The sequence below is a fragment of the Doryrhamphus excisus genome, chromosome 14, assembly GCF_030265055.1.
Source record: "Doryrhamphus excisus isolate RoL2022-K1 chromosome 14, RoL_Dexc_1.0, whole genome shotgun sequence".
NCBI lineage: Eukaryota > Metazoa > Chordata > Actinopteri > Syngnathiformes > Syngnathidae > Doryrhamphus > Doryrhamphus excisus.
In genome coordinates this window covers 2,463,061-2,599,792 of record NC_080479.1, presented here as the reverse complement: position 1 = coordinate 2,599,792, position 136,732 = coordinate 2,463,061, and the positions used below count along the sequence as shown (strand labels likewise).

Here is a 136,732-nt window from a genome sequence, read left to right as displayed (position 1 = left end):
TTCCTCCATAGCCCCTTTACCTCAAGGTGTTCCCCAAGGTTTGGTGCTTGGCCCTCTTCTGTTCATCCTCTACATCCTCCCACTTGGCAATATCATCTGTTGTCATGGCCTCAGTTTCCACAGCTACGCCGATGATATTCAGTTGTACATCTCCAATATCTAGTCCACCCTTGCCAACCGTTTAACCAACAACAAAACTTGGATGGAACACACTTCCTTAAACTCAACAGTGACAAAAGATGACTACACCATTATCATCATGGGCCCCAAAAACATCACAACATCCACCCATAACTTCTGTCTCCAACTGGATAGCGCCACCCTCATTCCATCTTCTGTCATCCCTAACCTTGGCCTCCTCCTCGACCCTACTCTATAGTAGTATAATAGACCCTATTGAACCCCACGTCAAACAATTAACCCGGACTGCATTTTTTCCCACCTGTTTAAATCCTTTTTAATGTCTAACTTTTTATACCCGACTTTTTATACCTTGTTTTTAGCTCTGAATGAATGACCTTCCAGAATCGGATCGCCTTGGATGGACTGCTTGCGCATCAGCAGGGAGTATGCTCCATGTTTGGCGACCAATGTTGCACATTCATCCCCAACAATACAGATTGTATTGTTATTATTATATTATATATATATAGATTATTATAGCGTTAGTTATCACCCGTATATCCGTTTGCTTAGACAATAGAAAGAGTGTTTGAGTGTTTTGAAGCAGGAATGTTCCGTAACCCTGATCAGCAACTCCCAGCGCCACAGGTCTTGGAGGTGCCTGGGAACGCCAGCAGTGACCTTGCAGATGTTCCTGCTCATCATGCAAAAATGTGCCAAGATAAGAACACATGCACAAAAAAGTAATTACTCTCACATACACACACACAGACACACACACATAGACGAACAAGTACAGCTCGTGTAACTGCTTGCTCCATCCTCGCCCCCCCCCCCCCCCCCCCCCCCCTTTTGGAGTTGCACGACCATGTAGTAGACAGGTGCTTAGGCGACCTGGTCTTTGGCAGCCAAATCTGGTTCTTCGGACATAATAATAATACATTTTATTTGTATAGCACTTTTCAGAGTACTTAAAGACGCTATCCAGTTTAATTGTTTGACTTGGGGTTCAAATGAAAGGGTGGGGTCCAGGAGGATGCAGAGGTTGCGGATGAGTGGGGATGGAATGAGGGTGGCACTGTCCAGTTGGAGACAGAAGTTATGGGTGGATGTTGTGATGTTTTTGGGGCCAATGATGATAATATCTGTATATCTATTGTGTTTTGATGTCAGTTAAGCAGTTGGTGAGGGTGGAGTAGATGTTGGAGTTGATGGAGGTGGTGGAGATGTAAAGCTGAATGTGCTGTGTTTGGGACGGAAGCCGGACTGGAAGGATTCAAACAGGCTGTTGGAGTTGAGGTGAGTTTGTAGTTGAGCAGCTATGACACGTTCAAGGATTTTGGACAGAAAGGGGAGGTTGGATATGGGACAGAAATTGGAGAAGTTATCGGAATCAAGACCAGACTTTTTGAGTGTGGGGGTGATTGCTGCCAGCTTGAGAGACTGTGGAACGCAACCAGTGGTAAGGGAGGAGTTTATTATTCTTGTTACCAGCAGAGAGATGATGTGGAGGCAGGGTTTGATAAATAAAGAAGGGATAGGATCCAGGGAGCAGGTTGGAGTCTTAATACCAGTTAGTATTTCAGTGAGTTGCACAAGTGAGATGGGTGTGAAATGGGAGAGTCGCTGAGTGGAGCCAGATAGCAGAGGGTGGGGGGGCAGCGAGTGAGCCAAGGGGGGATTGAGGGAACTGTATATTTTGGTAATTTTGGACTGGAAGTAGGTTAGGAAATGGTTGCATTTGTTGGTGGTGAAGGATGAGGAGGAGTTGTTATTTGGCTTTAGCAGTGTGTTGATTGTTGAAAAGAGCTGGCGTTTACGGGACTTCATATTATGGAGCACAGGGGTGTACTGGGAGCAGTATGGGAAAAAGAGACCATTTATTTATTTTTATTGTTGTAGTGGGAGACAAGTTCAAGGAATTCTGTCGCGGGTTTGGAGTTAGTGTTGTCAATGTGTAAGTTGAAATCACCGAGTGGAAGGATAGATGATGAGATGGCATTTAATTGGGTAAAGAGGTTTGTGAAATCAGAGAGGAAAGAGGAATTTGGTTTGGGGGGGGGGGCAATATATGTATATATATATATATAATAACAGTAACAAGGAACAAGGAGGGACCGGACAGTTTGAAAGCAGTGTATTCAAAGGAGTGAATATTATGAAGAGAAATCTGAGTGACTTTTATGTCCTTTTTATATACTATGACTGCCGTGCCACCGTTTTCAATATACGTCAAACCGGGAGGTGTCGCTCGGTTCAGGGAGAAATAGTCCAGGGGTTTGAGCCAGGTTTCAGTCAGACAGAGGAAGTCAAGTTTATTTTCTGTGATGTATTCATTTAGGATGAGAGCCTTGTTATTGAGGGAGCGGACGTTTAGGAGGGACAGTTGGAGATTATATGAGTTGGTCATGTGATCCAGGCAGCGAGAGAGCGGGCGGAGATTTGTCAGATCCGTGTGTTTGTTGTTTTGATGACGTAATCCGGAAGAGGTCCGGCAGTATGACCAGTGGAATGGGATCGTGTTTGGAGGTGAAAAAGCAGGCTGAGAAGTAAAAGAGGCAGTAGCAGGGTGCTGGTGATTTCAGACTGACGGCGGAAAGCATCGACACAACCTACATGACGCAACCTACATGTACGATTATTCTACAAATTGAAGGGGGGAGAGATCGCTCAACAATGTCAACAAGCTTTGTGTGGATGAGGGGGACAGTGGCTCCGGGAAAACAGAATGTTATGGCGTTGAAGAACTGAATGTTCCTCGTTATGGAGTCCCCAATGATGAGGGTGGTCAGGGAAAAAGTGGGCGGGGTGGTGCCTGGACAGATGATAGTGGCAGGATCACATGGGTTGGCGGCGTCACATGGGTTGGCAGCATCACATGGGTTGGCAGCGTCACATGGGTTGGCGGCGACAGGGCAGCTGAAGTGGTAGAAGTTAAAGAAGCAAGATGGCGCCGTGGTGCAGGGGTGAAATTCACAACGGAGAGGCGAAGAGAGCCTTGGGGCCAGTATGGCAGTTTAGCTGGAGTGGAGGTCGCCAAGGACTTGGGTTTATCCCGCTGCACCAGCAGGACGGCAGTGGTGACAGGAGCTGCCGGAGGGAGAGCTGGGGGAACATCCGCCCGAGCATGGATGACATCATGGAATGGCAGAGATGGACTATCCGTTGAGGCAGCGGGGGAGGCTGGATGAGTGGTTGATTCGGACCGTGGAGATGGGAGACGGAAGGTGATGGTGTCCATTAAGAGCTCAGCCTCGCGGACCCTGCACATGGTAGAAATGCGCTCCTCCAACTCATGGATTTTTCCCAGGAGGATCGAGCAGTCGGGGCAGCCGGAAGTAGAGGTGAGTGGGGCCATGGTGGGTAAGGTTGCTGAAAAACAGGCAGACGGCCAGTACAAGGCTGAAAGTGCACAAATCTGCTTATGGCAGGCAGCAGTGGAGTAGTAGCGTGGTGGTTAGCCAAGACAGGGACTTACACGCAAGGGCTCCAATGGAGCCCACTGTGTAGATACGGCATTGTGTTAGCAACTAGAAATAGCTACAGTGCAGGATAGGAAGGAGCGAGACTTATAGACAAGGGCCCAGAAAGGGGCCCAACTGAGAGTACACTTCTGAGATCCACGGAAATTCAGGGCATGGAATGTCACTTCTCTGGTGGTGAAAGAGCCTGAACTTTTGAGGTTGAGACATTCCGACTAGATATAGTCAGATTCACCTCGACCCACAGTTTGGGTTCCGGAACCCAACTCCTCGAGAGGGGCTGGACCTTGTTCTACTCTGGAGTTGCTCCAGGGGAGAGGCGGCGAGCTGGTGTGGGCTTATTAATAGCCCTCCGGCTTGGTGCCTCTGTGTTGGAGTCATCCCCGGTGAATGAGAGGGTCATTTCCCTACGCCTTAAGCTGGGGAAAGGGTCCTGACTGTTGTTTGTGCGTACACGCCAAACGGCAGCTCAGAGTACTCTGCCTTCTTCGAGTTCTTGGAGGGATCCATAAGTGCACTTGGCACCAGGACACCCTAGGCTGCAGGTCTATGATCGACTTTGTAGTCGTATCATCACACCTGCGTCCGCATGTTCTGGACACACGGGTGAAGAGAGGGGCTGAGCTGTCAACTGATCACCAGTTGAAAGTGGTGAAGAGCTGGATTACATGGTGGGGGGGGGGGGGGGGGGTGCTGGACAGACCTGGGAGACCCAAACAGGCTGTATGGGTGTGCTGGGAATGTCTGGCAGAGTCTCCCTTTCATCGAGTCTTCAACTCTCACCTCCGGCAGAGCTTCTCCTGGAAGGACCAGGATATTGAGTCTGAATGGGCCATGTTCCGTGCCTCCATTGCTGTGGCAGCTGATCGGAGCTGCGGCCGCATGGTGGTTGGTGCCAGTCCTGGCGGCAGGCCCTGAACCCAATGGTGGACACCAGAGGTCTGGGCTGAAGAAGGAGTCCTATCGAGAATAGATGGCTTGTGGGACTCCTGAAGCAGCTGACAGGTACCATCAGGCCAAGGAGCACGTGGCTTTGGCGGTTGTCGAGGCAAAAACTCGGGTGTGGGAGGACTTTCGGTCAGCCTCGAAGATGTTCTGGCAAACCATCCGGCGCCTCAGAAAAGGGAAGTAATCCGTCCACACTGTTTACAGTGGAAGGAATACTTTGAGGCCCTTCTCAATCCCACTGACATACCTTCCATAGAGGAAGCAGAGTCTGAGGACACATACGTGGACAGTGCCATCACCGTGGCTGAGGTATCTGGGATGGTCAAAATGCTCCTCAGTGGCAAAGCTCCGGGGGTGGACGAGTGCCGCCCAGAATTCCTCAAGGCTCTGGATGTTGAGAGACTGTCTTTGCTGGCACGTCTCTTCAACATATCGTAACAATAGTAACAATGAAGACATGAACCGTGATAGTAAACACAATTACAGCCATACAGTTACAGTAATTAAAATCTCACTGCTTGACATCATTATTACTGTAATAATAGCATACATACCAATAGCATATAGACATCAGGGATAAGATGGTAGATTGTGTAGAGAAGCACCCATGTACTGTGAGGGAGCATATGGAGGTGTGTACTTCCGTTGGTGTGCATATTCATATATGTGTGCGTAAGTGTGCTCATATGTGCGAATGCGTGTGTGTGAATGTGTAATTGTCACTGAGAATGACAAAAGGAGAGGGACTGCCTTCTACCACCCAGTAAACCCCGCCCCCGCGCAGCCAGGTCAAGCTCTCACCGCCAGAGATCCACCGGCCCCGTGGGTGCGGGCAAAGCCAGGGCCGACTCCCCAAGAAGCATCCCTCCGACGAGACCAGCAAGAGGCCATGGAGGAGCAATCCCGACCAGCAACAGGGCGGCAGGCCGGAGGAGAGCCACACCCCCGAGACCGGTGGGAGACCATACCCCACTAGGGCAGAAGGGCATCAAGGGCCACACACCAGCGGGCACAAGGGCGCCCCCGCCAACTGGAAGGGAGCCTGCCCACGGCCGGAGGCGCCGCTTCCAAGCCCAAGGAGACACGGACCACCAAGGGATAGCACCCCGACCCCGTCGTCGGGGCTATAGCAATGAGGCAGACAAAGGTGCGGCCGAGGCTGGGAGGCCTGCATATGAGCAACCGGAGGGGGCATGCAGGCGAACAGCAAGGCAACCCACCATGCCAGCCAACACCCACCGGGCAGCGCACCCCCAGAGAGGAAGTGCCACAACTCCAAGCCATGGGGAGGCCAAGCACCAGAGCCAAGGAGTCAAGACCAGTGCTAGGCCACCAACGGACCCCAATATCCACCGGGAGGCCCGACCCAACCCCAGAAGCAGCAGCGCACCACCCACGTACCGAAGAACCATCCCCGAAGACAGACCGGGGATGGGCAAAGACAAGGAAAGCGATGCAGCAGAGTATATAGACCAGTGGTAGCAGACACCCAAACGCCCGGGAGAGCATCGCCCCCCGCCCCAATAGGCCCGACCCTGAGGCACATGCCCCCCACTCGCCACACGCCACCCTGGCCCCCGTCCCCACGAGCGAGATCAGGCCCATCCCAACACACAGCCCGGTCCCCGCAGCCACCACAGCGCAGCAACCCCAAGCCACCACCGCAGACTTCAGGCCACCAGCGGCATGGACCCCACTGCCCGGAGCCCGCTGAATGCCCCCCCAAGGGCACGGAGGTGCCCATGACCCAGGACAGACCAAGGAAGGTACCGCCAACCGTGCCCCTAAGGCAAGCCCCAGCATCAGCTGGTTCCAGCAGGAGTGCATGGGAGTTTGCCCAACTGATCTACATGTGCTTTGTAGACTTGGAAAAGGCATTCGACCGTGTCCCTCGCTGCGTCCTTTGGGGTGTGCTCCAGGAGTACAGGATTGGTGGACGCGCTACTACGTGCCATCCGGTCCTTGTACAAACAGGCAGGAGTTTGGTTCGCATTGCCAGTTGTAAATCGAGCCTGTTCCGGTGAATTTTGGCCTCAGCCAAGGTGTTGAGGGAGTCAGGGCCTTCGGATCTCATCTCTGCTGTTTGCAGATGATGTGGTGCTGATGGCCTCTTTGGGCTGCGACCTTCAGCGTTTACTGGGACCGTTTGCATCTGAGTGTGAAGCTTCTGGGATGAGACTCAGAACATCCAAATCAGAGGCCATGGTTCTCAGTCGGAAAAGGGTGGAGCGCTCCCTCTGGATTGGGAATTAGGTCTTGCCCCAGGTGGAGGAGTTTATGTATCTCGGGGTCTTGTTCACAAGTGAGGGAAGGTGGGAGTGTAACTATTGTTGTCCATTGTATTTCACACCTCGATCCGAGGTACCTGAGCTGGCAGGTATGCTAGTTTGTGGGTGAAACCTTCCCCTTGGACCTAGGCATTGTTGTGGTTGCTAGGCAACGCCATCGCCCGTAAGCTCGCCTTTACGGCTGTCTTTGGTGTTTAATGTTTGTTGTTATAGCGAATATTGTCTCTCACCACTCGTTGTTACAGCCCGGGAAGTCTCCACAAAGATTCCATGATGTTATGGAGGTCATGGCAGGAGCAGCCACAAGCCATGCTAGCTGGCTAGCCTTGTAACGGCTCTCGGCTCCTTACAGTTCGTTGATGTGGTGAGTTCAGACCTCGCTTGTCCTGAATTAAGACAAAGTTGTCACAGTCCCCCAGAGGTGCTGACAAGTAATGGTTGGGAATTTTCCCAACAAAAGCTTCAAAACTCCGGTAGCAAAGTCCGAGCTCCTGCCATGTATTTCTAACTACATTTATAGGTCAGAGAGTGGAAAAAGCATCATTGAATAAAGAAACCAGAAACGAATGAAATCAAGCCAAAAAATCATTTGGAACTTGTAATTTAAATTATTATAATAATAGAGTGAAATGTGTTTTTTCACCTGATCAAAAATTTAAGACCACAGGCTATAAAAGTCAAAATCTGCTCCAAATGGTCAGCCCCCTGATGGCTAAAGCTAAGAAGCTTTCTCTTCCTGAACATGGTGGGATGGTGGAGCTCCATCAGCCAGGCCTCTGGCAGCATGCCTTTGCTGCTGAGCTTGGACGCAGGAAGACAGTCATTCCACTTTTTGGAAAGATCCTCAGTATTACCGGAGAATAAAGTCAAGCGCTAGTCCTCCAAAAAATGACACCTGCACCGAGCCAAAGGATCCGATGGGCTGTCCGTCAACACATGGGGCGGTCCTGGACCCAAATGAAAGTGTCACGGTACGGCATGTCGGTGTTGCGATGCGACCCCAGGATGCAGAGAGGACAGGTAAAAGAGAGGTGCAGGTAAAAGCTTAGCTTTATTTTCAAAAAACTATTGCAGCACTGGCATACAACACGTCAACAAGTCAATGCACCAACATGGGGAACACGCACCCGGCTGAACTAAATACAAATCAACAAATTACCAACAGGTGCGTGTAGGAGAGAAAGTGACGGAACACAGGAAATAGTACAAAATAAGAGCATGAGAGTAGGAACTAAGACTGTCACACAAGCAACGGTGTAGATTGTGACAGTAACCCCCCACATCCTCAAGGACGGATCCCAGACGTCCAAAAAGAGTCCACTAACAAAAAGGGAAGGGAGGTGGAGGACTGGAGTTGGGTTGCTGGCAAGACCTCTCTGGAGGTCGGCCGGGACGACAAGCCTTGCGGAGCCAGCAGGGCCCCCACGAGATGCAGGGGAAAGGGCTAGGCCGGTGGGGGTGGCCGGGCCACCCTGGAGGGCGGCCTGAATGGTGAGCGGGCCGACGGAGGCGGGACTCCTCTGGAGGTCTCCCAAAACGGCACCTGAATTTCATTCTTCTTTTCAATACACAACTTTTCTAAGTGTTTTTTGTCACACTCACCCTTCATAGTAGAATTCATTCATTCATATGCTGCCACTTTTCCGAAGGTTTCGGGGGTGCTGGAGCCTATCGAGGCGGGGTCCACCCTGGACTGGTGGCCAGCCAATCACAGGGCACATATAGACAAACAACCATTCACTCGACAATTTGGAGTGGCCAATGAACCAAACATGTTTTTGGAATGTGGGAGGAAACCGGAGTACCCGGAGAAAACCCACGCGTGCACGGGGAGAACATGCAAACTCCACACAAAGATGGCTGAGGGTGGAATTGAACCCTGGTCTCCTAGCTGTGAGGTCTGTGCACCAACCACTCATCCGCCGTGCAGCCCCATAGTAGAATTAATAAGAAAAATCATAGGTGAAATGACAATATATACGAAAAATGCTTTGATAAAACCCAAGTCAAAGTAAAAGAATGCTATTTGGTGACACTTGGGTGCAATACCAATAGACAGCATAGACACTGACAGAGTGAACCAGAATACATTTTTAGGTGTTATAATAGAAAACTGCTTGGGCTGGACTTGTGTATCGCGATCCCGGAGATACTGGATCCGCATTTCGGATCACTTCCCAGTGCTGTTCATTATTTCACTGCACTGTTCTGTGGAGAAGCCCCCTGTTCCAGGGCGCCACAGAAGAACCTTCAACATCCTAACAGTGTCACAATTTTCTGTTACTTTCAATGACACTGCAATGTTTAACACCTGTTCTGAGAGTGTTCTGGACTTGGCTGATGATTTTAACTCAACTTGAAGGGATGAGCTATACCATGATCTGTATCTGTTCTTCTCCGTCTTTCTCTTTGGGCTTTTCCCTTCAGGGGTCGCCACAGCAAGCCAATCTCCTCCATCCAACCCTGTCTTCTGCATCTGTCTCTCTCTCACCAACTACCCTCATGTCCTCCTTCACTACATCCATAAACCTCCTCTTTGCTCTTCCTATACGCCTCCTACCTGGCAGCATCCTTCTACCAATATATTCACTATCTCCTCCTCCAACCATCTCAGTCTGGCCGATAACTGACTTTATCTCCAAGGCCTCTAACATGTAATGTCCCTCTGAAGTACGTACACCTTCCTGATCCTATCCATCCCGGTCACTCCCAATGAGAACCTCAGCATCCTCATCTCTGTTACCTCCAGTTCTGCTTCCTGTCTTTTCCTCAGTGGCACTGTCTCTAGACCAGGGATGCTCATTAAGTCAATTGCCATCTACCGGTCGATCGCGGAGGTGGTACTGGTCGATCGCTGGTCGATCGCGGCGTAACATTAAAAAAATATCATCCTCGCATCAATGCCGTCACTTGATTGATATACAGGGCAGCCATTCAGATGACAACTGAATGTTGCCCTTCAGGCGACCAATTAAATCAAACAACGTCTCTAAGTGCAGCAGAACTTACGATGTCAACCTATCATCCATCCCCGTTACTTGATTGACATACAGGACAACCAGTCAGGTGACAACTGAATTTTGACCTTTAGGTCACCGCTCATGCGTAAACAGCGATGCAAAGTGCTAAGCTAGTCGGCGAATTGCGTCAGATTTCAAGCCCTCGCTAAAGTTTATGGTCACTAAAATGAGTGAAGGAGCTGGACCAAGTAAAAAGGCAAAAACATATCACTTCCATACGGAATGGGAGGTGGACTTTTTTTTCACAATGTCTTTTTCGAAGTGCGTTTGCCTCATATGCCATTCTACCATCGCAGTGCCAAAGAAGGGAAATGTGGAGTAATGCGGAGGTAATTACAAAAAATGTTAATAGTTAATTATGTGTGTTTTGCAATATTGGCTCATTTGGTTATGTAAGGTACATCAACATACATTGACGTACAAATAATCCTCAATACATTTGAAAATAAATAGATGTTTTGCATTTTTGTAGTGGGTAGATCATTTTGACTCGGTAATTTTAAAAGTAGCTCGCATGCTGAAAAAGTGTGAGCACCCCTGCTCTAGACCAAACAACATGGCTGGTCTCACCACAGTTTTGTATACCATTTTAGATGAAACTCTATCACACATCACGCCTGATCCTTTCCTCCACCCGTTCCATCCTGCCTGCACACACTTCTTCACCTCCTTTTCACAATCTCCATTGTTCTGGACTGTTGACCCTAAGTACTTAAAATGATCCACCTTCTGTATCTCTTCTCCCTGTAACCTCACTCTTCCACTTGGGCCCCTCTCATTCACACACATTCACACACACTCAGACCGCCATGCATACTGTTGTTGTCTGACCCCTTTGTCTTGCAAAGGTTATCAAAACTGCCAAAGTTCTGTATTTATTTCAGCCCTTCTCTTTCCTAGTTAGGATGATACAATCTTTGTACACACATCACTCATTGACATGGTTTGGCATCAAAGTTGCCACGGAATAGAGTAAGTCATGTCTTACTTACATATAAACACGTAAACACGATGCCACCATAGTGACAAGCATCCAAAACATACGTTAGAAAACAGCCATATTTTGACGGGGGGGGGGGGGTCAGGAGAACTTCCGGCGGTGTTGTGCCGCTAGCTGCAAACCCAACTTTATTGAGTTGATCATTCTATTCAAAAGCCGCAACACCGCCTTCAAATCAGGGGACAGGGCCAGCGTGGCCAGGTCTGACCTGAAAAGAGGCGTCATAGAGGCCAAAGCAGCCTACAAGAGGAAAATAGAGGACCACTTCACTGCAAATGACCCCAGGAGGATGTGGCAGGGAATAAATCACATCACCAACTAAAGAAGCAGCATCCTGGTGAGTGCGGAGGCTGATGCCTCGCTGGCAGACAGACCCCCAGCAGTCACTCTACTCACCATCTACTACACCTACTCAACATCTTCCAGCACTATCACACTGACACTTCAAGAGCACAAAGTGAGACGTGTGCTGAAGTCTGTGAACCCCAGGAAGGCGGCTGGCCCTGATGGTATACCTGGCAAGGTACTCAAAGCGTGTGCTGACCAACTGGCAGGAGTTTTCACCTGCATTTTCAACCTGTCTCTGTCACAGGCCATCATTCCATCCTGCCTCAAAGCCTCCACCATCATCCCTGTCCCCAAAATGTCAGCAGTGGAGAGCCTTAACGACTACGAGCCTGTTGCACTTACACCTGTGGTCATGGAGTGCTTTGAGCGTTTGGTCTGACAACACATCAGGACCTGTCTGCATGCCTCCCACTCTGGACCCCCACCAGTTGCTATATGCGGATGCTATAACCATAGCACTCCTGGAGGACCTAGGAAGCTACATGAGGATGCTCTTCCTGGACTTCAGCTCAGCCTTCAACCACATCATACCAGAGATCCTTGTCCAGAAACTGTCCCATCTGGCATCTCCATCCCTATCTGCCAGTGGATTGAAGACTTCCTGATGGAGCGCCCTCAGTCCGTCAAACTTGGCCCCTACCTCTCCTCCACCATCACACTCAGCACTGGTTCCCCTGGTTGTGTCTTGAGCCCCCTCCTGTTCACTCTTTACATGCACGACTGCTCTCCGACTCATCTCCATCATAAAGTTTGCGGATGACACCACCGTGGTCGGGCTCATCTCAGGGGGGGACGAGTCGAACTACAGAGGTGAAGTCAACAGACTGACAGCGTGGAGTTCAGCAAACAACCTGCCACTGAACACCACAAAAACAAAAGAGTTAATACTGGACTTTAGGAAGAGCAGAGCCGACCCAGCCCCTCATTACATCCAGAGGGACTGTGTGGAAAGGGTCAACTCCCATCAGATTCCTGGGCGTGCAGCTCTCTGCCCAGCAGCGACTCCACTTCCTGAGGGTGCTTAGGAGGAACAACCTGAACAACCTGAGTGATCAACACGGCACAGAAGATCACTGGCTGCTCTCTGCCCAGCCTGGAGGACGTTGCCAGCTCTCGCTACCTCAGCAGAGCTGCCGGCATCCCCAATCCGATCCAAAGTAGAAACTGGACAGCCCCAAGTTTCTCAGGAAAATAGTTGGAGTCTCAATGGTAAATAGCTTTAGCATATTAGCATGAGTGAATGTGAGTGTGAATGGTTGTTTGTCTATATGTGCCCTGTGATTGGCTGGCCACCAGTCCAGGGTGTACCCCGCCTCTCACCCAATGACTGCTTGGATAGGCTCCAGCACCCCCACGACCCTCGTGAGGATAAGCGGTAGAAAATGAATGAATGAATGAATGAATATTAGTATTAGGTTTTCTTCAATATCTGTAATGTATAATAAGTGTAATGTGGTAATTACAAGTTTATTGCAGGATTATCAGTGTTTAAAAAACTCGGGTAGAGCCACTGATTGTGGTGGGAAAAGGCTATTAGCAACACCTTCCTGTATGCACACTCTATAATGCTACACAGACAAGCCCTTCTGCTCCATGACTTCCCCAAAATAAAGACAGTTAGGACCCTGATAAACTGCTACTGACTGCTGACCCTTCTGACCTTTCCACCCTACCAAGTAACGTTGGGAAGGCGTAGGCCTTTAGCAAGTTTGTGGGCTAGTCCAGCTGCATAGTGGCCCATGTTCACTAAACAGTCCAGTGTGAAATGCCCTTGACAGATGAAAATGCATTTCTTTTGCTGGTAGGGAATCAGGAACTCCAACCACTTGTGTCTGACCGTGGCGTCTTTCCCTTTAACCCAAAGAAACATTTCCTGGGTGATATTGCTAACACAGGTGGCACAGCGGTCTAGTGGTTAGCGCGCAGACCCCACAGCTAGGAGACCAGGGTTCAATTCCACCCTCGGCCATCTCTGTGTGGAGTTTGCATGTTCTCCCCGTGCATGCGTGGCTTTTCTCCGGGTACTCCGGTTTCCTCCCACATTCCAAAAACATGCTAGGTTAATTGGCGACTCCAAATTGTCCATAGGTATGAATGTGAGTGTGAATGGTTGTTTGTCTATATGTGCCCTGTGATTGGCTGGCCACCACTCCAGGGTGTACCCCGCCTCTCGCCCGAAGACAGCTGGGATAGGCTCCAGCACCCCCCGCGACCCTCGTGAGGATAAGCGGTAGAAAATGAATGAATGAATGAATATTGCTAACACCATAAACATAGACGCAGTTCTTTTTTGGGGGTGGCGGGCGGAGCTTGGGGGAGGGAAGGGAGCGTATCTGTCCTACAGCCACGCCCATATACGTAAGCCCGCCCATCTGTGCCATCACACACACCTCCTCTGAAACTGAGCATTTAGAACCATCCCAAACGTCTTTCAGGGCTCACTTCCAAATGTACAAACCTCATTATCGGAAACTTCTGCTTTAACACCAGAATACAACATTCTAACTACACGTATAGGTCAGAAAGGGGGAAGAGCATCACAGGTCCCCTTTAAAACATGAATTGAAGGATAAGCAACTCCGGGGTCATTTCTACTTACCATTTTGTGTTTGAAGCCGACCAAGCTTCATCTGCATGTCTTTGTTATCTCAGCATCAGACATTTAGTCCCATCATCGGTGGTTGGCTTAATTCTATGTTCTCCAAGAAACTTTCCACAAGTGTCAGTCAATAAAATGTTGACAAATCAAATCAGAAAGTAGACTGAGAGCAGTCACACCCACTGGGCTGTTTAATGAGATTGTGCAACAATAACACGGTGAGACATGTAATCATTCATGAAGCAATACTTTAGGAAATGCTGCATGGCAAGATTCCCCTTTTAGTAGTAAGGAACGCACCATGGCATTAACACCAATTAGACAACAAAAAGTACTAATTAAATAATTATGTCCTCTGAGATGACGCCTTTATTGAAGCAGCATATAAAAGTTGGACCAGGACGGAGACCGAAACACTGAGAGTCAAGTCAACCTCCAGTGTGGGTTCTATCAACAGACTTTGCTCAGTGTGGTAAGTCCTTTCTTTGTCAGCGTAAAGATGAGTGTTTGGAAGTGTATTGTGTGTCATCATGGACACACTGGACCATGGCACTTTTGGACATTGTTGGACTTGTAGAATAAAGAGCAATGAAACCAGATGTCTGTCATGGCCTATTTCAAATGGGACTGTGCTTGTACTTGCGCTTGGTGCATTTTCACGTGGAAGCACTAACGAGGGTTGGTGAGAAAATGTCCTTTCATGGATCTCAGAACAGTTGAGTCCAGTCCAAGTTTGGACATCCAACCATGTCCTGCTCACCAAAGCAGGAACATTTTTCTTGACCGGAAGTTCCAGTGGAGACAGCCAGCTCAGTCCTGGAGGACCAAAGGGTTTCAGTGACACACAATGATGTAACATCACACTGGTAGAGCAAAACATGAACAGGAGGAGAGAGATGTCAGTCGAACCAACAGGACATCATCACTTTCTATATGCCATTCAATGTTCCTTCTCCCTGTCTTACAGGAAGCCATCTGACTTTATCTTGGACATCAGAGGACACAAAGACAACGCAATGATGATCAAGACTTTCATTCTTGTATTTCTGCTCGTAGGTAAGTCATCAAACACTCGACAACGCGTGAAACATCAAACTATATACTCAGACTCCAGAACTACACAAGCACTGCCAGGAATTACGGGCGCCATTTTCAAAAAAATCACCCTGGGACCAACCCCTGGGGGGCAGCTGTTGTTACCCACATCTCCAAACTACGGCCCGGGGGCCACATTTGGCCCGCCAGTTGCTTCCAAAGCATTTCATTTAAGCTTTGAACATAAAAGCTGGCAACAGGCTTGCAAGTAGTCAGTCAGTCAGTCTGAGATAGCTTTCACATGCGCGACCTCAGCCACGGTGGCCAACACACACAAGTCAACAAATACTTCACCTACCCACTGGACTGTCGAGAAGTCAAAAAGGAGGGACGTTTACCCTTTTCTGTTAAAGTTTCTCTTTAATCATCAATGTTTTATTCTTCATAGTTCATATTGTATGTCACACATCCTTTATTCATGTAATTCCAGATCAAATAAACCTGTCATATTCAAGTTTATTTGATGCGCTGTAGTATTCGAGCTAACTTTTCCAGTTAAAATAAGACGAATAAATTCAAGTGGATTCTAAGAGTGCCATGTATGAAATAGTCAATAGAAACTTTGAGGCCATATTTTTCAACATCATTTTTATTTTGAAACCCGAATCTGCATTTTCCTCATATGAATCATTTGTTTGGGATATTGGCATACAGAAACAAATATAAAATGTTTCAATGATAATTTCAAAACGAAAAAGGTAACAAAAGAAAATGGCACCTGCCAAACACAAAGTGCCAACATTCAAAACGGCGTGGAGGCACCTGCCTGGTGTTTCCGGGCGGGAGTTGTCACTGTCTCTCACCCCGGGCACAGTCTATGGTCAACAGAGCCTGTGGCGTCGTGGCGTTCATGCGGGTTTCTGATGGCAGCGTGGGAACAGCCCATACGCCCGGCTATATCACTGTGGCTCAAACCCGCCTCCACCGTGTCGGTGACCGGAGACGTTGTTCACTTGGCACGACGCCGTTCACTGGACTAACAATGCTGGCCTTTTTTGGGCTGCTGTATATACTTCCAAAACCAACACTCAAATGATGCACACACCCGTTGACTATTGCGCAATTTGTCCACTTTTGCTCCACATGGGCCAAGCCATGTGCAATGAACTCCTCACTACCTCAACTACCCCGGCACTAAGTCAGCAATAAATCCACACGGCAGAATGACAACCCGCCTACCAGTACACATGAATACACTTCTAGCGAAAAGTTGCTATTGGCAATTCACCAGTTCATGCAACAGAACATAACAGATGTGCTTTTACAGTCTCACTGTTATTTGAATTGGACAATTCCAAATTGTTATTAACATTGATGAAAGATATATTGTGATATTTTACTCCATTTCTTTCAAACAGGAACCAAGACTCTGCCTACTCAAGCAATTGTTGTTACAACTCCAGATGATAATCCCACGACACCACCCACGCCGCCTCCCACGCCGCCTCCCACGACACCTCCCACGACACCTCCCACGACACCTCCCACGACACCACCCACGACACCTCCCACGACACCTCCCACGACACCTCCCACGACACCTCCCACGACACCACCCACGACGCCTCCCACGACACCACCCACGCCGCCTCCCAAGACATTACCCACTGATATTGAAGTAACATGTTTAGAGCTAGGCGATATACTCAAGTTTAAGCTTCCCAATCCGATTCCTGCCTATTACTTTGCGGTTGAAGACAACTATATCATCTTTAAGGTGCTCACTCCGCCAACTAAACCCCCAACTAAACCCCCAACAACCCCACCAACAACACCCCCAACAACCCCACCAACTCCTCCTCCAACATCCTCACCAACTCCTCCTCCAACATCCTCACCAACTCCTCCTCCAACAACTGCTGAATCAACAACCCCAGACGATGTCTAGCCTCTGGCCTGAATTTGAACTGCAGCGTTATTACTTTGACATTTATTTATCTGCTTATGTTCCTGTTCTACCTTTTAACTGTCATTTTATCACTGACCACTAGGGGAGGTGTGGTGGGGAAGAAGCCACTATAGCACGAGGCGTTGTGTTGTTCCTGAAGAAAATGCCAAATGGCGGATAAAGACTAGTGCGTGCAGCGCTAATGTGCTTGGAGTTGTTATATTTTCTCATATATTTTTAACATCAAGAGAAAGAGGAGGAAGGTGGCCCCACTTTGGTTGAGGAGCTCACTGGTGAAAGGTATAAAGAATATCATGAATATTTTCTGTTCTCTGCTTTTTCTGTCAGCAACCAATCATTAAAAATCTCTGATCAAACTTACAGTTATTACTTATAGTTATTACTTGTAGTTATTACTACATTTATGGCCTGATCCAACCACATGAATCGTGTGTATTGTAATGTGGGGAAGGGTTGGGGCTGGTTTAGGTAAGTCCTCGTGTAAAAGTAACACTTTTGAATTCAAGAAATACCCATCCATCACTTATCCATCAATGGAGGGGTTGTCAGGGCAGCAAACCCAGACGTCCCTCTCCTCAGCTACTTTGTCCAAATCCTCCTGGAGAATCCTGAGGCGTCCCCAGGCCAGCTGAGAGACATAGTCTCTCAGTGTGTCCTGGGTCTTCCCCGCGGCCTCCTCCCGATCGGACGTGCCCTGAACACCTCCCCAGGCAGGCATCCTGACCAGATGGCCGAGCAACCTCATCCGGTTCCTCTCAATGCAGAGTTTCTCCTGAATGCCAGTGCTTCTCACCTGATCTATATGGGAGAAAACCGCTTGTCCTTTGCTCATGACCGTAGATGAGGGTAGGAACATACATAGATCGATGAATTGAGCACTTTGTCATTGGGCTCTGCTCTCTCTTCACCACAAGGACTGAGTGTCCAGTGTCGCATCCCTGCAGACACCGCACCAATCCCCCTGTCCATCACACGTTCCATCCTGCCCTCACTGGTGAACAAGACCTCGAGGTACTTGAACTCCTCCATGTTAACGACGGGTTAACGGAAGTTTCCATTAACGGCGGTATTCTTTTGACAGCTGTTTAACGTACGTTCCTCCTGTTTTAACTCTGTGGCCCCAAGCTAGAACAAATATTGATGGCAAATGGAGAAAAAAAAAGAGTAGTTTGATTGGTAAAGTTAGCTTCAAAGCCTTAGCAGATGGCTCTTGTAGCAAGACCAAAGTTATTTGGATCTACTGTGGCTGTGTTTGACTTATCACGGATTCCATGGCCTGCCAGAGACAGGAGCAGTGCAGGTATTGTTTTTATTGTCATATCCAGCGCCACCTTGGCATAAGAGTGGCCCAACTAACCAGTGCTTTTCACATTTTGACATCTCTCTGATGATTTTGACATTGAACTGACGGCTAAATTGGAGTTCCAACTTCTATTGATGGGCTGTCAATGTGATGACCGTGGCTGAAGTCTGGTGTTTTGCTTGTGTTAGCCATTTAGCATGGAACTACCACAATGATGCACATTAGCACTCAAAGTCATCAAAACTTACCTTTATGGGTTCCCACATAGTATCAGCATTCGGGAACAAGTATGAGGTGAAAGAAAAAGGGGGGAAATCCATCCAAATACATCCATACAGTCCTCTTTGCATCGGACAAATCACAGCTTACGTTACACATTCAAATACTGGGGAAAATAGTGAGAGTATTGTAATAAAATAATATTTACTGTAATATAACGATGAATTTCTATGGATTTTAATTTGGGCAGCAAGGATGATTCAGATAATTCCAATACCACAATTTTTCCACGTTTTTAAAAATCACCTACGTCACCAACATGCGTATCTCACCCAAGCGGAGCGGGTGTTTGAAGACACGGGAAGATTAAAGCGCCGAGAAAAAATGGCAAGACGACAAAGGGGAAGTAAAAGTAAATGTAAGAAAACGGAGAAAATGTGGCAAAACAGCAAGTGGACAATGTGACGTCTATCAGTTTTAACGCCGCACTTCGCCGCCGCCGCCGCGGCAACAATGAAATCCCGCGGTTGCTGGTGTGGTTGATGGATAAAACAACTCAGCAGTAAGATGCACACTCCTTTCACCATTGCCACTCGTCGTATTTGAAGCCGCTATGTTGTGTGGAAAATGACTTGTTTGGTTGCACCGTTCGTGCCATGAACGCCATTGTGATCATGGATTTTTCTCATGGACTTGTTAGTTAATAATAATAATAATTATAAATTGTCTGTGATTGGCTGGCGACCAGTCCAGGGTGTACCCCGCCTCTCGCCCAAAGACAGCTGGGATAGGCTCCAGCACCCCCCGCGACCCTCGTGAGGAAAAAGCGGTAGAAAATGAATGAATGAATTATAAATTGTATTTATATTGCACTTTACATTACAGCAATGTGCAGTGATTCCAGGATGGGGGTGATATGATGGTATTTCCGCACCCTCATCAGGATCCTAGCCGCGCTGTTCTGGATGTATTGGAGCTTGTGAATGCTCTTGCTCGGGATCCCGATGAGGAGAGCATTACAATAATCCAGCCTGGAGGAGACAAAGGCGTGTACCAGTTTTTCAGCATCGGGCAGAGAAAGTGTGGGGCGGAGCTTGGCAATGTTCCCAAGGTGGTAGAAGGAGTTCTTACACAGATGCTTGATGTGGGTGTCAAATGTCATGTGGGGAGTCGGCCCTGGCTTTGCCCGCACCCGCGGGGCTGGTGGTTCTCTGGCGGTGGGGGCTTGACCTGGCTGCGCGGGGCGGGGTTTACTGGGTGGTAGAAGGCAGTCTCTCTCCTTTTGTCATTCTCAGTGACAAATACACATTCACACACACACATTCACACACACAAGCACACTTACGCACACATATATGAATATATACACAGAAGTACACACCTCCATATGGACACTCACAGCACATGGGTGCTATCTTATCAATTACTGTAACTGTATGGCTGTAATTGTGTTTACTATCACGGTTCATGTCTTCATTGTTACTAATGCTACTGGTAAGTTGGACTGTTTCATTTCACTGATATCATCTCCATTGTGACCCTTAGCCATCATTGACATTTTACTGATGCAGTCCTGTTTGTCACTGTTGTTGTTATGGGAATTGTTGTTGCTGCAGTTTTTGTCTGTCTCTCTACTGCACCCCGCCCCAGTTTCTTTTCTTCTTTTCTGTTCTTCTTCTTGCTCCGGTCCGGTCGCTCCAAATTCGCATAATAGAAACATCAAATAACGGCAAATACAATTTTATAGTACAGGGACGTTGTAGCATACATCTTTCCTGACACAGAGCAAATCTGTCTAGCATGTAAGGGCATTTAGATCAACAATACTATCTGCCCCAATGGCTGGACGGGACAAAAAAAAAAAAAACAAGAAGTCACTGGATGTCATAATAAATTGGACTTTTGGTAAATAAATACTCTAATGCCATCCTGCAGTATGCTCGAGTTTAAGTAGCATTAGCTAATTAGATTAGATTCAACTTTATTGTTATTGCTCATGTCACTGGTACAGGGCAACAAAATGCAGTAAGTAAATGTTATTTGCGGGTGATACCACTGCTTTTTGTTCTGGAGGGAGTACAGACGAAATCATTAGAAAGGTCAGAGAAGAAATGGTCCCACTAAAAAGATGGTTTGATGATAATAGATTGTCCTTGAACCTAAGTAAAACTAAAATCATGCTGTTTGGTAACAGCAGAAAGGACACGTACCAACAAATACAAATAGACGATGTAGACATTGAAAGGGTGAAGGAAAATACATTTGGGGATCACAATAGATGAAAATATGAGCAAATAAGAAAATATGAACAAATATACAACATAAGGTGGCAAGAAACATTTCAATCTTGAACAAAGCAAAATTTGTTCTCAATCAGAAATCACTCCACACTCTTTATTGCTCTCTGGTTCTACCATATCTTACTTATTGTGTGGAAATATGGGCTAATAACTATAAAAGCAATCTTCACTGGCTAAACGTACTGCAAAAAAGGTCAGTAAGGATAATTCATAATGCCGCCTACAGAGAACATACTAACATACTATTTGTAAAATGACAAATACTTCAACTTGCTGATATAGTTCATCTTCAAACAGCTAAAATAATGCATAAGGCTAAAAATAAGCAATTAGCTAAAAATGTCATCCAATACTTCTCTACAAGAGAGGAGAAATATGATCTCAGGGAAGAAGCACATTTGAAACACTTCTATGCTAGGACTAGGTTATGCTAGCCATAGCATTTCAGTATGTGGAATCAAACTATGGAATGGATTGAGTAAGGAAATCAAACAATGCACAACGATGAGCCAATTCAAGAAACAATACAAGTCCACAGCATGTGTGTGTATTGAGTGGATGGGGTGTGCATGTGTCTGAGTTTATTTTATGTATTTATTGTTTTAAATACTTAGATAATTAATGATTAGTTTTATTATAATTATATATATATGTATATATATATGTATATGTGTGGATGTGTATGTGGGTATATGGCCATGTAGATATACGGGGGGGGGGGGGGGCTCTGCGGGGGTCTGGCGTAGGGTGTTCCATCTCAACCGCCCGGTCCTCCATGGGGCAGTGTGCCCAGGCCTCTTCTGTCCTGGCCGGGGCGGTCCTATGTCGGTGGTCGGGCCTGGGGTTACCTGGGGCGGGCCGGGTTCTGCTTCCTGGGGGTGTGTGGGGGGTGGGAGGCGGTGCCTCCGGCCGTGGACGGGCTCCCTTCCGGCCGGCAGGGGCGCCCCTGTGCCCACGGGTGTGTGGCCTTCGATGCCCTTCTGCCCTAGTAGGGTATGGTCTCCCGCTGGTCTCGGGGGTGCGGCTCTCCTCCGGCCTGCTGGCGCCCTGTTGCCGGTTGGGATTGCTCCTCCATGGCCTCTTGCTGGTCTCTTCGGGGAGTTGCTTCGGGGGCGGGTCTTGGGGAGTCGGCCCTGGCTTTGCCCACACCCACGGGGCCGGAGGATCTCTGGCGGTGGGGGCTTGACTTGGCTGCGCGGGGCGGGGTTTGCTGGGTGGTAGAAGGCAGTCTCTCTCCTTTTGTCATTCTCAGTGACAATTACACATTCACACACTCGCATTCACATACACAACACACCTCCATATGGGCACTCACAGCACATGGGTGCTTCTCTATACAATCTACTCTCTTATCCCTGATGTTTATATAGTATTGGTATGCTATTATTACAGTAATAATGATGTCAAGCAATGAGATTTTAATTACTGTAACTGTATGGTTGCAATTGTGTTTACTATCATGGGTCATGTCCTCATTGTTACTATTGCTATTGGTAAGTTGGACTGTTTCATTCCACTGATATCATCTCCAGTGTGACCCTTAGCCATCATTGACATTTAACTGTTCTGTTTGTCACTGTTGTTGTTTTGGGAATTCTTGTTGCTGCTGTTTTTGTCTCTCCCTCTACTGCCCCCCCCCCCCGACCCCACCTTTCTCTTCTCTCTTCTTCTTTTCTGTTCTTCTTCTTGCTCCGGTCCGGTCGTCCCAAATGGCATAACAAAGACATCAAATAACGGCAAATAAAATTTCATGGTACAGGGAAGTTGTAGCCAACACCTTTCCTGACACAGAGCAAATCTGTCTAGCATGTAAGGGCATTTAGATCAACAATACTATCTGCCCCAATGGCTGGACGGGACAAAAAAAAAAAAAAAAAAAAAAAAGAAACAATACAAGCAGTTGATGTTTGCTAAATACAAGGATGAAGAGTCTTGAACCAGTCATGATGTGCTATATATATCACTATATTGACACGCACTATGGTACCCATTATGGCATTGGATGCTCATATCACCCAGTACTTTGGTACGGGACAAAAAAACTCATTTCATTCATTTTCTACCGCTTTTTCCTCACGAGGGTTGCGGGGGTGCTGGAGCCTATCCCAGCTGTCTTCGGGCGAGAGGCGGGGTACACCCTGGACTGGTGGCCAGCCAATCACAGGGCACATATAGACAAACAACCATTCACACTCACATTCATACCTATGGACAATTTGGAGTCGCCAATTAACCTAGCATGTTTTTGGAATGTGGGAGGAAACCGGAGTACCCGGAGAAAACCCACGCATGCACGGGGAGAACATGCAAATGCCACACAGAGATGGCCGAGGGTGGAATTGAACCCTGGTCTCCGAGCTGTGAGGTCTGCGCGCTAACCACTAGACCGCCGTGCCGCCAGGACAAATAAATTACAAAATTTAAAAATAAAAAATAAAAAAACTTAAACCCTTAAACTGTATTATGGAAAGCAGGAAGTGAACAAATGTAACAGTTAGTGATTGTAAAAGTACCAGATGGAGGGGTAGGATTTAATAAGCTTTGCTTCTTCCTACTCCTTTTGGACATGTGGAACTGGGAACTGATTATGGGATGCACTCAATTGGAATCTGATGAAATGAATGAGGGGAGGGGAATAGCATCCTGCTGGTCGTACACCAGCAGGTTGCTGGAGTGTGTAGGTACATCCACATGCTGTGTTAGATGTCCAGCAGTTGTAGCAACTCAGATGCAGAGTGGCAGGAGGGAGTGTCCACGTGAATATTCATGTCTCCCAGAATAACCATGTTGGTGGATGTTGAGCAGAGTGTGGTAAGGAGGTCATGTAACTCTGGGACAAAGGCTGAGTTTGGTTTGGGACGTCGGTAAATGACCAGTATTGGCACGGAACGGGGGGGTTGCACTTCGCGGCAAGGCACTCAAATGAGGAGAATTTTGGCAGAGGGAGGGGGGTCAGTTCCATTTCATCACGGCGTAAATTGGCCAGACTACCACCACGGCCAGTGCTGCTGGCTTTCTCATGATAGATGTAGCCGGGGTGTCACAATTGGGCTTCACCCCCTCATGACAGCTCTTAGTTTTCCTTTTTTCCTGAGTTCCTAGTTGCCCTTATTTTGTATTTACTCCCTGTGTGGCTCTGTTCCGTTTTCAGTTGCGTTCAATTATCTCCCGCACCTGTTTCCTATTGTGTTGCCTATTTACTTCAGGTGCGCGCTTCCCTTCTTTGTCGGGTCATTTGTGAGTTGGTCATGCTAGTGCATTGTTCTGCTCCATAGCCATCCATCCATCCATCCATTTTCCTCCGCTTATCTGGGTCTGGGTCGCGGGGGCAGCAGTCTAGGTCTGCTCCCGGCTGGGCATGCCCGGAACACGTCACCAGGGATGCATCCGGACTAGATGCCCGAGCCACCTCAACTGACTCCTCTCGATGTGAAGGAGAAGCGGCTCTACTCTGAGCCCCTCCCGGATGGCTGAGCTCCTCACCCTATCTCTTAGGGTGAGTCCAGCTACCCTACGGAGGAAACTCATTTCAGCCGCCAGTATCCGCAATCTCATTCTTTCGGTCATGACCCAAAGCTCATGACCATAGGTGAGGGTGGGAACAAAGATCGACCGGTAAATTGAGAGCTTTGCCCTCCGGCTCAACTCTCTTTTCACCATGACGGTCCGGTACAGCGACCGCATTACTGCCGAGGCTGCACCAATCCGTCTGTCAACCTCACACTCTCACCTCTCACCCCGAGATACTTAAACTCCTCCACCTGGGGCAGGACCTCATTCCCAACCCGGAGGGAGCACTCCACCATTTTCCGACTGAGAATCATGGCCTCGGATTTGGAGGTACTGAGTCTCATCCCAGACGCTTCACACTCAGATGCAAACCGTCCCAGTAAACACTGAAGGTCTCAGCCCGAAGAAGCCATAAGAACCACATCATCTGCAAATAGCAGAGATGAGATTCTAAGGCCCCCGAACTGGACTCCCTCAACACCTTGGCTGCGCCTAGAAATTCTGTCCATGAAAATTGTGAACAGAATCGGTGACAAAGGGCAGCCTTGGCGGAGACCAACGTTTACCAGAAACAGGCTTGACTTACTACTGGCAATGCGAACCAGACTCCTGCCCCGTTTGTACAAGGACCGGATAGCACGTAGTAGCGCGCCACCAATCCCATACTCCCGGAGCACCCCCCCAAAGGACGCTACGAGGGACACAAAGCACATGTAGACTGGTTGGGCAAACTCCCATGCACCCTCAAGCACCCTCGTGAGGGTGTAGAGCTGGTCCAGTCTGGGAAAAACGTCTTCCACGACCAAGACGAAAACCGCATTGGACCGTGATCTCTCCAGCACCCTGGAATAGACTTTCCCAGGGAGGCTGAGGAGTGTGATCTCCCTGTAGTTGGAACACACCCTCCGGCCACCCTTCTTGAAAAGGGTGACCACCACCCCGGTCTGCCAATCCAAAGGTACTGTTCCCGACTTCCATGCAATGTTGAAGAGACGTGTCAGCCAAGACAGTCCCTCAACATCTAGAGCCTTGAGGAATTCTGGGCGGTTCTCGTCCACCCCCGGAGCTTTGCCACTGAGGAGCGTTTTAACCACCCCAGATACCTCAGCCACGGTGATGGCACTGTCCACGTATGTGTCCTCAGACTCTGCTTCCTCTATGGAAGGTATGTCAGTGGGATTGAGAAGGGCCTCAAAGTATTCCTTCCACCATCCGACTACATCCCCAGTCGAGGTCAGCAGGCCCCTGTCTCCACTGTAAACAGTGTGGACTGGGCACTGCTTCCGTTTTCTGAGGCGCCGGATGGTTTGCCAGAACCTCTTCGAGGCCGACCGAAAGTCGTGCTCCATGGCCTCACCGAATTCCTCCCAGACCCGAGTTTTTGCCTCGACAACCGCCGAAGCCGCAAACCGTTTGGCCTGACGGTACCTGTCAGCTGCTTCCGGAGTCCCACAAGCCATCAATGCTCGATAGGACTCCTTCTTCTTCTTAATCTTAATATCTTAATCTTAATCTTATGTCCATTTAAGACATATAGTATATATGTTATATAAACATAACCACCACTTACACTATGTACTATGTCCATTTAAGACTATAGTATATATAGTATATAAACATAACCACCACTTACACTATGTACTATGTCCATTTAAGACATAAAACATTCCATTAGCTCCATCATTCAACCAATTGCTCCTTCATTACTCAAATGTTTGATTTTTTATTCTCAATTTATTATTTCTCTTTAAACAAAAATATATATTTTTTTTCTGATGACTCCATTTTTGTAATATTAGTAGGTACACCACTATCTGTATCTGTCTGTATCTGTTCAGCCATCTAAATCATCTCTATCCGTATCTGTACTCGGAGTGGGTGGGGTATAAAACTGAGGTGGGCATGGTTTAACCGGAAATGGGATGTGGGGCTTAAATGTACATGATGAAGTTTGAAATGGACATTGACCTATCAGTAGTTGCTGCATGTATTGTTTATTATTCAGCTATATGTGTACTGTGTATGTGTGTCAGTGACCCTTGATGCTTTCGTTATTTTTAATGAAGTTGGTGACTCGTGCAAACAGGGAAATAATCTGTTAGCCTTGTTGACTGTATTTTTCTCAAGAGCAAAAGCAATTTTCCAACTGATTTCATATCAGCAGCCAAACCAGCCCAAGCGAGCTGACAAAAAAAACAGGTTATCGTTACCACTGTCTGTGTACTGAAAGTCAAAATGCACAACATTGTTATATTATAGGTAGCAAGCCTGCTTTATAATGACTTCATGGAATAAGGAAAAAGACATTTGAAAGGGAAAAAGCGCTCATGCTACCCCAGTTGAGTTGTTGAGTGTCTGCATAGCGCTGTGCACCATGTACGTTACGGAGCAATTTTACTAAGTAACTTTAGTAACTTTGGACACAAACCCAAAGAGAGGCCAGCTGAAGAAAACCTAATAAAGTGGAGGCATTGTGACACCGTCCCAATTGTTCCGTATAGGTCAGGGGTCGGGAACCTTTTTGGCTAAGAGAGCCATGAAGACCAGATATTTTAAAATGTGTATCTGTGAGAGCCATATACATTTTTTTAAACATTGAATGCAATAAAATGTGTGCATTTTTATGTAAGACCAACAGTTTTAGATATAACGGGCTCTAATTGTGTAGACCAGACACACTACCCCACGCTAATGGGGTGTGGCCAGCACACTTTCGTGAGCAGCGCAGTGTCCAATAATAAATCAAATACTTGTTGCCATTAATACAACTTCTGCTGCTGCATGGTTTTGCACCATACTCCGTACATGTATTTCTTTCTTTTGGCCATCTTCGTCAGAAGGCTTGGTTCTGCAGCTTTAGCTAGGTGACTATTTGACTAAAGGAGGAAAGTTTATATTTACATGTTGACATCTCAATGACCGAGGTAGACCACAGCATTACCCAGTAATAATCACGTTTTGGTGTTTGACCTGGAAAATATCATCAGGAAAGATAGATATGGTTGGCCGTATTGCAGTAGAAAATAGATGGACAAATTAAAATGCATAAGAAAGTTGTTGATTTTGAATATTATTTTCAACAGTCATTTCTGTGATGGTTTACTTTAAAATGTTAGCAAAAATACATTTTTATTGTGGTAAATGCTTGAGAACCAGATACAGTCATCAAAAGAGCCCTACCTGGCTCCCGAGCCATAGGTTCCCTACCTCTGGTATAGGTGAATGAGACACCACCCAGCTGGTCTAAGGGAGAGGAGCTCGCTCTGTGTGACTGACCAATCACAGACACGTTTCCTTTAAACACCAATAATGAACCATAATGACCAAATGCTGGTTTCGTACTCGCATCATCCATATCATGAAGCAGAAATCAGGTCTGCCAAGAAAAACATTCTGGCTCATCCCTCGTTAATACCATGAAAATAAAGGAAATACAAACGTGTCCAAAAACTACCTACCTACGCTTTACAAGAAACAAAACAAACAACAGGCTCGGGATTTTCCTGAAATGAACACATAAACCAAAACATTCTATTATTCTATTCTAAATGTTATAATAAATGTTTTTTCACAAGCACTGCCTACCACCACCTACCTGGCTCAGCAGTAGCGTGGATGGCCACCAAAGAGCAAGAGAAGATGAGGCTGACGCTACCTTGGCAGGATGGCATCGGTGTCTCCCCGCCCTGTAAGGGTTCTGGTTCATCCCTCAGTCCACCGTGACCATGTTGAAGAATCCTGAACCCCCATTACCCCCAATGCTTTGTGATCAGGAGCTGAATGGGATTTGAAGGACCAAATAGGTAAGTATTCAAGTGGCAGCCCATTTACTGCGTGAGGGCTCGAGCGCTTATGCACCACGTAACATGTTCGCTGCCAGCTAATGATAGCCATTTGGCAAAGTTTTGCTGCTAACGTTATCTGTATAGCAGGGGTGCTCATTAAGTCGATCGCGATCTACCGGTCGATCGCGGAGGTGGTACTAGTCGATCGTTGGTCGATCGCGGCGTGACATTAAAAGAATATCATCCTCGCATCAATGCCGTCACTTGATTGATATACAGGGCAGCCATTCAGATGACAACTGAATGTTGCCCTTCGGGCGACCAATCAAATCAAACAACGTCTCTAAGTGCAGCAGAACTTACGATGTCAGCCTATCATCCATCCCCGTTACTTGATTGACATACAGGACAACCAGTCAGATGACACCGCTCATGCGTAAACAGCGATGCAAAGTGCTAAGCTAGTCGGCGAATTGCGTCAGATTTCAAGCCCTCGCTAAAGTTTATGGTCACTAAAATGAGTGAAGGAGCTGGACCAAGTAAAAAGGCAAAAACATATCACTTCCATACGGAATGGGAGGTGGACTTTTTTTTCACAATGTCTTTTTCGAAGTGCGTTTGCCTCATATGCCATTCTACCATCGCAGTACCAAAGAAGGGAAATGTGGAGTAATGTGGAGGTAATTACAAAAAATGTTAATAGTTAATTATGTGTGTTTTGCAATATTGGCTCATTTGGTTATGTAAGGTACATCAACATACATTGTACGTACAAATAATCCTCAATACATTTGAAAATAAATAGATGTTTTGCATTTTTGTAGTGGGTAGATCATTTTGACTCGGCCATTTTAAAAGTAGCTCGCATGCTGAAAAAGTGTGAGCACCCCTGCTGTATAGCCTCATAAGCGCACAATGACTCCAAGTTGTGCGTGGCATCTCTGCTTTCCTGTACGCCATCAGACCGCCATCAGGCCGCCATCAGACCGCCATCAGTCAACTCATGGGATTGCTGTGATGTCATTTTCAGCGAGACAAGAACTTTCCCACAGGAACGGTCTCATGGAATGCACCTATGAAGGTCCAGTCATGTGAGAACAACAGAGGGTGTGGATTACATGTCCGTGCCCTGACTAAGTCACACTGGTCTTATCCAAAACAAAGACGATACCACTCTATCAAATCTGACATTGAATGACATTTGTAATTCCATTCATTTTATTTGGTAAAAGACCTCAAGCCCATGTCTTCATGGCATGACTTGTCTGACCTTGACCTGAGGATGTTGTCTTCTCAGCACACTGATTGGATAGCCGCTGTCTTAGAAGACGTTTGGCTTCATTGATTCATGTTCAACGACTGGGAGGGTCAGCTCTCGTCTGACTAGATAGGACAGCTCCGGTCTGTTGTCTCTTGTTGCTGGGACAACTTCAGAGAAGCGAGGTATTTGTGCAAACGCCCGTTCACATGTCCTATAATGTCCCCTTGTCTGTGAAATGACTAACCGGTGAACGCTGAATCATCCTAATTAAAAGACACTTTACATCTGTTGTGCCACCACTGCGAGGCGTGTTCTTTTAATTATTGGCATTGTTTTGGACAAATGGCTAGCAATGTTACGTGACAAGGTTTGCATTTTTATTCATCAGTCCAGCTGACACTCCAGAGATTCAAAAGAAGACTGTCGAAGCCACCAAGTGAAGGAGGGACCTTTCCGTGTTCATATAAAGTTGGAGCAGGACCCGAAGAGCCAAGTCAACCTCCAGTTTTGGGATTTAACAAGGGATCTCATTCAGAGCGGTGAGTCCTTTATTCTTCTCTCAATTGCTAGCCGAAAGATGCTTTTTTTTTCCTGCACCGAGCCCGGTCGTACGGGTGTTCCTGTCCTACCCTGGACCTGCATGTCCATCACTCTTCTCCCTGCATATGACTTGTCTCTTTGCATCCGTGACTGGACCTTCTTCAGTGTCTCCACTACTTTTGTGTTCCTCTTACCCTGGCATACACACTTGTTGGTCTTTTCCAATACTAATACTGCCTCGTGATAACCATTTCAGAAGCTGGAATCCGTGGACTATTTTTTATTCCCACAATAATACGGGGCAAAGCGTCACTTTTCAGCCCATTACCGGATGCAAATACGGGAGAATAATGTTGGCAACGATGTTGTCATTGTGTCATCACATTATGTCTTTTGGTGCAGGAAGGCACCGGCTTTAAACAGGCAACATGACATTGGTTGCCGGCGAAGATGGATGATAGTGGTGTCACTTGGCCAACCGACAGAGATGCCACAGCCCGATTCTTAACTAGACTATATGGTGCATCCTGGGACGTGGTAAAAACCTCCTCCACCACATACACACGCCCGGTGGCGGTTCTAGCGATGGGCCGTATGGGAAACCGCCTTGGGGGGCATTCTCTTGGGGGGTGCAGAGGGTTCAGCGCTGATCAAGTTAGGATGTGTGGCAGATGGGCGCCCTCCACATGTGGGATATTTGTGCCCCCATGCTGTTCAGACGTGACCAAACCAAATGGAGTATGGGAGGGGCTCACATCGCTGTGCCTCAGGTTAATGATATAGTTTAAAAATTCTACTACAAGCATAATTGCTCAAACATGGGTCAAACATGACTGATGCATCGCAGTAGCGATGTTTTCATTTGAGAATCATTTTTACAGCCTAAAGATCTGGTATCGGAGGTGTCGATACTTCAGTGTGGATCCACACATCACTACTACAGAGAGGTACTAGCACTTTTACCCTCATTTAGAACACATAGAAAAGCTAATTCATTTCCCACATAAGGATTGTGGATGATGGGCAAAATGCCCCCCAAAAAGTCATTCATTCATTTTCTACCGCTTATCCTCACGAGGGTCGCGGGGGTGCTGGAGCCTATCCCAGCTGTCTTCAGGCAAGAGGTACACCCTGGTACACCCTGGACTGGTGGCCAGCCAATCCCAGGGCACATATAGACAAACAACCATTCCCACTCACATTCATACCTATGGACAATTTGGAGTGGCCAATTAACCTAGCATGTTTTTGGAATGTGGGAGGAAACCGGAGTACCCGGAGAAAACCCACGCATGCACGGGGAGAACATGCAAACTCCACAAAAAGATGCCAGAGGGGGGAATCGAAATCGGGACTACTGTGTGGTCTGTGCGCTAACCACTCGTCTGCCCTGCAGCTCTAACATCATTCATTTCTCAAATTATTCATTCATTCATTTTCTACCGCTTATCCTCACAAGGGTTGCGGGCGTGCTGGAGCCTATCCCAGCTGTCTTCAGGCGAGAGGCGGGGTACACCCTGGACTGGTGGCCAGCCAATCCCAGGGCACATATAGACAAACAACCATTCCCACCCACATTCATACCTATGGACAATTTGGAGTGGCCAATTAACCTAGCATGTTTTTGGAATGTGGGAGGAAACCAGAGTACCCGGAGAAAACCCACACATGCACGGGGAGAACATGCAAACTCCGCACAGAGATGGCCGAGGGTGGTAAATTAATTATTGATTTACTTCATTAATTAAGTGTCGTAATGTCGTTTACCGCAATGATATCGGATACACAACCTTTTAAAATTCGTCAGACACATTAGTTGAAATTGCAGAAATATTTTTTTTTACTTGTGATAGGATCAGAATCAGACATCGTGGCACATGACTACAATAATGTTTAAATAGAGCATCACACTCTGCGTGCCTTGCACAATATCTCCTTCACGCACGCTCCTTCAGGCAGGAACATTTTTATTGACCAGACGTTCCAGTGGAGACAGCCAGCTCAGTCCTGGAGGACCAAAGGGTTTCAGTGACACACAATGATGTAACATCACACTGGTAGAGCAAAACATGAACAGGAGGAGAGAGATGTCAGTCATCCTCCTGAGCTCTGACCAACAGGACACCGTCCCCTGATGGACGCCACTTTCTATATGCCATTCAATGTTCCTTCTCCCTGTCTTACAGGAAGCCATCTGACTTTATCTTGGACATCAGAGGACACAAAGACAACACAATGATGATCAAGACTTTCATTCTTGTATTTGTGCTCGTAGGTAAGTCATCAAATACTCGACAAGACGTGAAATATAAACCACAGTATGTACTTCTGTACAACTACATACTGCGAGATATGAATGCTTACTGATATATGACTATGTTACTTCAAACAGGAACCAAGAGTCTGCCTACTCAAGCACAACATTACACTGCTTCAATGACTGGAACCACTCGAACCAATAAAACCCTTGATCCCGCTGATGAATTCTGTTTGCGGCCCGGACACTTCAAATTCAAGTTTCCTGAAGAAACTCACTTGAGTTTGAAGATAATAGAAAACTACCTATTTATTGACGTACTACCTGGTACAAATCCTAAACCTACAGATATGACTCCTCCAGAAAACGACACGACAGTTAGCAACCCAACAGATGGCACTCCTGCAGAAAACGGCACTACAGTTAGCGACCCAACAGACGGCACTCCTGAGATAGATGACACTACAGATAGCGACCCAACAGACAACACTCCTGAGGAAAACGCCACTACAGATAGCAACCCAACAGACGACACTCCTGCCGGAGACGCCACTACAGATAGTAACCCAACTGACGACACTCCTGCCGGAGACGCCACTACAGATAGCAACCCAACTGACGACACTCCTGAGGAAAACACCACTACAGATAGCAACCCAACTGACGACACTCCTGCCGGAGACGCCACTACAGATAGCGACCCAGCAGACAACACTCCTGACGAAAACGCCACTACAGATAGCAACCCAACTGACAACACTCCTGACGGAGACGCCACTACAGATAGCAACCCAACAGACGACACTCCTGCCGGAGACGCCACTACAGATAGCAACCCAACTGACAACACTCCTGACGGAGACGCCACTACAGATAGCAACCCAACAGACGACACTCCTGCCGGAGACGCCACTACAGATAGCAACCCAACAGACGACACTCCTGACGAAAACGCCACTACAGATAGCAACCCAACTGACGACACTCCTGAGGAAAACACCACTACAGATAACAACCCAACTGACGACACTCCTGACGGAGACGCCACTACAGATAGCAACCCAACAGACGACACTCCTGCCGGAGACGCCACTACAGATAGCGACCCAACAGACAACACTCCTGACGAAAACGCCACTACAGATAGCAACCCAACTGACAACACTCCTGACGGAGACGCCACTACAGATAGCAACCCAACAGACGACACTCCTGCCGGAGACGCCACTACAGATAGCAACCCAACTGACGACACTCCTGCCGGAGACGCCACTACAGATAGCAACCCAACAGACGACACTCCTGCCGGAGACGCCACTACAGATAGCGACCCAACAGACAACACTCCTGCCGGAGACGCCACTACAGATAGCGACCCAACAGACAACACTCCTGACGAAAACGCCACTACAGATAGCAACCCAACTGACGACACTCCTGAGGAAAACACCACTACAGATAGCAACCCAACTGACGACACTCCTGACGGAGACGCCACTACAGATAGCAACCCAACTGACGACACTCCTGCCGGAGACGCCACTACAGATAGCGACCCAACAGACAACACTCCTGACGAAAACGCCACTACAGATAGCAACCCAACTGACAACACTCCTGACGAAAACGCCACTACAGATAGCAACCCAACTGACGACACTCCTGCCGGAGACGCCACTACAGATAGCGACCCAACAGACAACACTCCTGACGAAAACACCACTACAGATAGCAACCCAACTGACAACACTCCTGACGAAAACGCCACTACAGATAGCAACCCAACTGACAACACTCCTGACGGAGACGCCACTACAGATAGCGACCCAACAGACAACACTCCTGACGAAAACGCCACTACAGATAACAACCCAACTGACGACACTCCTGACGGAGACGCCACTACAGATAGCAACCCAACTGACGACACTCCTGCCGGAGACGCCACTACAGATAGCAACCCAACAGACGACACTCCTGCCGGAGACGCCACTACAGATAGCAACCCAACTGACGACACTCCTGACGAAAACGCCACTACAGATAGCAACCCAACTGACGACACTCCTGCCGGAGACGCCACTACAGATAGCAACCCAACAGACGACACTCCTGCCGGAGACGCCACTACAGATAGCGACCCAACAGACGACACTCCTGCCGGAGACGCCACTACAGATAGCGACCCAACAGACAACACTCCTGACGAAAACGCCACTACAGATAGCAACCCAACTGACGACACTCCTGAGGAAAACACCACTACAGATAGCGACCCAACTGACGACACTCCTGCCGGAGACGCCACTACAGATAGCAACCCAACAGACGACACTCCTGCCGGAGACGCCACTACAGATAGCGACCCAACAGACGACACTCCTGCCGGAGACGCCACTACAGATAGCAACCCAACAGACGACACTCCTGCCGGAGACGCCACTACAGATAGCGACCCAACAGACAACACTCCTGACGAAAACGCCACTACAGATAACAACCCAACTGACGACACTCCTGACGGAGACGCCACTACAGATAGCAACTCAACTGACGACACTCCTGCCGGAGACGCCACTACAGATAGCAACCCAACAGACGACACTCCTGCCGGAGACGCCACTACAGATAGCAACCCAACAGACGACACTCCTGCCGGAGACGCCACTACAGATAGCAACCCAACTGACAACACTCCTGACGAAAACGCCACTACAGATAGCAACCCAACTGACGACACTCCTGAGGAAAACACCACTACAGATAGCAACCTAACTGACGACACTCCTGCCGGAGACGCCACTACAGATAGCGACCCAACAGACAACACTCCTGACGGAGACGCCACTACAGATAGCAACCCAACTGACGACACTCCTGAGGAAAACACCACTACAGATAGCAACCCAACAGACGACACTCCTGCCGGAGACGCCACTACAGATAGCAACCCAACTGACAACACTCCTGACGAAAACGCCACTACAGATAGCAACCCAACTGACGACACTCCTGAGGAAAACACCACTACAGATAGCAACCTAACTGACGACACTCCTGCCGGAGACGCCACTACAGATAGCGACCCAACAGACAACACTCCTGACGAAAACGCCACTACAGATAGCAACCCAACAGACGACACTCCTGCCGGAGACGCCACTACAGATAGCAACCCAACTGACGACACTCCTGCCGGAGACGCCACTACAGATAGCGACCCAACAGACAACACTCCTGACGAAAACGCCACTACAGATAACAACCCAACTGACGACACTCCTGACGGAGACGCCACTACAGATAGCAACTCAACTGACGACACTCCTGCCGGAGACGCCACTACAGATAGCAACCCAACAGACGACACTCCTGCCGGAGACGCCACTACAGATAGCAACCCAACAGACGACACTCCTGCCGGAGACGCCACTACAGATAGCAACCCAACTGACAACACTCCTGACGAAAACGCCACTACAGATAGCAACCCAACTGACGACACTCCTGAGGAAAACACCACTACAGATAGCAACCTAACTGACGACACTCCTGCCGGAGACGCCACTACAGATAGCGACCCAACAGACAACACTCCTGACGGAGACGCCACTACAGATAGCAACCCAACTGACGACACTCCTGAGGAAAACACCACTACAGATAGCAACCCAACAGACGACACTCCTGCCGGAGACGCCACTACAGATAGCAACCCAACTGACAACACTCCTGACGAAAACGCCACTACAGATAGCAACCCAACTGACGACACTCCTGAGGAAAACACCACTACAGATAGCAACCTAACTGACGACACTCCTGCCGGAGACGCCACTACAGATAGCGACCCAACAGACAACACTCCTGACGGAGACGCCACTACAGATAGCAACCCAACTGACGACACTCCTGAGGAAAACACCACTACAGATAGCAACCCAACAGACACCACTCCTGAGGAAAACACCACTACAGATAGCAACCCAACAGACGGCACTCCTGTCACCACTACAGTTGGTACTCCTACAGAAAACAGCACTACAGTTACTCCCTCTACTACTAAATACTACTATTACTACAAAAAAAAGCACCCCTATAAATACTTCTACTACAAAAAGTACTCCATGGATACTACTACCCACTGATAATACTACTGTTTACTACTCGCACTGATGGTACCCCCCCCCCCCCCCCCCAGAGTAAATGCCACAAGCAGTAGTAGTAGTAGTAGATAGTAGTCCTGCATGTACTATGCATAGTTGGGACTTTTCAACCTTGATGGTTATGGTATGGGTATGTAGTTACAGTTTGCAGTACATGTATTCTGTGTATTGTGGACCTTGTTCGGACTATTCTTGCTAGGGTTGCCAAAATAAAAATGTGCATTCAAGTCTGTTGATTTTTTTTTTTTTTTTGCTGAAGGTAGAAATGTAAGGCGCTGTTTGCATGGTTGCCTTTTGCAAACACAAATCCTGGGAATGTGCCAATCAGTACTAGTCATACATTAGAAATACTACAATCCTTCATTGGCAATTATTATCTATATAAGACCTGATCAAAGGGTTAGGCTTATGGGACCTATGATGCTCATTTTTGGGATCTTTGTATTGAGTTGTGGACTCCTATAGACCAGCTACACACCATAACCAGCACACAAAACTTAGTAGATCTTCCAGAATCTGCACCTATTCCAGTTGTATTTCTTTGGATTCCGTGCTTGCTGCAAAAACGTTTCAAGTCTGCTTCATGTACTGTGCCAATGATCACCTCCAGGCACGTTTAAACTAACAAAGTCATCCTTGATTCCACCTTGAAATGAAAATGATTTAGCTGAGCTTATATGATCTAAAACTGTACCAACTCTTCGGACTGCGACCTTCAGCGTTTGCATCTGAGTATGAAGCTTCTGGGATGAGACTCAAATCAGAGGCCATGGTTCTCAGTCGGAAAAGGGTGGAGTGCTCCCTATTGGTTGAGAATGAGGTCCTGCTCTAGTATCTCGGGGTCTTGTTCACGAGTGAGGGAAGGTGGGAGCGTGAGGTCGACAGACGGATCGGCGCAGCCTCGGCAGTAATGTGGTCGCTGTACCGGACCGTCGTGGGGAAAAGAGAGCTGGGCCGGAAGGCAAAGCTTTCAATTTACCGGTCGATCTATGTGCCCACCCCCACCTATGGTCATGAGCTTTGGGTCATGACCGAAAGAATGAGATGGCGGATACAGGCGGCTGAAATGAGTTTCCTCCGTAGGGTAGCTCAGCCATCCGGGAGGGGCTCAGAGTCAAGCCGCTACTCCTTCACATTGAGAGGAGTCAGCTGAGGTGGCTCGGGCATCTAGTCCGGATGGCTCCCTGATGCCTCCCTGGTGAAGTGTTCCGGGCATGCCCAGCCGGGAAAAGGCCCCGGGGCAGACCTAGGACACGCTGGAGGGATTATGTCTCACAGCTGGCCTGGGAACGCCTTGGTGTCCTCCCGGTGGAGCTGGAGGAGGTGGCCGGGGATCGGGAAGTCTGGGCTTCCCAACTGAGACTTCTGCCCCCGTGACCTGGACCCGGATAAGCGTAGGAAAATGGATGGACGGATGCATTCTGCGCTCTATCTTCCATCGCTCAAGCCTTCCAGGTCCGGCTGCTGAGAAACATCCCCACAGCTTGATGCTGCCACCACTATGCTACCGTGGGGATGGTGTGTTTTTGGTGACGTGCAGTGTTTGGTTTCTACCAGACATAACGTCCTGTCGGATGGCCAAAAAGCTCCATTTTGCTCCATCAGACCAAAGAATCTTTTTCCACTTGACCGTGGAGTCTTCCACATGCTTCTCTTCAACAGTGGCTTCCCTTTGCCACCTTCCCATGAAGCTTTGACCAGCGAAGAACCCGGGCAGCAGTTGCTATATGCCATCTCTCCCACCTCAGCAGCTGAAGCTTGTCACTGCTTCAGAGTCTTCGTATGGGTCTTGGTGGCGTCTCTCACTAGTCTCCTACTTGCACGGTCCCTCAGTTTACGAGGGTGGTCTGATCTAGGCAGATTCACACAAGCCATATTCCTTCCATTCTTGATGATTGATTTCACGGAACTCCGGGGGAACATTCAATGAACTGGAAACGTTTTTGTGTCCATCCTCTGAATTGTACTTCCAATAACTCTTGAGTCTAACTCCCTGAGTCTCTGGACCCTTCAGATGCTGGTGTTTGATACCCCAATCACTTGAAACACCCTCACACCACTCAGGTCATCTTCATTTCAGAATTGTGAGACTATTGGCAACAATTTATGGACCTCTATTGAATTAGACCAGGGGTGCTCACACTTTTTCAGCATGCGAGCTACTTTTAAAATGGCCGAGTCAAAATGATGTACCCACTACAAAAATGCAAAACATCTATTTATTTTCAAATGTATTGAGGATTATTTGTACGTACAATGTATGTTGATGTACCTTACATAACCAAATGAGCCAATATTGCAAAACACACATAATTAACAATTAACATTTTTTGTAATTACCTCCACATTACTCCACATTTCCCTTCTTTGGTACTGCGATGGTAGAATGGCATATGAGGCAAACGCACTTCGAAAAAGACATTGTGAAAAAAAAGTCCACCTCCCGCTCCGTATGGAAGTGATATGTTTTTGCCTTTTTACTTGGTCCAGCTCCTTCACTCATTTTAGTGACCATAAACTTTAGCGAGGGCTTAAAATCTGACGCAATTCGCCGACTAGCTTAGCACTTTGCATCGCTGTTTACGCATGAGCGGTGACCTAAAGGTCAAAATTCAGTTGTCATCTGACTGGTTGTCCTGTATGTCAATCAAGTAACGGGGATGGATGATAGGCTGACATCGTAAGTTCTGCTGCACTTAGAGACGTTGTTTGATTTGATTGGTCGCCCGAAGGGCAACATTCAGTTGTCATCTGAATGGCTGCCCTGTATATCAATCAAGTGACGGCATTGATGCTGGGATGATATTTTTTTAATGTCACGCCGCGATCGACCAGCGATCGACCAGTACCACCTCCGCGATCGACCGGTAGATCGCGATCGACTTAATGAGCACCCCTGAATTAGACCATTCAATTCAAAAGGGGGTGAATAATTATGCAAACAATGATATTTCTTTGTATATTTTTATTTCTTTGACATTACTTTGTAGAAGTCTGTTTTCACTTTGACACTAAAGAGTTTTTTTCCAATACATTTTTGTGTAAAAAAAGCCAAATAGTTTTGACCATGGTTGATTTATGAAAGCAATAAGTGTTCAACATCCAAGGGGGTGAGGCAGGGGGAGATAGTCAGGCCTAATGCAAACAGGCTCTTGTTGCCGCAAAAAACTTTCATTCATTCATTTTCTACCGCTTATCCTCACGAGGGTCGCGGGGGTGCTGGAGCCTATCCCAGCTGTCTTCAGGCGAGAGGCGGGGTACACCCCGGACTGGTGGCCAGCCAATCCCACGGCACATATAGACAAACAACCATTCACACTCACATTCATACCTAAGGACAATTTGGAGTCAATGAAGCTAACATGTTTTTGGAATGTGGAGGAAACCGGAGTACCCGGAGAAAAGCCACACATAGACGGGGAGAACATGCAAACTCCACACAGAGATGGCCAAGGGTGGAATTGAACTCGGGTCTCCTAGCTGTGAGGCCTGTGCGTTAACCACTCGTCATGCAGCCCTAGCATTGACCATTCATGGTAAAATGTGGACGCGTCCAGGGCGGGATGAGAGGTGAATCCACCTGCACAATCTCCCGGGGGGGATTTAGGAAAGGGAAAATTGGGCGTATGCTCATGTATGGATTCTATGCCATGTTTTATAAATGAAGCCCCAGATGGCCGAGCCACCTCATCTGGCTCCTCTCAAGCACTTGGGCTTTTGAGTTTCTCCCAGATGAGCGTGCTAGCCATCGAGCCTAGCCATCCCATAGACCAGTGGTTTCAACCTGTTTTGAGCCACAGCACATTTTTTACATTGGAAAAAATTGACGGGACACCACTAACCAAAAATGTTACAAAATGACACTTTTACAGTATTTAATTATTAAGTAATTAAGTAATTATAATATAATTTCTCAATTTCTTTATACTCACTCAGTGTGGAACCCGGGCCTGTTTAGATGGCAGGAATAGAAGCAAGATATTTTTTAAAAGTGATATTGGATCCGGAACACGCACGGGGAGAACATGCAAACTCCACAGAGATGCCCAAGTGGAGGTTGGAACCCAGGTCTTCCCATCTCCTGACTGTGTGGCCTTCATGCTAACCACTCATCCACCGTGCAGACCCATCATTGGTTGTTTCAATACAAGGGGAATTTTTTCTTAATTCTTGGTGTCCCCTAGAGACCAGGGTGCATCTGAACTGGGGCCTATATTGCCTAGTGGACCAGCCCACTGTCCACCTTGCATGGAAAAGCAGAACTGCATGATGCAGAGACTTGAGACGTTGAAGCCACATCTGTACTTCTTTCCATCTGCTAGCATTGAAAGTACTTCATAGCTTAAGTATTACTCAAGCTCATCTCACTTGAGGCGTATTACCATTTTCCACATGACATTGGTGCTTGTGCTTAATGACGCTAAAGTGCGATCTGGTCAAACTGGCTGCTGCCAGGTAGGAGGCGTAGAGGAAGACCAAAGAGGAGGTTTATGGAGGTAGTGAAGGAGGACATGAGGGAGACAGATGAAGAAAGGGTTGGATGGAGGAGATTGGTTTGCTGTGGCGGCCCCTGAAGGCAAAAGCCCAAAGAGAAAGGTCAAACTAGATTAGAAAGGCTGCAACCATAACCCAGTCCAGTTAGCCGTGCTAGCTGGGGCGCCAGACCTGACAGATGCCCAGCAAACGCGTCCCTGTAAGAAAGGCTCCATAAGTCATGAGCAGGGTTTCTTCTGCAGCAGTGGAGTGTTTGCAATGAAACCCCACCAGAAACCACGATGCAAGACTTAAATCCCCGTTACGGGATGACTAGTGATGTTACAAGAGGCGCCGGGGCTTCAAAGCGTGTGTCGATAATCGAGTGGGCACTTCCGCGATCCGTGTACCGAGGCTTGATTCGTTGGGGGGGGGGGGGGGGGGGGGGGTCGGACTTGATGACGTCCAAAGCCTCGCTGCCTGGATGTACCACGTGACGGCTTCAGGAAAAGGTTCAGAATTTGCCGCGATGTTTGCCTATCACTCAGCGAAATATGTATCACATGATACATGGCATTTATGGACAACAAAACATTCAGTATTTTATACATACTGTATATTTTATCTTACGCTTTGTAGATTAATCATTTGGTGATACAATTTTTTGGTAGTGCATAATCATTTCCTAGAACCAAAACAGATCAGCATTCAATGCATGACATGAAGATCCAGCCGCCTGTGTGGTTTCGTGTGTACATTAAGCTTCAAGAATTGAATCAATTCTCTAACCAGTTGACTGAAATGGTTCAAAGCCTCATGGGGCTTCATCTCACCATCACTAGGGATGACACTAGCTTTGTGCGGTGCAGCTGGGTCTCCGGCAGCACAACAGAAAGAACGTTTGGGGTCCAACTTATTTTTCAGATGCCGACGCAGGAGCTCACCACAGTGTCTATCAGAGTCTGTGTGAGTGGCTCTTTGCGCCAAGCGGGACTGCGTGAGGCCGGATTCAGTGTGGTCAGGTCAAGGTGCCTTCACTTCCATTTGGTAGAACAAATGGCGTTTGGCTGATTCCTTGTACAGCGCGTGCTTTTAAAAACCACCAAGACGAGCCTGACTCGTTCCATCGCTGTAGTGTTGGCAGGTGCGGAAGAATCACAATGAAAGAAGTGAATGTGGTTTATTGAAAGCAAAGGATGCTGGGAGTTTACTTCTTCTTGGACACACCCACAGTGCGACCACGGCGCCCGGTGGTCTTGGTGTGCTGACCACGCACACGCAGGCTGGAAGAGGAGAGACGGGATGTTAAAGATGACCATGTTAGAGACGACAGTCAACACCTCAGTGCTCGGCTCACCCCCAGAAGTGTCTGAGACCACGATGGGCTCTGATCTTCTTCAGCCTCTCCAGGTCTTCTCTCAGTTTGTTGTCGAGGCCGTTAGCAAGCACCTGGAAGCGGCGCATGGTCGTCAGTGTGCAATTTACCAGAAACGCTCCGTCCTTTCCTTGCATGTCAACAAGTCAGAAATCAGCGTTCACCCACCTGACTGAATTTACCGTCCTTGACGTCCTTCTGCCTGTTTAGGAACCAGTCTGGGATTTTGTACTGGCGAGGGTTCTGCATGATTGTGACCACACGCTCCACCTGCAACCAGGACCCACAGCATGAGGTTACTTTGGGGAGCTATGGGTCAAGAAGGCCGAACACCAACCTCAGCTTGCCAATAATTTGGTTTGGGGCAAGATTTTGCCAACAAAATACCACCAGTGTTCTTTGTGGGTTATTGTACAATAAGAGCAGCGCTATATTGAGTCAAGTACCACAATAAACACGAAAGCCAGTGACAACTAGTCATTTAGTCACAATAAGGAACAAACAAACACGTCTCCTTTCCATCCAACCGCCACAAGATAGCGGCTTCAAATACTGCTTTTATCCATCAGCCACACCGGCAAGTGCTGAGAATTCATTGTGGCCGCACATCGTCGACAGCCAATCAGGATCCTATTGTGGATGTAAGCGGCACGTTCCAATGGATACACATCAGTGTTTCGCCATGTTTTTTTTTTTACTTGTTTTCCTGCTTTCATTGCCTTGTTGCCTGCCTCTTCAAACTACCCGCATCTTTAAACACCCGCTTCCTTCGTCCTCTGCGTGGGTGAACCACGCTTGGTCACGAAAGCGATTCTTCGAAGCAGAAAAATAACTAATCGTTTTTGTAATCGAGGTGCTCAAATTATTCGAATCATCATTGCAGCTCTGATATTGTGTAACCAAGTGTTGGATTTGACATCATATGGTATTAGTAAAAGTCATGACCATACAGCCAGCGTTGCTTGTTTATTGTCCTTCAGGTGATACTCGGTGTACGCAACAACACCGTATCCTTCAGGTGATACTCGGTGTACGCAACAACACCGTATCCTTCAGGTGATACTCGGTGTACGCAACAACACCGTATCCTTCAGGTGATACTCGGTGTACGCAACAACACCGTATCCTTCAGGTGATACTCGGTGTACGCAACAACACCGTATCCTTCAGGTGATACTCGGTGTACGCAACAACACCGTATCCTTCAGGTGATACTCGGTGTACGCAACAACACCGTATCCTTCAGGTGATACTCGGTGTACGCAACAACACCGTATCCTTCAGGTGATACTCGGTGTACGCAACAACACAGTATCCTTCAGGTGATACTCGGTGTACGCAACAACACAGTATCCTTCAGGTGATACTCGGTGTACGCAACAACACAGTATCCTTCAGGTGATACTCGGTGTACGCAACAACACAGTATCCTTCAGGTGATACTCGGTGTACGCAACAACACACTATCCTTCAGGTGATACTCGGTGTACACAACAACACAGTATCCTTCAGGTGATACTCGGTGTACACAACAACACAGTATCCTTCAGGGCCCCGTTTCAAGAAGCAGGTTCAACCAACTCTGGAGTCTAACCCTGAACTCTGAGTTGATCTACTCTGAGACAGGAAACTCTGACTTACGGGTTTCAGAACAGGTGATTTCAATTGGTTCAATCAACACAGAGTTTGTTCACTCTGAGTTAAGCGCGTGCACCACGACTTTAAAAAGCCCTGATCAATGGAGCCCTGTTCCCTCGATTCACCATGGCAACGAGTGAGAAGAAAAGATCGTCGTATTTCAGTCCTCTGGAACTGGATATATTAATGCGGTCATACGGCAAATTTGAAAGCGTTTTTAAAAAGAAAAGCAACATTGAAAGCGTTTTTAAAAAGAAAAGCAACATTGAAAGCGTTTTTAAAAAGAAAAGCAACACGGCTGCAGGAGCGAAAGAACGCGAGTCGGCGTGGGAGAAGATTAGTGCTCGAGTCAATGCGTAAGTTTAAATTTATTATATACATTTATGCAATCACAATAATATTAGGCTACAGATGCAAACAAGTAGAATGGTGTTACAGCTACAATTTATGTCACTTAGATGTAATCCCACCGGCGAAAAAAGAACGTGGAAGCAGCTGAAGATGAAATATAAAAACATTGTTCAAACAGGTAAGCCCTCAGCATAACAGTCAGGGTGCCTTTTTTTTAATCATGTTTACCACTAAATATCATTCAGCAGCTGTTTCAGTGTGCATTATCTCCAACATAATATTGTTTTCACACACATAAATGTCCTCGCCTGTATACAGTTAAATCAGACATATGAAAAGCAACATCTAACTTCTACTCAGCCAACAGAAAGCGGGCATCTGCCCGCAAAACTGGTGGAGGACCACCCCCACCACGTCTGACCGAGGCAGAGGAGCTGGCCATGAGTCAGACTGTCGGGAGGCCAGTCACAGAGGGGATCCCTGGAGGAACCTCATCCTCGGACATGATTACACAGGAGCCACCAGCCTTGATAAGATGCAATAGGCCTAGGCCTCAAACTTCTTTTGGGCCTATAGTTATATAGGCCCATTATATGTACGTATATAATGTTAATTTCCCTTTCATGTGTTTTTCTTTTGTCTCAACAGATTCTGAAGGCGTACTTGGTCTAGTGGATCCATGTGCCACTTTAACTGTAAGTAGCCAATAGTCCAGAGATTATGCCATATTTAAAGTATAGCATAGTGAAACACAACACTCTAAACAGGATGATGAAGATGATGGGACCACAATGTCTGCTGCCTTCTCTGTGGTGTCTGAGAGGGAGCCTGAGAGGGAGCCTGAGAGGCCTACAGAGGTAAAATCTTGATGTTACTGATTTCCTCTCCATTCACATGTGTTTACATGTGGATTATAGTGACTTTTAGCCTACACTGAAGTATTAACGGATTCTTATCCATTTTAGCAGAGCATGGCTGGGCAGCAGGAAGAGGGTCCCTCAACCTCCACAGCACAGATTGACACAGTGAGATACGTATTCAGTAAATTCCAGAGGTTAATTCAGTGGAATTCATGTGCAACTGTATAATGTCATCCTTATGTGTTCCCAGCTACCACTAAAAGAAATCTACAAAGTGCATTTATTAAAAACAGTACAAAAAACAGAAAAAGAAATGGTGCTGCTGGACCGCCAGATAACTAAAACGGATCTGGAAATTGAATTATTAAAACACAAGTTAGAGGTGGGTGCATGGTCATAGGTGAATTGTGTTGATGATTGTAACAATTAAAAAGTAAGAAACCATTTTTTTTCTTATTTGTAGGAAATAAAGAAGACCAAATAAAATTTTGTCTTTCTGTTTATTTTACTGCTGTTGGTGATGGTGATTATGAAAAATGACCAAACTGGCTTTAAACACGCGCGACAATGAATGAATCACACCGGAGACAGAAAGAAACTCGAGGTTCATTGAAGAAAACCTGGTCCCGACCAGGTTATGTTCACAGAGTCTGTTGCCATAGTAACTGACACCGAGGTTAAGTTACCTCTCTCTGTGAAACAGGCTGGAGTTACTCCTCTGTCTCTGGTTTGACTTACCTCCCTTTTTGAAACGGAAAACTCAGAGTTTCCCTCATTTCAGGGTTAACATACTCTGAGTTTTCACTAAACCTGCTTCGTGAAACGGGGCCCAGGTGATACTCTGTGTACACAACAACACACTATCCTTCAGGTGATACTCTGTGTACACAACAACACAGTATCCTTCAGGTGATACTCTGTGTACACAACAACACAGTATCCTTCAGGTGATACTCGGTGTACACAACACAGTATCCTTCAGGTGATACTCGGTGTACACAACACAGTATCCTTCAGGTGATACTCGGTGTACACAACACAGTATCCTTCAGGTGATACTTGGTGTACACAATACAGTATCCTTCAGGTACATCCAACATCCTGGCCAAGGGAGACGCAATGGTCCTGTCAGATAAGGGTGCTAAATCACCAATCACGGAAGATGTCCAAGTTGTTGGTGTGAATCCTCCTCCTCATCGTCGTCGTCGTCGTCTCCCCCAATGAGATTGTTCAATAGAGGTTACTTCATCCGTGTTAGTCATATATCATTTGCTTAAGTGAATGGAAAAACTAATTACGTATGTTGCATAATCAGCGGCCTCCAATGTTGTCTTGTGAGAACTACTTTTACGAAATGAAAACGGCAAAGAGGCACTCCTTTTAGGAACCTTTGCATAGCCTGTTTCAACCCAGGCATTTAGCACAATGACTGCTAAATGCTGCTATTCACAACTGACTATGCCTTTCCTAATCCATTTCCTGTGCTCAAAATACTGACAGTACTCCAAAGACCACGTCTCGGGACATGTGGGCACAAATGGGACTCCAAAGACCACGTCTCGGGACATGTGGGCACAAATGGGACTCCAAAGACCACGTCTCGGGACATGTGGGCACAAATGGGACACCAAAGACCACGTCTCGGGACATGTGGGCACAAATGGGACTCCAAAGACCACGTCTCGGGACATGTGGGCACAAATGGGACTCCAAAGACCACGTCTCTGGACATGTGGGCACAAATGGGACACCAAAGACCACGTCTCGGGACATGTGGGCACAAAGACTTATGGACTCCAAAGACTAAGTGTGAGTACGTAAACGCACCAAGGCGCCACCAAAGATCTTGCGAGCACCCTGCTTACCTCCTCCTCAGTCAGCTCCCCAGCCCTCTTGTTGAGGTCGATGTCCGCCTTCCTCAGGACCACGTGGGCGTACCGCCTGCCGACACCCTGAGACAGGAACAAACAGGGGCTACACAAAAGCACGATAAAACAAGATGGCAAATCCTCAGCTTCTTTGATTTACCTTTATGGCAGTAATGGCGAAGGCAATCTTTCTCCTTCCATCAATGTTCGTGTTGAGAACACGCAGAATGTGCTGGAACTTCTCAGGGATGACCAGAGACTGCAGAAATAACAAATAAACAATAATTGGTCTTAAGTGACATGGCAGCAGCCCTCACAAAGAATGGCCAGGTGAACGTTGTCGGTGTCAACTGTGACGCTCCTCACGATTCCAAGCTGCAAACGGGACGATGCAACATCTGAGCGCACCGGGACATCGCCAACGCTGCTGAGGCTAACGACGCTACATTAGCTTCCACGCTAAGTGGAAGGGTTTATAATCCAGGCGCTTGTCAAAACAGCATAACGTACAAGTCGGTATGGAAAAGGTGCTTTAGACTCTCTTGACACCAAATAAAGGCGAACATTGACGACTTGTTACGGGCTTCGAAGGACCGGCGCCGACTCGAAGACACCTTTATATATCCATTAATGACCCTTACTTGCCATCAATTCTGCGTTTGAGCGCTCACACACGATGTGCATGTTTCATAAAACGTCTAAAGAAAAGAATTGATACACGCTTGCGCCAGATGAGGACAGATATCAATAACATGCCGGGTTGCTAGACAAGGTACTCACCATCTTGGAAGCTTGTTCAGCGCAGAAAGGAAGTGGGCGAGATCTCGCGATAGTTTGACAGTGCCGAGGGCGGAAGTCATTCCAGTACTTTAAACGTGTCCGACAAGAAACGAATGGCCAATTTTACTATATGTGAAACACCAAATAAGAACGACATTACCCAAGAGGTACAACTTGTTTAGAATCTAGGGTAAATCATGGCTACAGGGACGGTTTCCGGTAGAACTTGACTGTGTGCTTTCAACGTTGGCGAAAAGAAATTGCATTTTTAAGAGGACGCTGACGTCACCTGAGCAATGGCGGAGGCGGCTTTAGTCTCCTCTTGTGTGGATGTCAACATTGCTGAGACTCCGACACAACTCGCCATGGCCTACTTTCAAGACGAGGTGAGATTTGTTAGTATCGTTGTTTGTGTGGCTACCCTTGTCCGTGTTCACAAGCTTTCCTTTCGCTCTTTTCCCCCGAAACGCATTAGCATTCCGTTGCACTTACAAATAATGACGTGACCAACGAATGTCCGTATCTACGTATGTTTGTACCCCTTCGCTGGCGGGATGGATGGATGGTCAATTGTGTGTCTCATGCTGACAGAAAGGAATACGCAATGAAAATGATTCAGACAGAATGTGTTTTTGCCTGAGCAATGTTGACGTGAAGATAGGTTCCTATTTCCTGCATCCTACATCCTGGCTATTGTGTAACTCTCAGATGAATGATGGGGAAAGTGCCCAGCTCAACCTGGGAGAACTGGACCTGACCACTGATGAGTTCATCTTGGACGAAGTGGACCGTAAGACTCCTTCATCTATTCCTGATCAGTCCCTTGTGCACACGCAACGGATGGCTAGGTGTCATGGTGACCGTGTGATGTGTTGTTCCTCTAGTGCACATCCAGGCCAATCTGGAAGACGACCTTGTCAAGGAGGCCCTTAAAACTGTGAGCGCCAACATCAGACAGAGGAAGGTGGACTGAATTCAGTTTGTGGGTCTCCATCCCGATTGTCATCTCTTGTGATTCCAGGGTGTTGACCTGCGTCAGTACTCCAAACAGGTGGAGGCAGAGCTTCAAAAGATCGAACAGGCCTCTATCAAAGACTGTATCCTCTATGTCTTGTCTTGTTTTTCTCTCCTGATGTCATGTAACGTCCTATGTGCGTGGATGGCTCTGCGGGAGCGTGGCTGCGCTACTGCAGAATAAAAGACGGCCAGATGGCACAGCCAATTAGGATGTCCACACAGGAGGCTCATGTGTCGGCGTGAAGTAAGGAAAAGGTTCTTAAGTTGCAGTGGGACTTGCACACTTTCCTTTTCCTGAGCGCTAATGTGTCAGACATTAAGGAGAGCCAGAACATCGCTCTGCTGCACCAGCAGATCAGCGCTTGTGATGCCATCCTGGAGGTGGGAAGATCCTCAAAAGTTTGCTTTGTTCTATGTCTGAACCTGCGTGTGTTCCCCACCAGAGGATGGAGGAGATGCTGAGCGGCTTCCAGAGCGACCTGTCGTCCATCAGCAGCGAGATCCACACGTTGCAGCAGCAGTCCCTCAGCATGAATGTCCGTCTAAAGAACCGCCAGGCGGTGCGCAGCAACCTCAGCCAGTTGGTGGACGAGCTGCTTGTGCCCGCCGCCATGATCTCGTACGCCCGCACAGCTTTCATCATCCTGTTGTTTCTTTGTCGCAGACAAACTAGCGCCTCATGGAAACCCGTGTGACGTCTTTTTCAGAATCATCCTGGAGAGTCCAGTGACGGAGCAGGACTTCTTGGAGCAGCTCCACGAGCTCAACAACAAGATCAACTTGGCCAAGGAGCTCAGCTTCCGAGAGACGTTGGCCTGCTCTGACATCCAGGACATCGTGGACCGCCTCAAGGTCAAGGTGGGGTCATGAGTGAGCAACATGAGTTTGTTACACTTCAATGTTTCAGATCATCAAACTAATCTTGAAATTAGGCAATGACAACACAACACAACACTTGATGCAGTTTTTCAAATAAACCTTTATGATGGAGAAAACGTGCAAAACTACATGGCCCTGCGTGCCCCCCCAAACATAACTGAGATGTATTGAGATGCGTCAGTGTGGAAAAAGTTCCAAAGCCATTTCTAAAGCTTTGGGACTCCGCCCAACTACAGTGAGAGCCATTAGCCACAATTAGCCCAAACATGGAGCAGTGGTGAACCTTCCTAGGTGTGGCCGTAGAGTCTGCTCATGCTCTTCTTGTAGACGGCATTGCTGTTGTCCTTCCAGTCCAGTCTGCCGTTCATGTGGACTCCCAAGTACTCCAGCTCCTTGGTCTTGTCCACATTCAGGAGCAGGCGGTTTACCTGGGATCAGTCTACAAAGTCGGCAATCACTGTCCTGTACTCTACCTCCGGTCCATCACTGATACACCCGACCACTGCGCAGTCGTCAGAGAACATCTCCGGAGACTGGCGTGACCATAACCATCTTGTTTTAAATGTGAACGAGACCGAGGAAATGGTGGTTGACTGCCCGGGTGCAGTCATACAATTATCCAGGTGTCTTCATTGACGACACACTCACCTGAAGTACACACGGCGACAGCATTTGCTGCAGGTTACAACAACAGTCGCATTTCCTTCGTCGTCTTTGAGTCCATGGCGATGATCAAAAATCATGTTACATGCCACGATGAAAGAGAATACGTAGATGATTGGAATGGATGCACACCTTGCATCAGATGTTTTTCCATGGGGGTTAAACAGCAGCTTGCTACTTGTTGATGTCCAAGCAGAAGCTGTAGTCCTTCTACGTGTCATCAACTTCCCTTCAAGATCTGTCAGATTAACTCATGTAGATGTTGGGATCAGAGCACTTTCGTTCCAGCTGATGACATTTGGCTCAGCGCCAACTTCCCTCTGCTTCCAACACACCCCAAAGATCCATGGGACAATGGAGTGACATGCTGACTATATTTAGCAAGTAAGGGTGTGTGCATGAAGTGTTTATTGGCTCATTAAGAACAAGCCATCAGAGGTGAAGAATCTGCCGAGCCGGTGCACAAAGTAGAGCAACCAGGCTTGTTATTGCTGTAATATTCAGACGTTATTGCCCTTGTCATAACCTCCTTTCTTTGTTTCCCATATTGCAACTATTAAAGGTAATGTCATTTTCTTTCACGCAACGAGAATGATGTTGTTTTTACTCATATTAATATCTATTTATATTATTCATACATGTTATTGTAAAAAATTTTTTCTTCATATTTGGACTTTATTCCATAGAAATGTTTTTTCATGTGTGTATCAGCTTTATTCCAGCATGACGTCAGGGTTTCACTTCATCTTGGAACATTTTCTGCAACCTCATTTTAAAAATGACAGCTTTGGTTTGTTTCTCATAATGTTATGACTTCATAAAAAACAGTGTTAATATTAGGCCGTTATTCTTGTCAATTGTGACTTTGGCTTTCCATGGTTGCTGTGGTGGTGGTCTCTCATTCTAAGGCTGCTTTCTCCACGCCAGGCAGTGTCAAAGATCCGAGAGTTCATTCTGCAGAAGATCTACTCCTTCAGGAAGCCCATGACCAACTACCAGATCCCACAGAACACGCTACTCAAGTCCAGGTGCGCCCCGCTCCCACCCCCTCTTCCGCCCCCCCCTCCACTTAACACCCGCCCCGTGACTGTGGTGGTGCTCCAGGTTCTTCTACCAGTTCCTGCTGGCCAACGAGAGAACGGCAGCCAAAGAGGTGCGTGACGAGTATGTGGACACCATGAGTAAGATCTACTACAGTTACTTCAAGTCGTACAGCGGTCGGCTGCTGAAAGTGCAGGTGAGGGCGCAGCCTCTGTGACTCAGTGGGACACACCCAGCAACATGCTAATTAGCAAATGACTTGTACATGGGTACATTGTGTATACACAACACAAAGCATGGAACCACTGGTGGATTCCAGAAGACTGACGGTGACTCTGCAAAGTCATATGCAGGTTTTCCATGCGCTATGAAAATATTCCATTTATTAACATTGAATCCTACTTGGCAGAAATGCACCAATTCACTAACTGATAAATGGGGGGGGGCGTACCCCCAGGCAGCATTGTCATGTGTGTGTGTGTGGTTGCAGTACGAAGAAGTCGCAGACAAGGATGACCTGATGGGGGTGGAAGATACCGCCAAGAAAGGTATGTTGTGTCCTTGTGTGTGTGTGTGTCACACGCATCCGCCCTCTTTTAATGAGTCTGGGTGTTGGAGTCAAGGACCACACCTTCATGGGTGGCAGTGCAGGTGTGGCTGCTGTGAAAGTGCCGTGTCACCCTGCTGAGGCATTTCCATGGCCACAAACATCACAGCTCAGACGGGCTCCTTCCTGAAAGAACAAGTACTCATTCATCATGTCGTGAGAATAATTCATGCACGACGGCCGAGTGGTTAGCAGCTAGGAGACCCGAGTGTGGAGTTTGCATGTTCTCCCCGTGCATGCGTGGCTTTTCTCCGGGTACTCCGGTTTCCTCCCACATTCCAAAAACATGCTAGGTTAATTGGCCACTCCAAATTGTCCATAGGTATGAATGTGGGTGGGAATGGTTGTTTGTCTATATATGCCCTGTGATTGGCTGGCCACCAGTCCAGGGTGAACCCCGCCTCTCGTCCAGACAGCTGGGATAGGCTCCAGCACCCCGGTGACACTCATGAGGATAAGCAGTAGAAAATGAACGAATGAATGGCTCACTTGGTTTCAGCAAATAATACTCCATCCATCCACCCATCCTCTGTGGCGAGGGTCACAGGGCCATGCCGGAGCCTATGCCAGCTGCATTTGGGCGAGAGGCGGGTGCAGATGATCGTCAATAATAATGTCAAAATTTGCTAACCATCTTCAGATACTTGAATGCCTTTGTGCTTGGTCCCCGCAGGTTTCTTCTCCAAGCCGTCTCTGAAGAGCAGGAACACCATCTTCACACTCGGCCAGAGGGGGGCGATACTAAGTCCCCCAGAGCTAGAGGGCCCCATTCTGGTTCCTCACACGGCTCAGAGAGGCGACAGCAGGGTGAGGCCGGCTGGTTCTTCTGTCAAGTGGCGACACCTAGTGGCGTGTGGTGCCCCTTCAGGAACGTTCTAGTAACCAAGCTGTCCTCCCTCAGTACCCTTATGAGACGTTGTTCCGCAGCCAACACTATGCCTTGCTGGACAACGGCTGCAGAGAGCACCTCTTCCTGTCCGACTTCTTCATGGTGGCCGGAAACTCCGCCCTCGACCTGTTCAACAGCATCATGGGAAAGACGCTCAGCATGTTCCTGGTGGGCTCTGTTCCACTGCTCGCGTAGAACACGCACAGCTACCCCATGTGGCAAAAAAATTCAGTGTGCGTGTGTGTGTGTGTGTGTGCACAGAGGAGCATGTCTACGTACGTGTCTGACTGCTACGACAGCATCGCCATCTTCCTGTGCATCCACGTCATCCTCCGCTTCCGAGCTATCACCACCAAGAGGAACATTCCCGCTCTTGACAAGTCAGTGTCTGCCCACACTTGTGTGTGCACGCAAGGGCATACGTCTGTGACAGTGTGTGTGTGTGTGTGTGTCAGGTACTGGGAGGCCGTGCTGGAGCTGCTGTGGCCTCGCTTTGAGCTCATCCTGGAAATGAACATCCACAGCATCAGAAACACAGACCCTCAGAAACTGGGAGTGCTGGACACCAGACCCCATTATGTATGTCTCACACACACACACACACACACACACACAAGCACCTACATGCTGTGTGTTGGGGTTTCAGATCACACGTCGTTATGCTGAGTTCTCTTCAGCCATCGTCAGCATCAACCAGACGTTCCCCAGTGAGAGAACCAACGCTCTGCTGGCTCAACTTCAGGTAACATTCCCCTCTCTGCCCCCTTTCCTTTCCATGTCCACCAATCACCACGCTTGCCGACACGTTCTGGAAAGTACACCCGCCGACATTGCAGGCAGTTTGGAGGCCAAAAGGTGGATGGGGACGTTTGCTATGAATTCACAGCACAAATCTTCTCCCATTTGACACCCTGTTAGTACCTGTACTTCCACGGTAACACCCCCTCACTCTGGGCAAGCCACACCCTGCTCCTAAATGCTCCCTACACATCTCCTGGCCCCCTTTCCTACACGACACCTTGCCCCCTCCTGCCCTCCTTTCCTACACATCTTCTAGCCCCCTTTCCTACACATCTCCTAGCCCCCTTCCTACACGACACCTTGCCCCCTCCTGTCCTCCTTTCCTACACATCTCCTGGCCCCCTTTCCTACACGACACCTTGCCCCCTCCTGCCCTCCTTTCCTACACATCTCCTTGCCCCCTATCCTGGACATCTCCTAGCCCCCTTCCCTACACTCCATTTCAGGACTAGGTGAGCTGTATAAAAGTCATTTGAGAGTAGAAGCAGATTATGATGATGATGATGATGATGATGGAGGAGCAGAGGCTACTGGTCGTTTATATTCTGCTTGAGCACAAGCGTGTGATTGGTCCAACCACCGCTTCTTGGTGACCTTTCAGGTGGAGGTGGAAAACTTTGTGCTGAAGATGGCGGCAGAGTTTCCGTCCCGGAGAGACCAACTCATCTTCCTCATCAACAACTACGACATGATGCTCAGCGTCCTCATGGTAAGCCCCGCCCACAAACACTGTCCATCTTCAAAGGGAGGGAGGATGCCAACGTCCTGCCAGCATTGTGTCCCGCTCCCTTCCTGCTCTCCTTATACTCACGTGACACGCACTTGTTAGGTTTGCAGTTGGTCATTATGTAAGATATGCTAGCTGCCGCTGGCGTTCTGATGTTGGTAGTCGCTACGTTCCTTTGAAGCGCAGGAAGTTGATGGCTGTGTTTGTGCAGGAGAGGGCAGCGGATGACAGCAAAGAGGTGGAAGGTTTCCAGCAGCTGCTGCTGGCCAGGACGCAGGTGAGAACTTCCTGTGTGCGTTGGCAGCTTCCATTGTGAAATACCGGCAGGATAATACAACAACCCCCTCCCCACAGGAGTTTATTGAGGAGATCTTGTCACCGCCCTTCGGAGGGATGATCTCCTTTGTGAAGGAGGCCGAGGCACTGGTGGAGAAAGGGCAGCTGGAGCGACTGAAGAACGAGGAAGGTGACAACGTCCATTTTGGTCCACTTACACCAGTGCTTCTCAAATATTTGGGGGGGGTCAGTTCAATGCCGCCCTGCCAACATGTACACATGTTGACTCCTGCTCGTATGCTCTTCCCTGCTTCCACCTTCAGTGTGTCCCAGGGTTGGGTGACATCTTTTCTAGAGCGCTTTAGATTCCTCCCATCATAAGAAAATGGCTTGATGACCGTGTGCCGTGGCGGATATATAAGATGAATGAATTGCATTGGTGTGAGGAAGTATTTACTCAGTTGTGGCACCAGATCATTCTAAACACAGAACAACCCCCACCCCACAGCTGAATCTCCTCTCCCAGAGCGTGAATGGAAGCTAGCAGGGTTAGCGTGGATGAGTATATTTCCACCGGCTTGTGATTTCGGGCTATAACGTAAGGAAGGTTTTACACTGCCCTGTGACCACGTGGAAGTCCTCTGTAAAAAAATATGAAAAGCATGTTTATTTTTTAACGTAGCTCATCTTAGCCGTGAATACACATTCTCCACACACAGGACACTTCCTTGACCATTCTTCAAAATAAGAGCGTGTGACGAAACCATTTCCATATGCAGATGGAATGGCATGGTTGGTTGGAGATGTAGTAGCAACAGTTAGCCAGTTACCAATAAATGCTTGTGCTTTACCATTGGTCACATGGTGATGTATGCTAAGGCCCATATCACCAACCCTCGTCTGTACAGTACAGATCAATGAATAAATATGATCACTTCCGCTAGTATTTCTAATCAACGTTCCAGAAGAAGCACTGGTCTATCACACAGTAATGCAAGACATTTTCATCAGGATTTTATAGCCCAGGCTGTGCATTAGTGACCATGTAGCCACGCCAGGAAGAAACCTCCTCACTGAAGGGAAAAACCTGCTCCGTGTTTTTGTGCTTCAGCTCGGATCTGTCAGCTGGTCCGAGGATTCTCCAGCTCGTGGAAACAGTCAGTGGAGGCCATGAGTCAGGACGTCATGCGGTCCTTCACCAACTTCAAGAACGGTACCAGCATCATCCAGGTGAGGTTGCGGGGAATCCATCACCTTCCTGGTTCCGACACACATGGTGACTCCTCCTCTTCCCGCCTGCAGGGCGCCCTCACCCAGCTCATCCAGTACTACCACGGCTTCCATAAGATCCTCAACCAGCCCACCTTCCGGAGCCTGCCGGTCCGCTCCGAGCTCATCAACCTGCACCATCTCATGGTGGAGGTCAAGAAGCACAAGCCCAACTTCTAATCGGCATCTCTTCTCATCTTCTTCCACCTGGAAAGTTGCTGTGGACAATGAAGAACGTTGCATTTGATTTTCCAGCTCTTTCCAACTTGTCCGTGAGACCCCTTAAAAGTAAAAGTGGTGATTCCAAGCAGAAGTTCTTCTTCTACTTTGTGCTGACCGCCAGCTCCTGCGCCGGCACATGCGTCAGCGTAAGGACAGCAGGCATGTGGCCGGCACACTTGTGTCTCTTCAGCTGCGAGCTCCAGGAGAAGGCCCTGTTGCAGACGCTGCAGTGAAACGGCTTCTCCCCCGTGTGGGTCACCATGTGCGTGCTGAGGCCGCCCTTCCGAGAGAAGCTCTTCCCGCAGAGGGAGCAGTCGAAGGGTTTCTCCTGCGTGTGCGTCCTCACGTGCTGCTCCAGCGTGTGGCGCAGCGTGAAGCGGCACTGGCACACCGGGCAGGCGAAGGGCTTGATGCCGGAGTGCTTCTTCATGTGCTGCAGCAGCGCCGGGTGGCGGGTGAAGCTGGCCTCGCAGCTCGAGCAGCTGAAAGGTTTTTCTCCCGTGTGCGTGCGCAAGTGCGCGTCCACAGCCGAGCGGTGCCGGAAGGTCCTGGTGCATAGCGAGCAGCTGAAAGGTTTCTCCTGGCTGTGCACCTCCATGTGGCGCCTGAGGTGGTACTGGTCATAGAAGGCCTTGGCGCACACGGAGCACGCAAAGGATTTGGCGCGCTCGTGCGTGGCCACGTGTCGCAGCAGGCTGTCGTGCTGAGTGAAGGAGGAGCCGCACACGGAGCAGCTGAAAGGTTTCAGGCCGCTGTGAGTGCTCACGTGTCGGCTCATGTTCTCTTTCCGGGAGAACCTCTTCCCGCACAGCGAGCAGCCGAACGGCTTCTCTCCCGTGTGGATCTTCTTGTGCAAGTTCAGGTTGGACTTGGAGTAAAAGGTCTTTCCGCACTGCGAGCATGTGGTGGACGTGTCGCGGGCTGCCTGTGCTCCTCCACGGCGGTCTCCATCAGCCTCTCCTGGAGCGTCGTCTTCGCCCCCTGCCGCCACCCGAACCTCCGTCGCGTCCTCCTCCTTGATGCGGGGGGTCTCCGGCCGGGGCGGTGCACCTACAATCACCTTGAAGACGTCTGACGGCAACACTGCAACGCAACATTCATCGTGACGGCTAGAAGCAGTGGCAGTACTTCCAATAATCAACTCTTACATAGCCGCCATTCTGGGCAGGGTTTTCAGGTAAGCACGTCACGACAAAAAGCCCTCCAATAACCAGTCCTGACTTGGAAGCCCACTTGGAGCCTCCAGTGAGGAACGTGACACTAATACCACAAAGACTTGCATTCACCTTTGAGGCAAAGAAGCTTAGCAGCTAGCTGACGCTAATGTTAGCCAACAATCAGATCACAAACCTTCCGCTTTCGTCGCGGTTTCGTTCCGCTGTTCCATCGCTCCTGGATGTAGACACGTCCCGGTGAGGGTGATCCGTCTGCCTACTTTGTTTAGGTCTAGAGTAAGCCAACCTTCGGCTTCCTTCGCGTTTTCCTGCTCGTCATTGGCAGACAAAAGTGGCTACGAGTCGTATACAGCCCCCTAGTGGACTGGAGTTTGCAAACGGGGTCTCCCTGTGACGTTGAACACCTGTGATCTTGGATCAATCCAAAATGACGTGTGCAATATATCAGGCAATAATTAGAAACATAGCATAGATGGACATGCACACAGCAGAGCCATAAATGTAATCAATGACGGTGTTAGCTTAGCGGCCATGACACCTGGGTTCCCTCTTTTCACGGTGAGGCTTTTTCAAAATAATGGCAGAATATGGATGGTGGTGATGCACAGCAGCTGCCGGTCCTCATGGAAGGCCTTTATTGACAGGGACAGGCACAAGAACCACAAGACACTCCACAGTAGAGCTTTAGAACTTTGCCCACGTGGACTCAAACATGGAAAGGGAAAGTCCCGGCAGCTCATTGGTCCGGCGGCGCCCTTCCGGCACACTTGTGACTCAGCAGGTTGACCTTCTGAGTGAAGCCTTTGTCGCAGACGCTGCAGCTGAAGGGCTTCTCCCCCGTGTGCGTCCTCATGTGGATCCTGACGTTGCCCTTCACCGAGAAGCTCTTGTCGCAGATGGAGCAGGAGTACGGCTTGTGTCCCGTGTGGACTCTCATGTGGGACGTCATGTTCACCCTCTGCCGGAAACTCTTTCCGCAGAAGGGACAGGAGAAGGGCTTCTCTCCCGTGTGTCTCCTCATGTGCGTCTTCAAGTAGTCCTTGCGGGCGAAGGTCTCGTCGCACACGGAGCAGCTGAAGGGCTTCTCCTGGGTGTGCGTCCTGGTGTGCTGGACCAGCGCCTGGCTGTGGATGAAGCTGCTCCCGCACACCGAGCACGAGAAAGGCTTCTCGCCCGTGTGAGTCCGCATGTGTTTGATCAGGTCTCCTTTCTGCCGGGAGCTCTTTCCGCACACAGAGCACACGTACGGTTTCTCTCCCGAGTGCGTCTTCTTGTGTCTCTTCAGGCGCAAGGCGTTCAGGAAGCTTTTTCCGCACTCGCAGCAGGTGGTGGACACGCCGCCGCCGCCGCCACCAACCACTTGGGACCCTTTCACCGGCGCGTCGTCGCCGGACCCCATCCAATCCTCATCACTGCCCTCGCTCTCGTGGCGGGGGGAGGGAGGAGCTGCCTCTTCATCGTCTCGGCCCTCCTCTTCCTGTTTAACGCGGGGGGGCTCCGGCTTGCTCTGCACCTCTTTCCCCACCACCAGCTGCCGCACGTCCTCGGGACTCTCTGGAAGACAGGCAGTGCAAGCGTGAGCGCCGTGGCCGCCACCCACTTCAACCAAAGACAGCCAGCAGCGCCACCTTATGGGCCAAGGCCCCAACTACAAGGTGACTCCAGTCAGGCCACCAGTGGATATGTAGAGCAACACCTGTGGATGTTTTATTCCTCGTAATACCACTAAACTAACTAACCATATCCGATATATGGGCTGATGGGCCGATGTATGAAAGAAGACCATTAATATACACAGAATATAATACTGTACATGAACATAAATATAATAGCCAAAATATCAAATAATATTACTGTGGCTTTCATGCGTTGGTCTGTGCCATTGCAGCCTGTGTGTCATGATATGTCATTTTTAGCTGTTGCCACAAATTTGTCATTTTCTTTGCTTTACTGGTGCTGGAGGCCTGGCTAACTTGGTGACATGGGAGTTAACACATGCATGTTCACCTTAAAACGCTGTAGTAGTCTTAGATAGTGGTGGTTATGGGAGTTAACACATGCATGTTCACCTTAAAACGCTGTAGTAGTCTTAGATAATGGTGGACGTGGGAGTTAAATCTTGCAGGTTCACCTTAAAACGCTGTAGTCTTAGATAGTGGTGGTTATGGGAGTTAACACTTGCATGTTCACCTCAAAACGCTGTAGTCTTAGATAATGGTGGTTATGGGAGTTAACACATGCATGTTCACCTTAAAACGCTGTAGTAGTCTTAGATAGTGGTGGACGTGGGAGTTAACACTTGCATGTTCACCTTAAAACGCTGTAGTAGTCTTAGGTAATGGTGGACGTGGGAGTTAAATCTTGCATGTTCACCTCAAAACGCTGTAGTAGTCTTAGATAATGGTGGACGTGGGAGTTAAATCTTGCATGATCACCTTAAAACGCTGTAGTAGTCTTAGATAGTGGTGGTTATGGGAGTTAACACTTGCATGTTCACCTCAAAACGCTGTAGTAGTCTTAGATAATGGTGGACGTGGGAGTTAACACATGCATGTTCACCTTAAAACGCTGTAGTAGTCTTAGATAATGGTGGTTATGGGAGTTAACACTTGCATGTTCACCTCAAAACGCTGTAGTAGTCTTAGGTAATGGTGGACGTGGGAGTTAACACATGCATGTTCACCTTAAAACGCTGTAGTAGTCTTAGATAGTGGTGGACGTGGGAGTTAACACTTGCATGTTCACCTTAAAAGCTCAGAGAGAGAGAATGGGAGCAACAGTGAATATCGGCTCCATTTTCACCGATATAGATTAATCTGTGATATGTGATAATCAGCCCAATTAATCGCCCCCCCATACTAAATGACATTCCCAAACTCCTTCCTGAAAGCTACTATTTCTTCCTTTCAGCTACGACAATGATCTTTTCGATACAAGTTTATTCTTCTCAAATAGATTTGTTCTTGTTAGAAAACTTTGTCATAAAATCACAGCCGATCTGCTGTCTTTTTTCTTGGAAATGTTTACATACTTGACTTCATTCTCAAAGCATTATAGCCCCCCCCCAACGAATCTACACGAAACTAAAAGATGACATCTCATGCTACTAAGATGAGTTAGCGTTCCTGCTATTTCGTTCTTCGCCATAAACGCCAACCCTTTCAGGAGAAATAGCTTCTTTTTCATATGTTGACTTTCTCACGGTCAAACTACTGCTGATGTTTTAAGTGTTTGACGCGGGCCACACTTCCGGCGCGAGAGCGTCCAAGCGGAAGTCAAGAAACCTGCCTGACGGCGTCCGGCTTGACTGCGCGGGACTCTGCGTCTTGGCATCCAGCAGCTTCCTCTGGCGGCGGAGTTCCCACTCGGACCGCTTCATCCTCACCTCGTAGTCGTTGACGAAGTCCTCCAGCAGGACCACGATGTCGTCCGCGGCCGCCGCGAGCCGCTCGGTGAGCAGCGACCTCAGCAGCGGAAGTCGAGAGGCTTCTTCTTCTCTTTGCAGCCGCAGCAGGAAGTCCTCCACGGCGGCGGTCATCCGCTGGCGAACCGACACCCGCAGAAGCTGCACGGCGCACATGCGGGCGGCTTTTTCGGAGCGGCTTTGTGCAGACACCGCCGCACACCACCGCAGTTCCGCGTCGGAGAAGATGCACTTCCGGCAGCGCGTGGTGGCGCCGGGGGAGCAGCGACACGTGCAGGAAGGGAGGACAAATGACAAACTTGGACCGGGATGAAGTTTTTGTCAACTTGAAGAGCGTCTGACGTTTGGAGGACATGAAGATGAAGATGAAGATTCTGGATGGTCTTTTTCGTTTGAACTTTGACCTTTCCTTTCAAGGAATCTGTGCTCTTACTAGCCTGTTTATTTGTTTGGAAATGGTGTCAAAATAGAAATACACACCAATGACACACAAACGACGCAAATACTAAAAGCCAAAAGGAAGAGTTGGGTCATGTGACAGGAAACAAGTCAAGGAAGACTCTGACTCAGGCTTGATCGACGCCGTCGTCTGGAGCGGCCTCCGATTGGTTGTCAGCTGACGTCGGCCCCTCCTCCCCAGACCTACGTCTCCCTGGAGACACAAAGAAGCCGCCAATCAATCGTCAGTTTTCCTCCTCCTGACCCTTTCTGGTACGCGCTTAGCACGCTAGCCAGCACACTAGCCAGCATGCTAGCCAGCACGCTAGCCAGCACGGCTAACGTTTAGCAGCTAACCGGAGGGGGCCTGAGGGTTCCGCACGTCGGCGGGGAGGGACTTGGCGCGTTCCCGCTCCTCTTCACACCTCCAAGGGGGGCGGGCACACCTCTTCAGCGATGACCACGCCCTATCGCCCCCGCCGGGGTCGCTCCTCGAGGCGGGAAGATCCAAGACGTCCCCAGAAGAAGCCGATACTTCATCACACCAAAAAAACACAAAGTCACACCACTGCTGGAGTACAATAGTACAAGTACAGCAGCAGTAGTAGAGTATAATTACTGCAGTAGTATTATAGTACAAGTACAGCTGCAATACAAGAGTAAAAGTATAGCAGCAGTCCTTGAGAAGTACTGTAGTACTGTAGGAGTACAGCAAAAGTACAAGACAAGTACCACAGTAGTACTAAAGCAGAACTACAGCAGTAGTACCAGAGTAGAAGTAGAGCAGTAGTACTAGAGTGGAAATACAGCAGTACTACGAGAGTAGAAATACAGCAGTAGTACCAGAGTAGAAATACAGCAGTAGTACCAGAGTCGAAGTAAGGCAGTAGTACTAGAGTAGAAATACAGCGGTAGTACAAGAGTAGAAATACAGCAGTAGTACCACAGTAGAAGTACAGCAGTAGTACCAGAGTAGAAGTACGGCAGTAGTACTAGAGTAGAAATACAGCAGTAGTACCAGAGTCGAAGTAAGGCAGTAGTAGTAGCGTAGAAATACAGCGGTAGTACAAGAGTAGACGTACAGCAGTAGTACTAGAGTAGAAGTACAGCAGTAGCACCAGAGTAGAAGTAAGGCAGTAGTACTAGTGTAGAAATACAGCAGTAGTACTAGCGTAGAAATACAGCAGTAGTAATAGAGTAGAAGTACAGCAGTAGCTCCAGAGTAAAAGTAAGGCAGTAGTACTAGAGTACTAGAAGTAAGGCAGTAATACTAGCGTAGAAATACAGCAGTAGTAATAGAGTAGAAGTACAGCAGTAGTACTAGAGTAGAAGTACAGCAGTAGTACTAGCATAGAAATACAGCAGTAGTACTAGTGTAGAAGTAAGGCAGTAGTACTAGGGTAGAAATACGGCAGTAGTACTCGTGTAGAAGTACAGCAGTAGTACTAGCGTAGAAATACAGCAGTAGTACTAGAGTAGAAGTACAGCAGTAGTACTAGCGTAGAAATACAGCAGTAGTACTAGCGTAGAAATACGGCAGTAGTACTCGCGTAGAAGTACAGCAGTAGTACTAGTGTAGAAATACAGCAGTAGTACTAGAGTAGAAGTACAGCAGTAGTACTAGCGTAGAAGTATGGCAGTAGTACTAGCGTAGAAATACAGCAGTAGTACTAGTGTAGAAATACAGCAGTAGTACTAGCGTAAAAGTAAGGCAGTAGTACTAGCGTAGAAATACGGCAGTAGTACTCGCGTAGAAGTACGGCAGTAGTACTAGCGTAGAAATACGGCAGTAGTACTAGAGTAGAAGTACAGCAGTAGTACTAGCGTAGAAGTAAGGCAGTAGAACTAGCGTAGAAGTACAGCAGTAGTACTAGCGTAGAAATACAGCAGTAGTACTAGAGTAGAAGTACAGCAGTAGTACTAGCGTAGAAGTAAGGCAGTAGAACTAGCGTAGAAGTACAGCAGTAGTACTAGTGTAGAAATACAGCAGTAGTACTAGAGTAGAAGTACAGCAGTAGTACTAGCGTAGAAGTAAGGCAGTAGTACTAGCGTAGAAGTACAGCAGTAGTACTAGCGTAGAAATACAGCAGTAGTACTAGCGTAGAAGTACAGCAGTAGTACTAGCGTAGAAGTACAGCAGTAGTACTAGTGTAGAAGTACAGCAGTAGTACTAGCATAGAAATACAGCCCCCATCACCTCCATCGTGGCACTCGGGTTCCGGTGCAGACGGCAATCTCTTCAGGCGAGGAGCAGGAATGGGACCTTTGAGAGCTTCAGGAGTGGAATTCTCTGACAGGAAGTTTGTACGCAGCACTTCCTGTTCCTCCAGTGGGGTTTTGCAGAGTTGAGGGGGGGCTGCTTTGGGGTTAACAGTGGGGGTTTTGGACCTGGGGGCGGCCACTGGTCCAGGTTGTGAGACGTCTGAGATGATGCGGATGCAAGAAGGCGTTAGCATTAGCATGTAGCCAATAATGCTGCCAAGGTGACGACCAACTTACCCAGGTGTCCATCTTCTTTGGAGGACGGCTACAAGGACAGGTGACGTTATGGTGAAGTTGTTTCAAAGACCCGCCCACCACATCATCACTCACCTTCTGAGCCACCATCTTCTCCTGTCGCGCCTTCATCTCAGCCAGAAGGTCAGAGGCCATGACCGGAATTCCAAGGTGACGCGGGACGACCGGATGGTCCGACTCCATGCTGTCCTCCTTCTCTCCCTCCTCCTTCTTGGCCACCCCAGCAGGGCCCGGTGAGGCATCCGTGTCGGAATAGCTGTCATCCCTATGCAGCGCCCCGGGGGACATGGGCGGAAGCTCCTTGCTGACAGAGGATAAGGGGGGAACAAAGGTGGGGGACACTGGCGGAGGCGGACTGATTGAGGCCGTCCCCTGGCTCTTCTCTGAGCGGGACGTCCGAGATTTGATCAGGTTGAAGAAACCACTCCTCCTGGATTCCCGCTTCTTTTCAGGCGCCTCCTGCGTGCTCGCTGGCACTACTTGTGCGACGGGACGTCTGAGGGTGAACAAGAGGACGTTTGATTGGCTCGCAGCGTTCGTTGACATGTGCATGCTAACAGAGCTTCTCACTTAAAGCTGACTTTCATGATGTTCTTGGAGAAGAACTCATCCACGCCCTCGTCAACCTTTGCCATGATGCCCTGATGCTCCGCCCCTTGAGGTGCTGAACTTGCTGCGACGTGCTGAAGGGAAGACACGTCACCAGATCTGCTCAAGGTATCGGACGTTTTGCTTGCGACCTACGGCGACTCTGCTGGGTTTGTTTCTCTTCTTGGGCCGAGGTCGCACTTTGGTGTGATGCTGCAGTGTCTGGTGCTCCATGTGTGGCAGCTCCTCCAATGCAGGGGTAGATGAGGGCATTTTTTCAGGCTGGGAGGGAGGCGGGTCCACCACATGGATGGGCACCTCCTCCAGAGCCTTGTCCAGGTCAAACTCCATCTCTGAGCAACAGACAATGAGAGGGACCTCCAGGTATTTGATTGATACTTGATGCTCATGAAGACTTACCAAAAGCCACCGAGACGGGCCGCAGCATCCGAACCAGAATACTCTTCCTCTTGGACTGGGCCATCATCTGGAGAGGAAAACATTTTTGTTTTTGCGTGTTTGTCTTCATCAACAACAAGTCCAACCAAGGGCGGCACAGCGGTCTAGTGCTTAGCGTGCAGACCTCACAGCTAGGAGACCAGGGTTCAATTCCACCCTCGGCCATCTCTGTGTGGAGTTTGCATGTTCTCCCCGTGCATACGTGGGTTTTCTCCGGGTACTCCGGTTTCCTCCCACATTCCAAAAACATGCTAGGTTAATTGGCCACTCCAAATTGTCCATAGGTATGAATGTGAGTGTGAATGGTTGTTTGTCTATATGTGCCCTGTGATTGGCTGGCCACCAGTCCAGGTGTACCCGCCTCTCGCCCAAAGACAGCTGGGATAGGCTCCAGCCCCCCCACGACCCTCGTGAGGAAAAAGCGTTAGAAAATGAATGAAGTCCAACCAAGCCAGTGTCTGCGTCCTCCAGCTGACGGTCACCTTCCTCCTCGAGGCGCTCCGGTTGCAGAACCATCTCGTCTAGAACCTCTGTCTCCTGAGACTCGGGACGCAACACAGGCTGGCCTTTCCTGGTCACATGCTCAGCCTGGAGACAGCCGGAGTGAGGGACAGGAGGACGAAGGGAGGGACAAAAGGACTAACCAGCGTGTGCTGCCATGTGGACAAAGAGTCCAGGATCTCGTCCACAATACGATCGGAGACAAAGGACGCCGCGCTGAGCTTCACTTCACTGGTGACAAAGAACAGCCACGCTAATTAAAGGTGATGCGGCCAAACAAATCCGAGGCTGGCTAAGGTTTGCGCGGACACACACCTAATTTTGTTAACGATGTCAACGCCCGACTGCTCCAGCAGTGTGGCGGTGACAAAGCTGCGAGGGACTATCATCCTCTCGGCCCCCGCCCTCAGCAACTCCTGACGAAGGCCGCTCCTCTTAATGACATGAGGACACAGATCCTCTGCGGCGTCCAACATGGATGCCAGCATCATCTGCAGTGCATGAGAAAGGGCTCAAAGGTTGCGGTTCAAAGCCTCGTCCTTTGCTCCAATTGCGGTACCTGCAACTCATCCTCCATTGTGGCTGCCACCTCTCCTGCCAGCGACTTCAGTTTGTCCTGGATGGCCCCGTGTAGGGCGCCGCTCTTCACATGGTACAGGCTGGGGAGCAGCTGGACGCCCCAAAGACAGAAGGAGCAATTTTCAGTTTGACTCAAGTGCACCTGTCCAGCCTACCAGTCCAGTTCAAGTCCACTCACGGTCTTGGAGTTCCTGGCATCGTTCATCAGATTCTCTGCAACCTTCATGTCATCCTGGATTACGTGGCTCTGGGAGAACATCAGTGAGTTCAGGTGATCCTGAACCTTGACACACATGGTGTCCATCATCTACAAAAAGATGAGAGCTCAGTCAGAAAGAAAGTGGCAGAGGGACACGGTGCGGACAACGGTCGCCTGCCTGTTGGGTGGTGCTGGTGACGATGCCCTGCTGCAGCCGGTACGCCTGCTCCTGGAGGTACTTCCGGGTTTCGTGGTTCCTCAGCAGGAAGCGCTCCATCTGCACACAAGCACACGACGTGAGTCAGCGTCTCGCAACCTGCAGCCACCATTTGAACTCACCTTCAGCAGGGCATCTTCCGTCTTTTCCGGGTTGATCTTGAGCGCCTGAGCAGCATCAACGATGGGAATCGGCATGAATCGGATGGTGAAGTTCCTGACGGGAACAAAAGACAGCCCATCTTTCAGATTAAACACCGTCACAGGAAGACGTCATCCAAACTCACTTCTCCAAAGCGGACGCCACTTCCTGCAGACCTTGAGGGTTGGCGTTGTTTCTGTCCCAGATAAGCGTCCTGTGCACCAGCGACACACCAGGCCACGTTCAAAGCACCGAGGAGAAAGAGGTGCCATCTTTTGGTCAGTGGAGTGTGGCTCACCTGAGCTTGGTGTTGATCTGCAGGGCCTTGGCCAGCATCTTGGCGCCCATGTCGCCCATGGCGTTCCCGCTGATGTCCAGCTTGGTGAGAGAGGCGTTGCTACCCAAAGCGTTGAGGACGATGGTGAGCTCGCCCTTCAGCTTGGAATCTGCTAGCGACAGCGAGGTCAGCGGCTGTGGAGTGGAAAGGAATGTCAAACTTCCAGAAGCCATGCACGTCCGGCTGAGTCAATGTGTCACTTACTGACTCTTCCTCCTGGATCATGTGGACCAGGTTGTCCAGGACCGGAGCCACATTCCTGACAGACACAAGGAAACGGAGTGAAGACTGAGCCATGCCCACGTTTGCTGCTTGCTAACCCACTTTGACTTGATGTTCTGGAAGTTTCTTCCCAGTGAAAGATGGCGGACAGAGCGGTTCTTGGCCAGCCAGACCAACAGCGTGCTCAGGTCTCCATCCAGACCTGCCAACAGTCGACACGATGGCACAGTGACTACTAATGTTTGGAACATTTTAATTTCATTCTTTCATTCATTTTTTACCGCTTTTCCATCACAAGGAGGGGGGTGCTGGAGCCTATCCCAGCTGTCTTTGGGCGAGAGGCGGGGTACACCCTGGACTGGTGGCTAGCCAATCCCAGGGCACATATAGACAAACAACCATTCACACTCACATTCATACTTATGGACAATTTGGAGTGGCCAATTAACCTAGCATGTTTTTGGAATGGAGGAGGAAACCCACGCATGTATGGGGAGAACATGCAAACTCCACACAAAGATGGCCGAGGGTGGAAATGAACCCTGGTCTCCTAGCTGTGAGGTCTGCGTGCTAACCACTGGGCCGCCGTGCAGCCCCATTTAAATTTTCACGAGACAACATTTCATTCCAGGACTTTCCCGTAGTGACCGCTGGGGGCACAGGAATGGGATTCCCAGGGGTGGAATATTCCCGTCCCAATCCGATTGAGGTATCTTGTACCTTGTGTGTAAGTTGTCAGGGTGCGTTCTTCTTCGTCTTGTTTTTCTTCTGTTGTTTATTGGCGGTTGGCAAGCAGCTTTTGTGTGCATTAGCGCCATCTGTGGAACAGAATCTAAACCTGTCTATATGCCATTCACTAGTCCAGTTTTTCTTTGAAAAGAACATATATATATCTATATAAAAATCTATTTAAAAAAATGTCCCAAGTTTGATTATAAAATATTAGCAAGATTGAATTTGATCTTTTCCTGTTTAAATTTATCCCGGGTGCGTTCTTTCAGCGCATGCTCAGATATGACGTAACACGCAGATCCAGACGTTCTTCACTTTTAAAAATGGAGGCCAGCAATCTGCACTGGACTGCTGTGGAAAGTTTGTTTTTGATCCAAACCAAATTTCAAGACTGGATGAATGAAAAACTGGCAATACGGAGTTATTCCAACAAGTGGAAGAAAAACTCTGGGAAGCCGATATCACATGATGTTGATGTTTACGCTTTACTGGGCATGCCCCATTGACTATTCTGGTTGATTATAGCGGCGCATGTAGACTGAAAACTAAATGTTCATTTCTAATACTTGGTTGAAAACCCCTTGCTGGCAATGACTTATTGAAGTCTTGAACTCATGGACGTCACCAGGAGCTGTGATTCCATCGTCCATTCAATGTTCTGCCAGGCTTTGACTGCAGCAGCTTTCATTTGCTGTTTGTTTGTGGGCCTTTCTGTCCTACGTTTAGTCTTTAACGAGTGAAATGCAGGCTCAGTTGGGTTGAGATCAGGTGACTGACTTGGCCATTCAAGAATATTCCACTTCTTGGGTTGCTTTTGCTGTGTGTTTTGGGTCATTGTCCATCTGTATTATGAACCCCACCCAATCAATTTGGCTGAATTTGACTGGATCTGAGTAGAATGTCTCTGAACACCGCAGAATTCATCTTTGTCACATTATCAATAAACACTAGTGACCCAGTGCCACTGGCAGCCATGCATGCCCAAGCCATCACACTGCCTCCCCTGTGTTTTACCCAGGATGTAGTGTGCTTTGGATCATCGCCATACTTTTTTCTCGCCATCATTCTGGTAGAGGTTGATCTTGGTTTCATCCGTCCAAAGAATGTTCTTCCAGAAACATTTAGGCTTTTTTAGATCTTTCTCAGCAAATAGCAAGTCTAATCTAGCCTTGCTATTCTTCAGACTTATGAGCGGCCTGTACCTTGCAGTGAACCTTCTCTATTTACTTTAGTGCTACTTTAGTCTTCTCTTTATGGTAGACTTGGGTATTGTTTCTATTCCTGGAGAGTGGTATTCATGTCACTGGCTGTTGTGGAGAGGTTTCTCTTCACCACGGAAATCATTCTGCCATCATCTACCACCATTGTCTTCTGTGGACGTCCGGGTCTTGCATTGCTGAGTTGACCAGTGGCTGCTTTCTTTGTCAGGATGTACCAAACTGGAGATTTGGCCACTCCTAATATTGTAGCCATTTCTCTGTTGTCAAGGATGGCTTGGTTCACCTGCATGGAGATCTCCTTTGACCTGCATGGAGAGCTCCTTTGACCTGCATGGAGAGCTCCTTTGACTGCATGTTGTCTTCACAGCAACATTTTCTGAACGCAAACACCTCACCTCAGATCAATTCCAGGCCTTTTGTCTGCTTCATTTCTATTGATATGATGAATGAATTGCCCAAACCTGCCCATGAAATAGCCTTCAGGTCAATTGTCCAATTACTTTTGGTCCCTTTAAAAAGAGGTTGGCCGATGTTAAAGAGCTGAAACTCCGAAAACCCTTCACCCAATTTGACTGTGGATGCCCTCAAATGAAAGCTGAGAGTCTGCACTTTATGTCCATGATGTCACCATCTTTGGAGTATGTTTCAGTAGCAGGGTAGAAAAACCAAACTTGTGTTAGTGTCCAAATATATATGGACCAACTGCAGACTGGTACCGACCGTTGTCTGAGATGTCCAGACTGGCGATGTTGGGAATCTCAGCGATGCAGCCCTCCAAGATCTGAGATCCTGCTGAGCGCAACTGAAAGTCAAAGCAGACGTGATTGCAATTTTGCGACAAGCCCCGCCCTCTTTGTGTCTGTGACAACGCTTTTACCTCGCAGCTGCTCAAATCCAGAGACACGTCGCTGAGGTTGGGGTTGCAGCCCAGACCCAGCAGCAGCGCCCTGAAGACACCAAGACATGAGGAAATGTGCCGGAGCCTCCATTTTTTTTACCCGCCTTACTTGAGTGCTTCCGCAGGAAGTCTGGTTCCCGACACGTTGACCGCAGTCAGAGCCAAAGACGAGCTGAAGAACTGTTTGAAGGATGGAGGAACCTCTTTGCACTTCCTGTACAAACGTGTACTCTCACAGCTTCATCATTCCATAATACTACATACTGCGTACTGTGTACTACGAGGGATACTAAAGTGAGGACAACGACCTGTGAGAGAAGACAGTCTTTGACATGTTGAGAACACTGAGGTGCTTCAAACATCCTTTGAGCAGAGACGCTGATGTCTGGCAGACAAACAACATCAATCAGTTTATTCTGCGCTTCCTGTGTGTGTGTGGGTGGGCGGGGCGTGCGGGGGGGGGGTTCACCTGCTCCAGTGAGCAGTCACTGCAGGACAAATCCAGAAGTTGTAAGTGGTTGTCATGACTCAAAAAGTTGTGTAGGTTCTGTGAGGAAAAAGACAGTCAGGATGGCGATGTCCTGCAGGAGGACAAAGGAGACCCACGGTACCTGCAGGTCGTCTCCTCTAAGCGAGTTTCCCGACAGTTCCAAGTGTGTGAGGGTGGCGGCCATGCTGGGGTTTACACACAGAGCCTGACACAGGAAGTTGATGCCTGACACACACACACACACACACACACACGGTGAGTTGAGTGGAGATCATTGTCTCCAGCTGTGAGGGCCTCGTCCTCACCTTTGGGAGACAAGGAGTTCCTGCTGAGATTCAACTGCTTCAGACCTGTCGCAAGTTTGGTCAGCTGACCACTCAGAAGACACATGCCTGCAAAACACAAACACACACAGTTGCCTTCTTCTGATGTGTCCCGTGGCGCGTGCGCATGAGAACCTTTGTCTTCCAGAGCGTTGTTGCTGAGGATGAGGGTGTGCAGCGAGGAGGCGGGGTTATGAGACAAGGCCAGCGACATCCTGTGAGCAAAGTCACTGAAGAAGACAACAAGTCAGGATGTCTCCAACATGTACCAGCGGGACTTTCATCTGGGACATCTGACCTTTTGAGCCCGGCGTTGTCCAGAACCAGCTCCTCAAGGCGACCGGATCGGGATACGACTCGCAGGATCTGCTCGCACACGTCTGTGGACTACAAGCGGCAGGACGCATGAATTCGCCAAAGTTCAGCGTGACAAAGACTGTTACCAGTTTGACGTCCTTGGAGACCAACTTTGTGAACCACTGGTTGAACTCCAGCACGCCCACGATGGCCACCAGATCCCTGCGCACACACACAGCTGGAACATCTGCTTGCTGGGGCGAATGATGGGCGGGGCTAAAAGCGGCCTCACCTGCTGTCCAGGTGACTGAAGTCCTGAAGGTTGAGCTCTCTGGTGTCCTGGCTCAGGTAGATGGTGTCCACATCCTGGTGGACCCAAAACCACAACCACCAAAGCCACTACTGAATACTGTGTATTAAAATATCCTTTTACTTCATACTAACTCATTATTTACTACTACTGTCTACTTCATAATAGCTACTTTCTACTTGTAAGCCTAAAAAGGATTCAGCACCGACCCACTGGACCTCGTCCCTGTAGGGCAGGTTGAGGTGCTCACACACACAGCGGTACTGATGAGAGAATCCTCCTGCAAGACATCAGCATCTCAGCAGCTTGGCCACACCCCCTCGTCCCCCCTCAAAGTTCTGTACCACATGGTCCCAGGTCCAGCGGGCCCTGCTGCTCCCAGATGGCGCGCAAGGTGGCGGCTCGCTCCGGAGGCTTCACGCTCACCTTCTTCATCAGCTTCCTGTTGGGTTGACATCACAGGAGGACGCTGAGCCGGGAAGTTTCCGGTCGCAGGTTCTGACTCGGCTCTGACTGGACGGGGCAGGCGGTACCTACATGGCCGGGCAGATCCTCAGCAGACAGAACCCGACATGAGCGATCACTTCATCCACTTCCTCCAGTGAGCTCAACCAAAGCGTCCACGGGCCGCGTTCGCATTCCAGCACCACCTGGGGGGGGGGGGGGGGCGCCTCCCGTCACCAACCACCAATGAATGGATGTGTCCTCTTTGCATTTCTTCTCACCTGCGTCGCCTTGTTGCTATGGATACCCTGGATGTCCAGGTAGCTGAGGGACTGCTCCACCTGCGCACACGCGTCCTTCCGTGAAACTCTTCCTGGTCTGTCATTCAGCACACGTGAACATGCACACCCACCTTGGAGGGGACGCGTGCTGACAGCAGGAAGGCTCGATGCGACGCTAAGGCCTGCACGCACACACGGACCAGACATGCAGCTTTATTGATTATTGATGAGAAGTTGTTGTTTCCATGGCGATGTGAACAATCAGTTCTCTTAACATGTACGCTTTCACCCCACCACGACGCAGGGGGCGTGCTGACACATGTCTGTGTGGAATGCAGTGTGTGTGTGTGTGTGTGTGTGTGTGTGTGTGTGTGTGTGTGACAAGTCTGCACAAGTCCACAGGCTGACACGGTGATGTGTGTGCACAGGGTGCGGATCGCAGCAGAAAGCTCCCAGGTTTGATACTCACCAGCACTTTGTTCTCCACCTTTTCACCTTTGACCTCCAGCTGCACCTTGCGCCTCAGGGTCAGCTTGACCCCGCGCCCCACAGCGTCCCGCACGCTCTCTACATGACATGTTAGCATGTTAGCACAATGTTTGGATGCAGCACATAGATACATGTAGCACAGAGAAAAGCTGCTCCTGGATGCACAACAGGAATTTGTCAGGCCACGCCCACTCTCACATACGGAAGTAGCAGGTACGCCCCCGCCCTCAGGGGAGACAAACAAAACTTTTTTTAGTCCAAAAGGATTTCAACTAAAGCAACTTGAAACTAGCGAAATGAAAATGAATCGTATTAAAAGAATCCATAAGCAGTTTTTGACGTGAAGACCATCAGAACCCCCCCCCTCCCGTCCCCCAGACCTCCCCCCAATAACACACACTCCTTACCGAACAACTCCGGCTGGTCCATTACTCCAGCTCCACCTTCACGCCTTTCCCCAGCTCAGCTCCCGGTACCGGACATTGCCGCCGCGACACAGGCGGGATCCACACGGTGTTGCTGTCCGGCGGGGGGAGACGAACCCAGCACAAAAGTGGGAGGTCCAACATCGAGAGGCCAGAACAGAACGGTGCCTGGGAGGAACCACAGTGACACCTGGCGGGCAAACAGGCCGATGCACTCCAATACTGGTCCGAACTGTTCTGATGGATCCCACTTCCTGCACGCTGGTCACCGAGACCACCTGAGTCGTGAGTGTCACGTGACTCAAGAGGAAGTCCAGCACACGATGAGGTTGAAGATGAGGATGTTTGAGTATTCCTGAGGTAGCAAATGGGTCACGTGATTCACCTGTTGCTACTTTTTTTTACAGGAAGTGACGTCAGGGGCCTTATCTGCATGTCCTGCTAATCAGTTACTGGAGTCACGCCTGGTCCGGAGGTCACCATCGTAAGCGTCAGCGTCTCAGTCGGCCTGATGATGAAGAAGAAGAATGTTGTTCTTGTGAGTAGCGCACAAACTACACACGTTCTTTTTTTTTCTTTTTTCAAGTTTTCCTCCATGTTTTTTTTTAGGTCAGCAGTGTTGCCATGGTTACATATCGCTTTTTGTCACATGTTGCTAAATAGATTCACAAGGGACTAAGAAGCTGGAGCCTACCCCAGCTGATGTCGGTTCACTGTGGACTGATCACCTGTCAGTCACGGGGTGCCATGCTAATGCTAATGCTAGCAAATCTTCTACTTCCTGCTTTTCACAGGTTGGCGTCTTGGCCGTGTCCGTGGTGACCCTGATCCTTGGACTTGGACTTGGACTCGGACTGGACCTGCAGCGTTGCCAAAACCAAGGTACTCTCAAACTTGCACGTGCACGCTCCTCATGCGCACCTCACACAACGCAGCCAGCCTCAAGGGGTGTTGTCATGGCAACACAGGATGCTGACTCAGCATGACTCACGTGGAAACATCTTTGAAGACCGTCCCTGCCCACAGAGCAAATTCCAGAAGTTTCCTATGAGCACGGCGGTGGACTTTGGAAGTTTGTCGTGTCCTAAATGGTGTTGTCACCCCCCAGTGGCACCGCAGACGTCATGCAGGAATCGCTGCTACGAGCCGTACGATGCCGCCGCCCCTGGCTGCAGATGTGACACCGGCTGCAGTTCCGGCGGCAGCTGTTGCCATGACTACCACGACCTCTGCACTGCCCCCGGTGAGAGCGCTACCGTGTGCCCCGGCCCTTCTCGTGCGCACCGACGCTAACCCAGAAGGCCTGGCTTGTGTGCAGGTGAGCTGTGGGAGTGCACAAGGGTGCGCTGCGGCGAGGCGCGGCTGCCGACCAGCCGGTGCCACTGTTCGCACGACTGCGCGTCGACACGGGACTGCTGCAGCAACTATCAGCACGTCTGCCTCGGTGAGACGCCGCAATGCATTGGGGGTCAGCAGCGGGCATGACCCGATGACCTTTGTCTTCTTAGGCCAAACACAGTGGGTGGAGGATGAGTGCGAGGACCTGTCGCGCCCCTCGTGCCCACCAGGGTACCAACAACACACATATTCCAACATGGGGCAGCATAAGAATGGACTGGCTCACTGCTGCCTCTACGGGCGTCAGGTGGCATTACAACACACTCAGCCTCTCTTGCTTTTGCTCGTAGTTTCAAGCGGCAGCCGCTTCTTCTGGTTTCTCTGGACGGCCTTCGGGCCGAGTATCTGCGCACATGGAGCGCTCTCATCCCTGTGTTGACCAAACTCAGTGAGTGAGAACGCATCCCGGGTGCCTCCCAGCCAAAGGTTCTCGGTCGGAGTCTTACAGCTTGACTTAGCGGCTGCAAGTGGGTCCTGGGTTAGACTCCAGCTGTGGTCATCAGTGACAGGAAGTTGTTGTCTTCTTTCAGAGACGTGCGGAACGTCAGCGTCATACATGCAGGCGGCTTTTCCCAGCAAGACCTTCCCAAACCACTACACCATCGTGACGGCAAGTAGTGCTTAAACGTGACATTGCCTAGGACATTCTTAATTAAGCCACGCCCCTTTCCGAACCTCACAGGGTCTGTACCCCGAGTCCAACGGTTTGGTTGACAACATCATGTACGATCCCGTGATGGACGCCACCTTCACTTTGTCCAGTTCGGAGAAAGACAACCCGGCCTGGTACCTGGGACAACCAGTGAGTAGTGGGGGTGTGAGGACTTGGACCTGAGTGAAGTTTAGAGTTTCATGAGGAATGGTCACATGACCTGCGGTCTTCCAACTGCAGCGCTGACTTGTTGACTTTGTTCTGAAGATTTGGCACACGGCAAAGTCCCATGGGCTGAAGTCCGGAACCTTTTACTGGCCTGGGTCCGACGTGAAAATAAACGGCAGCTTCCCGGACTTATACCGGCCTTACAACGGGTATGCGTGTGTTCTGTGGCTCTGCACAGGAAACAAAAGTCGTGTTCTTCTATTTTTGCCTTTATTTCCGCAGGAAAATCCCATTTGAGGAGCGAGTCCTGACGGTGTTGACGTGGCTGCAGCTGCCGGAGCATGAGAGGTGAATGGACCGGATCCAAGTTCCAAGTCCATGGGCCACATAGAACCTGAGCTGTCTTGTCACTGTGTGTTCTTTTCCCCCCAGACCGGACTTCTTCACCCTCTACTTGGAGGAACCGGACAAATCAGGACACAGCTTCGGCCCTGTCAGTGGGGGGGTGCGTCGTCTTCACTGAATCCAACACGTGATGTTTTTCTGTCTCGCTTGGCTTTTTTTACCTTCCCCATCATCAGGAGGTCTTATCTAGACCTCACTCTGGCTCCTAGCCAAAAGTTTTATTGCATCTTATCGCACGCCTCATCCAAATCAACGCACCGTGTCCTCCGTCCAACGACCGCTACGTCCACGAACAAACCAGATCACCTTCTCCACCTCCGACACGTACCAACATGTGTCATGTGACTGTGGTCCAGGTGGTGTCGGCCATAATGGCAGTGGATAAGATTGTGGGTCAGCTGATGAACGGCCTCAAGCAGATAGGACTTCATCGCTGCGCCAACATCGTCATCCTTGCCGATCACGGTAATGTCACATGATCAATCTGGTTGGTCAATCTGATCAGTCAGCAGGTGGAAGTCATGTCACGTGACCCAACAGGTATGGAAGAGACCAGCTGCAACAGGAAGGAGAACCTGGAGGACCTGCTTGGTGATGTGAGCAGATATGTGGTTAACGAGGGACCCTTTGGGCGGATCCGCGCCAAGGACAAGGATGCCGTCTGTGCGTAAATCTTTTTGGTCTCGTTCAGTCCTGGGGGGGGGGGGGGGGGGGGGGGGGTCAGGGCCTGAAGTGATCAGTAACAATAACAGAGTGGTAGCGCAGGTACCAGCACTGTACCGGTACCGCTTGCTAATAGTTTGTGGTGCGGCGAAGGAGGTGTGGCCTGAATGACATCATCCTGTTTTGGTCTTGCAGTGAACACGGCGGAACTTGTTGTCAACATGACGGTGAGCATGTGACATGCAGCTTACAATATAGCATGTCATGTAACACGTGTCGCGTTTGTCATTCCTCGTTTTAGTGTAAAAAAGACAATCAGAAGCTCCGCCCTTACTTGAAGTCCCACCTGCCTAAGCGTCTCCACTTCGCCAACAGCCGTCGCATTGAGGACGTCAACGTCCTGGTGGAGCCCAAATGGCTGTTTGAGAGGTATCCATCACAAACCTGTGGCACTAGCTACAGCCATCTGTCATTGTGGCGTTAGCTACAGGCATCTGTAATTGTGGCATTAGCTACAGGCTTCTTTGTCATTATGGCTTAACCTACAGGAGTCTTTGTCATTGTGGTGCTAGCGACAGGCATCTGTTATTGTGCATATTTGTCATTGTGGCATTAGCTACAGGCTTGTATTATTCTGCATATTTGTAATTGTGGCATTAGCTACACGTATCTGTAATTGTGGTGTTAGCTACAGACGTCTCTGTCATTGTGGCGTCAGTTACAGCCGTCTTGTCATTGTGGCATCAGCTTCAGACTTCTTTGTCATTATAGCGTTACCTACAGGAGTCTGTGTTATTGTGGTCTTAGCGATAGGCATCTGTAATTGCGCATATTTGTCATTGTGGCATTAGCTACCGGCATCTCTGTCATTGTGGTATTAGCTACAGGAGTCTCTGTCATTGTGGCGTTAGCAACAGACATCTGTCATTGTGCATATTTTTTGATTCGGGCATTAGCTACAGGCGTCTCTGTCATTGTGGCGTTAGCTACAGACGTCTCTGTCATTGTGGTGTCAGTTACAGCCGTCTTGTCATTGAGCATTGTGGCGTTAGCAACAGGTTATCGACAGGCATCTGTCATTGTGTATATTTGTGATTGTGGCATTAGCTACTGGTGTCTTTGTCATTGTTGTGTTGGCTTTCAGGCGCCCCGGATCCCTCAGCTTCTGCTCTGGTGGCGCACATGGCTACGACAACGATGTGGAGAGTATGCACGTGAGTGCGAGAGCAGACAAGGCTTCCATCTGGCAAAACAGACTGAAGGCTGTTTTTGTTCCTGTCAGGCCATGTTTGTCAGCTACGGCCCAAAGTTCCTTTCCCGAGTTCAAGTGGAACCCTTCGCCAACATCGAGCTGTACAATCTCATGTGTGGTGAGTCGGCGCGTGCTTCAGTGGCACGGACGTGTGCTTGCATGAGTGCTTGACCGCATGTCCGTCTACAGACTTGCTGCAGATCTCCCCCAGCGACAACAACGGGACGCACGGCAGCATGAACCACGTCCTCCGAGAGCCCTTCTACTCACCACTGCCCCCGTTGGAGCAGAGTGGACCTGTAGAGTGCCACCTCACTAACCTGGAGCCCGCCGACGACCTGGGCTGCTCCTGTCCCGCCCTGGTGCGTACAAGTCACGTGACACGTATCGGTCACCAAACAAAGTCACAACACAAAGTGGGTTCTTCCTCAGAGTGAAGGCGCCGTGGTCACTGCCAACCGCCGGCTCAACCTGACATCTGAGGAAGGTGCACGCGTTTCACCGCACTGTCGCTAGTGCGTTGCACCTTCAGCTAAACGAGCTCTCTCTCTACAGAGTCCGCATCCGACATGAAGCACGCCATGTTCGGGCGACCTCGCCTGCTGCGGCGGTCGGAGCGTTACTGCATCCTGCGCCACGAGGACTTTGTGAGCGCCTACAGCCAAGATGTCATGATGCCCCTGTGGAGCTCCTTCACGCTCGACAAGCCGGTACACCTCACACTTAAGGTCAAAGGTCAAGGTCAGCCAACGCTCACGTCGAGTAACCTTGACCTCTGTTAGAGCAACTTGGACCCCTTGCCGCCTGTTCAACCCAACTGTCTGCGAGCTGATGTCAGAGTTCCTGCATCTCAGAGTCGGCGGTGTGACCATTACAGCGACTTCCAACATGGCTTCTTGTACCCCCCCCGTACGCATGGAAACCACATGACACCCTGCGTTGTGACCCCTAATGATCTTGTGTTGTTGTCGTAGAACTGAGCGCCAGTGAGGAGCAGCAGTACGATGGCCTGCTGAGCAGCCACGTGGTGCCCATGTACCCCCAGTTCAGCAGTAATGTGGACCTCGTGCAAACCACCTCCACAGTGGACTCGTTGCTTCTTATGTCATCTGCTGTTCTTTCCCACCTCAGGGATCTGGTCCTACTTCCACGGCACGCTACTTAAGAAGTACGCTTCCATCTACAACGGCATCAACGTGCTGATGGGCCCCGCCTTCGACTATGACCACGACGGGCGCTATGACTCATTCGAGCTGATCTCCCAGTAAGACTTGCATGCTCCTTGTTTGCATCCCAGCTGGGTTCAAGTGAAAGTCACCTGTGACCATCTTGTCCGAGTCCAGATCGGCATCTGCTGGCAACATCTCCACCCCGACGCATTACTTTGCTGTGCTGACCAGCTGCAAGAACGTCAGCCACCCGGTGAGCTCCTGTGTTGGCGAGCTGCACACCATCTCCTTCCTGCTGCCTCACAGACCAGACAACTCGGAGAACTGCAAGGTACTTTTGCTTCAATGGTTTCCATTTAAGGGGGATGCCAAGACAGGAGGAAGTAGGAAGAGCATTGAAAAGGATGAAGAGTGGGAAGGCACTTGGTCCAGGAAGTGTGTTGGTGGCCATTTTTAAGAGCAAGGGTGCTGTGCAGAACTGTGGCAACTACAAAGCTATAAAGCTAATGAGCCATACCACGAAATTATGGGAAAGAGTAGTTAGAAGCTAGACTAAGGCCAGAAGTCAGCATATGTGAGCAGCAGTATGGTTTCATGCCAAAAAAAAAGTTCAAGCCCCTTCTAGTTTGCTATGGTGATGGACAGGCTGACAGATGGACTATGATGTTTAAAGATGACATTGGGATTTGTAGTGAGAGTAGGGAACAGGTGGAGGAGATGCTAGAAGAGTGGAGGTTTGCCCTGGAAAGGAGAGGAATGAAGATTAGCCGCACCAAGACAGACTATACGTATGTGCATGGTGCATGAATGAGAGGGACCCAAGTGGAAGAGTGAGGTTACAGGGAGAAGAGATACAGAAGGGGGAGAATTTTAAGTAGACCAGCCATGTTGTTTGGTCTAGAGACAGTGCCACTGAGGAAAAGACAGGAAGCAGAACTGGAGGTAGCAGAGATGAGGATGCTGAGGTTCTCATTGGGAGTGACCAGGATGGATAGGATCAGGAAGGAGTACATCAGAGGGACATAACATGTTAGAGGCCTTGGAGATAAAGTCAGTTATCGGCCAGACTGAGATGGTTGGGACATGTCCAGAGGAGAGATAGTGAATATATTGGTAGAAGGATGCTGCCAGGTAGGAGGCGTAGAGGAAGACCAAAGAGGAGGTTTATGGATGTAGTGAAGGAGGACATGAGGGTAGCTGGTGTGAGAGAGACAGATGCAGAAGACAGGGTTGGATGGAGGAGATTGGTTTGCTGTGGCGACCCCTGAAGGGAAAAGCCAAAGGAAAAAGATACGATTAACAAGGAAGTAGTGGTTCTTAAAGAGTTGGGACACCATGGAAAGATTCCAGGCAGATCATGGACACTTCATACTCAACAAGCAGGATCCAAACTAGCAAACTAATTTCAGTGCTGCTCCAGCTTTTTCTAAAATGGTGCATTCAGGTGCATCACCTAACCCAGAGGTAGGGAACCTATGGCTCGGGAGCCAGGTAGGGCTCTTTTGATGACTGTATCTGGCTCTCAAGCATTTCTTACCACAATAAAAATGTATGTTTGCTAACATTTTAAAGTAAACCATCACTGAAATGACTGTTGAAAATAATATTCAAAATCAACAACTTTCTTATGCATTTTAATTCGTCCATCTATTTTCTACTGCAATACGGCCAACCATATCTATCTTTCCTGATGATATTTTCCAGGTCAAACACCAAAACTTGATTATTACTGGGTAATGCTGTAGTCTACCTCGGTCATTGAGATGTCAAAAAAACATGTAAATGTAAACTTTCCTCCTTTAGTCAAATAGCTAAAGCTGCAGAACCAAGTCTTCTGGTGAAGATGGCCAAAAGAATGAAATACGTGTACTGAATACGGTTCAAAACTATGCAGCAGCAGAAGTTGCATTAATGGCAGCAAGTATTTGATTTCTTATTAGACACTGCGCTGCTCACGAAAGTGTGCTGGCCACACCCCATTGGCGTGGGGTAGTGTGCCTGGTCTACATAATTAGAGCCCATTATATCTAAAACTGTTGGTCTTACATAAAAATGCACACATTTTATTGCATTCAAAATGTATATGGCTCTCACAGATACACATTTTAAAATATCTGGCCTTCATGGCTCTCTTAGCCAAAAAGGTTCCCGACCCCTGCATTAGATGATTAGATGTTCACACTTTGTGTGTCAAATTGTGTGTCTAGAGTGCACAAGATGAAGCCTTCTGGGTGGAAGACCACATGTGGTTCCACCAATCACGAGTCCGAGATATCGAGTGGATCACAGGACTAGACTTCTACCAGGACAGTCGTCGACCACTCCCTGAGCTGCTGCGGCTCAAGACCCGCCCCACAGCTGCCAATCAAAAACCATAAGTGTTTGTCTTCAATGTATTTATTTGCTGTGATCATGTGATCGTTTAAAGTTGTATGCTTGAGAAATTACAACACAAGATATGAGTTGGACTTTTATTAACCATCCAGAAGCAACCTAAAGAGAGAGGGGGGGGAGGGGGGGTTAATTTAAAGCAACTCGCTGTTTGTTCATATCAACATACCTGCCAACGAGCATCACCATGGTAACCACGAAACATCTCTGGATCTCCTTTTCCACTCATCTGGAGCCACCAAATTGCTTGGCCATTTGGGCTCGTACCTTGGTAGCCCCCGTGCCGCTTTTTCATACCTCTGTGGCATCAGAACCGGTCTTCTTTCAAAGCTGCGTGAATTCTGCAGCTGTGGCCGTTTGGGTTTGTACGTCTGTGGCATGAGAGCAGCCACCATCTGGATCCCGCCGCTGGAAACTATGGTAGCTTCTGGTCGGTGTTGAGGGGAGGCTTTGGTGTCGACCGTGTCGGGTCGGCCTTGACGCTGCCGCTGCAGAATCCATGTTGGTTTGGGCGGCATCTGCCGATCAGGTCTGTAAAAGGGAACACTTCCTGCTGGAGCATAGCCATCTGTCCATCCACCAAAGGACCGACGAGGACCTCCGGTGTTTAGTACGGGTTTCAGGTTGTGTTGAACACCTGCAGGGTACTTTGGACCATAGTGAGCAGCAGAAGGTCCAGACAGCACAGAACCTCGGAGGCCAGCGAGAGGTCCATTAGCGTTGCGGCTCTGAGAAGCTGCATGGGTCACATTACACATCAAGTAGAATCAGAACCGAAATTATTGCTCCTCACCTTTGACGTGTTGTCCCAGGACCAGCAGGACCGGCAAGACCAGCAGCCTGAGGGCAGAAGTGGTCACTATGGATCTAAAGTCATAAAGGTGCACAACATGTTACCTCAAGCTTGAAGACGTTTGAAGGCACCACCCACGTCTCGTCCACATCGTCACAGCAGCTGCTGCCATCTTGCTGCTGGCTTTTAAGCTGAGCAGCGGATTGGACACAGGTGTGCAGCAGCTGTACAGCTTTCGCATTTAGCCTCGTCATAAGGACCGCTCAGACAAGTGGTTCAATAATAAAGACATTTTCTGGATATGAATATCATTTTTATTTTGAGCGTTAAATAAAACATGGCAGTCAGTGATGTTAAAACTAGGAGCAATGGCGCCCTCCCATGGCTGAAACGGAACATTACACTCAAGTGAACAGTTCATCGAGTTCCAACATGGAATTGCATCGTGTACTAAGATCAACACGTGTGTGTATGTGCGTCTCCAACATGTCACCTTTAATCTGGCCACGCCCACTCAGGTGAGAGTGCTGTTGCTGTGCTAGCGGTCATGGATGAACAAAAACAGACGACGGGGCTGCGGTGGTCTAGTCGTCACTCTCGAAGGTGTGCATGTAGGTTTTGAGGCTCAGGGTGCTGCTGTAGGTCTGGTTGGTGGAACGATACAAGTCCAGACCCGTCAGGATCTCCACGTCTCGGACTCGGGCCGTATGAAGCTTGAGGAGGTCCTCCACCCACTGTTGCTCGTCGTCTTGGTTCTGCACACATTGTCCACCTGTTAGCCACGCCCCCTCAGGATAACCACGGCTGTCGGAACAGACTCACGTTGCACGTCTCGCTGTTGTCAGCTCGGTGCGGGATCAGGAAGGAAAAGACGCTCAGCTCTCCGTCACACTCGTCCAGCGTCTTGTTGGGCTGGCGGCAGCTCGTCACCACGGTGAAGAAATGGGTGGGCATGGGTCGTGCACCGGGAGACCATCTGCACGCGTCACTCACGTTAGACACGGCATCACTCCGTGACGTGACGCACACTCACACTCTTATGTCCTCAAGGGCGTCACGGTGGCCATTGTAGTCGTAGTCGAACACAGGCCCGGCGAGGATGTTGATGCCGCCGTTCTCTTGGGAGTAGCGTCTCAGCAGCGCCCCCTGCAGATAACGCCACACTCCTGCAGGCACCCAGACAACACCATGTGACCACCGTACAGTGAGGGAAGACGTCACGTGATCAAATGACAGCGTGGCGTCACACTGTGAAAGCACACAGAGAGCGTCCCAGGACAGCCACGTCTTTGTCCCGCCCAGCGGAGACGAGTGCCTGGCGCCGACATCACGGCGCGTGAGTGCCGGACAAAGGCAGCATGTGACTCACTGGTGAAGGCGGGGAACATGGGCACGGTGTTGGTAATGAGCGACGCCTCGTATTTGGACTCGGGAGATGACGCCAACTCTGCCACACAAAGAACACATGCTGACCTCAACCTTTGACCTTTGACTGTTGACCTTTGAGTGTCTTCGCCGCTTACCAGGCGGGAAGAGGAAGCCGTAGGTGAGGAGACGGTTCTGCTGGTAGGCGGTGCAGCTCGGACTGTGATCCGCTGACACGCGTGGGTCCATCCGGACACAGGGGCTGCCGGTAGAACCGCCTGGAAGAGGCGTCACGTCCTCCTGGGGAAGACAACACATTTGGCAGCCAAGCCACACCCACTTTCCCTCCCTCATCACCATCCAACCACAGCAGGAAAGGAAAGTGACGGCGCCTTTTATGTTGATGTCGCCATAGAAGATTACCGCACACAGGGGGCGGGCCATGTGGAGTTCGGAAGTTTGCGGGGGAGGTACCTGCAGCGGCGGCAGCGTGAAGGACGTCCACAGCGGCATGGCGAGCTGGCGGCTGTAGGCGCTGATGAAGTCTGTGTGATGAAGCAAACCGTAGTGGGCATCGAACATGACGGCGGGGCGGCCAAAGGGCAGCAGCGTGCTGTCTGCGGGGACAAAGAGCACATTTGTGACCTCATGGCCACCTGACGCCAGCACGTGGGCGGCGGCCATACTGTAGTCGTAGATGTTGTCCTGAGCGGGGCTGAAGGTCGCCGTCACCTCGTCCACTTTGTTCTGAGACACGATAAGAAAATCATTCTCACACACGACCAACTTCCTCATCGTGGGCGGAGTCAAACCCTCTGTTGACCTCGTCGTCACAGCTGCAGCCGAGGTCAGAGGTCGCCACCACCTCTGTGTCCAGCGACGGCGGCGTCACTTCATCTGGCATGACGGGCTCAAACGGCGGTTCTTTCAACATGTCGTTCAGGCTCCCGTGCGTCCCGTTGTTTGGTGCCGGCTTCAGGCCCAGCAGGTCTGCGGCAGGATGAGGGGGCGGAGTCAGGTCGCGTGTGCGCGTGCGTGCTGACCGTTGGACTCACCACACATGACGTTGTAAAGCTCGATGTTGTCAAACTCCGCCACTTGAGTCTGGAAGCGGAAACTGGGCCCGTGTCCCATGAAGATGGTCTGCAGAAACAGGAAGTGGAGCAATGGCACGTGTCATGTGACATGATGGCATGCGTAGCAGCGTACGAGGTACCCTCATGCTGGTGATCTTGTTGTCAAAGCCGTGGTCGCCATAGAAACCGCACCGAGTCCGCATCTTTTCTGGCATTTTCCTGCAGGCACCGCCGGCGTGTTAGTGGCGCCCGGTGACAACGCTTGTACGTGGCGTTACCTGGCGATGTGCCACTTCCTCTCCATCAGCAGGTGCACGTCCTCGATGCGGCGGTTGTTGGCGTAGTGAAGCCTCTTGGGCAGGTGCTGCTTGAGGTACGGCTTGAAGTGCTGCGTGGCCATCTTGCACTGCAACAAACCACAGTCAGCCGCCGCCACGCACCGTCGGGAGGCGGTCCTTACTCACCGTCAGGTTGGCGACCACCTCCTGGGGGTCATCTGCAAGCAAGACACAAGTGGTGAGAAACAGACAGTGCTGGGGGCGGGGCCTACAACACACAGACTCACATAAGCCTGACTTGGGCTCGCGGGGTCGGATCCTGCCCAGCGATCCCGGAATGAGCGAGATGTCATCGATGTTGAGCGGGTAGCTGCTCAGGAACTCCGTGCGGTCGCAGTGGGCCTCCTCCATGCCTGCGAGACCTTCATCATCATCACCCTCACCGCACCCTACAAGGCTTTGATACCTGCCGCCTCCCCCCACCGTGGTCTCCAACGATGATGACGTTGACACAGCGATGAAGATTCATCTGCTTCAAGCCGTTCATCAGCTGACCGATGATGTTGTCGATCTCCCTCAGGGGGTTGTCCAGCTGCGTACACGCACACACGGGGGCTGGCATCAGGCCCTCGCCCCGAGCGCTCTGCTCATGGCGTCGCTTACCTCACTGCTCAGCGGGCCCAGGCGGTGTCCGAAGGTGTCGGGCTGTTCCGAGTGCACGGCGTACACGTACGGCCTGGACACAGAGCGTGCACGTCAAGCACACATCAGCACATGACAAGCGTGCGCGCACCTGTGGTGGTCGGGCAGATGCAGCCAGTGCAGGATGGTCAGGATGCGGCGCTCTAGCGGGATGACCCTGGAAACAAGGTGAGGACGTCACTGCTGCCGGCCTGGTCGTCATGGTGACCAGCCATCACCTACCAGGGCCAGAAGAAGGTTCCGGCCTTTACGCCTTGCTCCTCGGCCGTGATCCAGATCTGCCGGCGACATGGCAATGTGACACAAACAGGAAGCGAGGTTGCAGGGGCCAGTCGCCCCTTTGCAGACACTCACCGGTTGCCCCCCCCACCAGCGGTGGTTGAGCTTCTCACGGGAACGCAGGCTGAAGGTGGCGTTGAAGACCGGGTCATGCATGGTGTTCCCCACAATCCCATGGGATTCCGGGTAGAGGCCCTGCGGGCAGAGTGGACAGATGGGAGCTGAGTGGGTCTCACCCCCCCCCCCCCCCAGCACTGTTGACACAGTCTACACATTAACAGGTCACATGATGCCCTCACTCACCGTGGCCAGCGTGTACAAGTTAGGAAAGGTCTTGGTCGGGTACACGGGACGCATGTACGGCGCTGACGTCCCGCAAGACCCTGACAGGAAACACATGTTAGCGGAAGTGGGTAGAGTCTATGAAAAGGCGGGGTGCCGACCTACTGAGTTTTTGGATGTTGGGGATGATGGACACACCCTTCTTCAGGTAGGACGCCCTGAAGCCATCCACAGACAGCATGATGAGGGGGGGCCGGACGAAGCTGCGAGGGCAACGAGTCACGCTGCTCATTTGCATATCGGACACCACTTCCTGTTTGAACAACATAGAGCTACTCACCCGGCGGGACACTCGGCGCCACCAATGTGCTCGCAATCTCCTTGGACCCACGACGTCTCGCCTCCAAAAGACAGAACGAGTTAGCCCAAGGGCGCCACCGCCAGGTGGGGGAGGGGCGTGTACCTTTGCAAGCTGACTTGTAGTTGGAGCAGCAGTCTCCTCGCTCCAGGCAGTCATCCGAGCAATGGCACGCATGCTCCTCCTTCCTCGACTCGCCACAACGCTCCTGACGGCACTCGAAACCTCCCGCTGCTCACAGCAGATGCCGCTAAGCTAAGCTAAGCTAAGTTAAGCTAAGCTAAACTAAGCTAAGCTAATGGGACTGACCTGTTTTCAGACAGTGGTGGTCAAAGTCAGAGCAGCAGCTGTAGTACGTTTTACACAAGTTATCACACCGACATCCTGGTGGCTCCGCCTCCTCCAGCTCGAAGCACCGCCCCTTGCACGACCCCGCCGAGCTGACCCACTCTGACACCACTGGGGGGACACCAAACGGCCGTGTGAGCAGCACCCTGGCTGAAGAGGCATGATGGCAGCATGAAGGGTGTTCTCACCTTTGGTGTGGGGGGGCGGGGCATCGCCGCCCTCCGCGGGTCGGCTGGCCTGGAAGACGTACGCCCTGATGACGTCACAGCGCCACAAGCCCGACGCCAGCAGCACCTGCGCACATCACATCAAACACACTGTTGGATGTCACCGTGACGTCACAGCAAAATGGGGACGCGCGTGAACGGAGGGGTCAGAAATGTCCATCTTCGTCTTTTCAACACGGCAACAAACACCATCATCATCATCATCAGCAGCAGCAGCAGGTCATCAGATGTCTCGCGCTCCACGAACACGCGCGTGCTAGTGATTCGTGAAGTCCGCTCGCGGGTCGACTGCTCGTGAGAAGAAGAAGTTACGTACCCAGAACGTGAGCAGCATGTTCCTCACAAACACGCAACACAACAAACACAAAGTGGAACAACTTTGTCCAACGTCCACGAGCAGATCCTATGTGCGCATGCGCAGATCGATGCATACTCTTGCTCTCTCTCTCCCGCCCCCGCCAAGCACCCCCCCCCCCCATTTGTGTCATTGTTTGTTTTGTCCTGGCCAATGAGCATGAAGTCACGCTCAGGGGGTCTGGGTGGTAAGGGGGGATGGAGGGGGGGGGCACTCTCACAATTCACCTGAGAAATGACCTCTGACCTCTGCACTGTGTGTGATGTCAACACATCTAAGCTGACAACATCCTGCCGGAACCCTCCGCTCTTTCTCCAACATCATCCGCCTCGGCATGGACCACACACACACACACACACGCACACACACACACACGCACACACGCACACACACGCACACACGCACATGCACACACGCCCCTGGCACAGATTAGCGTCTAAGCCATCTCAGGATCTGATTGGCCGGGTTGGCGGCCATCACCTGAGGCTAGGCTTAGTGCCGTCATCCCAGCAGGAAGTTGGGGCGCCACCACGGCCGCCTTTTCACATCTTTGTTTTGTCTGCTGCCGAGATGCGAGCACACAGCAGGAAGGCACGCTTTGGTGGCCTCGTTCGTACCAGCAAGCGCCATCATGCACAGGATGGGGGTGGGGGTGGGGGGGTAGCAGAGTCAAGGCGGTTAGCCTTGCTGTTAGCATCCATCTTCCCCCAAAAAACATAGTATCCGTGAGTAAAAATAAAGGCAAGTACCACCTAGAAATGTAGTAAAATACAAGGAGTACTGGATTACAAGGATTGCGTCACATGTTGCCAACATGCTAATAAACACGCTAACATGCTAATCACCCACACACTGCTGACAATTACGAGAATGAAATACTTATTTAGACTTTCCATTCTACAGTAGAAGTAGAAGTACTAATGTACTTTGGACAGTTAATATTTGTCTCACACACACACACACAGTTCCAATGTTCATGCGTCAATGAACAACTTTATGCAAATAATGTCTCTTATGGGGAAATATGACATTATTCACTGCTGCCTCCTGTTGGTCGACAAGAATACTTCCTGTGTCCTGCGTGGTTGGCCAGCAGGGGGCGGCACCACATTTTTAGACAAACGGCTGTGTGTGTCTGGGCGTGCATGGTTGACTCAGGAAGTGTTGGTGTTGCCATGACGACCGCGCTGTTGTTTTGGTGACTGCAATGAACGCACCTTGCATGCACATGTTTCTTCTAAGCGACGAGCTGGCACATCACACGTTCCTGTCTCGTCTGATTTTTGTTACTGTTCTATTTTGATCAACCTGCCAGCAGATATCTTCAACAGGCTAATTAACCTGCTAGCAAGGCTGCCGCGGCACGGCGACATGCTAATGAGACTACATGTTAGCCCAGCAGGCTAAAATCAACATGCTAATATTTTCCACAATAAAGACAAAGTTACATGAGACCAAAAGAATTATCAATATGGGGACGAAGGAGGACATCCACTTGGACCAACACATTAATATGACTGAAAAGCTCAAACTAAAACTAATATCACATTAGCATCCCAGCTAACTATAGCGTCTAATCTCCTCTTGCTATCTCTAGGTCCTCTCAAGTCACGTCTACACTCCTCTAGTGACGCCTAAACATCTCTAGTCATATCTAGTCTCCTCTACTCACGTCTAGTCTCCTCTAGTCACGCCGAGTCTCCTCTAGTCACTCCTAGTCTCCTCTACTCACATCTAGTCTCCTCTAGTTATATCTAATCTCCTCTACTCAAGTCTTGTCTCCTCTAGTCGTGCCGAGTCTCCTCTAGTCACTCCTAGTCTCCTCTACTCACGTCTAGTCACTCCTAGTCTCCTCTATTCACGTCTAGTCTCCTCTAGTCGCATCTAGTCTTCTCAAGTCACTTCAAGTAACCTCTAGTGACATCTAGGCCCCTCTAGTCACTCCCTAGTCTCCACTCGTCATGTCTAGTCTTCTCTCGTCACGCCGAGTCTCCTCTAGTCACTCCTAGTCACTCCTAGTCTCCTCTACTCACGTCTAGTCATGCCTAGCCTCCTCTATTCACGTCTAGTCTCCTCTAGTCACATCTAGTCTCCTCTAGTCATATCTAGTCTCCTCTACTCACGCCTAGTCTCCGCTACTCACGTCCAGCTACTCCTAGTCTCCTCTGGTCACATCTAGTCATGTCTAGTCTCCTCTGGTCACATCTAGTCATGTCTAGTCTCCTCTGGTCACGTCTAGTCATGTCTAGTCTCCTCTGGTCACATCTAGTCATGTCTAGTCTATCGCGACTAGTGACCTTTAGTCATGTCTAGTTTCCTCTACACAAGTTTAGTCCTTTCCAGTCACGTCCAAACTCCTCTACTCAGGTCTCATCCCCTCAAGTCACGTCTGGTCCTCTCTAGTCACGTCTAGTCTCCCCTAGTCACGTCTAGTCTCCCCTAGTCACGTCTAGTCTGTCACGACTACTCATGTCTCATCACGTCCATTCTGTCACAACTAGTGTCCTCTAGTCACATCTGGTCCTCTCTAGTCACGTCTAGTCTCCTCTAGTCACGTCTAGTCTCCTCTAGTCACGTCTAGTCTCCTCTAGTCACGTCTAGTCTCCTTTAGTCATGTCTAGTCTCCTCTAGTCACGTCTAGTCTTCTACACTAACGTCTAGTTTCCTCTAGTCACTCCTCGTAGCCTGTAGTCAAGTTTAGTCTCCTCTAGTAGCGTCTAGTCTCCTCTAGTCACGTCCAAACTCCTCTACTCAGGTCTAATCACGTCTTGTCCTCTCTAGTCACGTTTAGCCTCCTCTAGTCATGTCTAGTCTCCTCTAGTCACTCCCAGTAGACTAGTCACGTCTTGTCACATCTAGTCACGTCTAGTCTCCTCTAGTCATGTCTAGTCTCCTCTGGTCACATCTAGTCTCCTCCAGTCACGTCTAGTCTGCACTAGTCACTCCCAGTAGACTCTAGTCACGTCTAGTCTCCTCTAGTCACTCCCAGTAGACTCTAGTCACGTCTAGTCACATCTAGTCACGTCTAGTCTCCTCTAGTCACGTCTAGTCTCCTCTAGTCACCCCCAGTAGCCTCTAGTCACGTCGAGTCTCCTCTGGTCAAATCTAGTCTCCTCTAGTCACGTCTAGTCTCCTCTAGTCACTCCCAGTAGCCTCTAGTCACGTCTAGTCTCCTCTGGTCACATCTAGTCTCCTTTAGTCCCATCTAGTCTCCTCTAGTCACTCCCAGTAGCCTCTAGTCACGTCTAGTCTCCTCTGGTCAAATCTAGTCTCCTTTAGTCCCATCTAGTCTCCTCTAGTCACTCCCAGTAGCCTCTAGTCACGTCTAGTCTCCTCTAGTCACTCCCAGTAGCATCTAGTCATGTCTAGTCTCCTCTAGTCACTCCCAGTAGCATCTAGTCACGTCTAGTCTCCTCTGGTCAAATCTCGTCTCCTCTAGTCACATCTAGTCTCCTCTAGTCACTCCCAGTAGCCTCTAGTCATGTCTAGTGTCCTCTAGTCACTCCCAGTAGCCTCTAGTCATGTCTAGTCTCCTCAGGTGCAGGTGCCAACATGCCCCCTGGCGAGGGGGAGGGGGACTCCGCCTTCTTGTAGGAGGAATGAGGCCTGCAGGGCACCATGGCAAAGGAGGTGGGACACGCCCTTCAATGTGCAACAAGTCCAAACTGACTTAAAAGTCAAGCTCGTGTGAAGCTACAAGACACAAGAGAGGAAGTGATGTTCACACGCTTACAAAATAAAAGTAGCAGTTTGAATCGGAATAATTTCATTCGACGTGATGATGATGAAGTGGTGACGTCACATCACGCATAAATAATGATAACATTATCATATAACATATTTGAACGCATGTTCACTAGGTTCATTTGAAGCCGCCCTCTGTAACGAGCGACACAGCTGTTGTATTGTGAAAAGACTTCCGGGGTCTCGTGTGGCTGCGTGCTGGTGGTCGGGGGTTCAGAGGACGAAGACGCGCGCGGCGGAGCGGACGCTTCCTGCGGTTCTGTCGACTTCCGACACGCGCGACCAGGCGGTGCACTCTCCAACGACTGGCACGTGCCAGCTCACCTGCGCGCGTACCTTCTACCTGCTTCATCAGGTAAGCGCGTGCACACGTCAGACAAGAGCGTCAACGCGTACCTTGTTTTGGCGCCAAGCTATTCTGTCCTTTGCGTGCAGGATGACGTCACACACACGACGACCGGCTGCGCCCTCGCGGTCACGCGTCCTTATGGTCGGGATTGTCAGGTGGTTCCTGGCGATGGGCTTCCTCCTGGTCTCACTGCACCCCCACCCTGCGGGGGGCCAAGGTAAGACCATGTATGAGCAGGTGATCCCGTGATGGTGACCTATGGATCCTGTGTTGTGTCCAGTGTCCTCTCCGAGAAGGTTCCGGAGTAAGTTGGTGAGTCCCAGTGAGCTCCTTGTGTCCTGGAAGGAACCCAGAGGTCTGTTTGATGGCTACGCGGTGGTCTACAGCACGCGTCCAGGTATGCCCACATGCCAAACTTTGTTATGCACGTGAAGAGCGGCGTCAGTCTGAGCATGCTCACTTGTGTGCGGTGATCAGGTGGAGAAGAGACAGAGGTGGATGTCCCCAAAGAGGAGCCAGAGCTGCTCATCAGCAACTTTGAGCCTGACACCGAGTATACCTTCAAGATCTTTGCTCTGAGGGGGGCGCTGAGGAGCAAACCCTTGGAGGCCAAACACCAAGGTGAGACAGGTCCTGACCTCAGTGGGACGGTAAAGGTCACTAGGTGGTTCTGTTTTCAGCTCAGCCTTCAGGACCACAGACGCTGCAGTCCCAAAGTGGAAAGGATGGCAGCGCCGAGGACACCAACGACATCTCAGACGGTGAGACAGCCTTACCTCGGCCTCAACGTGTCCATGCGCCGCACGTACTTCCTGTATTCAAGGTGTACACTCATGTACCACAATTCAAGACACGCCTCTACCCCCCCCAACATTCAAATGTCTTCTCCACACTCTGCTTGTGCACGCCCTGACGCCATCTTGTCCACACCTGATCCCTCCTCATTCTGCAACCTGTCAATCACCCACACATCCATCTGCTCGGATTTCTCCCTGACTTTTGTAGGTTCTACGACCTTCCAACCTTTAATGTCTGCTAAAGGTTCTGATGTCTTCTGATGGTTCTGCTGACTTGATGTTGTCATGGCCTTCACTGTCACCTTCATCCGTATTTGATGGTGTTTAGCTGCAGGAAGCTGGAAGAACATTCCAGACGCCAAACGTGACATCATCCGTCTCCAATAAAACAAGCTGCATCATGTCGGAATTCCCGCTCGGTTGAGCAGCTGGAATGCACAACGGCATCACTGAGCAAAGGAATCACAAGCAGCTGACCTTTGAACTTGTGTGTTACCTTAGCATAGATGCATGTGCAACCTGAAGGCCTGAGGTGGAATTTCTCTCACCATTGAAGGTCCTTCCACCACCTGGTGAGCTCCCTGATGACCTGGACATTCATGTGTGTGTGTGTGTGTGTGTGTGTGTGTGTGTGTGTGTGTGTGTGTGTGCGCGCGTGTGCGTGCCCGGGCAGCTGACGAAGGCTTCATGTGTCAAACGTCAGCCACCGCAGACATCGTGATCTTGGTGGATGGATCGTGGAGCATCGGGCGCTCCAACTTCAGACTGGTCAGAACCTTCCTGGAGAAGCTGGTGGAGGCCTTCACGGTGGACTTTGACAAGACGCGCATCGGTGAGCACCGCTAATCAAACGCTGTTGAAATGGTGGGCGGTTCCAAGCGCGTGACGAGTGTGACGTGTGTGAAGGCTTGGCACAGTTCAGCGGGGAACCGAGGATCGAGTGGCACCTCAACACTCACATGACCAAGGCGGCTGTCCTCGATGCCGCCAGGAACCTGCCGTACAAAGGCGGAAACACCCTGACTGGTACCTGGAACATGCGAAGGTTACGCCCCCTTCTGGTGATGCTCACTGAAACCTTCACGTAGGTCTGGCGCTGACCTTCATCCTGGAGAACAGCTTCAAATTGGAATCTGGATCCAGACCTAACGTTCCCAAGATAGGCATCCTGATCACAGATGGGAAGTCCCAGGATGATGTGGTTCCATCCGCACAGAGCCTGCGGGACGCTGGAGTAGAACTGTTCGCCATCGGTACAGACATCGGTCCTCACACATAACCGACACGCCGACATTGTTTGCCCTAATGCCTCTGTCGCCATGCAGGTGTGAAGAACGCAGACGAGAACGAATTGAGGGCCATCGCTTCACCACCCGAGGACACTCACGTGTACAACGTGGCCGACTTTAACGTGATGAGTGACATTGTGGACGTTCTCACCAGAAGCATCTGTCAGAGGGTGGAGCGGCTCCACCAGCAGCTCACAGGTTGGTGGTCCTCACCAACCGCTTTTAAGTCGTGATGATCACCTCCATTCCTTTGTTTTCCAGTGGGAATAGATCCCGGCTCCCCACCCGCTGTTGTGGCTCCTCCCCATAGCCTGGCGACCTCTGACATCACAGCTCGAAGTTTCAAAGTGTCATGGACGCCGGCATCCGGCCAGGTGGAGCGCTACCGTGTGGTCTACTATCCTGCTCAGGGTGGACAGCCTGAAGAGAAGGTAAGACTTCTCTTTACCTGAATGCCAGGTGCAGCAGACGTTTTGGGTTCTGGTTCCAGGTGGTTCACGGGACGGAAAGCAGCGTACTCTTGGACCACCTCAACTCTCTGACCGAGTATCAGGTGGCCGTGTTCGCCGTGTACCGCAGCGCTGCCAGCGAGGCACTGAGAGGGAGTGCCACCACATGTAGGAGACCGCCGGTGTTGTCATGTGACATCTTTGTGTCTCATTTGCACACTCTCACCTGCAGTGGCACTGCCCACTGTGGAGCACCTGGACCTCTCTGACCCAACCCACAGCACCATGACCGTCCGCTGGAGGACCGCCCCTGGTGCTTCGGGCTACATGATCCTCTACGCGCCGCTCAGCCATGGCGAGCCAGCTGATGCCAAAGAGGTGGGTGCTCATCTTTAGGTTTTGATGAAGATGATGGTGATTATGTCATGGCGTGTGCAGGTGAAGGTGGCGTCTTCGGTGAAAGAGGCGGAGCTTGAAGGCCTGACACCGGCCACAGAGTACACGGTGACGGTGTATGCCCTGTATGGCGAGGAAGCCAGCGACCCTGTGACCAGCCAGCTTAGCACACGTGAGTGTTGTGATGTCATGCATAACCACGTGGCACCAAGATCCACACATGGTGGCCATGGTCGTCGTGGTGACAGCGGCGTGTCCAGACACGCTGGCAGCTTGCAGTAAAGCCAACTTCCTGCCCTGGAGCTACATATTTTTGCACTTTTATCTTCAACGGGACCCGTTTCCCGCTAGATCCGCCCCGAAGACAGTCTCAGTCTCTAATTAGAGTGAAAGCCGGCCTGATCCGGTTCCTTCAGCGCCATGTTGTTCTCCTCATCGCGTTCATCTTCATGAACCTCATCACCTCCATGTCCATGCCCACATGCTGATTGTTGACTTTTGCTTAGGTGAGCTTTGATTGGCTGTTAGATGTGCTTGCTAATGTTTTCCCCGCCCACCTCAGTGCCGCTGACCTCGGCGAGGAACCTGCGTTTCTCAGATGTGGACCACAGCTCTGCCCGGCTCAGCTGGGACTCCGCCTCCAGGAAGGTGGCAGGCTACCGCGTCATGTACGCCAAGACCAACGGCGTAGAAGGCAGCGAGGTGCGCTGATGATTGACAGCTGCCTTGACGAACGTGTGTGACGCCTCACTCCGTGTCTTGTCCGTAGGTGGATGTGGGTCGTGTGACCACCTGGTTACTAAGCAACCTAACCTCTCTGTCCGAGTACACAGTGGGCGTGTTTGCCCTGTATGAGGAGGGCCAAGCGGAGCCCGCGACCGCCAGCTTTGTCACAGGTAAATCTCAGTGTTGTGGAGTCTCTGGAAGGTCGCGTAGGGTCGTTTACGTTCTTCCGTGTGCGCAGCGCACGTTCCAGAACCGCTGCACGTCAGGAGCAGCGAAGCCTCCACAAGCAGCTTCCGGGTGTCATGGCGGACCCCTGCCACTGATGTGGTGCTGTACCGACTCAGATGGATGCCCAGCGATGGCGGCCATGATGGCAGCGGCGTTGACAGTGACGAGGTTTGTGTGGGAATTTTGGGAAGTTGTACAAACAAATGTGAGACTTGTGTGCATGTGCACGTGCCCTCAGGTGCTCCTAAATGCCAACGCAAACACCTATTTGCTCGCTGGACTCCGCCCCTCTACCCGCTACCAGGTGGTCCTGAGCGCCATCTACAGAAATGAGGCGGAGAGCGAGCAGGTTGTCCTGCTGGAATCGACCGGTACATTCATGCACACGACACGTGGTTCCTTTCTTGTGCATGTTGACATAGAAGCGTTGTCTTTTTTTAGTGGAGACGACAACCGCTGTTGCCATGACAACCACCACCACCACCGCAGGTGAGCGCTCTGTCTGGCCCCCTTTTTAGTGTAGGTCCTCCTCCTCCATGGAAACTTTGTTTCTTCAGCTCCTCGCCACGGCGTGACAGGCTTGACCATTGACCAGGAAACTACGTTCAGCATTCGGGTGTCATGGCAGCAGGTCGACACTCACAACGTCCACCATTATCGCCTGAACTACATCAGCACCAGGGGTGACCGAGCCGAGGAGACGGTAACCAGCGTTGCGGCTGTTCGATTTCGATGAGATCAAATACGTTAGCTTCTTTTGTTTTGGTTGCACAGAGGACGGTTCCAAGCACACAGAACAGTTTGGACCTGCAGCCGCTGTTGTCTGACACGGAGTACAGAGTGGCGGTCACGCCCGTGTACCTGGACGGAGACGGGCCCACAATCGTGGGAACAGGACGAACACGTACGTTTGTTAACATGGTTCCAGGGGAACTTGCTAATTAGCGAGGTGCTCATTAACATTTTCTCTTTCAGTGGCGCTCTCGCCTCCCAGGAACCTGCGGGTGTCTGAGGAATGGTACAACCGCTTCCGGATCAGCTGGGATGTCCCGCCATCTCCCACCATGGGGTTCCGGGTTGTGTACCAGCCGCTGTCGGGTCAGTGGATGTACCGGTGGCAGTTGTTTTCATGAACGTGACTAGAACGTTGTTCGCCCTGCAGCCTCTGGACCCGCCCTGGAGACCTTTGTGGGCGAGGACGTGAACACCATGATGATCGTCAACCTGCTGAGCGGGACCGAATACGCTGTGAAGATCCTTGCGTCCTACAGCACAGGGTCCAGTGAGATGTTGTCGGGACGGGCCAGGACACGTGAGTCTTTCCAAGCGCTGCCTGTTGGCCATCTTGAAACCTGTCTCCACGCCGTGGCATCCGAGTGATTGATAGCAAGGGAGGGCAGGCCGATGCTCCTTGGACATGTTCCACCAATGAGGTTCATCACATGTTGCTCCTCCTCTTCTTCTTCTTCCTCTCCCCATCCCTTGAGGATGTTTGAATGGACGTCATGCGTCCAAAGTGTGGAGGTGCAGGAGGTGATGATGATGTTCCACATGGGTTCCTGTGGTAGTTAGCTAAATGAAAAGGTTGCCTTCATTTCATTTCTTCCCAGTCAATCTTTCATCTCCATGGGCTGGGCTTCTTCTTGCTGGGATGACTCCACCCGCATGAAGGTGTTGTAGTAACAAATTCCCTTCTTAACAGACATAACAGTTTCCTGCGACGTTCCATTCTTCCTCCGTTTTTCATTCATCATTCACCTTATTTCTACTCATCGTCTTCATGTTGGCTGAATTAGCAATGCTATCAACACCAATGACTGCTTTTAGTGACTTCCAGAGGTTCTATTTCATGTTTTTGGTTGAAATTGTCAGTTTTTTGTTTTGTTTTCCAAACGTCTTCATCTGTCGCTTTTCAAGAGGGGTGTTCCAGTTTCTAAAAAGGAAACGCATAGGGACAAACGCAGCAACATCACACAAGAATGCTGCAGGTCATGGGACATAATGGAAGTTAGCCAGGATACCAGGAATCTAGCCAGGATACCAGGACGTTAGCCAGGCGAGCAGGACGTTAGCCAGGCGAGCAGGACGTTAGCCAGGCGAGCAGGAAGTGTCTCAGTGCCTAAGTGTCATACGTATTACTGGCACACATTCATCACACATAAATGGGAGAAATAATCCATAAACTTTGCTTCCATCTATTTTGGACTGCATTGTTTGTTTTTGAAAGCAAAGGTAAAATTAACAAACATGACATTTATAGTTGATGCCAGGCAATACCAACTAGCTAGCAGCTGGAAGTGACGTCGTCGGGATGATATCGCTCAGGTGAATGACATGGAGGATGTTTCCAGTGATTAGAGCAAAGATTTCAGCCATGTGTCAATAGTTTGGGGGGAGGAAGAAACATTTGGAGATGAAAAGGAGAACTTTTAGAAGATGAAAATTGGTGCCTTCAAAACACACCATGTGTACATTACATGAGGAATTTAGCAACAAAGCTCACATGCTAACTGTTAGCACGCTAGCATCTGGCAAGATGGCACTCCATGATATAAAAAATAGCCAAAATTCCTAAATGCTAACAGTTAGCATGGTGGCGCCTAGCAAGTTAGCATTAAGTGGCGAAGTGCCAAGGCAGTTATATAGTGCCCAGTTATATCATGCCATGTGTGTATTTTCATTTAAATATGCATAAAAAAAGTCAAAATGCTAACATGGTAACAGTTAGCATTTACAAAACAAAAAGATGGCGTCTTTAACATGGGAGTCAACGGGAGGATTTTGTCTACTTTTGTCGCTTCTTGGGGCCACAGAAGGCAATCTGTACATCTCTCAGACATAAAAGTGACACTTTTGGAAAGGGGACGGAGATTCATACGTTTTGACCAAAAGAAATCAAGCTAGCTAAAACGGTGTGGCCAGGAGGAGGAGTTGTTATTTAATGTAAGTTATTTTTCACCCTCCAACGCTCTGGCACTAAAGTGAGAGTTGAGGTGGATTTCGGCCCTGCGCACACCTCCTTCTGACGAAGATAGAGCCAAAACTAAAAAATAATTAGCCACAGAGAAGTCTGTCTAAAAAATGAGCCATTAATCACGTTTCTACGTGACTGTATGGCTGAGCTACAAGGCTGTGAAAAGTCTGTAAATTCTCGTTTTTTCTCTGGCATGTTGTGTTTCTAAAAATAGAACAGGTGCACCTAATCTAGTGGCCCATTTTTGAACGTTTTTGTTAATAGGTCCCCTTAAAATCTTCCTCTGTGGGAAAAGACGACAAACTGGGAAACTGTAAACATCCAGCAGCAATGCAATGTTTTGGCACAACTACTATTTGGATGAAAAATGTACTGAACCCAATTGTCACCCCGATGCCGTCACTTCCGGAAATGAGGCTGAAATTTTTTTATCTGCGTATTGCCTGAGGCTTTAAAATTTCAAAAACATCCTCATGTTAGTTTTTATTATCATGTCTTATATCCATATTCAACCTCAATATATAGTATGTATGTGTGTGTGTGTGTATAGTATGTGTATGTATATATATATATATATATATATATATATATATATATATATATATATATACATACACATATGAATATATATATATATATATATACATACACATATGAATATATATATATATATATATATACATACACATATGAATATATATATATATACATACACATACTATACACACACACACACACACACATACATACTATATATTGAGGTTGAATATATATCCTGTAGGATACTATATATATATATATATATATAGTATGGGATTACAGCCTCAGACACATTTGTAGGTTAAATAAAAGGTAAATAAAGTAAAGAAACAAAAAAGTGTTTTTATTTTCGAAAAGTACATATAATGATCATCCTTATGTTTTAAAAAGGGATGCAAAGCCGACCGCTTGATTTTGGTTTCAATGCAGATCCAGTATGTGAAGTTTGTAACCATAACAAGATGGTTTCCAGCTGCTACGGGATCATGTCTACTAAGATTGAAGTGCAAACGGAGCACTCGTTGTGTTGCAGTTACAGATTAGTTTGTTCTGATAAATGTTTCCACAATGAAAGCGCCACGCTCACCAGTCCAATTCATGGCAGCGATTGGAAAAAGAAACGAAAAACAATGGCATTATAAAGAAACAAAGCAAAATGGCATTATATGAATATATTATTATGCTTACTTGATTTGCCTTTTATTTAACCTACGAATGTGTCAAATCGTATCCATATTCAACCTAAATATATGGGGATGTAGTACATCTTATATCCATATTCAACCTAAATATATGGGGATGTAGTACATCTTATATCCAAATATATGGGGATGTAGTACATCTTATATCCATATTCAACCTAAATATATGGGGATGTAGTACATCTTATATCCATATTCAACCTAAATATATGGGGATGAATGTCTTGTATCCAAATTCAGCCAAAAAATGTACGTCTTATGTCCATATTGAACGTAAAATATGTGGGGATGTATGTCTTTTATCAATATTCAACCTAAAGATGTACGTCTTATGTCCATATTCAACCTAAATATGTGGGTAGGTATGTCTTATATCCATATTCAACTTCAATATATGGGGATGTACGTCTTATATCCATATTCAACCTTAATATATGGGGATGTATGCCTTATATTCATATTCAGCCTCAATATATGGGATGTACGTCTTATATCCATATTCAACTTCAATATATGGGGATGTACATCTTATATCCATATTCAACCTTAATATATGGGGATGTACACCTTATATTCATATTCAGCCTCAATATATGGGATGTACGTCTTATAGCCATATTCAACCAAAATATATGGGATATATGTCTTATATCCATATTCAACCTAAATATATGGGATGTACGTCTTATATCCATATTCAACTTCAATGTATGATGTGTACTTCTTATATCCATATTCCTACCTAAGTATGTGGGTAGGTATATCTTGTATCCATATTTAACCTCAATATATGGGGATGTACACCTTATATCCATATTCAGCCAAAATATATGGGATATATGTCTTATATCCATATTCAACCTAAATATATGGGATGTACGTCTTATACCCATATTCAACCAAAATATATGGGATATATGTCTTATACCCATATTCAACTTCAATATATGATATGTACTTCTTATATCCATATTCAACCTAAAGATGTATGTCTTATATCCATATTCAACCTCAATATATGGTATATGATTTATGTTTGGGTGTATAGCGGCCATCCCTGCTTGTACGTCCTGTCACTGCAGGTGGGCAAGTGTGAAAATGAAAATGAAGTTGTTCTGGTGTCTCGCAGTCCGTCTAGCCGTCACCAACCTGAGTCTGCGCCAAGTGGGTCCGACCAACCTGTGCGCCCAGTGGCATCCACAGCGACATGCCAGTGCCTACAGGGTCCTCCTGGAGTCTCCAATCAGTGAGTCCACATGGAGGTCACTGCCCCGACTCCTGCGTGAAATAAGATGATTAGATGACTAAACTAACACATCTGAGAATGTGAGACGTGAAGGTGGGCTGACAGAAGGTGTAACCAAGCTGGCGTTTCAATCACAGGTGGTCACAAGGAGGAGGCCACGTTGAACGGAGGAACGAGTCGACACTGTTTCAGCAAGCTGAGGCCCGACACGCTGCACAAGGTCAGCGTCTACACACAACTTCCCGACGGAACAGAAGGCCCGGCGGTGTCGAGCACAGCGAAGACCCGTGAGTACATGTGGGCTGAAGCAGGTCTGAAAATGTTTGTGGCATCACAAGCATGTTTGTGTATATGACTGCTCATGCAGAACCTGTCCCCACCCCGGCACCGACCACCCCCCCGACCACCACCCCGCTACCCACAATCCCCCCTGCCAAGGAAGGTGAGGAGACATTATTCCTGGTTCTGCTCTAACATAACATGCATGACATGGAAGCAACAGAGTAAGAAAACATGAAGATGACTCCACCCCCCCCCCCCCCCCCCCCCAATCCAGTCTGTAAGGCTGCGAAGGCTGACCTGGTGTTCTTGGTTGATGGGTCTTGGAGTATTGGGGATGACAACTTCTTGAAGATCATCGCTTTCTTGTTCAGCACTGCTGGAGCGCTGGACCAGATTGGACCTGACGGCACACAGGTGGGCTTGCCTTGTCGGTTACCAGAACCGATGGTGGACAGGTGGTGACTTGTGTCGTGTGTGACAGGTGGCCATTGCTCAGTTCAGTGATGACGCGCGCACCGAGTTTTCACTGAACGCACACCACGACAAAGAGCGTCTCCTGGATGCCATCAACAGGATCTCCTATAAGGGAGGAAACACCAAGACGGGTAAGGCCGATGATCACATGACCCCCCCCCCCGCACTCTGACGCCTTGCAGTTACGTGTGTCTGTCCACTCAGGTCGCGCCATCCAGCATGTGAAGGACAGTATCTTCACACCGGAGGGCGGAGTCAGGAGGAGCGTTCCCAAGGTTCTGGTGGTCCTTACAGATGGCCGATCACAAGATGATGTCATCAAGGTCTCCAAGGAGATGCAGATGGAAGGTCAGCTGACCTCTCGGCTGGTTTCTTCCTGTTGTCACATCATTGATGCAATGACATCCTCTTAGGCTTCATCGTCTTCGCTATTGGCTTTGCTGACGCCGACTACGGCGAGCTGGTCAGCATCGCCAGTAAACCCAGCGACAGACATGTCTTCTTCGTGGACGACCTGGACGCCTTCAAGAAGATTGAAGAGAAGCTGGTGACCTTTGTGTGCGAAGCGGCCACAGCCAGTGAGTGGCCGCCAGCCGCCATGTTCTCGGTGGCCACCATTTGCTCTTTTCTTGCTGAAAATGTCTTTGTCTCCAGCGTGTCCCTTGGTGGCCATGAATGGAGGCACCGCACCCGGTAAGGCTTCAGCTGTCTTCTCATGTCAGACATTTTAGCTGCTGAGGTTCACGTGCCCGTGTGTTGCCAGGCTTCCGCATGATGGAGGTGTTTGGGCTGGTGGAGGAGCGCTACAGCAGCCTTGCAGGTGTTGCCATGGTACCAGGAACCTTCAACACGTTCCCGTGTTTCCACCTGCACAGTGACGCTCTACTGGCTCAGCCAACCAGGTAGTCCCTCATTTGAGGAGGGGCGGGGCTCCAGGGCACAGCAAAAAAACATTTGGCTTGCCTCCCACAGGTTCCTCCACCCTGAAGGTCTACCGTCAGACTACACCATTACACTGCTGTTCCGTTTGCTACCCGACACCCCCCTGGAACCTTTTGCTCTCTGGGAGGTCCTGGACCAGAACCAGGAGCCACTGGTGGGCGTCATCCTGGACAGTGAGTCGGGACTCCGGTTTGCACAACAAAATGGCTCACAGTTCAGAGCTCATGCTTGCTGTTGGTGTAGATGGAGGGAAGACGTTGACTTTCTTCAACAACGACTACCAAGGACACTTTCAAACCGTCACCTTCGAGGGACTACAAATCAAGAAACTTTTCCATGGAAGTTTTCATAAGGTCAGTGATGTTTTGTGCTTCTGTGGCGTATGTTAAAGTCACATGAAAGCATCTCTGCAGGTTCACGTGGTGATTAGCAAGACCAGTGCCAGTGTGCTAGTCGACTGTCAGGTGGTGTCCACCAAGACCGTCAATGCGGCAGGAAACATTAGCACGGCTGGGACCGAAGTTCTGGGCAGGATGGTTCGCTCCAGAGGGAACAAGGACAGCTCGGCACCAGTAAGTTGAAACATGGTGGACGTTATAACAGCGCTGATGTTTGCGCCTGAAAGCTGCGCACCGTTGTGTGTTGCAGTTTGAGCTCCAAATGTTCGACATCGTGTGCAGCACTTCCTGGGCCGCCAAAGATCAGTGCTGCGAACTTCCTGGTTTGGTGAGTCCTCCTTGTGGTTATGTGGCTATGTGCTAAAAGTCAACATGTGTTCCTCCCTCTGCATCATGTCACATGACCATGCAGCGCAACGAGGCCCAGTGTCCCGCCATGCCCAAAGCCTGCACCTGCACCCAGGACAGCAAAGGTCCCGCAGGACCCGCTGGACCACCTGTGAGCTCAGTCACACATCTGTGAAGCACTTGAAGTTGACTACAAGGATGCATCTCCTGCTCTTTTCCAACAGGGTGGCCCTGGAATACGAGGAGCACGAGGTGATCGTGGAGAGCCTGGTCCAGTGGTGAGTTGTGGTCCAGAGTCCAGATCCCCGCTACTCGTGCGGGTTACTTTCCGAGACCACCTGCAAACAGCAAATAAATGAGAGTAGTTGAAGACAGCCATTAACAAAAGTATTTCTGACAGTCTAATAAAGCCTGGATTATGCTGCTGTGTGGTGGCGCCGCCCTCCTTTGAGCCGTCCCAAACGTCTTTCAGGGCTCACTTCCAAATGCGCAAACCTCATTGTTTGAAACTTTGGTGTTGTTTAACACCAGAATACAACATTCTAGCTACATTTATAGGTCAGAAAAGGGGAAAAAGCATCTTTATTTACTTAAAGTAGACCTATGATGAGTTTGGCTTCTCAAAACAATATGCATTCAAAAGCATCGTACATTTGCATCACAAAAATGCCCACTAGAAAAAAAACTCACAAATCTCCCTGTCCTTTGTCCCCAGCCCTAGCTGGAACTACTTTCCTCAGCACCCAAATCCCACCAGAACTGGGCTCAGGACACCAAGTGGGGAGTGACTTCACTGCTTATGGGCGTGTCTTTATGTCAACTTCATGTCAAAACATCCCAACTATCCCTTTTAAACAAGCTAAACTTGCCTGCAACCATTTCCTGTGGGACTCGAGCGCGTCGCAGTATGTTATATTATTATGCTAATATGTAAACAATTAATGCTTAACTATCACACATTTATAAATGATTGCCCCTTCAGGGTGAAAGAGATGCGTTGTCTGCAAAGAAATGGCCTGGAAAGAAAAAGCACCCATTGACCGGGTTGTCCTGTAAATACAAAAGTAGGCACCGCTGGTGCTCCTCCAGTCTGCCCGAGTAGGAGCACTCATTGTCAGACACACTTTGTCACGGGCACCGCTGGTGCCATGGAGCTTGGAAGCTGAACATGAGGGCACGACGTTTACTAAGTGCAGACAATCTTGGTACAACATCAGATGTTTTTTGCCGGACCACCATGTTTCCAGACAGTGAGCGCTGTGGTTCTCCCGCACAGCATGTCCGACATTAATACACCTCTCCTGGCGAGAGCACACCGCTTCTGGCTTCAGCAAGTTTGGCAGATACTTCTTGCTCATGTTCACATAGACAGTCCTGTTTGAAATGCTGTTGACAGATGAAAAGACTTTTCTCTTGCTCCAATAAGTAAACAGAGAAGCAGAGCTTAGGGGTGGGCTTGCCTCTATATTCCATATAAGGAATTTCGCCCCTCTGTGACATCACAAAGGGACAGTTTTACCACACCTTCTGAAACAGAGCGTTTTGAGCCGTCCCAAACTTCTTTCCGAGCTCACTTCCAAAATGTGCAATCCTCATTATCTGAAACTTTGGCATGGTTTAACACCAGAATACAACTTTCTAACTACTACTGCATTCTAACTACATTACATGGGTCCCCTTTACTTTATTACTCTAATATTTAAGATTCTTCTTCACCTGGTGACCTGGTGGTCATCCATGTATCCCTCCCTCCAGGGTGCCTCTGGTCCAGTTGGTGACCCTGGAATATCTGGCCCCCAGGGACCCCCAGGACCACTGGGGCCCAGTGGACGTTCTATCAGGGGCCCCCCAGTAAGAGCCCCATTCATGTTACCATGTCGCATGTTGTGTGTCTTTGTCACGTGCACATGATGACGTGTTGCATGTGTTGGTGTTCAGGGTGCTCCGGGGGAGCGAGGCCAGAAAGGAGAGGCGGGTCAACAAGGTCTGCAGGTAACCAACCTAATGCATGGATGGCGGTATCTCCCAACTGAGCAGGCTGGTGACCTCGAATGACCTTTGTTTTCAGGGCGTGACCGGCCGAGGAGGTGTTCCAGGCAGGGAAGGACTTCCAGGCCCCCGAGTGAGTTGTGCTGAAAAGGGGGTGAAATCAACATACTTTCTATCTCATAACCTTTTGTTTTCCACAGGGGCTGCTGGGTAAAGATGGCCCACCCGGCCGACCAGGCCCCCCCGGAATAATTGTAAGTTGTTTTTTTGAAATGCAGCTCCCTGAGAGATTAAAACTCCCATTGCACTGCGGCTATTCATCGTCAGTTGTTGTGCTCTGTGGTTATGGGTGATGTTAGCACATGCTGTCTCCATGTTGGAAAAGAAACTACATTGAGGTTTCTGGGTCTTTGGGATAAAGACCACTGTCTTCCTCTCGCTCGCAGGGCAGTCCAGGAGCCCCGGGGGCCCCTGGAAACACAGGTCCCCCAGGAAAACAGGGAGAACTGGGACCGCCGGTGAGTGAAAGCTTAGAAATCGACGCAGCAACTATATTTTCCCAAAGCTGTACTTCCTGAAACTTTCTGGGCAGGAATTGGACGTCACAGACTGTTGTTTAATTATTTAAGTGGGGTCTCAAGGCTCAGTCTTCATGTTTTCGCTCCCCTCCTTGCAGGGTCCGCCTGGAAGCAAGGGCGACAAAGGTGAACGGGTAGGTGTCTTCTCTCAAACTCACCTGCATTTTGGGACTCCTCCCACTTGAATGAGTGTATGTGTGTGGGTGTGGGTGTCTGTTCCCAGGGAGACCTGCAGTCCACAAACACGGTGCAGGCTATCGCAAGGCAAGTGTGTGAGCAGCTGATCCAGAGTGAGTATGTTGGCGTGGCATGGAGATGTTAGCATGGACACACACACTCAATCCCTCCCCTGCTGATTGCAGGTCACATGGCTCAATATAACTCCATCCTGAACAATGCCCCGAGCCCCTCAGTGACCATCCGCACTGTACCAGGACCGCCTGGAGAGCCCGGTCGAAATGGAGCACCTGGGCCCCAAGGAGAACAGGGCCCCCCCGGAAGGCCAGGTTTCCCCGGACAAAATGGCCAGAATGGCCAACCTGGAGAACGAGGTGCGGCATGCTCAACAGGTACCAGCAGGAATATTGTTGGATCATTTCAACAAGCTGAGTATGTGCAGGTCCCCCAGGGGAGAGGGGGGAGAAGGGCTCTGCTGGTGTGGGGGTTCAAGGTCCCAGAGGACCCCTGGGACAGCCTGGTAATCAACAACCAAGAAGCGCATATTGGTGTTTTGCACGTTAAAAGGGTCCTCACATGGCGGGCGTCATCTTCCTCCAGGTGTTCCAGGACAAGGTAGACCTGGCAGCCAGGGCCATTCAGGACGACCTGGAAATCCAGGAGCACCGGGTCGTCCTGGTGTTCCTGGTGCGGTGGGCCCTGCAGGGCCTCCTGGTTATTGTGACCAGAACACGTGTCTAGGGTACAACGTTGGAGGTACGCCGTGGATGTCCACTTTGAATGGATGAGGATGATGTGTGAAAAGCATGCCTCTTTCCCACATCTTGGAAATCTCAAGGGTTACAGCTTGTGGTCCTATCTCGCTAACCTCTTCCAAATATGTCTTTGGTGTCGGGGTGGCAGCCATCTTGGTTTGGGGCTATCATTAATGAGAGGCGCTCTGAGGTGGCTGTGACTGATGGGGCCGTTGTTCCCGCAGTCCAGCTGCCGTCCAACATATTCCAGAACTATGGTGAGGCTGAGGAGGAAGACCCTTACCGCTACTACCAGCCCGACTACCTGCCGCCACGACCTGTGGACGACCCCGAGCTTGGTGCCGACCACTCAGAGCTCAGCCCCGAGGAAGAGGGGGTGCGACCGGTGTGACCATGAAGGGACAAGAAGTGATGGAGTCGTAGGTTCCGGTGGAGGGAGCGTACCTAATGCATTTAGTCTTTGTTTTCTTGTCCAGTCCAACAGAACTTTCTGGAGACCAGGTCTTCTTTGACAGGCTGGCTGGTTGCCATGGTAACCAATGCTACCAGTAACTCTGCCCCCAGCTGTCATCACCCTCACCATTAGGTGGCACTAATGCTTTTTGGGAGCCATTGCGTTGGACTGGACGCCAGCGGAAAGCTAAAGAAAGAGGCATTTCTTCTTTGGTTGCTTGCTTGGCATCCAGGAAGTGTGATTTGGATTACTTCCTGTTGAACAATAAAACAATACAACCAAGTCTCCTTTGTCAAAGTCAAGAAGGAAGTCTGCACGGCTCGCATGCTTCACTTCTTGGTCACCTGCGTCTGCGATAAAGTCCAGCTCCAGAGGGTGCTTGGTTGCTGAGCAATGTTGGCCCAAACGCTTCTTCCTATTGGCTGCCTAGCAACCTCCTCTGACCGGTCACCAGAGACCACGCCCACCTCAGTACCTGCCGCATGTTTTTTTTTTTTTTTTTACTGGATGACACCAGAACCTTTTTTATTGTGCCTTTAAATGAATTGATGGAATGTATGGGATAAAACAAAACAGGTTTATGAAAAAATGATAAAAAATGTACTGCTGCAAGGGTAGTTCTGGTAGCCACGTGCAGGTGACAAAAAACACTTCCTGAACAAATGAGCTTTTATTCTGCAAAATAGTGCAATCATCAGTCCGTACATACAAGACATACTATGCACTGAGACCAGGGGTGACAGGACAGGATGATTGGTCCTGTACTGCTGCACGGTAGTTCCGGTAGCCACGTGCAGGTGTCTCCCTTTGCATACGCCAGCGGCTTCACCAGATCACGTGACCAGGAAGCAGGACATCGCGGGGTTGGTCCGTGACGACACAGCGTAGCACGAGGTTAGTTGTTACGTCACTGCCAAATCCAAAAGATCAAACACGCCGGGCCGCGAGGGGGAGGGGGAGAACCACGAGGGAATTAACTTGCAAATGATGATGACGTAATGTGACGTGGCTTATAGCCCCCCAGCAGTGAGGAGCCTTTAGTGATTAGGCTCGCCATTAAAAGAGGAAGAGGAGGAAGAAGGTGTTCATCTTCACCATCTTTCGATCTTGACAGCACGCGCACCTCCAGCTCCCAACAGCCAGCATACGCGCCCACGCAGGCGGGCAGGCAGGACACTTGGAGAACTTTTTCAGACCCATTTGGACCGAACTCGTTGAAGTTTGACAAGCGGACAGACGAGCAGCCGCCGCTAGCCTCCTCCTCCTCCTCCGGGTTGGTTCCGCTGCTGTTGGACCCGACTTGTCAGGCAAGTGTCGTCATGCCGTCACCGGCGTGTTTGTCCTACTTCGAACTTCAAACAACACCCCGGCCACCCGAACCTGCTCCCCACCTACCCACCCCGTTGGTGAAAGTGCATCCAAATGTTAGCCGTTAGCAGCTATTCAGGCTAAGTTGTTTAGCTTTAGCTTGGACGACATTTCTGGGACCGGTCCTGGATCTCTGTTGTCTGTTTTGGAGGTTCCGAAGTTCGAAGTTGCGGTTCGAGCAACCCATAACGACGGTTGGGTTGCTAAGAAGCTAGCTATCAGAGAGCAGGGTCATCCGAGGTGAAGCTCCTTCAGCGGCTTCGGGATGAAAACACAGTGGCCCATTTGAGCGGAACCAGCAAAACTTATCTCTTGTGAGGGTGTGAGACATTCCCCATGAGGTACTTCTTAAACCAGCAGAGGTCGTGACCTGAGGGCCACTTGTGGAATGTTTATTTGGGAATGAAGGGGGCTTGGTCATGTGATCAGACCCCATCACATGTCTTACTCCTTTCCCTCTCTTTTGCTGCCATCTGCCTCAGCAAGACTTAAGGTGTTCAGTGATGGCAGAAAAATGGAACAAAGGGTGGGGCTTGCCGCCAGCGCCATTGTTCCAAGAGTCCCACTGGGGTCTTGCAGGCACGGGAAAGCTGCACGTTGGGAAAAGTTGGACTGCAAGGATGACAATTTGACTTTGTGGTCATTTTGCCTACAGAAGCTGATGAATATTCAGCAGCCACTCCCAACTTCTCCAGGCGTTGCAAGGACGTTCTAGAGGAGAACCCAACCGCTCCCCCCCACACACATGCACACACTGTGGGATTGTCACCAAGGATACAAATAATACTATACACAGTACTCGTATAGAGTAGTGGTGTACATGTTTTGGTGGAGAAGCTCTGGTTCCATACAGATGCATACACGTTGGCCACAGGACAGGGCCTCGCCATATTGTAAAGATACAGTGAATTGGGTATGAATGAGACCTTATATATATATATATATATATATATAACGTCTATCTTTCATTGATTACACTGGTTGTACTGCAGATCGATCAACTTTAGATTGCTTTGATCAGCCGTCATGTACAAATTCATGTACATGTATCAAAGTGGCCCATCAGCCTTTCATTTTTGGCTACACTTGATCTATATTTGAAAATTACATTTCATCAAGAGACCTGATTTGCAGTTTTTTATGTTTCATTTGCAGTTGTTAAATCTTTATCTTCTTCATTTATTGTAGTCATACCAGCCCAACTGCGACCTTAAAGCGGACCTATGATGCTCATGTTGGGCCCTTTTGTATTGAGTTGTGGACTCCTATAGAGCAGCTATACACAACAACCTACACACAAAGCTTTCCAGGTCTTCCAAAATCTGCACCTATTCCTGGATTTCCTTGAATTTCCAAAACAGCTGTTTTCATTTATTCGACATACGAAAGAGCGGTCTTTCGTATGTCGAATAAATGAAAACAGTTGTTTTGGAAATTCAACATCAGTCCACGTGCAGACAATCTTGACACAACATATATGGCAATAGTGGCAATATGTTCTTACATGGTTTTTGAGGGACTACCGTGTTTAAAAAAAACTCGCTAGACCACTGACTGGTGGTGGAAAAGGCTATTAGCAATTCCAGACATGGGTGAGCTTGTCATTAGCATGCATGCAGATAAGACACTCCTGTATGCACACCCTATAATGCTACACAGGCAAGAGCTAACTTACACAACATAAACACACTTGGGGCACTGATCAGCTGTTACTTCCAGCTTCTGACTCTTCACATGACCAAGTAACCTTGGAAAGGCATCGGACTTCAGCAACAGTTTGGCGTATAGTCCAGCTCCGCCCATGTTCACAAAACCTTCTCATATTCTCTCTCGTTTGTCATCAGCTCCAACTACTTCTGACTCTGATAACTTCTGATAACTGACTCTTTAGACATTTAGCTGTCCCTCACACCTGAACAAACATGTCCTGGAAGAAGCCAACGCTCCATGCTCACACCCTGAAATCTAGCGATGGGCGAGGTGGGGGCGGGGCTTACAGTGTGTGCTCACTGTGATGTCACAGGGAGCTGGTGTTAGAAAAAAACTCTCTGAAAGTAAGCGTTCAAGCCATCCCTAACTTCTTTCAGGGCCACTTCCAAATGTGCAAACCTCATAATGTCAAACACTGGCATGGTTTAACACCAGGATCCAACATTCTAACTTCATTTATAGGTCAGAAAAGCTTCATAGGTCCCCTTTAACCCGGGCGTCACACTGAATCCATTGCTGCCACCGGAAGCATTCCGTAAGATCAAAATCCCTGTTGTAAGGCTCACACTAGCGCCATGCGGTGCAGCTCCAGCAGCCGTACACCACAAAGGACCGATTATGTTTGGCGTCTATCTTTTTTTGTTGGAAGCCGCAGACGCCGGCGCACTCTCTGTTGTCCACTCAGAGCTGGGGTAGGCTCCAGCACCCCCACGACCCTTGTGAGGATAAGCGTGAGTTTTGTATGTACTCATTGTAGAAAAACACAGAAATCAGGCAAATACGGCTATTGTTTACATGAACCTCCTGACCATAAGGTCAGTTATCACATGAACATCTGCTCGAGTGAGCACGGTTTCTGCAGCCAGAGCAGATGTGAGCCTGGCCTGAAACCAAACTACTTACCCAATATACCATTAGACGCATGTACGATGTACCGCACTGCAGTATTACACCTGTACGACCTACTACACTACAGTATTACAACCGTACTATGTACTGTACTGCCGTATTACACCCATTGTATGAAAAACTGTGATATAAAGTGCCAAGTGGTGAGGGACTGTACTGCTGTCATGCTAACATGCTAATGCTAGCATGAGTAAGGCTACTTGAGCGGCGGGCTAAGCGATGTTTGCATGGTTTCTCACTCTGCTTCCAAATGCAGCACAAGCGTGAGTCCAAACATCACGCGCTCCCTTGAGGGTGCTGGGCCGATGCTACGTTGAACCGCAACGGCAAACTGTTGGCAAGCTTGGTGCGACACGCCAGGAGCGCTTTTTCCAGACAAACCCGTTAAGTGATTTAGCCAGAAGCAAACGCCACCTAAAAAGAATCCAAGAGGAGGAGACACGCTGCCATGGCGGTACGCCATGTTGTCCTGTTTGGACCTGATCTCCGTTCGGCCCGGGAAGCCTGCATACATTAGCTAACATGAGCTAACCGTGAGGGGGCACACGGGATGTGACATGATGATGAGAACATGTTCTTCCTCCTCTGCCTGATTTCACTTTCCCTCATCACCTTTCACAATAAAAGACATGCTTGGTCACACGGCCTTTGGCTTCCCTCCACAGGCGTGTTAAGACGGAGCAGGTGGACACGCTCAACAACTCCTGTTGGTGTGAAGCTCCTCCCCTTTGAGGAAGTTGTGTGAATAGCAGTCTTTAATTGTGGCGGGGTGGCATACATCTATGTACGTGTGAGAGATGGAGAGAGAGGGAGAGAATGTCAGTCATGCGTTAGGAATGTGGGCGTGGCTGAGGCCGGAGGTGGGATAGTATCTTGTTCTTCCCAAGGTGCTGCTCCGTCAGGCAGCACCTGTTTTGTGTTGGTATCCCGCTGGCATGCACACTTCCTGCTGGAACAGGAAGAGGAGGAGGAAACAATTGCCCCTTTTAATGTCAGACCCTGTTGGCCACCCCGACCACACCCTCTCACGTGCTGCGGCGGGGTGAAGTTTTCATCACTGACGTCATGTTTTCATCACTGCTTTTCTCACACACACACACACACACACACACACACACACACACACACACACACTAACATTTGTCTTGGCTTACACTGGGATTGCATCACACAGCAACACAACCAGCATGTTCCTTTTAGCACCTATAGATGATATCTAATCTACTTCCTTTTCTACCACCAACACATTCACACCCCTGCACATTATACACACACTAAGTCGGGCATTAGGCTTGGGTGGTATGGACCTTAGCAGACGTCAGGATATACAATATTTAGGATGTATGACCATATAAAAGGGTATCAAATGTAAATTCAGCAGAGTCTTATGTAAAAAGCTCCAAAGCTTAAGCCATATCACAAAATGGATGTGTGTCAAATGGTAAAGCACATGTATTTATTGGTAACAATCTGGCTAACTGTTCTATTGGATGTCAGCCTCTGCTCCATTGCTACTAAACCTCCAACCAACTGTAATGCCTGTGGCTGTCATGAAGGAAGATGTAGCCACCCATGCCATTTCACCTGCATAAGGAACATATTCATCACACTCAGACACGGGGCCACCGGCGCTCTTATTTTGAAGGACGGTCAGAGACAGTCAGAGAATGTGTAATTACGACTAAGACAAGCTACGTTGAAAAATAAAGGTGCTTCTCCTATTTTGTCACTCCGAATCTGTACATCTTCATGGGACATTGTAAGGCCTTCCTGACATTGAACACCACATGGTGTAAATATACTCATCCAGCTGGAGTCACCAGCTAACCCTGCTAGCTTCCCTTCGCCAGCATTTATCACCATTTCAACCTGTTTAGGTCGGGAGGTCCGCTGAGTAAATACTTTCCCACTGGTAGGATTCTTCTCACCATGACAGCATTTCATTCATCTTCTGTGTACGCAGTCATCAACTCTGCTCGTTTGTGTTGATATCATGCTAGGTCATTTTCTTATCATGGGAAGAATCTATTCCAGTGTCCTGGGTCTGCCCCGGGGCCTTCTCCCGGGTGGGCATTCCGGAACACCTAACCAGGGAGGCATCAGGAGTTGGGACTAGATGCCTGAGGTGCCTGGACTGGCTCCTCTCCATGTACTACTCTGAACACCTCCCAGATGAGAGTCCAGCTACCCTACGGAGGAATCTCGTTTATTTCAGACAATACACCATTTTTTCTCTTGTTCTTTCAGTCATGACCCAAAGCTCATGACCATAGGTGAGAACATAGATGGGGGTGGGGGTGGGGGGTAAATTAAGAGCTTTGCCTTCCAGCTCAGCTGTCTTTTCACCATGACGGTCATGACCACATTACCTCAGACGCTACAGTGAAACTAACCACCATGATGGCAGATGATGCTACCCAGGGGAAGAGGAGGGGGCCGAGCACCCATCCTGGGGGACCCCTTGAGAAGGGACCAGTGGTTGATGTATGCATTGATGAATGCATGAGTGATGACTGAATCCGGCTGGGTGCGTTTTCAGGGATGTTGAGGGCAGAGAGGGGACAGAGGATGGCGTGACGGATGGCGTCCAAGGCTGCAGTGAGGTCTATGAGGATGAGGATGGTCGTTGGTGATACTGTTTGTGTACTGACTCTCCCGCTACATTGTCAGTAAAGCAATACTCTCTAGGAAGGCTTTCTTCTTGCTGTGTGTGTGTGTGTGTGTGTGTGTATGTGTGTGCGGATGAGAATGAGACTGAGACAAAGAGGGTGTGAAAGAGAGAGAGTTAAGGAAGTACAGAATGTGCAGCCAAACTATTTTCCCTGGTTGGGTGCACGTACATGTGCACATGCACATAAGAGAAACAAAAACAACCAATAGGAATTTCTTTTACTTTTCACATGACCATTTTCCCTGCAAATAGTGTGTGTGTGTGTGTGTGTGTGTGTGTGTGTGTGTGATAACGTCTCTTGTCTCTGTGCAGAAGTGATTGGGTTTTGGAGGGCGGGGTCTTGATGAGATTAAATGAATTAAGTTCACCCGTCCCCAAGTCCCTGCATCCTTCCTCCAATCACCGTCTATTTTGCGGTGGTGCAAACACACGCAGAGATGCTCAGGAATGTGCATGTTATCGGGAATGTGTGACGTGAGAATCATGTTGACCTTTGACTTGTCATCTTTCCTCCTTCATCCCATGTAACGAGGGATCAATCAATCAGTGCCCACCTCTACTTGCAATTAGCACCTGAGTGTGTCTTCATCTTCATTGCGTTGCTGTGACGCCACAAGGGCACCTCACGAGTCCTCTGCTGCTGTTGCCATGGTAACGTAATTTGCTCGCTCTGTAACACACACACACACAGCCATCCCCGTGACTTTTTTATGAGTCAGTGCTTCATTAAGTGTTGGGACCCAGAAGGAGACTTTGCTTTGAAAGCTTCCAGCATCATTGGTTGTACTGCAGGTACACACACACACACACACACGTACACACACACACACAGCCGTGTTACACATCAAGCCTCCATCAAACATCAACAAACAGGAATTGTGACCTGCCCAGAACTTGGTGATGGCGGGTGTCCCAATCCCAGCGACCCAAGGAGATTTCCCAGGTCCAGTCTGAGCCGCAGCACCGCCTGACACATCTTTTGTGCCAACATGGTCTTGTGTGCATGCTTGTTGTTCAGCTTTCACCTGTCTTAAACGTCTACAATGTTTGTCTGCCAGGTCTGTGATGCCCACCCAGGACGTCCGGCTCAGCTGACACACTGACGACAGACCATTTCCTCATCGCAGCGCCATCCTTGTCTGAGGACATCATGTCCGGTTGCACAAAGTCCTCCTCCCCCTGCATGGTGCAAGTCCTTGGACAAAGTACTCCGAAAGAAGTGGTGGACATCCAAATGTTATCAGAAAACAACCTCGCAAAAAATCCTGAAGCTTGGATGAAAACTGATCCCGTGCAGAACAGCCATGGTCCGGACCGTGAAAACAGAGATCCTGAGGCATTAGAAGACGACAATTCGAGTCACCACGACAAGGAAAAGGAAACGGATGTGTTGGAAAGTGACCACCAGTCTCAGAAGAAAGCCAAAGGCTACAAATGCAAATGCTGCCCATTCCGGTGTCAGAGCCTGACTGATTTGAATGCGCACATGGACTCCAGCCACCCAAACGTGTTCCTCAATCCACAGTACCACTGCACCAACTGTGACTTCAGTGCCAAAAAGTTTGAGATCCTCTCTGAGCACAACAAGAGCCATCATCCTGACAAGAACAACTTCAAATTCAAGAGGATTTATAAAAACAATCAGGCTATCTTGGAGCATGCTGGAAGCAAAGCTGGCCTGTTCCCACATTGCTTCTCCACCACAGTGAAATCTCCAGATTCTTTCGAGGTCCTCCGTGGGGACAGTCATGTCCCTGACCAGGAGGACCAAATCACGGCCGTCAGCCTCAACAGGACGATCATCATTCCAGAGCCCTGCATCCTCCAAGACCTGTCCCATGTCACCCCGGTGCTCCAGCGCCCACCGAATGTAAACTGTCTACCAAAAGTAGCCGTTCCACTGAACACCACCAAATATAATCCCACCCTGGACCACAACCTGACCCTGATTGCTTCGTTTAACAAATTCCCCTACCCGACGCACGCTGAACTGTCATGGCTGACGGCTGCCTCCAAGCATCCGGAGGAACAAATCAAAGTTTGGTTCACCACCCAGCGGCTCAAGCAGGGAATCACATGGTCTCCAGAGGAGGTGGAGGAGGCCAGAAAAAAGATGTTCAACGGCTCCATCCCTGCCGCCCATCACACTTTCCCAGCTCCGCCCACAGGTTTTGTCTCTTCACAGTCGACTAAAGCCTCACATCAGGCGGCAGTGGAGAAGCACAACCGAACAGCCAACCCCAATTCTGACACCAAAAAGGTTCTGTCAGGAGACACACTTAAACGGTCCTTGATGTCTCAATCTGGTCCTGAGTCAAAGCGGCCTGTCATGGTAGTTGCTCCCAGTCCAGGAGACTACAAAGACAAGGCCCTAATGGCTCCTCCTCCACCTCCTCCCTTTCAAAAAGACAGCCATTTGAATGTTCCCCTGGGAGGCCTTCCCCCGGTCACCACGGAGAGGAAGAAGCCACCCACTGCTGTGTCTTTAATGCCAGTGTCATCATCACTAGGAGTCAGGGGGAACAGTCTCTCCAACGCCAAAACTAAACCGGTGGTGTCGCTGCCGTCCATTGTCTTTCCGGAGTCCTTAACGAGGCCAATGATTGCTCCGCTGCCCACCTTTTCCCCGCTATTTAAAAGTTCGTTACTCATTCCCCGATCTTCCAAAGAAAAGCTTCTAAGTGTTTTGCCAACCGCTGATGTGATGTTCCCAAATTTGTCTCAACTTGGGACCGCTCAGGTGAAGAGGCCTCTCATCATCCAGTCTGAAGCCCTGGTCCACGTTCCAGGTATCCAAGAACAACGGAGTGCAGATGTGAAAGGCACCTTGCAAGGAGACACGACGCTCATTCCTGTCAAGGATGCTAACGGGATGTCTGGTGACTTAGCTGATGTGCCGGAGGAAGGCCAGGTTCTGGTTGCGACCAAAGCAGATTCCCAGCAGAGGTCGTCAGTGTTGACTCACTTTCCACTGCTGGAGAGAATGAAGGGGAAGACTTCGGAGCAGCTGAAGATCCTGGAGGAGCACTTCCAGAGGAACAGCTTCCTCTCCCACTGCGGTGTGGAGAGTCTGGCAGTTGCCACCTCTCTGTCCCACCAGGAAATTGATGGTTGGTTTGCAGAACGCCGAGCCCTTCGGGATAACCTCGAACTAGCTCTCCTCAACTCAATGGGTGCAAAGAGGATGGAAGTGGACAAACATTTGATGGAACCTCTCAATGGGATTCACAAGCAGAGTTCTAGTGTGGAGGATCTTAAAATCCCAGCTCTGCTGCCACCCTTTTCTAGCCCAAACCAAAATTCCTGCTCAGTGCCTCCGAACAGCCAATGTGGGGCGCTCCTCAAAGATTTTACACAAACCGAAGGGATGAGCCTTTCGGAGGTTCCTCCCGGGCAGGCCGGTGAGGCCCTCGCACGCTGGTTCTGTGATGGCCAACTTTTCCCAGACACTGGACTGAACGGAGGCCAGGGGCTGCTACCAAAAACTGCTTTGTCCGCTTCCTGTGAGAGCTACAAGGAAGTAGACGTGGCCAATAGCGGCAGCAAGATGCTGGAGCTCGGCTGGCTGATGGAACAGCACACCAACAGCCTCAGCACTCAGCAACACAACTAGCTCCAAGACCGCATCAGTGGCAGGTACTGTGGCGCCGAGTCTTTTTGGATTTTTCTGTGTTCCCTCCAGAATGTCACATGTCTGCATTTTCTCTTTGCCTAAACAGTTTTTTCGTCAAGTGTTTTAGTGTGAAGTATGCACACAGGCCGAGAACGTGTAAACTCCAGACATTTTCCAACACGGATGCCAACCCAGATCTCCTGACTGTGCCTCCGTCGTGCTAGCCTCCGACATGCCAACCGCTAGCCTCCGACACGCCAACCACTAGCCTCCGTCGTGCTAGCCTCCGACATGCCAACCGCTAGCCTCCGACACGCCAACCACTAGCCTCCATCGTGCTAGCCTCCGACATGCCAACCGCTAGCCTCCGACACGCCAACCACTAGCCTCTGTCATGCTAGCCTCCGACACGCAAACCGCGAGCCTCCGTCATGCTAGCCTCCGACACGCCAACCGCTAGCCTCCGTCATGCTAGCCTCCGACACGCCAACCGCTAGCCTCCGTCATGCTAGCCTCCGACACGCCAACCGCTAGCCTCCGTCATGCTAGCCTCCGACACGCCAACCGCTAGCCTCCGTCATGCTAGCCTCCGACACGCCAACCGCTAGCCTCCGTCATGCTAGACTCCGACACGCCAACCGCTAGCCTCCGTCATGCTAGACTCCGACACGCCAACCGCTAGTCTCCGTCATGCTAGACTCCGACACGCCAACCGCGAGCCTCCGACACGCCAACCGCGAGCCTCCGACACGCCAACCGCGAGCCTCCGACACGCCAACCGCGAGCCTCCGTCACGCCAACCGCTAACCTCCGTCACGCCAGCCTGCGACACGCCAACCGCCAGCCTGCGACACGCCAACCGCCAGCCTGCGACACGCCAACCGCGAGCCTCCGACACGCCAACCGCGAGCCTCCGACACGCCAACCGCGAGCCTCCGACACGCCAACCGCGAGCCTCTGTCACGCCAGCCTCCGACACGCCAACCGCGAGCCTCCGTCACGCCAGCCTGCGACACGCCAACCGCGAGCCTCCCTCACGCCAGCCTGCGACACGCCAACCGCTAGCCTCCGTCACGCCAGCCTGCGACACGCCAACCGCTAGCCTCCGTCACGCCAGCCTGCGACACGCCAACCGCTAGCCTCCGTCACGCCAGGCTGCGACACGCCAACCGCTAGCCTCCGTCACGCCAGCCTCCGACACGCCAACCGCTAGCCTCCGTCACGCCAGCCTCCGACACGCCAACCGCTAGCCTCCGTCACGCCAGCCTCCGACACGCCAACCGCTAGCCTGCGACACGCCAACCGCTAGCCTCCGTCACGCCAGCCTCCGTCACGCCAGCCTGCGACACGCCAACCGCTAGTCTCCGTCACGCCAGCCTCCGACACGCCAACCGCTAGCCTCCGTCACGCCAGCCTCCGACATGCCAACCGCTAATCTCCATCACGCCAGCCTCCGACACGCCAACCGCTAGCCTCCGTCATGCTAGCCTCCGTCATGCTAGCCTCCAACATGGTAACCAGTAGGTGACTGTGCCACCTTGGTCTTTATTGCTGTATTGCTTGTCACCATTGAAGTAAAGAAACAAGCATATATCCACCAGCATTATTTGATTAGGGCAACATGGAGAAGGAGGAGGAGGACGAGGAAGCGGGTGTTGGAAGATGGAAGAGACTAGAGACAGAGACAAAGCAACTACAGACAAGGAAAAGAAAATGCAAAAAAAAACATGTGGCCAAACAGGAAGTTCAACAACGCTGTGGTTTTGTTTATTCACTATTTTTTTTCTCGCTTAGCACTTTTTCGTCTTTCTCTTTGGGCTTTTCCCTTCAGGGGTCACTACGGCGAATCAACTGCCTACATTCCAACCCTGTCTTAGCCCGGAACCCACAATAATAGTAATATACTAAACATTTCAACTTCACCTTTGTTGGCATAGAGCGTACTAGATAGCCCTAAAGAGAATGGCCATTTATGACAACACGGATCCAGAGAAGGTAACCAGTCCTCCGCCATTATTCAGTCAAATGTTGTCTAGCTGCATGGTGATGGCATGTACTGGTGAGACGGGTACATCACGTAGCGTGATGAAGGGGTTCTATGCGGTGGAAGCTGGAGGTAAGCACCTTCACGTCTACTTTCCACCCATTGTTTGACAGAAGATGAATGAAAGGGATGAATGGCCATGGAAGACACGATGCTTACCAAAGACGCTGCGTGGCAGCCAGATCTACGCCACACGTCCATGTGCTTTCAGGACATGATTGGGTGGTGCCATGTCATCAGCAGCAAAACAAGCTTTGATTCCTTTGTCTTGTCTGGTAAATCGGGTGTGTGTGTGTTTTTGGGGAGGGAGCAGCCTAAAATAGCGGCGCCCCCCTGTGGTGCCAAAGCATGCAGATGAAAGCGATGTCATGCGTCATGCTGACAGATTGCAAATATGCAAAACAACATGGCCGACACAAAGAAAAGGCGTCTCCTTTGGAGGCGACTTGAAGAGGTTCTGGCTTTGGACCAGAATCAGTCCTGAGCCAGGTGACGGTGGTTTTTCACCTGTCTCTGTCCTCTTCCTTTCAGGTGCGAGTAGGAGCCAGCATCATTGTCGCCATGGAAACCACGCACGAGGACTGCTGGTCGACACCATGACCATGGATCCTGTCAACCTCATCCGACATCACCTTGGCAACAGTGACTGCCCCCCGCCACCCCCCACGTGACACCGGACCTTATTGGCCGTTAGCAGCTAGCTTGTGCGGCTAATGTGTCCGTAATGTTTCCGTCCTAGAAAGTAATCTCAGGTTTTGTCCCGATTTCGCCCTGAAGCCGCGTCGGGGGGGGGTCAGGGAGTTGCTATGGAGACACAGGAAGGATGCCTCAATGTATCCTCGTACTGGTTGGACAAACTTCTCCTTGATTTTGCTGTCAATAAGCCTTTTCTTTTGGAACCATCTAATCACCTCCTTTTATTCTTCAGCCACGCCTCTCACACACACACACACACACACACGCACCGGACTTCCTGTCCTGCCTTCTCCTTGGGCCTGGTACACACCTGTCCTCTTGAATGTGGGACATTCTGTGGGACAATGGACCTGATGAATGTGTCACACACGCACACTGCTTGTTGGGAGGTCAGGGGTCATGTGAGGCGTTTGCAAATGGAGGAGGAATGTTTTCCTGGAGCTGAAAGCGGAAAAGTTGAATGTGACTGTTCCTGTGAGGCTCACGGTCGCTTTCATCGCCAAAGTGACAGACGCACACCGCGAGTTGTGATCACACTTCCTGTCAGGCCGGTGCCACTTCATTCGCTTGTGTCTCAGCTTTCATCATCCAGCGTTTCAACTTCCTGTCAAAAAGCAAATGTCTTGGGAGCCTGCTGGAGACGAGCGGGTGTCTTCTGGACGCCGCCGCACATCATCGGCAGCCAGCGCAACCCGGTGGATGCGTCTGGAGTCTGTAGGCCTGAAGAAGCCCCGCCCACCAGAAGCTGCTCCTCGGGGACTGGTGGCGCCGAGGGAATGTAAGGAAAAGATGAGCGCTTAGTAGGAAGTGACAGACTTTGAAGACGAGTTCATGCGTGTTAATGGCGCTATACATCACACGCCGCAACACGTTAACATACGCTAACCAACAGGTGGGCAGAGCTCTGTGAGGCCAACCGCAGGAAGCAGCGGCAGGGCACGCTGCCATCTGCTGACACAACACGGTGCCTGCCATTGTAGGCTGGTAAGGGTAAGGTTGGGTAAGGCTGGTAAGGAACACTCGCTTTTTTTCAGCTTTTTATTCCTGGCAAATGACAAGGTCAAAGTTGAAAGAGAATAAATAGGAAGAGGAAGTGGGTGCACTAAATTACAAATGAAAGTGTTTTTGTGTGCAAGGCTGACGTGGTGCTGGACCGTGTCAGTCCAGGAAGCCGTGATGTGATCAAGTCCAGTAAAAACATGACCTTCTTGTCCTGACAAACACGCTTGACGGCACTCACTGGACGTCCTTTCACAATAAAAGTCCGCTTGGAAGGTCAGCTTGGAAAAGTATTTGGATACAAGAGGTCTCACTCGGAGAAATATCTGCAATCTTCTCTGTCATACAAAGCAGCCGAGAGAAAGAAGCAATATAAAAGCTGGCTTGTTCCCGCCACAATAAAAGGTCTGTCCTGTGACGACCGTGTCTTCCTCACCACTCGTTCAAGCAAGAGCCTGCTCACGTTTGCTGTGATGTCCCGCCAGGAGACAACTCACCATGATCCTCCTCTTCCGGCTCCGGGTTGCAGTCATCATCGGTTTGTTCTTTCACGTCCATGTCTCCTTCGCTGTCCGCATGTTCTAGTGCTTCCTCCTCCTCCTCCTCCTCCTCCACCTCGCTGAACACCTTGCCTTCCTTCGCCCGCTGACCCAACTCACAAAACCACGCCCTCACGTGTTGCTCGCTCATGTCCGACTTGGCTGCCAACGCATCCACGTCGCCTTCCCTCAGGACGCCGTGCTGGAGGTAGTAGTCCCTCAGGACCGCCTTGCCGCTTTTGGCCTGCAACACACGCACATTTGTGTATGAAGTACACCACCCTGTCCGTCTCAAGGAAACGTCTGCTACTTTGTTGGAAAGGTCCCATCACCTCCTGGTGAGCTTGGATATCCAATCCTTCATTCTTTCACCACTCCATCCAAACATCCTTCATGCATTTGACTTGCTGCTAAATGGCTAATATTTGTGTACTTCAATAAAGTTGAAAAGAAGGTGCTGGCTTTCCTCTCCATAGAAGGGCGGCAGTGACAAGCACCTTCCAGCTCACACTCACAAAGCTTTCACCATCTTCCACAATCTGCACCTATTCCAGCTGGATTCCCTTTCTCTTCCCTGTTTTAATTTATTCCAGCCCAGTGATTGGCTGGCCACCCGTCCAGCTGGGATAGGCTCCACCACGCCCACAACCTTTGAGAGCATAAAAACGTCAACGTATTTTTTGACGTCATCGCCACCCTAATTGAGATGCAGATGGAAGAGTAGTTTGTGCAACCTTGGAGGTATGAAGGATGGAACAAACTCCCCCTGCAGATGCAGAATATAGCAGCGTGTCACACATGCAGAGTGTGGAATGTTCAAGGGTCCTCCAGGTGGCTCTAGTCCTTGGGTTGGCTCCAGCAGCGGTTGGCTGTCGCCAGCGCCAGGTGTCCATCGTGGGATGTTGGCACACGGAGACGTCCTGCACCATCCAGCCTGGCCAACCACCTAACAGCACAGCATGGGTCATCTCGCCTTTCTGAGCGAATCAAGCGCTCCTTTTCTGTGACGTGCTACAAATGGTCTGTCTTGTACACAAACATGGCGTCGAGGGTGTTCATATTCACTCTAGAAATGACTTGCTAACCACTAGCAAGTTCGAGTGGCTGAACCAAAGCATCAAATGTCAGCACGTTCCTTGAACTCTTGGCCCCAGGGAGCATTTCAGCCCTAAAGATGGCTAACTGCAGGAAATACAGTCCAGATGTTGGATGTAATATCTGTGAGAAGTTACATGTACGTCTGTGTTAGCATGGTTAGCATTGTGTATGGCGCCAGCGGCTGACAGCAGCTCCTGTGTGAGCGTGACTGCACCCTTGCAGTAGTACTGTCCATTAATGAGACAAGAAATGACCAACAGTTATCTCCTCTAGTCACGTCTTCCACATGGTGTGACATAATAGCATTGGTATTCTATGGAGCCCCACTGGGGTACCAGCCAGTGCCTTGTGGTGCCAGTCCCAATCCTGGACTAAATACAGAGAGTTGTGTCAGGAAGGGCATCCCATGTAAACATGTTGCCAAACCAACTATGCAAATCCATACTTCCATACCGGATCCGTCGAGGCCCGGGTTAACGACTGCCTGTAGGTGCTGTTCACCTACAGGGTGCGGGTGGAAATTGGGTACTGTTGTTCAAAGAAGGAGAGGAGGAAGATGTGTACGTAAGAAGAGGGAAGAGGAGCGCCAAGAACCGAGAACTGAGAGCAGGGACTTTGAATGTTGGAACTATGACAGGACAAGGTAGAGTTGGTTGACATGATGCAGAGGAGGAAGGTAGACTACTGTGTGTCCAGGAGACCAGGTGGAAAGGTAGCAAGGCTAGATGTTTAGGAGCAGGGTTCAACTTGTTCTATCATGGTGGAGATGGAAGAGGAATGGAGTAGGAGGAGGTGGTAAAGAATGTCCTGGAGGTAAAAAGGTTAGCTAAGAAGAAGTGGGACAAGGGGATGACTGAAGAGAGTAGACAGGGGAACAGAGGGATGAATGCTAAGGTGAAAGGAGAGGCGGCAAAAACCAAACAAGAGGTCTATGATGACTTGTACGCTAGGTTGAACAGTAAGGAGGGAGAAATGGATCTCTCCAGGTCGGCAAGGCAGAGAGACGGAGATGGGAAGGACGTGCAGCAGGTCAGGGTGGTCAATGACAGGAATGGAAGTGTACCAACAGATGCCATTAGTGAGATGGGAAGATGGAAAGAGTATTTTAAAGAGTTGATAAATGAGGAAAAGGAGAGAGAAGGAAGAGTAGAAGAGGTGTCTGCTGTGGACCAGGAAGTAGCAAAGATTGGTAAAGAGGAAGTAGGAAGAGCATTGAAAAGGAAGAATAGTGGGAAGGCACTTGGTCCTGATGGTATACCCGTGAAGGTATGGAAGTGTCTAGGAGAGGCAGCAGTAGAGTTCCTGACTGGGCTGTTCAATAGGATCTTAGGTGGTGAGAAGATGCCTCAGGAATGGAGGAGGAGCGTGGAGAAGACGTTTATTGGTATTATGTCCCGATTCCACGATACCAGCCTGATAATGATCCATCTGTGGCAGCATGACATTCCACAGCCTGCGTGGAAGTCACATCATTATTCTCGCTAATTCAGAAATGCTACATGGGAGGCCCTGCAGTACTGCCCTCATCCTGAAGGAGGTGGGGGTGGGGGCGAGCTCCAAAGGCTTCATTCATTAGAACTCCTTCATTCATTCATTCATTCTCTACGGCTCATCGTCATGAGGGTTGCTGTCTTCGGGCGAGAGGCGGGGTCCACCCTGGACTGGTGGCCAGCCAATCACAGGGCACATATAGACAAACAACCATTCACACTCACATTCATACCTATGGACAATTTGGAGTGGCCAATGAAGCTAACATGCTTTTGGAACGTAGGAGGAAAATGGCTCCTAGCTGTGTGGCCTGCGAGCTAACCACACCTCCACCGTGCAGGCTCATTTTTGGAACTTGTTAATGAAAATATATTGGAAAGAAGAAATGTGTTTTATTCATGGAATTAAAGTTGCATTAATTGCTATTTAGGTGGGCTGCACGTCGACTGAGTGGTTGGCACGCATGCCTCACAGCTAGGAGACCCGAGCTATTTCTGTGTGAAGTTTGCACGTTCTCCCCGTGCATGCGTGGGTTTCCTCCCCCATTCCAAAAACATGCTCGGTTAATTGTCCAGAGGTATGAATGTGGGTGGGAATGGTTGTTCTGTCGTGTATTTGTCAGCAAATTCCAAAATGTCTGCTTGAACAGAACCAAGCATTTCCAGAAGGGTAATGTAAACTGACCTGGCCGGGCGTGGCGCCCCCCTGTGGCGAGCGCTTGCAGGGATACGGCCGACGTGTTCTCCTGGACCAACCCCGGAAACGCTTCCTGGACTTCTTGTGGATTTTGGTCCCACCATTGAGCGCCTCGTCCACCTTCAGACAAAGCACATGATCACGTCATGACATCACGTGATGTCACATGGTGGGGGGGTGGGGTACCTTGCCGCTCTGGTACAGGTAGAACCACTTGAGGTTGCTGTTCTTGCAGGCGTACCGCGTGTCTCCGAACCAGTTGACGACGTAGGTGCGTGGCAGGCCGCTGTCCTCCGCCATCTTGTCGTACTCCTCGGTGGTCGGCCATTGCGAGCGGACGAAGGCTTTCTTCAGGATGTGGAGTTGCTCGGGCGTTTTCTTCATCATCCTGCGGCCCGAGGGGGTCACTGGGGGGCGTTCCCGAGGGGTGGCAGGTCTGAGCTTGTCTTCGGCCGTCTTGCCATCGAGCGAGCGCGGGTCCTGAGGTGTTTTGCGTCTCTCGATGAACCAGGCATCCACCTCGCGGCGCGTCAGCTTAGTGAGCGCCCGCAGACGCATCAGCTCGTCGTCTGACGGCGTGTCGGACTTGCGGAAACTGGACTCCAGAAGGAGGAGCTGCTCTGAAGTCTTCTCCTTGAACTTCTGGGGCGTGAAGTCTGGGAAGGCGTGGCGGAGTTTGCCGCGGCGGTCTCCCAGGGTGCGGGGCGAGGCCAGGGAAGCTGCGAACGTCGGCGAAGCGTCGCTGGCGTCGTCGCTGGAATCGATGACAATGGCGGCAGCGTTGTCGCCGGCATCGGCGTCATTTCCACTGCCTCTTGCCACCTGGGCGCCTGCAGCAGGCGCCGGCCCCCTGCCAGACGGACTGTCGGCGTGCAGGTCCTTGGAGTTGCGCTGGTTGTAGCGCGTGTCGCTGAACCACTTCTTGATGGCGCGTTTCGACAGCTTGGTGACCTGCATCAGGCGGGAAATCTCCGCCTCGGTGGCAAACTGACGCCTGCCGTAGCTCGCCTTCAGCTCGGCCAGCTGCTCTTTGGACTTTTTGGGTTTGGAGGCAGAGTCGAATGAGGCCGGCGAGGACACCTTCTCCGTCTTCAACTCAGATGTGGAGAGTTCAGCAGCTTTGGGCCGGTTGCCGAGAGCGCCGGCGACGGTCAGAGCGACGGGAGACCTCACAGACACGGTGCCGCCGACCCCGCTCACCTGCGTGAGGACGAGACCCGGCTGGCCCATGATCTGACAAGTCTGGAAGATGGACTGCAGGCCGTTGGCGGCGGGGATGACAGTGATGGTCTGGGGGATGGTCTGCACAGTGCCGTTAAACTTCTTCCTGCGCGCCTCCTCCACCTGCCAACGAGAAGCGGGTGACTTCTACAAGGTTCCTGCGGACTGGGCTGAGAAAGTCGTACAAACGAGGGATCGACCGATATGGTTTTTTTAGCCGAAGGCCGATTTTGCTTGGGCCGATATTTGTGGCCGATACTGCTTTTGCTGCCTCAATTTACATGAAAAAAATGACAATAATAACAAATATTCCAGGTCTCACTTTTAAACAAATATTTAGTTAAATGTAAACACTGAACACAGAAGGATTCAGCTTTCTTTAACAAACATTTAAACAGCGTTATCAACTTTAAAAGGAATAAATCTTCCATTCAACCATGTGCAACATTTCTGTCGTAGTTTAAGATGCACATCCCCGAAACCACACGCGTATCGGCCGATACCGATTCAAGTAAAGAACGCAATCGAACGTATCGGTCGATCCTTAGTACAAACCTCCTCGGGTGTCCAACTGACGCCATGTTTGAGCCGCTGGGCGGAGAACCACACTTTGATGTTCTCCTCGCTGAACTTGGTCTGCGACGACAAGGCGGCGACCTCCGACACCGCTGGATAGGGAAACCTGCGCATGAGAAGACCTTTGACCTCCTGCCACAATTCTTTACATGGAAGTGTAACTCCGCCGTGGCTACGGCGTGGCTACCTGTTGTAGGAGCTGACCAGCAGAACGTTATTGTCCATGGCAGCGTTGTAGGCAGGAATGCTGCTGACGGGGATGAGGAGCTGCGTCTGGTTCTGCTGGTTCTGCAAAGCTGACAGAACCTGGGCCAGCGTCCCAGCGGGTAGCACGGTGCCACCACTGCTGCCGCCTTTCACGTGCAGCACGTTGGCGCTGTTCACCACGAAGCTCGGGGACACCGTCTGGACGTGAAGGGGAGACGAGAGGGGGACGAGTCGTGGGCCGGTGGCGGTCACGGGCGACAGTGTGGGCGGGTCCTCGTACTCGTCAGTCTCGTCCTGGCTCTCCACTTTAATGCCGTCCTCGATGGCCATTTTGTGCGAGACTGTGAACTTTTTGGGCTCCGCCCTGCTCCTCATGATGGGGGTCTTGCTGAGGGCGATGCCTTTCCGACACACATCCTCCCCCTCGCCGGCTTCCATCTTAACGAAGCCGCCGTCGAAGGTGAGGTCGTTGACCGTCTGCTGGAAGACGGTCTCGTTATTACGTCTCACCATCGTGCGTGTGAAGTTGTCCTCGCCCGGGTGGTGGCGAGCGTTGTGCACCAGTAGCGTGTCGTAGCTGCAGGAGAGCGCACATTAGGACAAATAACCACACAACACACAGAGGTGGGCGGAGTCTACCTCCTGGTGTGGTAGTCGCACTCGACACACACGTACGACGTGTTGGTAACCACATCGGGATGCTCAGAGTCCACGTGCACGGTGAACAAATTGAGTTGAGACGTCCGGAAGTTGCAGTACTTGCATTCGTAACCTCCCTCGGTGGCGCTTGTGTGAGAGTAACCCCTCCCCCCCACAGGCCTGGAGACACTGAACTCGCCATCCTCGGACTCCACCTCATCCGTCACTTCCTCCGTGTCCTGATCGGAGTGGAGCGCCTCCCGAGGAGGAACCATGCACGGCGTGCTGGACTTCCTGCGGCTCGCCATCGTCCCTCGGGAGGGTGGAAGCTGCTTCAGTTGACGGCGCCTCCTTGTGGCGAATGCAAGTCCATCGCCCACCTTTCAAACAACAACAAGCTTTCACAACAGTGCACGTACACGCACGCTTTGTGCATCAACGAGCTCAGGAATGACAAGACAGACCGGAAGCGGCGTGGCGACAACCATAGACAATGCACGCGCGCGCGCACGTACAGAACTAGCGCGGAAGTGGCAAACAAACTGAAACGAGCACGGTGGCTCGCTTGCGTTAGCTAGCTGAGATGAGTGTTTACCTGCCGAGTCAGCACGAAGCTGACTAGAAGTTTCCAAGGAGCAGAGTAGCAGCTAGCTAAGTGCGGGTTAGTATTTGGCTAACCGTGGACTAGCGGCCGTGTAGCATCTTGGCTTCGGCGTGTGGATGCGCAGTCTTCCGCCTTTTGCCCACCGAGGAGTCCATATGTCGGAGCCGGGCAGAGCCGCTCCAGCCGCCACGAACAAGCAGACTATGGGCCGTCAGCTTCCGTCCCGACTGTCATAGTTTGTTTGCTGGGTTAACAACTAGGATAGTTTGGCGAAAAAGACGTCGATAATGGAGCGAATCTGACAATGAGCATTTTGATAGCGTTACCGATGTCAGCAGTGGCACACAAACACATCCGCTTGGGGATTTTGGAAATAAAGTAGTCCAGTAAGTGAAGTAGTGGAAAAAGACATACCAGTTTGTTATATTAAAACATATATGATGGCGGACACCATTTTGTATTAACTGCCATTATAATACCTGAGCTGGTCAGATGGAGCTTTTGCATACTGTGGGGCTCTCGATAAGACTAACGACCGACATTACGGCTTTTTATTTTGAAGACTAACATTGTAGCGGAAATGCTACCCGACTGACTGATGTCGAATTGATCGCTAAAGCTGTTGGTGTCTTTCTCGTGAGCGTCACTGTGCGCGATGACGTCATCGGCGACCGTCTCCACTCGGCCGCAAAGTTGTTGGAAAACTTCATTTGAAATTGCTATAATACGATATAATCTAGCTAGGTGTGGTATACACCGATGAAAAAATAAAAGTAACACGTTGTAGACCTGAATAAATGAAATATTTTATGAAATACTTTTCATAGATGAAAGTGTTGACAACAAAATCAACAAAAGTTATCAATGAAAGTCAAACGTATCAACCCATGGAAGTCTGGATTCGGAGTTATAGTCGAAATGAAAGTGGCAAAAACACTACAGGCTGATCCAACTTTGATGCTTTAGACAAGTCAAAATGAGGCTCAGTAGTGGGTGTGGCCTCCATGTGCCTGTATGACCTCCCTACATTGTAGGCGTTGCCTTGGCGTGCTCCTGATGATCCTCGGGGATCTCCTCCCAAACTTGGAATAAATCCACCATGGATGGAGCGAGACATGATGTCCCAGATGTTCTCCATTGGATTCAGGTCTGGGGAACAGGCGGACCTGTCCATAACAACAATGCCTTCATGTTGCAAGAACTAGAACTGCTGACACCATCCAGCCACATGAGGTCTAGCATTGTGTGGCATTAGGAGGACCTCGGGGGAAACCGCACCAGAATGTGGTCTCACAAGGGGTCTGAGGATCTCATGTTGGTACCTGATGGCAGTCAGGCTACTTTCTTGGCAACAATAAGGCCAGAAAGTACGCAGAACAAGCCAACAACATGCTGACTGCTTTCAGAAACCTGGGCTGCAGCAGGAGCGTCCAGATGCACTAGCTTTCCACATATGAACCGGAACCTTCTGAATCCTCAGAACCTGGGTTCGATGAGTGACGAGCAGGTGGAGAGATTCCATCAGGACATGAGAGAGATGGAGACCAGGTATCAGGGTCATGATGGCCGACTACTGTTGGAATCTGAAGAGAGACCTCCCTGCCGCTGAGCATTCCAGGAGTTCCAAGAAACGGATATTCAAGCCCACAATGATGATGCAACATGCAATTTCCTGTACTACCTTTATCAATGCCCACATTCATTTGACAGTAATCCATGTTTCTGTCAGGTAATCAATATATGGAATCAATACATGGAAAAAGTGTTTTACCAACAACATACTATTGAGGATGAGAAGTATGACAAACATCAGCTGATAATGCCACAAAAATGTCATCGATGTCACAAGATCAGATTTTGTCAGACCGACAAAAACCTGACCTGATGAAGAGAAACGGATGCCAATTCCCGTTTCAGCAGTGAAGCCTAAATCAATTTGTAGTAGAGTAAGAGTAGAATGAATGTTTGTTGTGTTTGCTGATGATGACTGACTCCGCCCACAGGACGTCATGCGTTGGAAGATGGATGCTATGGAAGATGGACCATAGATGACGCTGACAGTTACCATGGCATTTATTTCATGGGTACACAGCCTGACGGTGGCCCCGCCCACACGATGGCGTCACATGGAGGAGGTCAAGCCGGGGTCAGCGGGTTGGAGTTGCATCAGCTGCAGGGGGCGCACTGTGTGTTACAGCGTTGGAACAGTCACATAACCGGGCCCCGCCCACCCGGCCACGCCCACATACCTGAGTCACACTGGGAGGAACCGGAGCGTCTTCCGGCTGGTCACGTGGGGTGTCGGCGGGCATGTCCTCTGAAGACGGACGCAGCGTGGCAGAATCACAGAAGATGCCGGAGTCTAAGGACCATCCGGTTCCTGTCAAGGCAGGAAAGGCGTGTTACAGGCTGTTAGAGCGGCGCCACGGCCAGGCGTGGCGGCGAGGCCTCACCTTCCCCCTTGCACGGCAGCAACGATTCACTCGCTGTTGAAACTTGAAGGACACAAAGACACTCAGCGTTACACATGACATCACATCATCAGGGAGGCGGGGCTCATTTACCAGAGTCCACAGGGGGCGTGGCCTGGTGCACAGCATCTGCAGAGGAAGATGATTGACAGGGCAGGATTTGATAACAAAACCCAGACCGCAGTGACAGGGACCCCCCGCATTTGGACGTCCTGGAGCAGAGCATCCAGAGTAGCGGCACAAATAAGACGAAGGCCAAGGCCGTCACGAGCCCAATGGTGACGCCCACGCTCCAGCCTGCGTCGGCGGCGCTGACGATTGTGTGATCTGCAGGAGAAACGGAACCTTGACGTGGTTCTGGTCCGGTAGCGATGCCAAGACAAGCTCACCCCAAACGGCTTCCACCTCGAGTCCGGACGGCAGATGGCGGAGCACGCAGGCGAACATGGCCGTGTCGCTCTTCAACACCTCCACGCTGTCTCGGCGCTGGAAGGTGTGGTCTTCGTTGGGCCGCACGCCCGACGACGTCATCCCGTCCTCTGGGGTCAGAGTGCGGCCGTCCCTCCGGATCTCCAGGGAGACGTTCTTGTGGTAGAAGCCCGTGGCCAGGCAGGTCAGCACCACGTTGTTCCTGACGTTGTTCCTGGCAAACACGTGCACGCCGGCCAATGCTGCAAGGACACGCATGTGACGAGCGGGTTCTGGTCCACCGGCGTACATGACGGCTACATACACGCGTTGGCCGGGTGGTCCCGCTCGAACTGGAGGAAGCGGCTCATCCAGGTGATGCACTCCCTGTCCAGGTAGGCCCGAGTGTAATCCTTCAGCATCTGGACCTTGTCCCACTTCCTCTTAGTCTCCATGGCCGCGTCCGAGGTTGCCACCCACACCGCCTCGTCGTAGTCGAAGGACAGGAAGTTCCGTCCGTCGTAGCTGTACCTGTCCACGCCACGCCGGAAGAGGACAGTGCCGTTGGACTGCAGGTCACCGTGGCAACCGTGCAGCCACTGTAGAGCGTGCACGTCTGAGGGGTGGAGTCGTGTCGGGTGAGCGAGCCCCTGGAGGCGTGACGGGATGCGGTCCTACCTGAGTGGTTGTGTCTCATGCGCTGGAGCAGGATGTCCACGTTGACCTTGAACCAGCGCTGCTTGTTCTGCCTCGACTCGCTGCCTTGCTGCCAGTAGTCGGCGCTCAAACCCGCCTCCATCCACGGCTGCTTGGCCACCTTCTTTGTGGTGCCGCTGTCGTAGTAGTCGATCACGTGGCCGTCCAGCACCCCCATCGCCGTGAACTCCCGCGCCCCCGCCAGTACCGCCCCCTCCGACAACGCCGTGTAGATGTAGGTCAGGGAGTGCGTCTCTGGTGGGGGCCAACACCACCATTTAATACACACACACACACACACACACACACACACATTTAATACACACGTGGAGGCAACTTAAGCTTAGCTTTATCGTTGTTTTTGTTCAGGAAAGCTCATCATCATTTAGCTCCATCTTCTCGCCATTCATGTTCAATTTTGTCTTCTGCTTGAATGCGATTTTCAACATTCAATGAGTTGCATATATTGTATATATTGTTTATATTTTGGTACTTTTTACTCGGTGCTTTTCTGGTTGTTCTCATGACGAACTGTGGGGAAGCTACTCCATTTGTCTTTTCTTGCTCAAGTGTGCCACCCACTCTGCTGCCGCTGCCATCTGCGCCATGTTGGTTCCTCTGTCCCATTCACCAGACCCCCCACTTAGTTTAGCACGCCAGTCGAGGTGCCGGGGTACGACCTTCTACTTGGAGCTCGGAGATTTAGGGTGATCGAGGGATTCCGAGCATTAGATTGCCTTAAAGATAAGAACCGGCCCTAAGCTAGTCAAGGCTATTTTAGGTTTTAGGAGTTAGCTTGCTGAGTAAATGTAGTATTGAGCTGTATAGAAATGTTTTTACTTTCGCTTTGACATCCAACGTTCGAAGATTCATAAAACTTACCACAGTTTGCGTTCATTGAAGGTCCGAAGACGACGTAAAGTACGAAGAGAAACATATCAGTCAAAGATGTCAAACTTGATGCCGGCTGACTCCAATTGTGTTGACTTTTTGACTTCTTACGCTTCTCTAGCGAGACCAGCCGTCGGTGCGTTCAGGTGCAGCTCGGATATGAGCGAGGTGATGCTTCTTCTATTTCCTCTTGCGCGGTAATTAATATTACAACGTTTAGCGCCATGGTTTATATCTATCTTGTTTCCTTCGAATCACCCTAGAGTCAATTTTACAACTCAGTAGCATCTTTAGTATTTTTGGGGATATGTTTTACATAACCCTTTAATGTTGCTGCATCTGGTGTGACACCCCTGCCTTGAACGCATCACCACTCTTTACCAACTTCAAGGTGTTGAACAAGTCATACCTGTAAAACAGGGGAGTCAAACTCAATCACACAAAGGTCCAAAACTCAAAGCCTACTTTTGGTGGTGGGCCCATAATTAGACATTACCCCCCCCCCCCCCCCCCCACGGCTATTTTTATTAATATTTTTATTTTTTAGTTGAGCATTCATTTTGACTTGGTTGTTTGTTTCAACAAAGCGATTGTTGATCGACCACTTCTTCCTCATTCTTGCCATGTCCAGGCAAAAGCTGCAGGATTTTTAGTTGGCAGCTGGGCAGATTATGTTTCCCAGCTTAAAAATGATGACTTTTGACTCTTATGTCTTTGAAGGTGTGATGTTGGACAAAGTGCTGCAGGTTGTAGTCATTCATTCATTTTCTACCGCTTTTCCTCACGAGGGTCGCGGGGGGTGCTGGAGCCTATCCCAGCTGTCTTCGGGCGTAAGGCGGGGTACACCTGGACTGGTCGCCAGCCAATCACAGGGCACATATACACTCACATTCATACCTATGGACAATTTGGAGTCGCCAATTAACCTTAGCATGTTTTTGGAATGTGGGAGGAGACCGGAGAAAACCCACGCATGCACGGGGAGAACATGCAAACTCCACACAGAGATGCCCGAGGGTGGAATTGAACCCTGGTCTCCTAGCTGTGAGGTCTGCGCGCTAACCCCTAGACCACCATGCCGCCCCAGGTTGTAGTCATGTACAATTAAATTATTTGGACTTTCCGTCTGAATCTGGCACCTGTATTAAGAATGGTTATTATTATTATGGACTGGCTCAGTAGCCAGCCCATAGACTGCTACTTGCAGTAGCAGTCTATGGGCTGGCTACTGAGCCAGCCCATATTGTTATTGCTTGTGGTGTTTAGTTATGGACTGGCTCAGTAGCCAGCCCATAGACTGCTACTTGCAGTAGCAGTCTATGGGCTGGCTACTGAGCCAGCCCATATTGTTATTGCTGTTTAGTTATTATGGACTGGCTCAGTAGCCAGCCCATAGACTGCTACTTGCAGTAGCAGTCTATGGGCTGGCTACTGAGCCAGCCCATATTGTTATTGCTTGTGGTGTTTAGTTATGGACTGGCCCAGTAGCCAGCCCATAGACTGCTACTTGCAGTAGCAGTCTATGGGCTGGCTACTGAGCCAGCCCATATTGTTATTGCTTGTGGTGTTTAGTTATTTTTATGGACTGGCTCAGTAGCCAGCCCATAGACTGCTACTTGCAGTAGCAGTCTATGGGCTGGCTACTGAGCCAGCCCATATTGTTATTGCTTGTGGTGTTTAGTTATGGACTGGCCCAGTAGCCAGCCCATAGACTGCTACTGCAAGTAGCAGTCTATGGGCTGGCTACTGAGCCAGCCCATATTGTTATTGCTGTTTAGTTATAATTATTTTTATTCTTATATCTTAATCTTCCACTTTTTGCGCGCGTAATGCGGCCGAAACCACATGAAGGACCCCCACACATGGTACACCGCCGGAATCGTGACGCTCGGGACTACAGCGGTATTTATTTTTTGGAACGTTTCGTGTAACCATGGCGACGGTATTCGCGATAGAAAAAAAAATCGGCCACTATATTAGGGACACCCCAGTTCTATTTTTAGAACAGCTCATGCCAGTGAAAGAAACGAAAATTTACAGACTTTTCACAGCCTTGTAGCTCAGCCATACGGCCACGTAGAAACGTGATTGATGGCTCATTTTTTAGATAAACTTCTGAACTCTCTCTGTGGCTAAATGCTAATTGCTAGCATGTTAGCATGTTAGCATTGAAGCTAATTTACTCATGTCTAAAGGCAAATACACACATGGCATGATGCAGGGAGGTCATAGGACAACCTTGGCAGTTTCTAAACTTGAGACTCTCTTGCTAGGTGCTAGCATGTTAGCCGTTAGCATGTTAGCATTTAAGCTAACTTACTCATAACTAAAGGCAAATACACACATGGCATGATGTAGGGAGGTTATAGGACAACCTTGGCACTTTCTAAACTTGAGGCTCTCTTGCTAGGTGCTAGCATGATAACTGTTAGCATGTTAGCATTTAAGCTAATGTACTCACGTTTAAAGGCAAATACACACATGGCATGATATAGGGAGGTTATAGGACAACCTTGGCACTTTCTAAACTTGAAACCCTCTTGCTAGGTGCTAACATGGTAGCCGTTAGCATGTTAGCATCTAAGCTAATTTACTCATGTCTAAAGGCAAATACACACATGGCATGATGTAGGGAGGTTATAGGACAACCTTGGCACTTTCTCAACTTGATGCTCTCTTGCTAGGTGCTAGCATGGTAGCCGTTAGCATGTTAGCATTTAAGCTAATTTACTCATGTCTTCAGGCAAATACACATATGGCATGATGTAGGGAGGTTATAGGACAACCTTGGCACTTTCTCAACTTGATGCTTTCTTGCTAGGTGCGAGCATGGTAGCCGTTAGCATGTTATCATTTAAGCTAATTTACTCACGTTTAAAGGCAAATACACACATGGCATGATATTGGGAGGTTGAAGGACAACCTTGGCACTTTGTAAACTTGAAACCCTCTTGCTAGGTGCTAGCATGGTAGCCGTTAGCATGTTAGCATTTAAGCTAATTTACTCATGTCTAAAGGCAAATACACACATGGCATGATGTAGGGAGGTTATAGGACAACCTTGGCACTTTCTAAACTTGAGGCTCTCTTGCTAGGTGCTAGCATGACGACTGTTAGCATGTTAGCATTTAAGCTACTTTGCTCATGTTTAAAGGCAAATACACACATGCATGATGCGGGGACGTTATAGGACATCCTTGGCACTTTCTGACCTTGAGGCTCTCTTGCTAGGTGCTAGCATAATGACTGTTAGCATGTTAGCATTTAAGCTAATTTGCTCACGTTTAAAGGCAAATACAAACATGGCATGATGTGGGGAGGTTATAGGACAACCTTGGCAGTTTCTAAACTTGAGGCCCTCTTGCTAGGTGCTAGCATGGTAGCCGTTAGCATGTTAGCATTTAGGCTAATTTACTCATGTCTACAGGCAAATACACACATGGCATGGTGTAGGGATGTTACAGGACAACCTTGGCACTTTCTAAACTTGAGGCCCTCTTGCTAGGTGCTAGCATGGTAGCCGTTAGCACGTTAGCATTTAAGCTAATTTACTCATGTCTAAAGGCAAATACACACATGGCATGATGTAGGGAGGTTATAGGACAACCTTGGCACTTTCTAAACTTGAGGCTCTCTTGCTAGGTGCTAGCATAATGATTGTTAGCATATTAGCATTTGAGCTAATTTACTCACGTTTAAAGGCAAATACACACATGACATGATGTGGGGAGGTTATAGGACAACCTTGGTAGTTTCTAAACTTGAGGCTGTCTTGCTAAGTGCTAGCATGTTAGCCGTTAGCATGTTAGCATTTAAGCTAATTTACTAACGTCTAAAGGCAAATACACACATGGCATGATGTAGGGAGGTTATAGGACAACCTTGGCACTTTCTAAACTTGAAGCTCTCTTGCTAGGTGCTAGCATGATGACTGTTAGCATGTTAGCATTTAAGCTAATTTGCTCATGTTTAAAGGCAAATACACACATGCATGATGCAGGGACGTCATAGGACATCCATGGCAGTTTCTAAACTTGAGGCTGTCATGCTAGGTGCTAGCATGTTAGCCGTTAGCATGTTAGCATTTAAGCTAATTTACTCATGTCTAAAGGCAAATACACATATGGCATGATGTAGGGAGGTTATAGGACAAACTTGGCACTTTCTAAACTTGAGGCTCTCTTGCTAGGTGCTAGCATAATGATTGTTAGCATGTTAGCATTTAAGCTAATTTACTCACGTTTAAAGGCAAATACACACATGGCATGATGTAGGGAGGTGATAGGACAACCTTGGCACTTTCTAAACTTCGGACTTTCTTGCTAGGTGCTAGCATGATGACTGTTAGCATGTTAGCATTTAAGCTAATTTGCTCACGTTTAAAGGCAAATACACACATGCATGATGCAGGGACGTCATAGGACATCCTTGGCAGTTTCTAAACCTAAGGCTGTCTTGCTAGGTGCTAGCATGTTAGCATTTAAGCTAATTTACTCATGTCTAAAGGCAAATACACACATGGCATGATGTAGGGAGGTTATAGGACAACCTTGGCACTTTCTATACTTGAGGCTCTCTTCCTAGGTGCTAGCA

The 136,732-nt window shown here is 49.7% G+C and overlaps 13 protein-coding genes across 22 annotated transcripts; 5 read left to right on the top strand and 8 right to left on the bottom strand.

The window, feature by feature from the left end:
- The first annotated feature begins 1,324 nt into the window (after positions 1-1,324).
- Positions 1,325-17,157, top strand: LOC131101998 (spore coat protein SP85-like). Its single transcript, XM_058047449.1, has 3 exons — positions 1,325-1,422; positions 14,776-14,864; positions 16,262-17,157. Exons 2-3 carry the CDS (start codon positions 14,825-14,827, stop codon positions 16,789-16,791), a joined length of 570 nt encoding a protein of 189 aa, XP_057903432.1. The 5' UTR covers positions 1,325-1,422; positions 14,776-14,824; the 3' UTR covers positions 16,792-17,157.
- A 24,635-nt stretch (positions 17,158-41,792) lies between these two features.
- On the bottom strand, positions 41,793-47,764 carry LOC131102130 (small ribosomal subunit protein uS13-like). The gene is made up of 7 exons (XM_058047631.1): positions 47,744-47,764; positions 47,499-47,585; positions 46,879-46,977; positions 46,716-46,802; positions 42,170-42,271; positions 41,984-42,075; positions 41,793-41,909 (listed from the first exon to the last, which is right to left on the bottom strand). Exons 1-7 carry the CDS (start codon positions 47,762-47,764, stop codon positions 41,834-41,836), a joined length of 564 nt encoding a protein of 187 aa, XP_057903614.1. The 3' UTR covers positions 41,793-41,833.
- On the top strand, positions 47,539-55,995 carry LOC131101980 (vacuolar protein sorting-associated protein 52 homolog). The gene is made up of 20 exons (XM_058047415.1): positions 47,539-47,884; positions 48,207-48,288; positions 48,383-48,435; positions 48,520-48,595; positions 48,829-48,896; positions 48,959-49,134; positions 49,223-49,373; positions 50,985-51,085; positions 51,162-51,294; positions 51,589-51,646; positions 52,379-52,512; positions 52,607-52,762; positions 52,856-52,974; positions 53,050-53,173; positions 53,241-53,336; positions 53,997-54,104; positions 54,334-54,399; positions 54,477-54,588; positions 55,510-55,628; positions 55,701-55,995. The coding sequence occupies exons 1-20, from the start codon at positions 47,795-47,797 to the stop codon at positions 55,845-55,847; spliced, it is 2,169 nt and encodes a 722-aa protein (XP_057903398.1). The 5' UTR covers positions 47,539-47,794; the 3' UTR covers positions 55,848-55,995.
- Positions 54,269-57,402, bottom strand: LOC131101994 (gastrula zinc finger protein XlCGF8.2DB-like). The gene is made up of 2 exons (XM_058047443.1): positions 57,240-57,402; positions 54,269-56,972 (listed from the first exon to the last, which is right to left on the bottom strand). Exons 1-2 carry the CDS (start codon positions 57,274-57,276, stop codon positions 55,990-55,992), a joined length of 1,020 nt encoding a protein of 339 aa, XP_057903426.1. The 5' UTR covers positions 57,277-57,402; the 3' UTR covers positions 54,269-55,989.
- A 254-nt stretch (positions 57,403-57,656) lies between these two features.
- On the bottom strand, positions 57,657-60,990 carry LOC131101988 (zinc finger protein 32-like). 2 transcript variants are annotated; one of them, XM_058047426.1, is made up of 2 exons: positions 60,450-60,990; positions 57,657-58,618 (listed from the first exon to the last, which is right to left on the bottom strand). In XM_058047426.1, exons 1-2 carry the CDS (start codon positions 60,841-60,843, stop codon positions 57,801-57,803), a joined length of 1,212 nt encoding a protein of 403 aa, XP_057903409.1. In that variant the 5' UTR covers positions 60,844-60,990; the 3' UTR covers positions 57,657-57,800. The 2 variants fall into 2 exon arrangements, with proteins under 2 accessions (XP_057903409.1, XP_057903410.1); XM_058047427.1 differs by having other exon boundaries at positions 57,657-58,614; positions 60,349-60,763.
- On the bottom strand, positions 60,917-72,739 carry LOC131101968 (F-actin-uncapping protein LRRC16A-like). The gene is made up of 37 exons (XM_058047392.1): positions 72,578-72,739; positions 72,151-72,248; positions 71,813-71,863; positions 71,682-71,741; positions 71,494-71,606; positions 71,301-71,398; positions 71,166-71,236; positions 70,939-71,012; positions 70,793-70,868; positions 70,648-70,736; positions 70,485-70,579; positions 70,332-70,418; positions 70,148-70,251; positions 70,006-70,083; positions 69,845-69,921; positions 69,646-69,750; positions 69,516-69,585; positions 69,359-69,440; positions 66,789-66,888; positions 66,669-66,723; positions 66,426-66,598; positions 66,273-66,341; positions 66,109-66,202; positions 65,948-66,046; positions 65,749-65,877; positions 65,551-65,661; positions 65,307-65,482; positions 65,135-65,222; positions 64,938-65,078; positions 64,452-64,518; positions 64,188-64,384; positions 64,014-64,126; positions 63,519-63,939; positions 63,426-63,453; positions 63,124-63,348; positions 61,284-61,460; positions 60,917-61,140 (listed from the first exon to the last, which is right to left on the bottom strand). The coding sequence occupies exons 1-37, from the start codon at positions 72,597-72,599 to the stop codon at positions 61,055-61,057; spliced, it is 3,999 nt and encodes a 1,332-aa protein (XP_057903375.1). The 5' UTR covers positions 72,600-72,739; the 3' UTR covers positions 60,917-61,054.
- A 268-nt stretch (positions 72,740-73,007) lies between these two features.
- LOC131101976 (venom phosphodiesterase 1-like) lies at positions 73,008-80,720 on the top strand. Its single transcript, XM_058047410.1, has 25 exons — positions 73,008-73,133; positions 73,390-73,477; positions 73,704-73,838; positions 73,914-74,039; positions 74,104-74,164; positions 74,284-74,381; positions 74,524-74,603; positions 74,676-74,795; positions 74,913-75,022; positions 75,096-75,161; positions 75,246-75,318; positions 75,575-75,683; positions 75,759-75,881; positions 76,077-76,108; positions 76,183-76,310; positions 77,026-77,095; positions 77,164-77,251; positions 77,323-77,495; positions 77,566-77,620; positions 77,689-77,843; positions 77,916-78,042; positions 78,108-78,185; positions 78,265-78,397; positions 78,477-78,633; positions 80,510-80,720. The coding sequence occupies exons 1-25, from the start codon at positions 73,107-73,109 to the stop codon at positions 80,678-80,680; spliced, it is 2,583 nt and encodes an 860-aa protein (XP_057903393.1). The 5' UTR covers positions 73,008-73,106; the 3' UTR covers positions 80,681-80,720.
- A 39-nt stretch (positions 80,721-80,759) lies between these two features.
- LOC131101995 (uncharacterized) lies at positions 80,760-81,681 on the bottom strand. Its single transcript, XM_058047444.1, has 4 exons — positions 81,591-81,681; positions 81,487-81,533; positions 80,863-81,429; positions 80,760-80,795 (listed from the first exon to the last, which is right to left on the bottom strand). The coding sequence occupies exons 1-3, from the start codon at positions 81,656-81,658 to the stop codon at positions 80,876-80,878; spliced, it is 669 nt and encodes a 222-aa protein (XP_057903427.1). The 5' UTR covers positions 81,659-81,681; the 3' UTR covers positions 80,760-80,795; positions 80,863-80,875.
- Positions 81,682-81,777: 96 nt separating this feature from the next.
- LOC131102005 (ectonucleotide pyrophosphatase/phosphodiesterase family member 2-like) lies at positions 81,778-86,830 on the bottom strand. Its single transcript, XM_058047460.1, has 25 exons — positions 86,718-86,830; positions 86,363-86,468; positions 86,136-86,285; positions 85,932-86,057; positions 85,809-85,869; positions 85,634-85,731; positions 85,490-85,569; positions 85,262-85,381; positions 85,130-85,185; positions 84,999-85,064; positions 84,869-84,941; positions 84,689-84,797; positions 84,493-84,618; positions 84,392-84,423; positions 84,206-84,333; positions 84,068-84,146; positions 83,907-83,994; positions 83,675-83,841; positions 83,538-83,598; positions 83,326-83,468; positions 83,010-83,151; positions 82,856-82,933; positions 82,520-82,652; positions 82,309-82,462; positions 81,778-82,241 (listed from the first exon to the last, which is right to left on the bottom strand). Exons 1-25 carry the CDS (start codon positions 86,733-86,735, stop codon positions 82,071-82,073), a joined length of 2,565 nt encoding a protein of 854 aa, XP_057903443.1. The 5' UTR covers positions 86,736-86,830; the 3' UTR covers positions 81,778-82,070.
- A 3,860-nt stretch (positions 86,831-90,690) lies between these two features.
- On the top strand, positions 90,691-106,884 carry LOC131101966 (collagen alpha-1(XIV) chain-like). 3 transcript variants are annotated; one of them, XM_058047390.1, is made up of 48 exons: positions 90,691-90,855; positions 90,936-91,066; positions 91,130-91,246; positions 91,327-91,470; positions 91,530-91,610; positions 92,320-92,478; positions 92,553-92,672; positions 92,735-92,899; positions 92,972-93,133; positions 93,197-93,366; positions 93,426-93,552; positions 93,617-93,762; positions 93,823-93,952; positions 94,343-94,482; positions 94,550-94,676; positions 94,745-94,902; positions 94,973-95,105; positions 95,176-95,223; positions 95,292-95,437; positions 95,509-95,638; positions 95,710-95,832; positions 95,897-96,046; positions 100,079-100,195; positions 100,333-100,482; positions 100,563-100,637; positions 100,752-100,891; positions 100,959-101,082; positions 101,156-101,299; positions 101,365-101,529; positions 101,606-101,644; positions 101,715-101,853; positions 101,924-102,066; positions 102,137-102,246; positions 102,307-102,465; positions 102,542-102,619; positions 102,704-102,790; positions 102,864-102,917; positions 104,395-104,490; positions 104,578-104,631; positions 104,708-104,761; positions 104,829-104,882; positions 105,075-105,146; positions 105,305-105,340; positions 105,430-105,496; positions 105,569-105,757; positions 105,826-105,903; positions 105,984-106,139; positions 106,368-106,884. In XM_058047390.1, exons 2-48 carry the CDS (start codon positions 90,937-90,939, stop codon positions 106,397-106,399), a joined length of 5,418 nt encoding a protein of 1,805 aa, XP_057903373.1. In that variant the 5' UTR covers positions 90,691-90,855; position 90,936; the 3' UTR covers positions 106,400-106,884. The 3 variants fall into 3 exon arrangements, with proteins under 3 accessions (XP_057903373.1, XP_057903372.1, XP_057903374.1); XM_058047389.1 differs by having other exon boundaries at positions 106,363-106,884; XM_058047391.1 differs by having other exon boundaries at positions 106,287-106,514.
- A 559-nt stretch (positions 106,885-107,443) lies between these two features.
- On the top strand, positions 107,444-121,597 carry LOC131101977 (zinc fingers and homeoboxes protein 2-like). 3 transcript variants are annotated; one of them, XM_058047412.1, is made up of 3 exons: positions 107,444-107,899; positions 114,309-116,886; positions 118,479-119,411. In XM_058047412.1, the coding sequence occupies exon 2, from the start codon at positions 114,401-114,403 to the stop codon at positions 116,861-116,863; it is 2,463 nt and encodes an 820-aa protein (XP_057903395.1). In that variant the 5' UTR covers positions 107,444-107,899; positions 114,309-114,400; the 3' UTR covers positions 116,864-116,886; positions 118,479-119,411. The 3 variants fall into 3 exon arrangements, with proteins under 3 accessions (XP_057903395.1, XP_057903396.1, XP_057903394.1); XM_058047413.1 differs by lacking the exon at positions 118,479-119,411 and adding an exon at positions 116,970-117,300; XM_058047411.1 differs by lacking the exon at positions 118,479-119,411 and adding an exon at positions 119,439-121,597 and having other exon boundaries at positions 107,445-107,899.
- LOC131101972 (zinc fingers and homeoboxes protein 1-like) lies at positions 120,552-128,213 on the bottom strand. 4 transcript variants are annotated; one of them, XM_058047405.1, is made up of 8 exons: positions 128,153-128,213; positions 127,070-127,449; positions 126,411-127,007; positions 126,203-126,329; positions 124,613-125,770; positions 124,415-124,546; positions 121,100-121,385; positions 120,552-120,940 (listed from the first exon to the last, which is right to left on the bottom strand). In XM_058047405.1, the coding sequence occupies exons 2-8, from the start codon at positions 127,375-127,377 to the stop codon at positions 120,855-120,857; spliced, it is 2,694 nt and encodes an 897-aa protein (XP_057903388.1). In that variant the 5' UTR covers positions 127,378-127,449; positions 128,153-128,213; the 3' UTR covers positions 120,552-120,854. The 4 variants fall into 4 exon arrangements, with proteins under 4 accessions (XP_057903388.1, XP_057903387.1, XP_057903386.1 ...); XM_058047404.1 differs by lacking the exon at positions 128,153-128,213 and adding an exon at positions 127,748-128,089; XM_058047403.1 differs by lacking the exon at positions 128,153-128,213 and adding an exon at positions 127,665-128,089 and having other exon boundaries at positions 120,555-120,940.
- A 1,128-nt stretch (positions 128,214-129,341) lies between these two features.
- Positions 129,342-132,357, bottom strand: LOC131101986 (major histocompatibility complex class I-related gene protein-like). Of its 2 annotated transcripts, none has more exons than XM_058047423.1 (8): positions 132,131-132,357; positions 131,231-131,503; positions 130,878-131,168; positions 130,534-130,815; positions 130,238-130,471; positions 130,127-130,168; positions 129,923-130,053; positions 129,342-129,857 (listed from the first exon to the last, which is right to left on the bottom strand). In XM_058047423.1, exons 1-8 carry the CDS (start codon positions 132,183-132,185, stop codon positions 129,840-129,842), a joined length of 1,326 nt encoding a protein of 441 aa, XP_057903406.1. In that variant the 5' UTR covers positions 132,186-132,357; the 3' UTR covers positions 129,342-129,839. The 2 variants fall into 2 exon arrangements, with proteins under 2 accessions (XP_057903406.1, XP_057903405.1); XM_058047422.1 differs by having other exon boundaries at positions 129,342-129,843; positions 132,131-132,351.
- Positions 132,358-136,732: the final 4,375 nt, after the last annotated feature.

What these genes read in the sequence shown, in the direction of transcription:
- LOC131101972 (XM_058047405.1), bottom strand. Translation starts at nt 127,377, where the DNA reads ATGGCGAGCCGCAGGAAGTCCAGCACGCCGTGCATGGTTCCTCCTCGG. An exon ending in TCAGTTGGACACCCGAGGAG is followed by an intron (nt 125,771 to 126,202) that starts GTTTGTACTAAG and finishes TCTCGTTGGCAG; the next exon opens with GTGGAGGAGGCGCGCAGGAA. An exon ending in GCCGGAAGAGGAGGATCATG is followed by an intron (nt 120,941 to 121,099) that starts GTGAGTTGTCTC and finishes TTTGTATGACAG; the next exon opens with AGAAGATTGCAGATATTTCT.
- LOC131101980 (XM_058047415.1), top strand. Translation starts at nt 47,795, where the DNA reads ATGGCGGAGGCGGCTTTAGTCTCCTCTTGTGTGGATGTCAACATTGCT. An exon ending in TGGCCTACTTTCAAGACGAG is followed by an intron (nt 47,885 to 48,206) that starts GTGAGATTTGTT and finishes TGTAACTCTCAG; the next exon opens with ATGAATGATGGGGAAAGTGC. An exon ending in ACGGTACCAGCATCATCCAG is followed by an intron (nt 55,629 to 55,700) that starts GTGAGGTTGCGG and finishes TCCCGCCTGCAG; the next exon opens with GGCGCCCTCACCCAGCTCAT.
- LOC131101968 (XM_058047392.1), bottom strand. Translation starts at nt 72,599, where the DNA reads ATGGACCAGCCGGAGTTGTTCG. An exon ending in AGGTGGAGAACAAAGTGCTG is followed by an intron (nt 71,864 to 72,150) that starts GTGAGTATCAAA and finishes GTGTGCGTGCAG; the next exon opens with GCCTTAGCGTCGCATCGAGC. An exon ending in TTCAGTCACCTGGACAGCAG is followed by an intron (nt 70,869 to 70,938) that starts GTGAGGCCGCTT and finishes GTGTGTGCGCAG; the next exon opens with GGATCTGGTGGCCATCGTGG.
- LOC131102005 (XM_058047460.1), bottom strand. An exon ending in CATCATCGTTGGAGACCACG is followed by an intron (nt 84,619 to 84,688) that starts GTGGGGGGAGGC and finishes AAGGTCTCGCAG; the next exon opens with GCATGGAGGAGGCCCACTGC. An exon ending in GGACAACATCTACGACTACA is followed by an intron (nt 83,469 to 83,537) that starts GTATGGCCGCCG and finishes TTGTCCCCGCAG; the next exon opens with ACAGCACGCTGCTGCCCTTT.
- LOC131101995 (XM_058047444.1), bottom strand. Translation starts at nt 81,658, where the DNA reads ATGGCAGCAGCTGCTGTGACGATGTGGACGAGACGTGGGTGGTGCCTT. An exon ending in CAAACGTCTTCAAGCTTGAG is followed by an intron (nt 81,534 to 81,590) that starts GTAACATGTTGT and finishes TTCTGCCCTCAG; the next exon opens with GCTGCTGGTCTTGCCGGTCC. An exon ending in CCTGGGACAACACGTCAAAG is followed by an intron (nt 81,430 to 81,486) that starts GTGAGGAGCAAT and finishes TGACCCATGCAG; the next exon opens with CTTCTCAGAGCCGCAACGCT.
- LOC131101988 (XM_058047426.1), bottom strand. Translation starts at nt 60,843, where the DNA reads ATGTCCTCCAAACGTCAGACGCTCTTCAAGTTGACAAAAACTTCATCC. An exon ending in ACTTCGTCAACGACTACGAG is followed by an intron (nt 58,619 to 60,449) that starts GTGAGGATGAAG and finishes CCTGTCTTCCAG; the next exon opens with AGAGTCCCGAGGACGTGCGG.
- LOC131102130 (XM_058047631.1), bottom strand. Translation starts at nt 47,764, where the DNA reads ATGCAATTTCTTTTCGCCAAC. An exon ending in GGGAGCTGACTGAGGAGGAG is followed by an intron (nt 42,272 to 46,715) that starts GTAAGCAGGGTG and finishes TCCTGGTTGCAG; the next exon opens with GTGGAGCGTGTGGTCACAAT. An exon ending in AGGACGGTAAATTCAGTCAG is followed by an intron (nt 42,076 to 42,169) that starts GTGGGTGAACGC and finishes CGCCGCTTCCAG; the next exon opens with GTGCTTGCTAACGGCCTCGA.
- LOC131101994 (XM_058047443.1), bottom strand. Translation starts at nt 57,276, where the DNA reads ATGGAACAGCGGAACGAAACCGCGACGAAAGCGGAAG. An exon ending in AACCGCGACGAAAGCGGAAG is followed by an intron (nt 56,973 to 57,239) that starts GTTTGTGATCTG and finishes GTTGCGTTGCAG; the next exon opens with TGTTGCCGTCAGACGTCTTC.
- LOC131101966 (XM_058047389.1), top strand. Translation starts at nt 90,937, where the DNA reads ATGACGTCACACACACGACGACCGGCTGCGCCCTCGCGGTCACGCGTC. An exon ending in GACCGCCAGCTTTGTCACAG is followed by an intron (nt 94,677 to 94,744) that starts GTAAATCTCAGT and finishes CCGTGTGCGCAG; the next exon opens with CGCACGTTCCAGAACCGCTG. An exon ending in CAAGGAGATGCAGATGGAAG is followed by an intron (nt 101,300 to 101,364) that starts GTCAGCTGACCT and finishes ACATCCTCTTAG; the next exon opens with GCTTCATCGTCTTCGCTATT.
- LOC131101998 (XM_058047449.1), top strand. Translation starts at nt 14,825, where the DNA reads ATGATGATCAAGACTTTCATTCTTGTATTTCTGCTCGTAG. An exon ending in TCTTGTATTTCTGCTCGTAG is followed by an intron (nt 14,865 to 16,261) that starts GTAAGTCATCAA and finishes TCTTTCAAACAG; the next exon opens with GAACCAAGACTCTGCCTACT.
- LOC131101977 (XM_058047411.1), top strand. Translation starts at nt 114,401, where the DNA reads ATGTCCGGTTGCACAAAGTCCTCCTCCCCCTGCATGGTGCAAGTCCTT.
- LOC131101976 (XM_058047410.1), top strand. Translation starts at nt 73,107, where the DNA reads ATGATGAAGAAGAAGAATGTTGTTCTT. An exon ending in CCTGGTACCTGGGACAACCA is followed by an intron (nt 74,796 to 74,912) that starts GTGAGTAGTGGG and finishes TTTGTTCTGAAG; the next exon opens with ATTTGGCACACGGCAAAGTC. An exon ending in CGTCATCCTTGCCGATCACG is followed by an intron (nt 75,684 to 75,758) that starts GTAATGTCACAT and finishes GTGACCCAACAG; the next exon opens with GTATGGAAGAGACCAGCTGC.
- LOC131101986 (XM_058047422.1), bottom strand. Translation starts at nt 132,185, where the DNA reads ATGTTTCTCTTCGTACTTTACGTCGTCTTCGGACCTTCAATGAACGCA. An exon ending in CATGAGACACAACCACTCAG is followed by an intron (nt 131,169 to 131,230) that starts GTAGGACCGCAT and finishes TCCACCCCTCAG; the next exon opens with ACGTGCACGCTCTACAGTGG. An exon ending in GCTGCCGTGCAAGGGGGAAG is followed by an intron (nt 130,054 to 130,126) that starts GTGAGGCCTCGC and finishes CTGCCTTGACAG; the next exon opens with GAACCGGATGGTCCTTAGAC.